General features: G+C 39.5%; 3 protein-coding genes across 3 annotated transcripts in view; 1 reads left to right on the plus strand and 2 right to left on the minus strand.

The window, feature by feature from the left end:
- LOC140235262 (TBC domain-containing protein kinase-like protein) overlaps nucleotides 1–15815 on the plus strand; it is a 19683-nt gene extending 3868 nt beyond the window's left edge. Inside the window, exons 7-20 of the mRNA XM_072315295.1 lie at nucleotides 574–722; nucleotides 2142–2277; nucleotides 2972–3121; nucleotides 4053–4149; nucleotides 5435–5569; nucleotides 6009–6198; nucleotides 6565–6615; nucleotides 7158–7241; nucleotides 8606–8728; nucleotides 9470–9631; nucleotides 10778–10959; nucleotides 11681–11856; nucleotides 12832–12991; nucleotides 13432–15815. Of these exons, the coding sequence (XP_072171396.1) occupies nucleotides 574–722; nucleotides 2142–2277; nucleotides 2972–3121; nucleotides 4053–4149; nucleotides 5435–5569; nucleotides 6009–6198; nucleotides 6565–6615; nucleotides 7158–7241; nucleotides 8606–8728; nucleotides 9470–9631; nucleotides 10778–10959; nucleotides 11681–11856; nucleotides 12832–12991; nucleotides 13432–13542 (1906 nt within the window). The 3' untranslated portion in view covers nucleotides 13543–15815. The remainder of the gene's footprint in view (nucleotides 1–573; nucleotides 723–2141; nucleotides 2278–2971; nucleotides 3122–4052; nucleotides 4150–5434; nucleotides 5570–6008; nucleotides 6199–6564; nucleotides 6616–7157; nucleotides 7242–8605; nucleotides 8729–9469; nucleotides 9632–10777; nucleotides 10960–11680; nucleotides 11857–12831; nucleotides 12992–13431) is intronic.
- A 9120-nt stretch (nucleotides 15816–24935) lies between these two features.
- On the minus strand, nucleotides 24936–49911 carry LOC140234655 (F-box/WD repeat-containing protein 7-like). Its single transcript, XM_072314688.1, has 12 exons — nucleotides 49787–49911; nucleotides 46375–46492; nucleotides 44604–45164; nucleotides 40231–40316; nucleotides 39504–39654; nucleotides 38095–38229; nucleotides 31012–31272; nucleotides 29624–29737; nucleotides 28566–28747; nucleotides 27263–27488; nucleotides 26053–26263; nucleotides 24936–25204 (listed from the first exon to the last, which is right to left on the minus strand). The coding sequence occupies exons 2-12, from the start codon at nucleotides 46477–46479 to the stop codon at nucleotides 24936–24938; spliced, it is 2301 nt and encodes a 766-aa protein (XP_072170789.1). The 5' UTR covers nucleotides 46480–46492; nucleotides 49787–49911.
- A 19888-nt stretch (nucleotides 49912–69799) lies between these two features.
- Nucleotides 69800–121606, minus strand: LOC140235347 (inositol polyphosphate-4-phosphatase type I A-like). The gene is made up of 24 exons (XM_072315374.1): nucleotides 121408–121606; nucleotides 111445–111597; nucleotides 101718–101960; nucleotides 100326–100561; nucleotides 98256–98387; nucleotides 96462–96545; nucleotides 92130–92332; nucleotides 90787–90844; nucleotides 88596–88704; nucleotides 85967–86074; nucleotides 85060–85171; nucleotides 84576–84738; nucleotides 82782–82802; nucleotides 78952–79119; nucleotides 78039–78182; nucleotides 76370–76555; nucleotides 75706–75774; nucleotides 75048–75171; nucleotides 73937–74060; nucleotides 72610–72750; nucleotides 71773–71870; nucleotides 71204–71316; nucleotides 70473–70627; nucleotides 69800–69935 (listed from the first exon to the last, which is right to left on the minus strand). Exons 1-24 carry the CDS (start codon nucleotides 121604–121606, stop codon nucleotides 69800–69802), a joined length of 3279 nt encoding a protein of 1092 aa, XP_072171475.1.
- Between the last annotated feature and the right edge of the window lie 9129 nt (nucleotides 121607–130735).

Below are 130735 nucleotides of genomic sequence, written 5' to 3' on the forward strand. Positions count from 1 at the left end.
ATTGGATGAGACTTGACATCCTGTAGAACTTGTTCACATCAAATTAATGGAAACAAAGAGTGGGAATGAGTGATGTCAATTTTTTAACGTGGTGCTGAACATAGTTCTTCTATGCAACAAGTGTTCAAGAGAGAAGAAGAACAGACTTACTGACAGAGTAGAAATCTCTTGATATACCTCATAACAGGTCAGTTTACGGTGTACACCGTGAGTTATTAGTAGTGCTATAATTTAGAATCAGGTATCAAATTAGGTTTTCATATTTCCTGTCCCATTCTCTTGACCAGTAAAACACTTGTGCTTTACATGGCGTATAGTTGGCAGTAGTTTTATTTTTGCAAATTTTGCTAGTCGGCTGATATTTACAAATTGACAGAAATACAAAATATGGCCTCTGTGACACAAGTGCAATGTATGAATCATCTCTACAGTGGGAAAATTGCAAACTTTGCTTTCTGAAAGAGAAAAGAAAAAAAAAACGAAGGATGGTGCCTATATTAATGTACAGCATATGGTAAGTCTGTCTCCTTAATATTGCCACCTATATGTCCTTGATTCGACACCCCCACACAGACCAAGTGCCGGTGAGCTGCTCAGGACAGAAATGCTGAAGGCAAGGGAGCCCTCGCCTCTCCTGGCTCCCAGCAGTCTCACCATGTTCAGGTACCAGGGCTTGCGCTGCAAAGACCTGGAACTCTCCGAGGATGACGAACACATCAAAGGTATCATTGTTACAGACTTCCAGAATTTTGACATAAGACCTCACTGTAATTCAGATTTTCACCACATGTTACTTTGCAATATTTTGTGAGCAAGCCTGTGTTAACTTTAAAACACTGTTAACTCTTAAAATGCAAGTGAACATCAAGAATAAACAAGTCAGAGTAAAGAAAAAAAGACCAAAAAAAAAAAAATGGATTAATGTCAAATCATTACGGCCTTATGCACTTTGGTGCACCATTAATACAACTTGACTTTGTTCACCAGTCTTGGGGAACTGAAGCCAGCTTACACATTGTCCAATTTCTTTGAGATGTACATACACCTTAGATCTGTAATCAAGAAAAACTATCAATAAATGCATGTTTGCAGTCCATGTTAATTTTCTTGAAATATGAAAATTCAGTCACATAGATGGTACAAGGAAACGCCTTCATCAAATCAATGATCATCAAGGATCAATGATCCTCGAATTTAGCTGTAAGAAATGAAAACAATTCTGTCATATATTTTCATTCTCTTAGCTGTTTGTACTTCATGTATTTTTTATCAGTCACCTTGTAGAAACTTTTTGTCAGTGTACATTCATATTCCAATCAACAACATGATTAGTATTAATGTTCACCATGCAAGTATAGAGGATAATCATTTTCACTCGAAGTGAGCCTTTTCACATGTGACTGGGACCCCACCCCCAGAACAGGTTAAAATCTTGCATGCCAAAATCCCACAACGGATCCCTAAAATGCTGGATGAGCCTTCATACTTCCAAAATTGCAATCATCCATAGTACTATGTGTATACGAGAAGAACTCCACCAAGTGGAGGAATAAAGCTATAAACAGACCTCCAAATATCTTTTGATGATTTTAAAATATGGTTGGCATCAAAGCATGCTGTATCCAAAGTGCACGCTGCACTGTTGGTTGGGTTACAGTGGATAAGACTTCTGACTTTCAATTTGAAGGAGACCTGCGTTTGAATCCATCCCACTGCTTACGTCCTTGGACAAGATGTATTCACCCTCCGTGTCCCTCTAGACCCAGTTGTATAAATGGCTACCTCGCAACGCTAGGGTAATAATAATGACAGGGCCCTGTGGTAGAGCAGTGGCGGCACTAAAGAGGCTACCCTGGATAAAGAAGACCATATCAGACCTCCAAACCATTCTGAATTTGGAGGGAAGAATCTGGATTTTGACTATTCCCAGCTTTTGTTTCAATGGAGTTTCTTATTTTTCTTGCTAATTTTACTACACACCCCTACAGAAACTGCGCTTTCTTTCCTACTTTTTAGCCAAGTCATCCTTATTTTTTCGGTTAGAAAGGTTGGGAGGTCTGCCATGGTATTGTAATATCTATTTTCATAAACCTTTCACTTGAAGATCTTGAAGAACTTCACCTTCCACCCTTCTCCCCTAGACGATGAGGACCACCTGGCCCAGAGGCCCATGAAGGAGGTCTACTACCTCTGGACCCTGGCCGGAGGGGACCTGGAAGGGGAGCTGAGGAAAAAGGGCCTCCTCCGCAGCCAGCCGCCCATCTGTGCTCTGGCCAAGTGAGTGACCGTTTAGGATAAACTTGACCCATCTGTGCCCCCATGGCACACACAGAGCCACCAACTAGCATGTTTTTTTTTTTTTTTTTTTTTTTTTTTTTTTTTTTTTTTTTTTTTTTTTTGTTGATAGTATACCGGTATTTCAACTGTGCACAGCAAAACATAAATAGGCACATTACCTAAAGGTCTGACGTTTTTTTTTTTTCTCTCTCTCTCTCTCTCTGCATCAGTATATTCTTTAGTCTCAAAAGGTTGGCAGCCCTATACAATGTACATATATCATCACACATTAAAGCAAAAAAAAAAAAAAAAAATACATTGATGGAATGAACTGAGATGGAGAAACTAGTAGTGGTATACATGGTGTTATACAGATGGAGTGGTATGAGTGTGAGTATGCATGTCAGGATGAAAATAAAGAACCAGCATGTGAGCTGACAGCGAAAGCAGTGTGTTCGAGAGAAATGTCTGTTCTTTTAGCAATGATATCTGTTAGAAGACTCCACATACAGAGCACAGTTGGGCTGATAGTACCAGATATAAATGTGTGACGTATGTGACCTTTTCAGTGTAGAAATGCATGAGGCATTTGCACACATGTTGTGAAGATTACACTTTTATATATGGCTTGCAAGCTCAAATGGGGTCAATACGTCATAGACTGGTGTGCATTTTTGCCTTCTTTCCCCGGCAGCATCGTGACCGATGGTGGGGACATGCACGGGAAAGAGAGGGACACCAGCTCGCTGAACGACGACACCGTGGTGATCCTCTCCCTGGAGCATCTGAGGAAGCGGCTGGAGAACATCGAGGAGGAGGCTTTCTACCCGCTGCTGGACGAGGAGTGAGTTCAGATGGCAGATGGTAGAGAATTATCTTCGAATACATGGAACACATGAAATATTTTGATCGCAAAATAATTTAACTCCATTCTTGTTAATTTGAGATATTTCAGAACAAATCTGCTAAAAACAAACAAAATTATAAGAAAATATGAAATATTTTTATTCATACCTTCCATAATATTCCTTGGTATGTAACAAGTGAGGTATCTCTGGAAAGGTTCTGTTTTGCTCTATCTGTTGATGGGCTCTACTTTAAATCGTTTAAAAATGTCACTTAACCTGTTTTGCGATCAAACTCTTCACATATTCCCAAGCTGCTGTGGTTTATATGCATATTGAGATGCTCAAGTTTTGTTTTGTTTTGTTTTTTTTTTTTTGTCAAATCCCACTGATGCCCACATCTTTGCTCCTTTTGCAATGCAACTACCGTTATTTAATGTGCAGTGCTGCTCTCTACCCAGCGGCAAGGAAATGCAGCTCGCGAGATATATTTGTTATCAGTTGTTTACATATGCTTGGTATATTTCTGTGAGAGTACCAATAAATGCTGAAGACAACCCAAATCACATGGAACTCGTGCATGGTACACTGGTTCTGGATGCCACTGAGACCTAGACTCTGTTTCAATTTGGAATCAATTAATGTGAAGCAATTGATGTACAGAGATACAATATTGCTTGCTGTTATTGTCACCTAGACGTTCATGATTTAGATGCATATAATGATTGTACATCTTGTACATGCATATCCATGTAGTATCGATCATTTCACATTGTGTGGTGTGGTGTAATGTGTTTAGAACAACTGTGGTATGTAAGGTTTTATCCAAGGTGAATATATAGTACAGTGTGGTATGATAAACATATTATAAAGCAGCATATATTATTTCTGATATCAGTTACTATTGTTCGATTCTGCTTCCCTCATCAGACCAAATGAAGGTCTGCCGACATCGTCCAGCAGTTCGGAGCTCTCGGAGGCAGCCAACTTACCCCTCATCATCAGAGAGAGGGACATAGAGTATCAGGTACGCTGTAGGTGTGACTTGTTCAGCATTCTCGAGAGTCATCAAATACATACATGTACATGCATTCCTACACAGACAAAAATATGCTATTGTTGTACATGACAAACAACAGCACTGGGTCATTAAGCCTTGACAAAGTGCTCGGTTACGAATTAGTTACTATTCCCCGTACAGGGCCCCCTGGAAAACAGTACTTGACTACTGACGGGGCTACCCTGTATAAATAAAACGAAATAATGATAATAATAATACAAAATGAGTATCTCATTAACTTTTCTGTGTCACAAACAACCAAGGTATGCAAATACCACAGTTTGCCTCTCATATGTGTAGTCATACTAAAATCAGAAAGTTGCAAAACTTTGAAAGCAGCAGGTTAGTTGTAAAATGTGAAATGCGAGGTCCAAGATGTTCTGCGTTTCATTTCTTGTCTTCATCAGGATGAGACATGAAGTCTACAACAAACAAACAAACAAAAACAGGTATTGTGAATATGAGACCAGTCAAATGATTAGAACAATCAGTCATAATGATTTGAAATGCTTGGAGTACATTATTCAGCTTTAAAAGGGAAAGAGGCAGCGGGTGACCCAAATTTGTCTGTTTTTATCACTTTGATCCGTCACTAGAGTGTGATTGATGATGTTATAAAACACTGACTGAACTCCCAGAGTCCCACATATTCCCACAACTACAGGCGATGCTTTGCAAAGAACCCAATTTTCATATTTTGTTTTACCTTTGATCCACCATGGTTTTGTTTGTTCTTCCCCTCCCCCCCCCCAAAAAAAAAACAATGGTAGATATGTCATAATATTCAATATGTCGCACTACCTCCAGGCTTCTGTTGTCAGCATAACCTAATTTGAACATAGTTTTGATTGATGTGATTGAAAGGATTAGGAAGAGGAGATAAAGATGGGAAGAGAAGACTGAAGGAGAAATGAAAATAAAACAAACAATGAAAATAATTATTTTGTTATTATACAAATGAGTATCTGTTGGGTATCAAATACTGTAAAACATGATATATTCGCGGCATGAAATTTTTCGCGAATTGGAGCTGACGGCCTTTTTCGTGGCATGAAATTTTTACAAGACAAAATATTTTGTGTAAATTTTAATTTGTGAATCTTGGTGCTCACAAAATTCCCAAAATTAAAATGCACGCGAAAATTCCTTGTTTTACAGTAGATGATTTACAATGCTGATGGTGAATAAATATCCCACTCTTTTTTGGTGAACACCAAGTTATCACTTGATACCAATCTCAATCTTGATAAAGTTCCACCGGGTGGTCCTGTTTGACCGGCTCCTCAAGGGATACCCTTACACCATCGGGAGGATATGGAAGGAGGCGAGGATGGACATCCCACCTCTCTACCGTGACGAGACCTGGGCTGCTCTCCTTGGGGTAGAGGTGAGTTTGGGGTGTATTTTTGGGAGGTTTTTTTTGGGGGGGGATTTCAAAGATGATTTCACTTATAACTACCATGATTTGAAAAATAAAAGGAGACCTCTAGATGATTTTTAGACTTTTGCATTTGAACGTCAATGAATTGGTTATACTGGGTACAGTTTCTGAATTTGTATCGATTGGGAAGAGGATTAAGAACATTCTCAAAATTAAAAACGAATCGCAGTGGACAAGGATGATAACATAGCAGTTTCATATCAGAATGCATGATTGATTAGGTGCTCAAGGAAAAAGAACAAAAGAAGAAAGCATGCATAAATTCTATGCAGGTGAACTTGTTAAGTAAGTGGTTTTTGTAATGGAATTACAAGCACAGTTTCATATAGAATGGGGAAGCAATAAGGAATATGAACGATGTCGGGACTTTTCTCTTCCTCTCTAGGGAGACATCCAGGCAAACTATGATGCAATCGATAAAGAGACGCCCACCACCACTGACAGACAGATAGAGGTGGACATACCTCGGTGCCATCAGTACAGCGAGCTCCTCTCTTCACATGTCGCCCACACCAAGTTCAAGAGAATCCTCAAGGCATGGGTGGTGTCCCACCCGGAGCTCACATACTGGCAGGGTATGCTCATTGAGTACATTGGTTTAAGAAAGGATGGATGGATGGATGGATGGATGGATTGATGGATGGATGGATGGATGGATGGATGGATGGATGGATGGATGGATGGATGGATGGATGGATGGATGGATGGATGGATGAATGAATGAATGAATGAATGAATGAATGAATGAATGAATGAATGAATGAATGAATGAATGAATGAATGAATGAATGAATGAATGAATGAATGAATGAATGAATGAATGAATGAATGAATGAATGAATGAATGAATGAATGAATGAATGAATGAATGAATGAAAGAATTAATTGCCTTCTTTTAGTGTTAAACGTGAGCATGGTGATTTCTTTATTTCTGTATTCAGGATTGGACTCCCTGTGTGCGCCTTTCCTGTACCTCAACTTCAACAACGAAGGTATGCCTTTGAAGGACTTATCTGTTCAGTGTTTGCAAAGGTTTCCAACAATACTGAGTTTTAGACGTAAATCATATCACAGCACAACATCTCAGTGACCTTTACTACTCTTGTCAATTCGGCTCATTCATTTTAAGTGGCAAAATGTATCACAATAATACTAATAGGCTATTTTCCAGATATTTTATTTTCATTTGATTGCAAGGCTGTGGAGTAATAGACTTTGTTACATTTTCTCTGTAATAAAGAGTTTAACCCAATAATTCACAATCTTTTGTGGATGGGAGAAACTGTCCTCCATGTACTAAAAGCTTTAAATGGCCTCAAATCGAGGTGTATGGTTATTGTATTTGATGAGGAGTTACGTTGTATAATATATGTACTCAATCAGATGTATATTGGGTATAAACGGAGGGGTACGGATACAGGGCGTGGAAATGGTGACTCATGTGAGTATAGTAGAACAGGTCATACATAGAATATATATTCTCAATTCAAGGCTGACTTTCTTTTTTGGCTGTCATTTCTTTTCACTTATGCAGCTCTAGCCTATGCTTGCCTCAACGCCTTCATCCCAAAGTATCTCTACAAATTCTTCATGAAAGACAACTCAGCCGTGATTCAAGGTGAGCCAGCACAGAATAACCTTACCCGTTTTCCTTTTAGTTCCTTGGCCTGGGCATTGGTTCTTTATTCTTCTCTGCATCACCGAGAGGTTCTCTGTAATGCAAGTTTGGTAGAGTTCTCCTAGCATCAGAATCATATAATTTTCCCCCTGGAAATTGAAGAATTAAGAAATACTTTAATAACTGAATGTCCATCATTATGTCATAAAGTTGGTATGAAGTATGGTGCAGGTATAGGGAAATATAAATCACATATCATAGTAACAAGCGCGCCGGAACACTTCTGGTTTTGGGGGGGGGGGGCAAAATCTCAACGGGGGCACATTGGGTATGTGACGATGTGAGATCCTCGGCGAGGGAGCGAAGCGACTGAGCGGGGGAGGGTGTGGAAGGGGGATACTCCCTCCCACGGTAGGGACTTTTTGTAAACATGGGGTATAAAAGTTGCATTTATAGAGCATTTAAAAGCAAATTTCTAGGGAATTAAACATAGGGGAAAATTCAGTGCGAAGGACTATGATTATAACATAGGGCATACATTATGTGACGGTGTGAGCTTGTTGTCAGTGAGGGAGCGAAGCGACTGAACGGGGGAGGGTGTGGGAGGGGGGATACCCCCCTCCCATGGTAGGCAATTTATAGAGCATTTAAAATTAAATTTCTAGGGAATTAAACATAATAAAAGAAATCACTGCGAAGGACTATGATCATTACTTATGAAAACTATTCATTTTACTGTAAGTACGGGCAGAGCAAGCGAGCCACTTTCACTTTGCCATTCGTCTGAAATGTACTCATTAAAAGCTTAAACGTGATCGCATTGTTCAAGCAATAAAAAATATTCCTACTGTGTATACTGCTAGAAAGCAGAGAAGAAAAGAAAAAATGTAAGGTTTACTAAAGGTATGTTTCAGTGGGCACTCTCGACGCGAGGCTACCATGTATACACTAAATTTACTCATAAGTTAATATTAATGTATAGATATAATGATGTATTTTGTTAGTGTATAATAATTTTTGCTTTTTCAGTTATGAAATTGACAACTTTTAGACAAGAAAAATGTCTGTATTGTTCATTTTGGTCTGTAAATAATTGATTAATTATTTGTGACAGGGGGCACTTGGGGGGGGGGTGCAAAAACTTGTTTTGCCCCCCCCCCCCAACATTTTTTTTAAGACACCTCTGTGGAAATAAATGATTTTGTTGACTGGTTGAAAACAAGAACTCAAAAAAGGAAACAAACCAAATCAAAATATTGGTTAAGCATATTGAGTGCACTGAATACTGTATCTTTTCCATGTCAAATGCCATACACTAGCTTGTAATGTGCTTTTTTTATTGTGGTCTTTTCTCCTGTTCTCAGAGTACCTTGCTGTGTTTTCACACCTAATCGCCTTCCATGACCCAGAGCTCAGTAACCACATGCAGAGCATCGGCTTCATCCCAGAGCTCTTTGCCATCCCCTGGTTCCTCACCATGTTCTCACGTAAGCTGGTCCGCTTGTTCTGTGTGTTTCCTTGTCTGCTAGTCATTCTGCCTGTGTGTCTGGGTGAAATGTTCTTGATGTGGACTAATGAATCTCACTCAAGATACACGAAGCAAACAAGTCATGTCTTGTTCAAAAACATTGAGCAGATTCTTGCAAGAATTTCATTGAAATTGGCTGTTGGATTATCATGGTCATGATAATGGTGATGGTGATGATAGTAATGATGATGACGATGATGATGGTGATGATGATGGTGATGATGATGGTGATGGTGATGATGGCAATGATCTCGATGACGGTGATGATAGTGATGGTAATGGCAATGATGATGCTATCGATGATGATGACACTCATGATGATGACTATGATGGTAGTGATGGTGATGATGATGATGATGATGGTGCTGGAGGCGATGGTGGTGGCAATGATGATGACTGTGGTGATGTCTCTTATGGTAATGCCATTTTCCATGTGGATTTGTACATTCGCAGTAATCCAGCAGAAAGATGTCTCAGTGAAAGACACGACATCATACCATCCTTTCTGATAAGAGGCACTAACACCTATCCCTTGAGGTGGACATTGAATTGAAGTCCCCTGTATGGAAGAATCACAAGCCATCATGCATGATATAAGAAAAAATCCCCAAAATTTATTTCTAGCAAAGGGAGTGGTGGAAACTGGTGAAGTGTGGTGTACCACACGCTCTTATCAACTCTGTATTGTTTCGCTCTCCAGATGTATTCCCTCTTCACAAGATATTCCATCTGTGGGACACCCTCCTGCTGGGGACATCCTCTTTCCCTCTCTGCATTGGAGTGGCCATCTTACAACAGCTGAGGGCAGGCTTGCTGGCATCAGGCTTCAATGAGTGTATCCTGCTTTTTTCTGACATGCCGGGTAAGGTGGAGTCAATTCCCGGCTCCTCACCTGTCAGTCAAAATCAGTCATTAGTATACAAATAATGACTGCTTATGAGGGCACAGTTAAAATTATGGGCCCGAGGTGATGTGAAAACCGTAACTATGCCCGAAGCGAAGCTGAGGGCATGGTTATGGTTTTCACATCACCGAGGGCCAACATAATTTTAACTGTGCCCCGAATATCAAGCAGTCATTATTTGTTTTATATACCGACATATATTCAGACATATAAATACCGAGAATATAGATTCTAGTCTCTTTTACAGCACTTGTAAGTTGTAATCAATGCTGATCGACAGCGCGGCGGTCGTACGTATCATTGGTGCGTATGATCATCTATGTGTACACACGTACACGGGGTTGCGAGTTGCGACTGTCTCTAAACCAGTCCGCTAGTCTCTTTTACAGCACGCTGATCGAATGCGCGACAGTCGTATCATTGGTGCGTACATATGAGCGATCTGTGTGCACGGGGTCGCGACTGTCTCTAAAACCTATTTACTAACTGTGCCCGGGCCCCGGTCACAGTAACTCAAAAATAGGGCACAGCTATTTTCATGACTCCCCTTTTAACCAATCAGATGAGAGGATTCTAGAAGTGAGGTATATAATAGACTTTAAAGTTGTTGTTTTTTTTACAGCCTTTTCCACTTTTTTAAAACAAATATGGAGCTATATCTTTGTATAGAAAATTTGCATCAGAGAAGTACTTGTGTGTATACCAGCATGACACCGAAATGGCTCGGTGTTTGGTTATGAGCAATTATGCTTAAAACCATGTTTTATTTTGTTTTCTGTGCTCTTTCGTTAATCCATAATGTGTTCAAATTATTGTTATTCTCCAATTTAGAATTTCCAGTAGGGATGTTATGGACATATAAATTGAATGTTGTATTAAACTGATGAGCACTTGTAGAATTCCATTTTGATTTTCTGTCTTGTGCGCCAAGATTTTCTCAAATGATCTGCCCAATAGATCTATTATTCCTCACAGTTGAAAAAAATTTGATATATATCGATGTAGACAGTGCATAACACTGTTCCTATCGGGAAGATTAAGTGCACAATGTGACAACGTGCAATGTTAAATCTTTCGCTCTGTAATTTGGTCTGCAATATGCAGAGATTGACATTGAGAGATGCGTGCGGGACTCCATTCGCATCTTCTGCAACACGCCAAAGAGCGCCACCTACAGGCAGCATGCGCGACCGCCGAGGAAAGCCGACCAAATGACGGCCACTTCGCAGATCAAGCCCGTTTCCTACTACAGCACAGACTACAATGACATGCCCAGATCAGAACTGGTGAGAGATCACTGTCTCGAGAGGAGTTGGGGAGATGGTGTTTGGTCTGACTTACGTATAATGCTTTGAGTAATTACTAGAGCATAGCCAAAACCGAGCAGTAATGGTAGAAGAACCTTTTTTTTTTTTTTTTCAAGGGGGTGGGGTTTGAGTAAATTCAAGTCTCTAGTAATTCTCCAGCCTGTATTAGTAGTAGCACAGAGAAAAAGTATCTTGTCCAACCTGACTGAAAAATGATAAGTATGAGTGTGATATAATTTCTAAAAGCTGAAAGAAGGCCATTGATAGTTAAAAGATGTTTCTGCAATTTGAAGAATGCACTCTCCTAAACCCTTACAGATGTGTGCTATCAGGTTTTTCTATCTCTAATAGACTGAACACGTAGTTTGATATTGTTTTCTGCCTGTGACAGTCTTCCTGAAATAAATGAAGAATTTAAGACATATTCTGGTAGATTTTTCATACTGTTAAAAAAAGAAGAAGCAAAAAACAACAACAACCTTGTAGAAACCTTCAGTTTCTTTAAAAGGGAATACTGGGCATTATTCAAGAGAAAAAAAAAATCTGTACTATCTGCTGATTTCCTGCCCAATCAGAGGTTTTGGTGCAGACAATGAACGGTCAAGTTTTACCTAAAAACTTTACAGCTTCTACTGAATAATTTCTTTCTTTCTTTCTTTCTGTTGCTCTGCACTTTGCTCTTTCGCTTTAAAAATTCAAGTCGCGAGAGGCCCTCAGCCTGTCGGAGCTGAAGTCGGAGGTCGCCCCCCGCATCTCAGCCGAGGACCTGCTGGAGCTCTGCGACCTGGCCGGATCCAAGAACTCCCACAGCCCCACCAAGAAGAACAGGAACAGCAAGGCCGTCATGCTCATCATCGACATCAGGAGCAGCGAGGAGTATCCTTTGACTGCCGAGTTGCCACGGCGACCGTTCACTCTCGCCCCATTTGAGAATCACAAAATTGGAAGCCGCTTGTTCTAAGCTGATTTCATTGCAACAATGCAACGTGAAAGGAAAGAGTGGAACAGTACTTGATTGTGATCACAATGTTTCATCATAGTTATTTGCGAGATAAAAGATTGCAGAGGTAGCAAAATACAGGTGACTCCCGTCATAACGAAGTTATTGGGACCTGCAGTATCTTTCGTTATATCAAAATGTTATAGCCAAGCAAATAGAGTGTATAATTATATAGGTAACAGTTTTGGGAACTTAAAAGTTTTCCTTCATATTAACAAAATTTTGTTATAAACATGTTTGTTGTAACGGGAACACACTCTACCGATAATTTCATTGGTACTGGAAATCGTTATCTTGATCTGATTTAATTGGCAGGGTCAGTCGTGTGACATTTCTGCTTATCCTTTTGTTTAGTTGCCATGCATTCCTTTCTGCCTGTGTAATTATTGAATGCTCTGGCTGTATTCATTGATAGCAACAGTTAGAGTGTCACAGTTACTTGTACTTGAAGACAATGTTAAAGGCCCTTTTCTTTTTCTTTCCTTTGGTGTTTGCTTTTTTATCTAGTTTTTAAAGGGATGAGACACAAAAAACATATAATTACCTGAATGAATTAATGAATTAATGTAATGTAATTATTATAATGAAAGAATGGATGAATGAATGAATGAATGAATGATGGTCATAAATGAATGAATGCATGCATGCATTGAGCATCACATACATACATAAATGTATTTTTCAATATACATGTAAGTGTGTATCATGCATAAGTGCATGAACGATTTTTCTCAACAGCTTTCGCAATGGACAAATGGACATGAGTTTACATTTTTGTGAGGAGAACTTCACAATCATAACTTATTGAAGGTACAATGTATTTCCTTAACCTCCAAATTAAAATCTCACAGCTTTTCCAGAGGTATGATCCCAGGTAGCATCAACATTCCTTTCAACACGGCATTCTCTCCCGAGGGGGATTTGAATCCCTGCCCTGCAGTCACCAAGCTCTACAACCACCGCAACAGGGTCATAACGGTGGTGGGGCACAGGGGCAAGAATGCCCCCAATGTGAGTAGCTTTTTGCACCTTACACGTAAGAGTCAATCTTAGTCCCCATGGTCAAAAACAATCTACAAAATTTCACTGTGTGCACACTTCAGTACTTGAAATTGCATTAACTTCATCAATCTTAGTCCCCATGGTCAAAAACAATCTAAAAAATTTCACTGTGTGCACACTTCAGTACTTGAAATTGCATTAACTTCATCAGCCTTGTCAGAGAAAGTTATCAATTCTGACTGATATACAACTTCCCCTCCAGGTATTCAATGTATTTCCTGCAGTTTGATATTAAAAACTCTTGTTGGTCTTACATTTGAAGTATATGGTTGTGAATATAGAGATGTATGGTTGTACAGTGACAAACTCTTGCATTTACATTGCAAAGCCGTGTACATTATTAGTGCCAATTTTACACACAATGTATGTTTTCCTTTGTCTCTATTCAGTTTGCCACAGAACTCATCCGTCTGGGCTTCATGAAGGTCTGCGTCATGCATGGTGGGATTGATTGCCTGCGGCCAACGGGACTTCTCACCGTCTCCTCGCCCGACCTCTGACCCCTGTAACCTCTGACCTTGTGTCTAATGACAGCCCACCCCATTCTGAGCTATCTGTCTCTTTTTGGCCCGAATTCACGAGGGTGGTACAAACTTAGACCGTGGTACTATTTTAGACCGTGGTCCAAAAATAAGCGTGGAATAGGCTTACCTTTAACATGCGCGTATCAATGCGCGTTTGCCACTGGACGTCTGTTGGTGTACACTATCTGTCAATCATATTTGCCCAAAAGAAATTTGCATAAATCATGGTTTAAACCATGGTTTCAATGGTACAACCTTTGTGATTTCGGCCCTTTGTTATGAGAGTTGCGAGTGAAAGACAACGGTGCAGTGCCACCTACTTTGTTACCAAGCCGGAAGAATCTCACTGGAGGAGATTTCAGCATGATTGCTCAGGTTGTGGGGGGGCAAGGGAAATATACAATTAAGACTGATGCATATCCAAAAACATGTCACATTTCTAGGAAACTTTTTAGATTGTGGGAGGGGCATACACTCTGTACATGTCTTGTTTTTTTGTTTTTACTGTAAAGGAGTACACACTAGTATGCCATAAAGGCTTTCATTGCTTTTTTCCTTATTTGAACATCATGCTGCAGTTTTTCTGTTTGAATGTTTTTATGAATCCGTACATTTAAGCATTTATATAGGCATGTTTGTCATTGGTTCACATGAAATATTGCAATATTTTGGACAAGATCACCTATCAATAATCAATCTTTGATATATCAATACTGTTTAACTTTGATCGGACAGTCATAACGGTAAAACAATATAGCAGTCAATTACGTTGGCACTTTTTGCACGGTAGCATGGAAAATCATGTTTCATATTAAAACAACGAGATCAAATTTCTGATTAGTATGAATGAGATTTCATCAAATATCTAACAGAGTATTATGTATTGGGGCCATGGTCTGACAAATGCCTCTTCCACAAGTTGTATGCATTCGTGTTCTCTCTTGTTGGATCACAAACATGTTTTGTTTTTGTTTTGTTTTGTTTTTGTTTTTTTTACTGCTGGTCAGTGGCCCCACAAGAGCACTTAAATGGTATTCCTGACATGTGACCAAGATACAACATTGTTTTAACATACATGTACATGTATCTTCTTATAAAATATTGTCTCGCAATTCTAGGATACCAAATTGTTATTATGCTCCAGGCACTGGTGCAATGTGAGCAAACAAATTCAGCCACTCAGCCATCCTTGTGTCTGTGGATTGGTTGTACAGTGTGTACTCAGAAGGCAACTCTTAGTGACAAATTACTTTAAGTACAGCGTATTGCAGGGTCTTAAATTGAATTTTGCCAGTGTCCATGTATTGCTGCACTACAAGACCAATGGCAAATCATCTTGTAGGTGCATTCAGTATGTCATTGTCAAAAAGGGCCCAACCGTTGCTCAACCCGCATTACAGCACCTGTTATTTATCATCACTATCGACACTCTGTGGCTCGTAGTGTACTGTATAAGCTGTTATTTTCACAAGGGTTAAATTTTCACAAATTTCGCAAATTACTGTTGGACAGCAAATTGAACAACACACAAAAATGACGCCATGCACTAGGGTAGTAGTGCACTTAGGATATCCACAAGTGTCAATTCGTGAAACAACATCTCACGGAAATGTCCGTGACCTCCTCACTTGCGAAAATATTCTGTACACGTCTGTGGATTGGTTGTACAGTGTGTACTCAGAAGGCAACTCTTAGTGACAAATTACTTTAAGTACAGCGTATTGCAGGGTCTTAAATTGAATTTTGCCAGTGTCCATGTATTGCTGCACTACAAGACCAATGGCAAATCATCTTGTAGGTGCATTCAGTATGTCATTGTCAAAAAGGGCCCAACCGTTGCTCAACCCGCATTACAGCACCTGTTATTTATCATCACTATCGACACTCTGTGGCTCGTAGTGTACTGTATAAGCTGTTATTTTCACAAGGGTTAAATTTTCACAAATTTCGCAAATTACTGTTGGACAGCAAATTGAACAACACACGAAAATGACGCCATGCACTAGGGTAGTAGTGCACTTAGGATATCCACAAGTGTCAATTCGTGAAACAACATCTCACCGAAATGTCCGTGACCTCCTCACTTGCGAAAATATTCTGTACACGAATATAACAGCTTATACGGTATTATATTGGGCAACTGTGAGCTGTATACAATGTGCTGTGTGCAGTTGTGTAGAAAAAGAAAAAAGTTTTTTCCTGTACAGAAGAATGATTACTCAGATATATATTAAATATGTGCAAATTCATATTATTCATTGGATTGTTCTTATTTGAGGATGTGATGGGTCGATTACTGTATACGCTGTATATTTAGCGAGTCAATTTTGCGAATCGGGACTTCATGACAATTTCATGAGTGGTTAAATTCGCAATTGTGGAGTACAGTAACAAGCGGATAAGTGTATGCATGCACGCCACGTTCAGGTTGGGATCAGAGTTAATATTTTTGCATGTTTTTAAATTCACAAATAGTACCTGACTTGCAAAATTCACGAAAAAAAAAACCTTGCAAAGTATTTGCATATACAATATATGAAAAAGTCTCACTAGCTCACAGCTTATGCCTGTATACACCAGAAAGTTGGTACAATCATTCATACATACAATACAGTCAACTTTGCATAAGTCAATGGAGCGTATGCCAAATTATCAACTAGTGAAGTTGATGAAAATAATAAGTTCCAATTTACATTCACAGCCTTAATTTATGTGTGCTGTTCCTCTACACACAGAAATCAGACATCACCTAAGGCAAAGCATTTTCCCCAGTCCCATCAAGATCAACTTACATGTACACAAAGTTGACTGTACATACATGCACGCATACAAACATACCTATACAGAGCATATCAACAACAAAAAAGTAATCCAACTTTGGACGGCTACCATTTCTTAATTGTCAGCTATGAAGAGCACAATGTTGGTTGTGAGGAAAGGGGAACTCTTCTTCTTTCCATTGGTATCTAATCATGTTGAAAATTGTCGTGCATGACTGATCACATGAACTTTAAAGAAAACGATGACAAATTGCACTTTTTCCAAGTTTGCATGTTATCATGAAGGAACAATGCACGTCTCACTGTATGGATGAGATCTGTCCATGAAAGTTGCCAAATAGGCCAGCCTGTACGAATGCAGGTTTGTGTTTAGGATTTGTATTTAGGGTTTGTGTTTAGGTTTTCTCCTAACATTTTATGGTCCATAACCTTTAGCATGGCCTTATGTCTGATAACTTGGTCGCTCCCACAGAGGGCAACCCACACAGTCCATTTTTCTCCGTTCATATTCAACACATAGCTCCCAGTGACAAACCGTGTCTTGAATATGAAGAGAGTAAAATGGATAATGGTTTCGCCTAAATGGGAAGGACCAAGTTGTCGACAATGTGGCCATGTTGAAGGTTATGAACCATAAAGGCCCGAATTCACGAAGGTGGTACAAATGAAACCATGGTTTAAACCATGGACAAAAACCATGGAGCGCTAAGTGTCACACGGAATATTTCGTTACGAAATTGGTCATTTCGTCGACAAAATTACCGTTTCGTTAACGAAATTATCATTTCGTGGACAAAATGTTCATTTAGTTACAAAATGTTGTCATTTCGTTACAAAATAATCATTTCATCGACGAAATGACTGATTGCGTAACGAAATATTCCATGCGACACTTGGCGCTCCATGGTTTTTGTCCATGGTTTAAACCATGGTTTTATTTGTACATACCACCTTCGTGAATTCGGGCCAAAACGTTAGAAGAAACCTTAAAACACCATCTGCAGTCGTACAGGCTGGCCTGATGATTTGACCATTTTCATTGACAGATCTCATCCATGCAGTGAGACATGCATTGTTCCTTTGCTATAACACGCAAACTTGGAAAAAGTGCAATTTGTCATTGTTGTGCTCAGTCATGCATGATGTTTGTCAACATAATTAGGTAACAATGGAAAGAGGAAGAATTCCCCTTTCCTCACAACCAACACTGTGCTCTACATAGCTGACAATTATAAAATAGTAGCCCTCCTAAGTTGGATTACCTTTTTTTTGATACGCATTGTATATATACATGTACCAGCTCATTGAATTGAACAGATATATGGACAACTTATACTGCAACAGAGAAAGAATAAAATGCGAGAGACATGAAGTCGAGTGAGTAACATGTATTTCTGTGTGTCATGACACATACATCACCTGGACATATACATGTACAATGTTCATAATACATGTTACATGTTGGACAATCATATATATATACACCATTTCTATGGAACTTTGGTAACAAATCATTTGCAAAAATGTGAGGATGATATATATATATATATATATATATATCGTTTTACAGAAATAGCCCCCTGTCTTCCACCAACTTACACCATAAATTAGTAAATATTTCTCTTCTGTTTTTTTAGTTTTCCTTCTGTATATAAATGGCTGAAAGCAGTCTCTTGTTCTAAGACTTCTCAACAGCCGCTTGGCGTATAGCTGTATACATTGTCGATGCACGAGCTTTCCCGTGCATTTCTCCGCACAACACCAGATAAAAAAAGCGCTCTCTGCTACTTACATGAATACTATGAATGCCTGCGCCCACTACACAGGAGAGCGCAGACACTTGACTTTAATGCAGCCACTTGCACACACTGAACCAGTTGACAAATTGAAAACATCCCACGTCTGGTACTATCACCTGTACCCTCGCGTCACCTCAACAGCAAGTCTTGCATTGCTTTCTGAATGTTATTAAGAGAATTGAATGAAGTATTATATATAGAAAGAGCACTACTATGCAGCGGCGTATCTGCAGGGTCATTCATTAAAAAATGCACAATGTGAAGATAAAAACTCTTGCATCCTCCGCAAGAACATGAGAAGAGGAATTCTTTTTTTTTTTCCAGCAGCGACAAAAAAAGAAAAGTAAATATTTAGCACCACTTGTACCGACTATGAACATAATACATCGCAACTATTCGAAGTAGAATAAACTGTTACATCACTGCTGACCACGGGTCACAGCATACATTCTACGGGCCAATTTGCACAATGCCAATGACTGAAGCCATGACCTAGCATTCCCGACAAATATTTGAGAAGTGTGAGAAATAGATTCAGTGTGACAGTCAACACAGTGAGTTACTTCTGTGTGTCGGTGTGACACTTAAAACTGGGCGTTTTAGTTTGTGCATACATTACCTTGCTTCAGCCATTAGTATAATCCCCTCTCAATGGGTATATATTGAAGGGTCATTGTAAGCATTATCCAATGATGGAAGAGACAAAAATGTCCCTTTTGTCTCTTAAATTTCACAAAAATAGAGAGTGGTCTGTGAGTCTCGCAAAAAATGACCAGCATCATATAGGTCATCAAGTCAACAAAATCCAAACTCACTGACATAAAGAAGAATGACTTGCGTGCCTGTTCACAACAGTGTGTCAGCAGGGTGGGTACCTGTGCAACAGTAGCACAGAGGAATCGAGTGCAATGGACAGCAGTACAAACATCGCACAGATTTTCGACCCCCACAATCCCCTACTAAATAACTAGCGACTCTCGACAATGTACCTGTGATAAAATTTGAAGGAAGTCAAATGGACTAATACTCGTCAAAAAGAGAGGTATCGAAATGAATATCGTCAGAAATATTGTGCACTTTGGGATTTATGGTGATACATACAAGCTTGTATAAGAGCAAAGTGGGGAATTGCTATGATAAGGGGAAAAGACAAACATTTCAAAACTTAACATGTGCTTGCATTAAAAAAAAAAAAAAATGCAGTACTACAGACCAGACATACCACAGCATATAATATGTATTGTATGTCCAACGTGCAGGTAGTTCATCACACAGACCGGTTCATCAACATAACATACAGTCAAACAAATCATACAATGACAAAAAAAACAACAACAACAACAAACAAACAAAAAACAAAAACCAGTACCTTGAAAAATACAGAGCATAATATATGGCAGTGATTCAACAAAAAGAATGTAGGACACACTGTCGACGAAAACGTCATGGTAAAAATCATCACACCGATAGAACTGAAAGCGACAATCAACACAACTTTGGCACGAATTATCAAGTCTACTGAGAACGTAAATTTGCCTGATGGTCACAGAAATTCACGTATGTCATAGTTTTTGAAATGTAAGGTAGTCGACAGAATGGGAGAGTGTTCTGTATCAACAAGAGATTGTCATTTCGATCAACAACAAAAAAGAAGTCTTCCTCCTGTCTTCCCACTTTTACTAGAAGCATGGCAGACAGTTGACACTGTGACTTTTATCACATCATTGCACAGCAATTGTTTGAACTGTTAAACTACTCTTCTATTACATACACGACAGACATTTTCCTTCTTTTTGCATTGCATACGAGCTAAGCAAGTCAATACTGAAGTAACTGGTTTCTCAGCTGTCAAAAAAAGAACGATTAAATAGTCTCGATAGACGCAAGCTCTCCCTCTCACTCTTTCTCGCTCGACAGTGCACAATTTACCTCTTAATGGGCAGTACATGAACAAGTGTCGAAAATAAAACACCAGATGTCACATCCACATATCAGAAAGAGGAATAGCATATACACACTCGATTTAGCTCTGTCGTGGAACAAATTAGCTCACAGGGTGGGTAAGATAGGTATGTTGATCAGTGATGAACACTTGCATACTACCCGTTCATGTACGTGGTATTTCTCCAAAGGAAGTTTAATTTTGTATTAACATTATAACAGTGAGTGTCATCAATGTCGTAATCATCACCATTATAATCATTAATGTTGTCATCATCATTTTCACTGTCATCATCATAATCATTTCATACAAACTGTCAGTTTCTTACATTCGACATCACTTTCCTGAGACACAAAATGAGGATATGGGAGTACCTAGTAGTGACCTTGCAATTTTCAGACAGATGAGCTGAGCTTGTGCACGTATTGCTGCAAAGCTAGCTGTGGATGGTTAGGGCCTTATTAAAAGAATGACCTGGGCGTAATGCTGGGAATGCTGTCTGCAAAATGGAGGGGAAAAGCACTGTGCACCTTGAAAAAAAATCCCTACTCTCCTTCCCTTTCAGACTGTATAGAGAAAATACTGTACTACAACCATCTTCACTATCATCATCATCATCATCATCATCATCATCATCATCATCATCATCATCATCATCGTCATCATCATCGTCGTCATCGTCGTCATCATCATTATCATAATCATCATCACTTATGTATGTCACATCATTTTGTGATGCAATTCACCTTCTGGTTGTCATTCAATTTGTCAACAGCAACAAATAAACAAATATCGAACCCCCCCCCCCCAAAAAAAAAAAAAAAAAAAAATTGTGGAAGATGGGGCAAGAGATATTCAGAAGTAGAATGAAGGTGCTTTGTAATCACAACACCTAAACAAACCTACATCACCTACATATTAACATACCTGAGATATCATGTTCTACCATTTCTGGGGCTCTGTGGGTAAGACCACGGACTCTCAATCTTGGGGAACCCGAATCAAGTCCCTTACACCCCCATTCCCCATACGGCAAGACCTGTGAAAGACCACTGAAAGATTGTAAAAATCAAAAAGATCTCTCAATGACCTTTCAGTGAATTTCATAGCCTCCATGGTCTCCAAAAATTGTTTGAAAGAGTTCAAAATGGTCTTTTGGCAGTCTTTCATGAAAATGGTCTTTCAGTGGTCTTTCAGCAGTCTTTCAGCGATCTCTCGATGAGCGCTCGAGGGTCGTACCTCTCTCAAGAATGGCTACATAGTTGGAGAAGGTCACCGAGAAACTTTTGAGAGATCATTGATGGATCACTGAAAGACTAGTCTCTCAGAGGTCTCGACTGACCTCTCGAAGCTCTTGGTATGCGAGATGTTCTTTCACTGATCTCTCTGGAGTCTCAATAGTCTTGTTGGTCTCAATGAATATTCGGCAATCTTTCAGGTCTGGCAGAGATCTCCGAGAAACTTGCTGGAAAATCACTCTTTGGTCTCTCACTTATCTTTCAGGGTTTTCTTTTTAAAGACATTCCGCATAGATAATATTTTTCTGCCAAGAGATCTCGCCAATTTTGGGTCACTTTGGTGGTCTCTCAAAGGTCTCCGTTATGTGGAATGGGGGCCTTAGCATCAGCAAATAGGGCCTTTGAGCTATGCACATCCTCCTCATTGTGTCTGCTTGTTCAACAGCACTGAACTGCTCCACCGGTGGAAATTGGTGATATGAATTTAAACTCGAAACTGAAATGTGTCACTTTGGCTGGAGAACATGATGTTACATTTCTTCTTCATGTTGCAGCAACCTGAGCCAATACCAAACAAAAGCTAACTATTGTCTTACTTGGATACTTCAGTACATATCAAAAGATCCCCCCCCCCCAAAAAAAAAAAAAAAAAAAAGAGAGAGAAATCAATAAAAATGAAATTACATGAATAAATACAATAAAATACAATAAAATAACAACCACAAACAATATACATACATGTACCAAATAATGTTCTAAGCCACAGTCACTATTCTTACTGTTGAAGGATTTTTCCAGTAACACATACAATTTTTTTTTTCTTCACAAGACCACTGAAACAAAGCAGCAACGACATATACAATATATGCACACATTGTAGCTTGTGAGAAAGCACATGTCAATGACTTAAACAGACACATCTGACAATCCTCACAGTGCTGGAACCACACATCATCTGATTTGTGTGAATACTGACTCCAAATCTAACTTTCAAGTATGTTGTATGCATCCGGCCAATGCATTCATTTAAGATCCAGTCATTACCTGGTAAATTGAATATCTACTAAAATCGCTATTACTTCCTTCAGGATTTAGCATTTTCAGCAAAGAATGAAGTCAAAAATACTGCACGTCCCCCACCCCCCCTTTTTTTTCAGCGAGCAAAAGTCAGTTACTCAAGAAACGGGCATTTTCAGTGAATATTAAGTCAAATAGTTTCTGTTCAGATGATGATTAATGTAAAACCTCACCAGAGGTAACTCCTGTAGAATGCCAGATGGGACTGCTGCTGCTTGCTCATTTTTAAGAAAGAAGACACAGTGGTACTACGAGAGAGACATTTCACTAACGTAACAACCTTATATCATTGATCTTACCATGGCAATACGATATCACAATGTTCCGACATCTTATGAGGCAAATTCTGGCTTTTATCAAATAGACAGTACATCATGCTTATAAAAAAAAATAAATAAATAATAATAATAATAAATAAATAAATATATATATATATATATAAATAAACAAACAAATAAACAAATAAATGAAAAATAGAAACTAATATTCCCAATAACTTTTCATGGGAATACCTTGCAATATTTGTAATTTTTCCCCTTCCACACTATAAAAACAGAATGGATCTAAATTTGATATGTCAATTTAATTTCATCTATGGGTCATTCACACAATCATGCATGACCTAACCTGACAAAGGAGATCTGTGGATCACAGTTCCCTGGGCCTTATGCGATCTGAATTCACTCATGGATACCTAGATGGAAGACTAGCAATTTCAATTGCATTCTTTACTCTTGGACGTGGTCTATAAAAATGTGAAGGATTGATATCGCTGGTATTTTGTGTGAGTGCCAATCAAATGATTTTGGTGGTTTGGTTTATCTTTTTCTTCTCTTCATTTAGTATCATGATGTCATTTCGTCTGCTCTATACGCTGTTATTTTCGCGAATGAAGAGGTAATAGACATTTTCACGGGATGTTGTTTTCGTGAATTGATGCCGACGCGAACGTAAACGCACTATCATCCAAGTGCATCGAGGCATTTTAGCGTGTTGTTAAAATTCGCGATCCAACTGTGATTCACGAAATTCATGAAAATTAAACCCTCGCGAAAATAACAGCTTATACAGTACCTCATCATGAGGGGCCTACATGTACCTGTTCAGACAGAGTATGGAGTGCTCAGCCTAAAGCTTATTGGGGCATGTAAGGGAAATAATTTCTCTTTTATTTTTAATGTCCTGTGTTGTACTGAAAAAAATTTTAAAAATCTGACTCAAACCCTTCCCGTGATAAACTTGTCAATAATCAAATTAGAAAAAGAGTAGTCACAAACACAAAATTGCGATGAACATTTCAACACAGTATCTGGAAAGAATTACAGAAGAGAAGCATTTTTCCATCCTAATATTGCAGTCTTGAAGTCCAACAGAGTTAAACAATGGCCCTCGCATGTGTACCTGTGCACCAGATCCACTAGAGGAATCAATCCACACTTTCACACAGCCTCGATTTCCAACAAAAATGGCAGTCACGCTATGGATGATCATAACCTACAAAAAAAAAACAACGAGCACTTTCCACTCGCAGTTCCGTGCACCTACAAAACGATCACGAAAGAAGCTCACAATTTGAGCATATTCTGTCTGGATGGTCTGGGCATTAGATGACTTCAACTAATCTTCATAGTCTTGTGCGGTCACGTCATTTCATATTTGATGGCTGCTTTGGCGATGAAATAAACCACATAAATTCCTGAGATGACAGCAGTCTGTGAAATTGTGTTGCTGAGAGAACTTTCCCTTTAAATAAACTTATAGTATTCACCTGACATGCCTTGTATGCTATAAGTTATTGGTTTTGAAAATACACAGAAAAAGAAAGTCATCTTTTTCTCAGTTCATTTCCATACCCCAAATGCACATCTAACAAATTTGTGACAAATTTCATTTCCATAATTTTGAATTCATTTAAAAGCAACATCAATTTCATAACTGCTGAATAAGAAATTAAGAACATCAAGCTATTTTGACTAAACATCGCATATCTTGACATATTACGCTTTTGCTTTTTCTAGTATTTGAAAAATACAGTTTTGCTCGTATCATATAAATTTTTCCCACATCAAATGTCCTAAGCCTACAAGCCTCTCACAACCCAACCAACTTTTGCCACTTTCCCATAGCTGTTAACAACCACCACCACCACCATCCATTTCAAATTTCACCTGATTCAAAGGTACCTTTTCAAACGCGAGTTCTTACTTTCCTTTCCTTAACAAAACAAAAAAAAAGAAGCAAAGCAAAGCTCTTTTTATTCCGTCCACACACACACACATACACACTTCTACCAATCACGTCTGCTACATTTGTGGCACTACCCCACCATACGGACACTGGTGTGAGATGGCGAGCGTCAGAGCAGAACGCATTCGACGGCAAACACACCGTCGGGCCATGCTGCCACGCCTACTCCTCCTTCCATCTCGGCAAATGCGTCAGCCCGGAAGCTCCTTCGAGCCACATCCTCGGCAAGCAGCATTCCCATGTCTGTTTCCTCCTCCTCCTTCTCGCTTGTCCTTCCCAGCCCTAGTCATAGCTTGTCGGGCTCAAAGTCCAGCACCAAGAGTTTCGTCTCCTCCGTGCCGTTGCGGCTGCCCACCGCGCACACCAGCTTGGTCTGGTTGGCACACACCCTCCACACGACCCCTCCACTGCCCCCGCTGTCCAGCTGCACCAGGTTGCGGATGAACTCGCCGGTGTTCAGGTCCCAGAGCTTGACGGTGCCGTCGTCCGAGCAGGTGATGACAAACTTGCGGTTGAACTGGAGGCAGGTCACAGCACTCTGATGCTTGTTGGCGCCTGCCATCAGACAATTTGTGGAGTGATATTTTCAGTGAAATTTTGACACTTTTAACTCTTGTTTTTCAAACATCAGATCATCCATACTTTATGTATTATAGTCATCTCTCAACTGTATATCTCAAAAAAAAAGTTAAGGACCACCTTTTCTTCCGAGTAAAAACTTTTTATACAAGGTATTTTACTTCTGGAAATACCCCAATACAATTGTCTCGACTGACTTCAAACACACTGTGATCAAGGTCACATCTGGGCCCCTTACCACACAGGCTGTCATAGACTTATGATAGAAATCAACTATAGAATCAATTATAGCTCTTCATAAAACAGGGCCCTGGTCGCTTTCAGTTGTTGCATAATGTCTCTGTCATCGTTGAACTTCATGGAGTGACAGCTGGCCACATGAAGTGATACAAAAGTTCCCCCTCCCACCTTCAAAAAAAAAAAAAAAAAAAAGGTGGTCCTTAACTTTTTTTGAGTAGTTTGTAAGCACATACTGTGGTTTCAATCACAATTCACAGAAAAGTAATGTCCGTCAACTTTGTCACCTATTTGTCACCTATGTACACTACTATTTTTTTTTTTTTTAATCCAGTTCCTACATCACAGGTTACTTCATAAGTTTGATCTGATTATTATTCGGTTTTCATTCTTTCTCAAGGATACAACTTCAGGGCACCATTTCATAAAAAGTCGATATGATAGCAATTCTTGCTGGAATGGCAATAGTAATGGTAACAACAAGAATCCAGCTTCCTGATTGTCTGTTGCATTGGAAAGTTGCCATTCCAGTGAGAGTTGCCATCCTAGCATCTTTTATGAAACGGGACCCTGGGGAGATTTCATACCTTGTAGAGTCTGCAAGCACTGGCCCGACGTGATGTCCCAGATCTTGACGGTGGAGTCGGCATTCCCCGACACCAGGATGTTGTCCTTCAGTTCCATCCCGCTGGTGAGGGACTGGTGACCGGTCAGTGTGTGCTTACATTCCCCCGTCTCCGCGTCCCACACCCTGATGGACGTGTCCAGCGAACCGCTCACTATGTGGACCCCGTCAAACTGCGTGATCCACAAAGAAACGCCAACGGACATGGATTAGCAAGAATATCTGACATGCTCGTGCAGTGCAACACGACATCAATTACCTCATGAAGTCTTGCAGCATAAGTTTTAGAGATAGCTTTCATTACAGCTAGCAAATGAATGACATAAACTATAATGAGAAAGACAGTGTAAAAACACAGAAACATGGTTTCTGCAACTTGGCAGATTAATGCAGTCATCTACAATGGAAGTCATTAATGTGTTTCTACTTGACACTTCGTATTACCTCACATGAATGCAAATTTCTTTCATCTGCATCACCTCATATTTCACTACTACTTGAACTGTTTCTACTAAGTAATAAAATGTGTAGTAATACAAAGTAAAATGAGGGAACTTGCAAAATGTGATGAACCAGGAAGTGGAAATTCATAAGGTTACAGATAAGTTCGCTGTGATGACCAATAGAATTACGCGCAGAATATGTTCAGTAAGAAATTGAGACTTCTGGCACACCACAAATGATGTTACATGCTCTGTTTCTACAGAAAATCATGCCTTGCATTGCATTACCTTGCACTGAGGAAGAATTTGAGGTGTTATCCTCATCACCTCAAAATTTTAGCCTTCTGTAGAAACATGCAGAAATTCACGGCCATTCTCCCGACCATCATGGGTTCACTGTTCCTATTCTTCTGTCCTCCCATTCTTTAATCCTGTTATCATCCCATTCTACTATCCTTTCCACCATCTTATCCATCCTGTCGTTTTTCAATACTCCTATCTGTCCATCTTCCTGTCTTTCAAGACTTTATCTGTCCATCCTTCTGTCCTTCTATCATTCTATCTTTCCAACCCATTCTTCCATCTTCCTATCTTTCCTATCCTGCCATCCTCCTATCCATCCATCCATCCTCCTATCATTTCATCCTCGTATCTTTCCATCCTTCTATCTGTCCATCCTGTGTCTTCCTATCCTTCTATCCTCTTATCCTTCCATCCTCTCTCACTGACCTGTAATGAGTAGACCCGATTGGTGTGACCTTGTAACGTGTGCAAGCATTCCTCCGTCTCTGGGTTCCAGACCTTCACCGTGTAGTCGTAGGCTCCGCTGACCACCCTGCGGCCATCGTACTGGACGCACCTGACCGCCGCCACATGACCCATGAGCACGTGGAGACACTGACCTGTTTCAATGTCCCAGACCCGTAACGTGGCATCTCTTGACCCACTGACAACCCTGTAAAATACAAATCACAAATAGCACGGGCGAATACATATTTTCATCACATCTAAATCGTGTATTGTACCTATATGCAAATATGGCTTGATCATTTCATCAGTGCCAAAGTGAATCTCAATTCAACATGCCATATCATCACATAGTGCTTCCACTGAAAAGGGGAATGCCCTATGATTTCTCATATGGTGTATTTACTCACCTAAGTGTTATACATTGTACCTTTCATTCAATATTCAAAGTGTTGACTAAATGACAAAAAATTGGTGAACATTCCCCTTAGCACAAATACAAAATGTCACTATCGCCACTTATGGATCATGTGCCGGTCTGTGGAATTAAAACTCTCACATCTCCTCACTCATGTGCCATTCTTTGCATGGTGATGTAGCAAGCAATTTGTTAAAAAGCATAATGTCCACACATCCCCAGAATTTATCAAACAAGTCTGTTTTGGTTTGGTCTCAGAGAAACAAGGAAAAAAAAAAAAAAAACGGCTGGCAAAAAACAACAAAAACAAAAACAAACAACAGATATAGAGTCATAGCTGCCAAAAAATCTTGCCAGTCTGTGGTTGCAGCCACTACAGAATGACATCACAGGAAACTTGTTGTAGTTGGAATTTCCCTGTCGTGACTGTGGGGATTGTCTCAGCACCGTCGGGGACTGAAACTTTCGTTTCTCCACAAAGCACCCATACTGGATTCTGTGTTATACAACTTGTTCCATTCCCAGAAGGCGGCTTAATAACAAATTTTTTTTCTTCATTATGTTTCAAGTATGGAAACCTGGCATTTATATCACCCGGCTAATACTTTGCACTGGACAATAAGTTCAAAGTAGCATGAATGCCAAGAAATGTTTTAATGCCTTTACAAAATGTAGGTCAGAAGGAATATACTTTTAACTTCTTCTTTTTTTCTCAAAATTCCAGCTTTTCCATTGTTTTGATTGAATCCAACATCTTTTAATGGCAGAATATGACCAAAAACTATATATGATATTTTCTTAAAGAAAAGAATGAAGGAAAGAACATATAAACTATGATACAGATTATAAAAGCAAATGTGCGCATACTTGTTGCCATGGAGATGCATACACCTGACCGTTGAGGTATGGCCGTAGAGAGTATGTATGCAATGACCAGTGTCAGCATTCCACACCTTCAGCGTTCTGTCCGTTGACCCACTGATGACAATGTTGTTGTTCATCTGTGATGACCAGACACCTCCCGTATGGCCAACCAGTGTTCTTTGGCACTGCATGGGCAAAACATGGAACGGGAAACCAAAAGTAAAATCAAGCATGCACATAGACATGGCTGTCATTAACACGAAGGACATATGTACAAAGTGCAGAAGTAATTAGGTGCTTTTACCTTGATGCATGATTTGGCACAGGACCAAGCTATGGAGTAACCCTTTGCAAGAACTAATCTGAATTTCACACAACAAAGGTAATTAGTCTCAATGGCCCGAATTCATGAAGGTGGTACAATCTAAAGACCATGGGGCGCCAAATGTCGCATGGAATATTTCGTAAAGAAATCAGTCATGTCATTGACAAAATTATCACTTCCTCGACGAAATGTTCCTTTCGTTACAAAATAATCATTTCATTGACGAAATTACTGATTTCATAACAAAATATTCCATGCGACACTTGGCGCCCCATGGTCTTTGTCCATGGTTTAAATCATGAACAAGATTGTACCGCCTTCGTGAATTCGGGCCATTCAGTACAAAAACCTATTACTTGTAGATATCAAGTAGGCACATGAAAATGCAAGTTATATTGCATTTGGACATCTGCTACTAGTGATAACACCATGCCACATGTGAGACAAAACACACGAAGATACAAAAAGAGTACCTCCATGACAAAAATGTATTTTGCCAGACACGCACTGCTCAGTGAACCTGAATAGAGACACCACGTACAGTAGGTACATTCATCATGGCAATTTCATGCAATGACACCCTTTAACTGTCCTAATTATTATGAAAGGAAAACTTTTGACACCTGAAACCTTAACTGTCTTTCACAGTGCTATTCCCTTGCTCTCAAAACCTACCAACAAAGCATCAAGAATGGCCAGCAGATAATTGCTGGACGTTCATGGAGAGCTGACTCACCTTCCCGGTCAGCGCTGACCACACCTTCAGGGTGTTGTCGTCTGACCCGCTGACTATCCTCTGACCGTTGAACTGAAGACAGGTGATCACGTGGTCATCGTGTCCCTTTAGAACCTGCACAGCCAATGAGAATGTATTGAACACATGCACAACTTCAGCCTCTAGTCATACATATGGCTCCGAAATCTATGCACACTCGAGAGGTAGATCAAAGATCACAAAAACGCAGTCCATGACAATACATATCATAGGCATGATGATCGAGATGCAACAGACTATCATTAGGCAGGCCATAGATAAGGGGGGATATTATTGCTGTGTATTTGATGCTTCAAGTTTAAGAAATACTGTATGAAGATAACAACAAAACTGCATGGATGCCTACCAGGGTTATAATGACCTCCCCCCCCCCTCCCCCCCCCCAAAAAAAAAACACTAACAACAACAACAACACTATATTACCACCAACACTTTGACAAGTGCTTCCATCATTATTGTCCAGCACATGTAATCACTTGGTCCCACATACCCATATCAGTGCAGGTACTCTCTCCCACCCCCCTCCCCCCCCCCCCCCCCCCAAATGGATGTGATCAACCCTGGTTCCAATAATATTGTGTGTACCCTGAGTGGGCCAGAGTATTTGTCATTCTCACCCCATCTACATCATTTCCTCCATTTAAGTGCATAATCTAATTAGGGTGAGCTCGCTATTCCCAAGTGTACAATTAACCTTTCTGTTCCCAAGCAGCACTAATGAATGCTTTGTTGTTGTTGTCTACTGTCAATAACACATGTATGCATTCAACCTACCAGAATACCATACAGTACGCTACAGTATGTATGACACACATAAAGCTTTAGACGTAGCACTGTTACTCTTTTTCTTTTACCAAGATGCATGCAAACATGTTTTGCTTAATCATACCTTTGATAGATCGATTACTCTGATTTATCATTTATCCTTTCCTCTCGAGTGCATACCAAAGTAGGGAAGTGCGTGCAATTAAGATATAAATATACTGACACATTTACTGATAAGTAAATCATTATCATCACCTTCTCCTTGAAAAATACATTGTACATATGAACACTGATACTTCATTTCACACCAACAAAATCAGCACCAATCAATAATAGTTGGTACATATTTACTTCCTTCTTTGTAGCCCATGTACATTATACCATTCTGTGTTCTTCCCGAACTTTGTCCTCGAGTATTATGGCTTGATTCTAATCTGATTGCACTGTCTATCACACCAGCCGAAATATCCCTTTGATCATTTTGGTTGGTTTTTATAAATGCAGAAAAATAATGTGCAAGGAGTTGTTACAAATTGCACAGAATTTTGGCTGATGGAACTACTTTGAGAATGCAATCAACTCACCTTCCATGGCTTGATGTCGCCAAACCTCCAGTTGTACTGGATTTGGCGCTGCCTGAGGTACATGCTCTTCCAGGGGCTCCGGGGCACGCCGGAGTTGGAGCGGCGTTTCGTCTGCTTGCCGTTGAGCTCCTCGATGCCCGCCTCCCGGCACTTGTCCTTCCAGAGGAGGTTGTCCTCGCAGAGAATGCGCCAGTAGTGGCAGGTCTGGGCGGCCCTGAGCAGATCTCGTGGCTCCAGGAAAGACAGGACATAGAGCGCCAACTGGAGACCAAAAAAGAGTAGCACATGGCATGCAATCATCCTGTCTCGAATGGCAAATAGCAACCTTTACATGTATACCAGGTACAGGTACAGGCATTAGGAATGCAACCTCCAATGGGCCGAATGCATAAAACAAGCAACTGCTTGTAAGCAATTGCTTCAAGCAAAAGCACAAGCTGGTCTAGCAAAAGGTCTAGCTCAAGCAATAGCGTAAATCCATAATGCATAACCTTTTGCTTGTCCCCAACAAGCAATTGCTTGCATTTTTAACAAAAGGGACATCACGCCTGTGCGAACACAAGAACAAAAGCGAGTGTGACAGCATGTATTTGAAAGGGCATGTGTGTGCGGAAACATTTCCTGACATCGCAGAACAGCTATGAAATAACACTCATAAATGCACACACAGACGCACAAACAGGATACACACACACGTAATGGCTGATTCCCATCACTGCTTATAGTAGCCTGGACCTGCCAGATCGCTCATGAAGAAAGGTCTCCTTGCTCTCCACCAAAGTCAGACATCCTACCTGTTTTTTGTCACATTTTGCATGCTAACCACTCTACATTCCCGTTGTTAACACGAAAAAGTTTCTGGCACTACTTAGGAGTAATTTCTTGTAGATTTTTACCACTCCTGCACAAGTGTGGTCTTTCTTTTATGAATATGAAAATGGAACTTAAAAGGGAACGTCCCAGTTAAGCAAAAGCTCAAGCTCATTTTACATAGCTTGGAAAATCGTTAAGCAATTGCTAGCAAGAACAAGCAAAAGGTATGTTTTATGGATATGTTTTTAAGCAAATGCTTGTTCTCTATCAAAGCAAGTGCTTGTGCTTGCTAGCAAAAGCTTCTGCTCGCAAGCAATTGCTTGTTTTCATGCATACAGATTCAAGTAAAAGGCTAGCACAAGCAATTGCTAGCGTTTATGCATCCGGCCAATTGTGTCATAACTGCATCTCAGAACATCCCCAAGTATTCTTTCATGAATAGCCATTGTCATGGAAACAGATCGTAAACAACCTCACCCTGGCCCGAATATAGGTGAACACTATTGTTGCTAATCACGCTTTCACCCGGTCCAAATCCACTGGGCAATTGCTTACAAGCAATTCTCGCTATCGCCAATGACGTAAAAAGTACCCGGATGTTGATTTACGCGTCATTTACGGTGCATTATGGGATAGTCCGGTAGCAAAGTCACTTCCGTTCGTACGCGCGTGATACGTGACTAATGCTATTTACACACACAACCGACTGTATTCTACGTGTACTTCCGGTTTTTTCGACTTGAATTACAGATTTAATATGATTTGAAATTTCTCCATTCTTAAGAAATTGCTGTTAATACGACTATTGGTTGTTGCTGCGAAGCTGCCATGTGTTGTTCGCACGACAATAAATGAAAAAAATCTGCAGAAATAGGACCCTTACTGGCATGCGAGACGTGACGTGGCCGCGTGGGTGAAGTTTGCGGGTGACTCCACAGCGCAGTACGTGCACGCGCGACTTACTAGTAGTGGTAGTAGCACTAGGTATACAGTAGTAGGCCTAGTGCCTACGTACATTGTACGTACGTGTACTGTACTTACTTGGAAGAAGTTGCTTCGGAGACAGGATAAGTTCGAGGTCACTGTTCGTTCCCGATTGTGTTCGCGACATTTCGACAGAGAACAAATTTTAAAAAAGATGGGCATTCTATGACGATATCCAGGTGGGTGAATATTTTCCAGCATATTTTCAGCGTATGCAGAGATGACTGATCTGTGATGTGCACATCGATCGCATGATCAAGCAGTACGCTGTACCGGTATGTATTAGCTTATGCGCTGCGTGCAGTGGTGCAGTGGTGCAGTGGAGCAAGGCCGGCCACCGGCGGGGACTCGACTACAGTGTACGAGTATTACAGGCCTGGCCACTCGCTGGCTCAGGCGGTACAGCCGCCTACTGTACTAGTATCCGTGGTCGGCGCGGCGCTATAGCTAAGGTACACGTACGCGCACGCTAGCGTTGTGCAAATTATGCTCCGCGCCGGAAGTGCCCTTGCTACCAAGTGCACTAAATCTTGACGAAAAAGCCACATCCGGGTACTTTTTACGTCATTGGCGATAGCGAGAATTGCTTGTTTTATGCAATCATCCAATTGACCAAGCCACTGTACATGCTTTCACCCAGTTCAAATCCAAGCTACAGACCCATTTGATTTTAAGATGCTGTAACTGACAATGTATATCAGCCATAACTGGGGGGTGGGGGGCTTCCAAAAGAAGAAGAACAGATGATTCAATGGGTTAAATGTAATGAGTCAGGTGCATTGCTATGTCAGTGCATAAATCAATTATTGTTACATACATACTGAAGCCCCACCCGACCAAATCGAACAAGTCCGAACAACATACTGTGACATCATCACTTTGGTACGCTATTGTAATTGTAGCAGAGAATTTACACTCTATGGACAGTTAAAGCTGGGGGCAAGTACACAGTAGTTTCCTGTCATTGATTGATAGATAGCTGAACATTCACTGAGTTGACCTTAGAGATAAAGAGGTCCACTGTCAGCAGTATCAATGTTTTCTCCATAGCTAATACAATTTGATCAAAAACATAGGTTCTGTTAAACATTATGACACAAACACTTGAGGAAACGGGTGGTTTTATTGTTTTATTTGTTCAGAAGAGACGACAAATGTCTGCGAGCTATGCTATTAAAACATTTCAGCCTTATTCGTACTTTAGAATATCTGTACATGTGTACTTTGTACCAGCTAGCTTTGATAGCAAATGGGGGCACTGCAAACAATAACAGAAGATAAATATTTCTGTTTCATGAAAGGTTGAATAAACTGGAAGTATGAATGATCTTCCTCAAAGCTCAGCTACACAATCGTTTCTTTCTTCTGATCCTCAAGTAAGCAAACATGCATGACTTCCCTGTGATCCCTAAGTATACAGAACATGCATGACCTCACCAATGTGTCGGTCATTCAACTACATGTATGTTTGCAGCCACAACCTACATGATTGTAACTTCACAGTACAAGACATACATTGTAGAATGGCCTACAAATCTTGGCTTGCTGGTTGGTAGCGATTGGTAGTGTTATATTGCGAAGTGAACCTGTTGAGGACTTTAACAATATTTGAGACAAAAAACATCTTTTCACTTTTCAAGGTGTACAGAGAGAGAGAGAGAGAGAAGTAAAAGCCTCTTCTTTCATTACATTGTGATTTGACTTTTGACACCTACTATTACATGTAACATGTACATTTGATTTCTAAGGATATCAACTGTACATTCTCTGAAATGAAAATGAACTGCTATATGTAACACTGTGATGGCCTTATACATATACTGTATATTGTACAAATTGCCAAAGCAATAACATAATGATGTTCAAATAGATTTTCAAAAAAATAACACTGAAGCCTACAAGTACACACATTTCCAAGTTATGCTGTCACTAATATTAAGACATCAATTACACATAGATGACCAAATCGCAATGCTAAGAAACCACGTATTACCCCCCTTTTTTTTACTGGTTTCCTCTAACACTAGCCCTTTGGGAAAATTGAAAATAGAAGATTTATCACTCACAGATTTCCACTTGATCATGTATTAAGCATTCATTTTCAACTGCAATCTATGTTTTTTATTCACTTTAACAAGTTAATAAGACACACTGGTAGTGTGTAGGATCATGTACAGTACATTGTGTAGCTCAGATTGTTCAAACTGGAACTAGTGTTCAACTGTGCCTCTATTAATATGATAACTTCTTTTTGTTCCACCATGCCAGAGTGTGCATACCCGAGAAAGCGTGTAGGGGAGAGTTTCTTAATTTTAGCTGTTACACAAATCTTAATAATCTGATGGACATGATAAAACAAAATGTATGGTTCCCTTCAAGCATACACTGTATTTCCAGACGGAAATTGAAAGAAAAATTAATAAAACTGTATTGAAAATATTTCTTGTATTACAAATATTGCTGACAAATTGTGAATGCTCAGCACAGAGAGTTCCAGCCCCGACAAATTACACTTACAGTACAACTGCACACTGCTAGCCTTGTTATGAATTAACAATCATGAATAGTATACAGTGCTAAATTAGGTTGCGTGCATTCTGCTTGACCTATTCAGCGGAAAAGGCAATTCAATTCTAATCAAATGAATCGATGCAGCGCACACCTAATACTAAGCTGATATTCGCTGGAATCCCTCCCTCTCCCCATTCCACCCCCCCCCCCCCCAAAAAAAAAAAAACCTTTCAGCTAAACAATAACAACAACACGAAATCCATAATTATGTATTTGTTCTACAGCGCACCGATTTTAATCACCTCTGATCTTTGGTAAAATTGACAAATGTAAGCAAAATGACCTTTGCTTACACAGTGTTGCTCAAGGCTGCCAAATCAAATCCCTTTTAATGTGATCTATGTCGTGTGCATTGTATGGTGAACGTCCTACGCTATCAGCTTGACGATTACACGCCAGGCATAAGTGTAGATTTCAATGAGCTCAATTCATGAAATACCTGCATCTGCGTGTCAGTAATCTAATGAGACAAAACAATGGCCATTCAGCTGTTTCCATCTACATGGGCTATTATGAAGTGACATCTGTTATCAGCAGTGAAATAAACAGCTTTTATTGTGTTTCCATTTCAGACAAATTGGACAGGACCGCTGGTTTACAAACCAAAATGCAACCCACGTAATGTACGGTTACAAAGTGCTCTACATAATCTACACCCACTGTAGGCATCATACTTTGAAATTGAAGAGACTGCCCTACTTAAACGGCTCTGACAGTAATGAATAGAGATGTTGGCAAGCGAAGGTTTTTCATTTCAGTCTCTCAGGTCAGCATTCTGGAAGACGGCCAAGAATCACAGCTTCTGACACATTTTCAGTAGGCCCTTGAAAGGCAAGTTTATCCCCAGATTTAACGGCCACAACAAGGAGTTAAGCACGCAAACATCTCCTTCCCCCTTTCCAGTTTTTTCTTTTTCCTGCTTCTCCAATCCGTGGTCAGCGATACGTGCCAGAATGAGTCGTGAATGAGGAGTATCATGTACATGTATTGGGCACATTCAAACTCAAGCAACACTATTGAAATGAACAGCTCTCTAATTGTATGAAATAGCCAAGCCAGGTAAAGAACTGGCATTTCAATGGGTATCAGAGAAGCAAATAAATTTCAACATCTGTTTAATCTATAAAGTTGTAAGCAGCCACTGTATGCACACTTCAAATCCTGTATTAGCTGTGGATATACAAATACTTCAGATACTGTTGTGACCGTTTCAGTTTTTGCTTTCAGCAAGCTCATCTTTCATTCCAAAGCAGATTCATACATGTAGTAGTTAATTGACAGCAATCTAAAATACCTATAAATTACAGTGTATCACCACTATGGCATCTACTGTACATTACATGCATGCTTTTTCAGAGTGCCTTCATTGCATGCTTAAAGGTAGGGGATACCTTTTACAGACCTCCCAAAATGCAGCAAAACATTAAATATGAACCTCAGGGGACTTGTTTAGGCCACTGCTGAGAAATTTGGAAGTCAACAGTTATCTACAATTTGAATAATGCACAAAACTCAACTACTCAGTAGTTCTGTGTGTCAGCCACACTTAAGCCTTTTTGTTACAGTCTTCTGTATTTTTTTATCTATAAACACAAATCTAAAAGTATAAGAGCTGATGTAATAACATATAGAGTGTGTGGCAAAAATGTATATAGAAATGTTTGTAAGTTTTGATGAACTTTCTTCACAAAATATACAAGATGGACACACATGCAGTGCATGGGTCTGCAAAGGTAGCCTAGTAATGTACTGGAATTTACGGTGAGCCCCGAAAAAAAATTCAATTAAAAATCTAACGGTCAATAAAAATGTACTAAATGTTACCTTCCACTTTCAATACTTTATGGGAGTTTCTAAAATGATACTCTCTTCAACATACCACTGTATTTATACAACTCTTCATTTAAGGCATGCAAATGGATTCCCTACCTTTAAAGGGAATAATCACGTGCAATATTGTGCAAGCATCATAACAACAAGTCATAGCAAAAACATGAAGTTGCCTATTCATTTTAAACCTAAGCTAGTTCTATTTTCTCTCTATGATTGAAATGTGGGGGAAAGAGTCAATTCCTGTACCAAAATGTTTCATAAGATCGGATGATTAACTGATAACACAAGTCTATATATCCAAAGCAGTAGTTATAACATACAATCACCACCGCTTCTTCAGAATGACTTGGGAGGAAGACCTTCATCCCAATTTAAGTGAATGCTTCTGATTAAGGGAGGTCAGAAATTGAGTTATGTGCTTTCAACACAAAGTTCAACACATAGGCCTTCACATCACACCATAATCTGCACACATTTGAATAACGCTATCAAAATCAGATTGCATTTGCACCTGCATGCATACTGTCTGCTGTGGTAACAATGGCATGCCCCAGACATGTTGCAATGATATTGTCCCAGTCATGCAGTCCTCCCACATACTGTATCAGAGTCCCGATTAAACAGCAGCGACTGTACTTTGACAAGGGCAATGAGTTATTTTCTTTCATTTTTTTTTTTTCTTCTTCTGGGACTTGATATGACTTGATTGACGTACAGTACATTGTATAATAATGTGATAAGATTTTGTTATCACAGAATGAATTTTCATAGACTCACAATAAACAAGTGTAGGTCAACAACACAGAAATACTATCTGTATCATATTGTAGTTTAGCTAATGTTTCATATCTTTTAAAATCAAGCACATTTCGGCTAACTTACCTCACGTGGAAGCAATGAGATGAAATCCCTCTGAAACTGGGGTTCAATGATGGACATGATGTGCCTGACTTCGGAAGGCTCACAGCGCTCTATTAATGCATCGAGTGCTTGCCTTTTCTCAGACCCATTCCAGTTCTGCCAGAGAGCAATGTCGTATAAAGTATCAAGTATCGTTTGAAATTAAATCAATATGAAATTAATCTGAAAAAGTGGCAGACAAGGGAAAAGCCAACAAGACAACTCTAAACAGCATGTGCAATTCTGGATGGGATTTCATTTTGTCTTTTTTGCTTGTCTTCTCACTTTTAAATTGAGACGTTGCATTCCAAGAAATGCATCGATACCACATCATTGCACATACATACTTATAGAGGAAAGAATGGATTGGCGATAACATTCAATACTTGAGCGTGCCAGTATACTGCAACTGGACAGATCAATAAGAAACAAATCTACTCACTAATTTATATTTTTCAGCCCCGCTCACATATAGAATTCTCATGATGAGCTCGGCAAACTCTCCAAACACAAGAAATGATACAAATGATGTTTCATTAATTTCCTTTTATCTTAAACATTGAGCAAAGGAGTAGTGTCTACTGTCTCACAGAATTTCTCAAATTACTACCGGTACTGGTAATTTGTTCAGGTTTAAGGTGTGTTTGCAATATTTGAAATGCTGAACTATAATATGTAAACAAATAAAGATAAAATAAAATTCTCAGAATATCTCGCAGGTCTGTGCAAATACAGTTTCCTAGACATGGCACAGTGTTAACTTTCCCTTACAGCAAAAACAAACAAACACACAAACAAACAAAACACAAAGCACAAACAATCAACCCCTCCTCCCCCCCCCCCCCCAATCAACTGAAAGCTACATTGTATATTCATTCCCAGGATAAATCCATATATCTCACAAACTCCAAAGCCTGTGACTTGTAAGTAACCTCAAGCATTTAAGAAAGGGGGTCGTCCCTGGCCAACACCCAAGTGAGAATAAGTCAGGTATTTATTTTGGGAAAAGAGCCAATTCAACGGGAGTGCAATAGCCAAATGTCTAGCCAGAAGCTGATGACCTCGTGACCTTACAGCCTAGATGCCCTATTTGAAAGTGCACTTGGCTGGGGAACGTAAAAGCTGCATTTGGCTCTGGGGGAAACATGCACGTATACAGGATAACGGATACGTGCTGTAGGCTTACAACTCGTATTTCTTTTAAAAAGAGCCAAAGCAAGAGAAGATAGGGATGAAATGAAATGAGGTATTGATGAAGCAAATATTTGGTTCACTTCATCTACAAAAACCGAAGGTGGAAATTTCACAGTGACAGCAATAACGGCAGAAAACATACATCTATATCACTGGGGAGTATGTTACGCAAACATAACGAGAATGGTATGACATACCTGGAACATTTTCAGCCAAGGGGACAAGTTGGACGGAGGGGTTTGATGCTGGAGTAGAGCGGTGAGGCGCTTGCGCGGTGGCGACCCGGAAGAGGAAGGCCCACTTGACCGCAGGACTGGCGATAATGGATACGGGGCAATGCTGCCACTCCTGCGACAGAAAAATCCATTCAGATATTTCTTCACACCTGTAATTTGTAGGCCATCTCTAGAGCACACTTTAAAATCTTATGGTCAAGCTTTTCTTAGACACCATTGTCCTACAGTATGCACAAACAGAAGTTCTTGATGACTTACATTTGAAAAAAAAAAATCATACACAACAAATATCAACCTCTAAACATTTTTAAAATGATATTGATGTACACCAGTACTGCATTTCTCTAATTCAAAATGATTCATAAATCTATTACCATTAGGGTCAGATACTATGGCGACAGGCTGGAATACTCCCTAGGGAGTGGAAAGTGAGTACTGTCAGTGCTGGCGGGGAAATAATATCTCCAGAGACCAGGGTAATAATAGTATGTACAATCAATGTACAGTGTATGCGCTTTGAGCACTCTACAGAGTAGATTTAGCACAATACAAATTCATATCATTATTACTATCATTGTTAAATAAATATGACGATATGACCTCAATAGCACTTTTCTTCATGAGGACATCTATATAAACTGATCGACTGCACCAAAAAGCAAATGGACACTTCGAAGAAGGCACTCACTTGATGACTTTGTGTGTTTTGCATGATTTCTTGCTGGTTGATGCTTCATCAGCCCCTGGTTGTAAGTCTGCTGACTTCCTCTTCACCTGTAGCACGAAATAGTTTCACAAAGTCAATTTCCTCCTAAAAACACAGCCATGTAGAAGTACATTGTACGTATGCACACTACTGATCAAATGTTCTGAGGAACTGGAAGTTAAGAAACAAAATATTTCAATACGAGCACTACAAAGTCTCAAGCTGAAATATAAAACTCTTTCATAGCCTGCATTCAATTCCATGGTACTGATATGCTGCAATACATGTATGTATTCAAGTATTCACTTCGGTTTCAGTAACAACACAACATACATGTACTATACATCGACTCATTGTTACATTTTCTGAATTAGTATAAATATTGATACATCATTTGAATATTGACACATTTTCACAAAATTGTTTAATGCAGTATTGCAAAAAAAACTATAGACATCATTTACTGTATAAATGTACTTCAAGTCCATGTACAATTGTATTTGTAGGGAAATGACTGACTGACTGACTGTTACTGTATAATGTGTATGGAAATGTACAGTCACTACTGTACATTGTACATGAAGGCAACTACTGGGACTTTGATTCCCTATCTAGCTCATATTTCAAGAAGTCTGTCAAAATACAGAGAATTGGTCGAGTGGGTATTCAGATTTTGTCAGGCTAAAACCAATGAATGTGTGCCAGTACTTCATTAACACCGCACCTCTTGAGACCACAATTGCATTGCAACAGGAAGTGCTACTGCTGCACAGAACATTGTGTGTTTCCATACTACAGTACATTGTATACCATACACTACTGTGAACATGGGGTAAAGTATCGTTTATTACAATCTACAAATTAAAATGTTTATCAGTGAATAAAATAGACAACGATGAAATCTAATATATAGATGCACATGTTTACCGGCACACAAATTGTGAAGTACTGTAGTCTTTGCATTTGCATATATCGTATTTACACTTTATGCAACCCCTAGTTCCTGAAACACTTAGTTGATACAGTACAGCTTTCTTTCCTTTTTTTTTTTTTTTTTTGGAGGGGGGGGGGGGGGTGACAAGAATGCCATCAATAAAACCAGAATGGGTATAGATGAGAAAAGAGATGTCTTTTCAGGGAATGACTTTGTACACACTGTACAAATTCCTCCATTTACAATACACACAGATTCACTATACAATGTAATGCAACTGACCACACTTTGTATTTTACACTTCATGCAACCCCTTCCTGAAACACTTAGTTGATACAGTACAGCTAGCCATTATTATGGTCATTTTTTTTTCATTTTCTTTCTTTCCTTTTTTTTTTGTGGGGGGAGGGGGGGGGGGTGGTGACAAGAATGCCATCAATAAAACCAGAATGGCTATACATGTACATTGTAGATGAGAAAAGAGATGTCTTTTCAGGGAATGACTTTGTACTCACTGTACAAATTCCTCCATTTGCAATACACACAGATTCACTATACAATGTAATGCAACTGACCACTGAACAAGACTGACAGGCAATCACCTTCCATTGTACTAGTACCATTCGCAAAGGGTCAACAACAGTCTACCTAAAGGTCTCAGCTGTCATCGGTACAATGGCACATCTCCAACTTTCACAGCATTAAGGGATCGGAAATTTGGGCGTCGATGCAGCGGTACGCTTTAGGACGGCATGAGCTGTCACTTTTGTCATGCTTGCATCAACAAACACATGACGCCTTTCAATTTGTGCTAAAAATATGTCGAAATGAACAGCAGTCATGCAACAATCTGCCATTGCCGTGGCCCTCGTGGTAAACAGGTTTGTTCTGAACACTATCCCTGTGACTACGGGCCTCTGACTTCTGGATCATACTGCTTTATATGGATATTTCTGACATGATACATAATAACACTTGCATTTTGACTATAATGTGGGCTCCTCAACAACCTGAGGCGTATACTGAACACGTGGCTCTGTGTAAAACCCAGTACTTGATCTAAATGTGCACACAACCAAGCTTTTACTGTGCCTTTGCAGAGGCCAATCAGGGATGACGATACTTGTACATGTACTTCCACAATACTAACATACAGTATGTGTACAATGCACTGTACCTAGTACATATCTGTATGCCAGTAAACAAAAGGAAGAGGGCACTGGCAAAGCACAGTAGTTTCTACCATACGTACAAAAATGTAAAACTTACAATGTGTACATGGAGACTTGTACAACATACTTCTGTATACACTGTATATTTAGCGAGTCTAATTTTTGAGAATAGGAGACTGCCGACAATTTCGTGAGTGTTTAGATTTGCGATTGTTAAGTACAGTGCTGAACGGAGAAATGTAAACCATGCGTGCATGTCACATTCATATCAGGATCAGAATAAATATTTTTACATACTTTTAAATTTGCGAATAATTAGCATCTGACTCGCGAACTTACCAAAAATGAAAACCTTGCAAAATATTCAGCGAATACAGTGTGTACTTTTCAAAACCATAAAAAAAAAATGTTTTTATGAAAAATGAATGGACGATCCACATACTTGTACAACTGTACATGAACATGTGTATGTGAAGTGAAATGAATCATAAACATTACCCCTAAAAAGATCAGGGAAGTTTGGAAGTGACATTGTACAGATGTATGAGCCTCCTACTTGTAGGCCCCCATATCAGAACTCACACATAAAAATGGCATGTGTACACAGATATTGTGAGGAATATGGTTTTCTGAAATATTATATAATGCATCTAGTTTTTCATTGATTTCAGTTGGCTTTTGCAAATTTGGGGCAAAGTTAGCAATACACTGTATCTACAAACCTTTATCCATTCACATGTAAAAGTAAAATGTATTCTGAAAGCACAACAATGGCTAGGAATTTGGTTACTACTGAACAAATTGCACTAGTTCACATACAGTGTATATTTTTGCAGATTTTCTCACACATTTCTTTCTCATTTTCAAATTCTTATTACATTTGTTGTCCTTATACAGTGTATTTCTTCTTCACTTTGAATTCTTCCTATGTTTTACCATCTAAAAACATCACATCAATTTGAGTATGAATAATCAATGGATGACAGTGATTCCAAGGAATTGCTCACAACAGGACAGCTAGTAACACACATGTTGCAAATGTCGATCAAGCGCTTTCTTCTTTGATAGACAGGTCATCCTTTTGATATTCTAACTTGACACATGAACCATACACTTATGCCTGATCCCCACAAATGTGATATCATTATGTTCAAAATGAGTCAGGGAGGAATCACAATGAAAGATAATAGCCATATTGAGGCAGCAGACTAAATTCTGGGACAGGGGGCCTGGGACAGCAGCTGGTTGTATTATTGAGGGTGAAGATGCAAAGGGTGACACGACAGTTGCTTCTGCAACAAGTGCTCCTGTCTTATTTTCTCTTTTAAATGACTTAGGATTAGGGTCAGGGTTGTGATAGGGTTTTAGATTCAGTTTAAGGAGATGATTAGGGTCAGGGTTACCTTTGCAGGTAGAATTTATGTTTGGCTTTAATAGCGTGCAGATATTTTACGCAGGAGCAAATGTTGTGGAACCATGCAAAGAGGCATCAATATCCAAATTTTTTTTGGCACACACTTGCATTGCTTCTCTGTGACAAAGCACTTGACTTACTGCTTACAGAAAGCATGTCAGTATCAAGTTGATGGAATGGGTAATTTTCATGCAAAATGAATTTTTGTAGAATTTCCTTTATATTTTCTTTATATTGTCATCCACACATACGCCATAACCTCTTGTAGTCTCCTCATCCAGCAGTTCCAACACCAAAACTTTAAAAATTCATAACTTTTGCATCGATAGCCCGATTTTCCTCAAACTTTCAATGATGTGTTCTACTTATGTTGCTGCTTTCACTCAATCCACATTACTGTTTGGGTTTGGGTTCCCTTTAAATGAAAACAAGGTGGTCATAACTTATCACATCATATTGACTCAAATACACTACATGCATGCTCATAATTCATGCTATAACACATAATTCATGAGCCCTGTCCATAACATGGATATTTAAGACTTCAGTCTGGATGCCAAGTTGCCATTTATCATCTTCCCTGTCAAATGACTAAGACACCATTTTTCACGTTCTCACAGGATGTCAAATTATGTGATAATCAAATCAGATTGTCAAGATTGTACTTTCATTTTCCATGCCTAATTACCAGCCCCATTTTTATAGCTGAACTTTCTGATGACCTTTCATTTTACCAATACTTGTTGTGCAGGAAACCCCCATAAACATGAACCTGCAGAGAACACAATCGGTTGAAAGAAGTTTGGCTCTTCATCAAAAGTGCAATCTGACTTACCAATCTGCTCTCAGAACTTGAATGTTCCCCGTCTCCACTGGCAGTGATTGAACCAGATCGAAGGACTTTACCCAAGGCCCGTGGATTGACACCCGACCCGGGCCCATTCACTGCATGCATTCCTGAGTCACTTTCATTTTTGGCCTCCAAGGAGCTGCCTTGCCGGGTCGATCTCCTGCGCGAGCTGACGGCGACATTGTCCGCTGAAAGTTGCTGCTGGCCCGGACAGGCCGAGGGTGCACTCTGAGAGTGTCTCGATGATCGCAAAATGGGCAAGTGGCCACCGCTGCTGTTTGTGGGCTGTGACTGAGATGAGGATGATGACGATGATGATGGGGCTGATGAGGCGGCAGATGATGCAGAAGAGGATGATGATGATGATGATGATGATGATGATGTCGCTGAATGTGTCGTGTGTCTGAGATGAGATGACGATGACTGCTGCAGTCGCTCCAAACTGCGGCTGTGACACTGGAGACGATTCCTGTTGCTGTCCACCACATTGCTTCCAATGCCTTGGACTGATGTCAGCTCCTGAATGTTGTGGAAGGCGCCATGTGTCTGCAAGTTGGAAAAAAAAAGATAACAACATCACACAGTTAAAGGTATAGTATAGTTTCGGTTGAGATGGGGTTTCGGGTTTTCCACTTTTTTGTGAGATGATGAGAAACCTCTTTAATATGAAGCGTGAAAGAGCATCCAATTCTAAGAGGAATTCAAAGTTTATTTGAGGAAAATTGGTTTGAAATGGTTGAGGTATCCAGACACAAAGAGGTCATAATACCAGGTGGGACTCACTTTTTATTAGGACTACTTTGTTATACATTGTTTTTTGGATATCTCAGCCATTTCAATACCTATTTTCATCAAATAAGCTTTGAATACCCTTTAGAATTGTATGCTCTGTAATATTTCATAAGTGGTTTCTAATTATCTCACAAAAAGTTAAAGGCATAATTTACCATTTGCAGATGAAAGCATTAGTGCTTTAAAATAGTTCTAAAATGTGAGTTAGGGATAGAAACAACCACTGTCAAAATTTGAATCCGTATAATCAATGTGAAGTGCTGTTAAATACACAAAATGTGAACAATAGTTATAATAAAAAATGTTTCCAGACTAAACCGTATACAGTTACGGTTTACTGAGAAAAACCCTGATATCTCCTTATATTTTAGGTTTTATTGCAAATATTTCATATGGTAGGATGTTTTATGATACAACAGATCTACACGTATGCATCAAATGTGATATCTTGAACATTTTTGAAATCAATGCTCCCAAAGGTAAACTGGACCTTTAAAATCTGAATCCCCCATCCCAAACATAACTACAAAATCCCTTTAAAAGCACACAAGGACAACACTGAAAGTAAAAAGACTTCACTTTGAGAAACACACAAGAATTTCATGTCTTTCGTAATGTCAGGATAGCCCCATTTCACACTTCACTACAGATTTCACGTTGATGGAAATCCAACTGCTGCTATTCATGCGGTTATGACGAGTTCATTCAAGCTTTCCTATCAATCTATTGTAAGAAGACTTAAGGTCACAATTTTGTCTCAAGTACATAATGATGAAATAATAAATTAGATGAAATTATTTGCCGAGTACTCATGTGAACATTCTACAATCACCTTTGTAATTATTTCCTATCTAAAACCTACACATACAATATTTCAAGATGACAAGAGTAGTTCCACATACAGTGTACACACATTGTACATTATGCACAAAACTTTCCGATCATATTTTGAAACTAAACGTACCTCTCTGCGCTGCACTATCGCTTCAGCACGTGTTCTACCAACACCAAGCAATGTTGAGAGTTCGTCGACCCCAGCTGAGTTGATATCCACTTTTCTTGACATCATCGGTCCTTCAACACTGCATATCAATACATCAAAATATTGACAGAAAAGGAAATGGTCAACTGTAGTAAAACAAGCAAAACGAAAAATTCATGCGCCCATGATGCAAAATACATCCATTACTCAGGCACACATTACTAGTACATACATATATGTATTGTACATATCAGAGCATTTACTGACTTAGCAATATTCCACGTTTTGAAAAGGAAGGTACAACTAGACAAGCACTGTAGTATCGCCTGCACACAACTGAAAACCTGATTTAAAGATACATGCACGCACACAACACATATGGGCATTCTGTCTATGCACATTGGGCTGCTTAACTCATTGACAAGTCCCAAGTATACTCGGGCAAGTGTCCATGGAAGATGCGTGTTGTAGGAAAATCAAACCATCCTCAACGGGTTTCATACAAGTCTTTGAAAGTCCCTGTCGCCCTATGGAGAGAGACTGCACTATGCCCCACTTGGTACTGCCAACTTACAGTAATATTGGACATGTGCCCAGATTCTTTTTTCTGTTTGATGAGTGCTAAATACATCTACTGTTCACGGTAAACTGCAGTAGCCCAACTCCACAAGTGTACACATGTTATGGAGGAGAGGGAAAGGCATATATTTATACTATCAAATTACATACTGTGTGTATATATTTGTAATAATTTTTTTTTTTTCTACAAATGTGCCTCGGGTGGTGTCCTACACTGTGTATGTGTATCTGCTCAGTCAAGAGGTGTGTGTGTGTGTGTGTGTGTACAGACAGTGTATGTACAGTACTTCTATTGGTAATGGCAAGGCTCGACATATTAGCTGTGGCCTGGTGGCCCAGCTAAGGGCCACAATAAATCAATGTCAGGCTACCAAACTTTCAAAAAGGTTACAATGTACTGTACATTGTATCTTTTGTTGGCCTGTGCGGGCAAATAAGACTCTAATATGGATTGTTTGTCTCCTTTTATTTGGGGCCACTACATATGACTATATTTAGGGTGCTACATAAGCACTTGCCCGATTGCCCGGGGCAAGTGAAAATCAAATTCAGGCAAGTGTTTTTGAACAATGAGAACAAATGCTTGCCCGAATTGGGCAAGCAAAAAGTTTTGAAGCCGTCTTTTTTCCCTTATTCCCCTCAAGAAACCCACAAAGTCAACCATACAGAAGCCCAAATGGCCGTTTAGTGATGCAATGCACTTTCCACATTTCAGCAACTTTCTAACACTTGCGTGAAGAAGCCCCAAAGCAACGGCAACACTTGATCGGACAGAGTTTGTTACTCCATTGTGTTTAAGCGTGTGAATCAATGTCTGCTGTTTATTCAAATGATTGTGTTTTATTGACTTACACTTGACTTTCTATACCGGTATCATTTTTCCTTTCCGATACTTTGGACTTTCTTTTTGGGCAAGTAAAATTAATGTTCAGGCAAGTGTTTTGCAGCAAATTTGAATATCTGCTTGCCCAACAGGGCAAGTGGTAAAATAAAGTTATGTAGCACCCTGATATTTTCTGGCTACAATTTCAAATTCAAAGATTTTAGTGGCCCAAATAGGTCACCAAAGAAAAAGTTAGCATTGCACCCCGTAATGTAAACAAAACAATGTCCATAGTGGTCTACAGTAATTAAAGTTACAGTAACCCACTCCCTGTCTCAAATAGCAACATAATTTTTGTGAAATGTGAACTGTGTTCCTACTGTCAGAATTTTGTTTTTCTCAATACAGTGCAGCTCTAACTCCAATATTCTCTGATGCAACAGACAATGCTCAAGTCCTGAGGCTATGGTATACCGTACATCTGTACCATATGATGCCTGTGCAAATATGAAAACTCGCTATCCTTAGAACAAAGCAAAGTGATCCCTAAAATAGACATTTCACTTTTACATTCTATTTACATCAAGATCTGTCACGCATTCCACATTTGCCTTTATACAACTTGTTACTGTGGACGTGGTGTACTGCTGTACATTGAACTGTATCACAAAGTGACTGTGACTGTTAGAACTCGGTCAATATCCTAGTTAGAGGCACAGCTGGACAGAAGAAACAGCAGTTGATGTGATTTGGAATGTACAAAGTGGAACGTCTACTAATCCAATGTGTATTTACGCAAGCTGCTTATATCATAATTCGACTATAACTTCATCCATAATGCGACCAATGTCTAAATGTAAAATCCATGCTTTTGCATCCGGTCGAATTTTGGCACAGGAGGTTGAACCTTGGTGCTGGTTTTTTACTTTTTCAGACACAATGGCCCAAATTCACGAAGGTGGTACAATCTTGTCCATGGATTAAACTATGGACAAAGACCATCGTTTTTATGGGGCACCAAGTGTCGCATGGCCTATTTCGTTACGAAATCAGTCATTGTCATTTCATTACGAAATGATCATTTTGTCGATGAAATGACTGATTTACCACTGTTGTGTTGCGTTGTATGCCATGCACACAGTACAGTGTCCTGTCTGCAGGTCTAGAGCTTCTCACTCACGCCGCGCAGGAAAGGGCATTGGAACGCAAACGGTGTGGTGGCGTAGAACCATGAATAAGTGCTTTCATTATGCACACACACACACACACTGCATCTCAACACGAAATGCCACACACATGCACACAGTACCGGAACACATACTCTCTCAGACTCGCGGTGCCCGACAGGTGTACCGTACTCAACCTTCAAATTTGCATGCACTGCACTGCTCGGTTAGGGTAAAATCTCGCACCGTGGCGTTGTGATTGTACAGGGCCTGAACGGGCAAGATTGGGCATGCCCAGGTCTTTTTTGCACAAACATTTGACAAATGCAGTTCCAGGTGACAGAGTTCTAACAGTTATTGTTATTATATTCAACACAGCTCGGACTGTTCTTACCAGTCCGGGGAGGTGGGAAGAGATCTCTTCCCACCTCCCTGTTCTTACTTACTGTACATCACCAGTGATCACATGGCTGGTCTAACATTAGGATTTCTATGTTACAACTTACATGTAACATTAATTACTACGGATTTCTATGTTACTACATTCTAAATTAAACTTTGTTGACAAGCACACATCACAAGATTCAAGAAGAAGTGGCACTTTTAGTTTTTGAATGTACATGTAGGACCTAATAAGGATGGGTAAGATAGAAGTCTTTGAGTTAATATTGCAATCAGAATTACGGTAAATATTCTACGACTACAGTCTCAACGTTCTTATACAATGTAAGTTTACTTGAGAAACAGATCGGATGACCCTAGGCTATCTATTTAGGTGCCTAACCGGTTACTACCGCCCCACCATTTGCATTGCACTTCACTTTACCTATCCGCATCACGCCACACGTCAAATGCATTCGACGGATGTCACCGCAACCGCGATGGCTACCGAACCAACAAGGCGTTGTTCGCTGGAAACGAGAAGTTCAGTCGATTTGGAGCCACGCGATGCCACCACTCCGACAATATGATCATTCTCTACCAAATCTGGCATCTGAAAAACTGAACTTTTAACGCATTTTACAACCTCGATGAAGTGATCACGTCGAATTTTGGTGATCAACCGCACGTAGCACCGGCACTGCGCTGGTAAACAAGTTGGACGATTAGCTTTCGTAGCCAGCTAGCTCGAGGTGCGGTGGATGTCCAGTTGGTGCAAGGGTGCATGCAGTGTGTGATCGTGATAAACCTTGAACATAGCCGAGTGTGTGTGCTTCTTCATCGTATGCGTGCGTGTGTCTGGCCTGTTTGCAGCAGGTTTGCAGTCGTCGAATGGTGGCGCTGCAATGAACAAGCCTAATTGGAATCGATAGTTACCTAACTAATTAGTCTTGAATCGATCAACAAGAAACTCGATCCTCCAAACTAGTACTAGACTAGTATACTGACGTGACATGTTATGGGCCTACAATAATAATTGTATTCGAAAAAAACCTAACACATAATTTTAGCACTTGTAAGAGCATGGATACCTGGGTTTCTATATATAAGTTTGTTTGTTTCCCCATGTCTGATATTATGAGGATATCAATTTCAGATACACAAACTTAACTGTTTTGAAATGTGACCAGCACATTATATTTTTTTATTAATATTGCTACTAATGAAATTGATGCAGCAAAAAAGTATAAAAAAGAATAATGACATAAGACATTATAGTAGGGAGAAGTCTTTGAAAGAAATACTACCCCCACCCTAACCGCATATAAGGAAATTTGCCCTACAATTCCTACCACTAGACCAATTCCTAATAGACTACCCGGAATCCAGGATAGACTCCATTTTAACAACCTCACACCCTAATAACTACTAATCATGGCTGATAACATTATTTCCAGCCATGTACATTGGAGGTATAGGTAAAAGGAATTCTTGCCTCATTCTTCATTATGAACTTGCATATTAAATGCAAGGGATATTTATGTAAATGAAAAATGTGTCAATTGTAATGAACCATATTGGATGATACATATTTATATTTACGTCGATGTAGGGCAATTTGTCAATCAGTTGCAATGAAAACATCTCGACGGAAGAATTTCATGAATTTAAATAACAAAGCAGTACCCGCTGCATGCTATAAGGATTAGAACCAACACTTGCTGTCGGGCGAAAGCTCGGTGGTCTAGTGGAGATGACGCCTGTCCGGTGATCAGGAGATCGTAGGTTCGAATCCTGCTCGAGTATATGTACGCCCATGATTTTTTATCATGGCTACTACTAAAACACTGATCAATTCAGTGCTTATTTACGTCGATGTAGGGCAATTTGTCAATCAGTTGCAATGAAAACATCTCGACGGAAGAATTTCATGAATTTAAATAACAAAGTGTCACAAATGTACACGCAAGTAGTTATGTACATGTATCAAGGCTGTATGCATGGTTGTTTTAATGTGTATGTACACAGGTGGACCAGAATAATGGAGAACATTCTATATGATATAGATATAGTACATACAGGCTGACCAGATCAGTGGAGAATTTTCTACATGGTATACAATGTAGCTACAGTACATGTATGCATGTGACAGGAAATACATTATAGCTCACTCAATCTAGAATGATTTAACCCATTCCAGAAAATTCTAGGAAGTGCTGGCTGAGTAAGGCACTGCCCTTGTAACCCAATGTGATTGGTAGTTAATTTTGGCAATGATGTTATGCACATATTAGGCAGTGAGTCATCCAGGATTCCTGGAATTTGGACTTGCTAGTATGTTCAGGTATGTGGCCCCAGGTTGGAGAAAATTACAGAATGTACTAGAAAGGGGTGAATGGATAGTATATAAGCAGGAGAAATTCTGAGGTAGGCAGAGTACCCAACACCTCTGCTCTGAGAGTTACGTCACTTCTGGCTCTGAAGCGACTTGTTATAGTCAGTCCTGTGTTACCTGCTGACCTGCTATACAAACTGTGTTTGTGGAGATAAGGCCTGGGAGACATTTTGCCTGCAGAGAATTAATTTGCCTACATTGGAGATAGACTCCATATTTTAGTGTCAACGGACATTATTACGGTTAAGCTGTGACGGGCTGGATTCCTTGCTGGACATTATAAAGTGAATCATTATTCAACGCCGCAACTGGACGTGGTCGTCATAGCGTTTGGATTCTACACGTTTTGCTGTGGACATCTATCGTGGACTATACCCTGGATTTATAACGCGGACTATTGTAACCTGTGCCTCTGGATTTACGTCGGAGGAATCATTCATCGGTGCATCACAGATCATTCATTTGTGCATCAAGCATCGTATTTGGACACTACCAGGAAACTGTAGGGATTTCGTGATTTAGTGAGTAAGTGATTCCATTACTGACTTATATTTGTTTATAGTGATCATTATTGTACTGATGTGAAAACCGATTACAAGTCTGTACCCACAATATCACTGTTAATAAACCGCCTGAACATCAGTTGATTGTTTCTTTTGTGCGATCATTCTCAGAGTGATTTTGGTCGTAACAAAATTGGGGGCTTGTGTCCGAGAAGTGAATGTAAAGCCAAAACTTAGAATTTGGAACGTTCCGGAATCCAGAATATTGGTACAGATAAAATACCAGTTGAGTTGATTGTTCAATTGTACATTGTGTGTAATACATTGTGACAATGTCAATCAGTACAATGGATGTTCAGGCATTTGTTCAGAGGACAGATTTGTCCCTCAAAGATTTGCAAAGGTTACGCAAATGTGATTTGACTGCTATTGCACAGCATTTGAATGTAGATGTTCCACAAGGTGTAAGAAAGGCAGAGATTCTTGACTTGGTAGCTGGTCACATGGAGCTCAAAGAAGAAATTGACACTCCAGATCAAGCTCAAATGTCAGATCAAACACGGCTTGAGCTTGCAAAATTGGAAATCAAGGAGAGAGAAAGAGCAAGGGAACTAGAACTGGAAAAAGAGAAGATGAGATTAGAAATAGAAAGAGATCAAAGGGCTAGAGAAATGGAATTAAGAGAAAAGGAACTGGAAATTCAGAAATTCGAAGTGGAGCAACAAGTGAAATTGCGTGAGATGGAAATTGCTCATGCACAGACTGTTGGAAATCGTGAAAGGGCTCCCTCTGAATTTGATTTGGCCAAGAACATTCGATTGGTGCCAAAGTTTGAAGAAAACAGAGTTGATGCATATTTTGTGTCATTTGAGAAGGTGGCTGACAGTTTGAACTGGCCACAGGAATTTTGGCCCATGCTCCTTCAAAGTGTGTTTGTCGGCAAAGCAGCTGATGTGTACTCATCTCTCTCAAAAGAGCAATCACGTGACTATGCTACAGTCAAGAAGGCAGTGCTGAATGCTTATGAGTTGGTGCCAGAGGCGTACAGACACAAGTTCAGAAATTCGTACCGCAAACCAGGCCAGACACATGTTGAGTTTGCTCGTGAAAAAGAAATGATGTTCGATAGGTGGTACAGATCCTTGAAAGTGGATCAGGATTTTGATAACCTACGTGAGGTTGTTCTCTTGGAAGAATTCAAAAAGAGTGTTGCTTTCAGTGTGAGGTCGCATTTGGATGATCACAAAGTGACAAGTTTGCATAAAGCAGCCTTGATGGCTGATGAGTATGAGCTGACCCACAGAAATGACAACAGACCACCTTTCAGGAATTTCTCTGGAAATAAGAGAGACAAAAATCAGTCGAGCAATCCAAAGAATGCTGGTTCTGAAAAAGGCACGAGTTCTGAAACTTCATCGGCACCAAAGCCTCAATCTGACAAAGGGTCCAGTACAAGTGCAAATGTCATCAAATGTTTTCACTGTAACAAGACAGGGCATGTAAAGTCACAGTGTTGGAAGTTGCAAAACAAAACAAAGAAGGACATGGGATTTGTCATGTCAAAAAGTGTCCTACCCGAAAATAGTGTCCCTTTCAGTGAAACACAGGCCATTGAAAGTCGATCTCCCAAATTCAAAGATAGGCTGAAGCAGGTGGATGAGAGCTATCGTAGCTTTTTGTTTGATGGTGAGGTGACCCCATGTACTTCTGGTGAGGCAGGTAAACCAGTAGTTATCCTGCGGGATACGGGGGCCTCTCAGTCGTTGATGGTGGATGGTGGTATGACTTTTCCACCAGATAGTGCAGTGAATGCAAAAGTCTTGATTCAAACTGTTGATGGCAGTTATATGTCAGTACCACTGTATAGAGTGGATTTGAAGTGTGACCTAGTTTCTGGTCCTGTTACTGTTGGAGTTGTTCCTGAGTTGCCCATGGCAGGCATTGACTTCCTGTTGGGGAATGACTTGGCTGGGGACAAGGTGATTGCGTCTCCAGTTGTTTCAGATAAACCAGTGGTGGTTGCTGAAACTGAGCAGTTGCAGGAGGAGTTTCCTGGGATTTTCCCAGATTGTGTCGTGACTAGGTCTCAGGCTCGTAGAGCTGTTCAAGATGATGCGGATTCTCTTGATGTGGAGGAGAATTCCGGTGTTTGGTTGGCAGAAACCTTTTTCAAGGATTTGAATGATGGGGTTGCTGTATTAGGCTCCGAGGCTAACAGTGATGGGCTGTTTAGCAAGTCTTCCTTGGTTGAAGCACAGCAGGCAGACTCTGAGTTAAAAGGCTTGTCTCAGACGGCGTGTTCTGAGGCTGAGGCTGAAAAGGTCCCTGAGTGCTATTATGTCAAAGATGGCATTTTGATGAGGAAGTGGAGACCTCCCCATAGGCCAGCTGATGAGGATTGGACGGTGGTCCGTCAAGTTGTTGTCCCTCCCAATTACCGCGGTGAGATCTTGAGGATTGCTCACGAGTTACCTGTTGGCGGCCATTTAGGCGTCAGAAAGACAAAGGATCGGATCATGAGGCATTTCTATTGGCCAGGGTTGAATGTGGATGTGGCTGAGTTTTGCAAGACTTGTCACACATGTCAGGTGGCTGGTAAACCACAGCATTCAGTGAAGCCGGCGCCATTGATTCCGATACCTGCGTTTGAAGAACCATTCAGTCGGGTTCTAGTTGACTGTGTTGGACCTTTGCCTAGGACTAGGTCGGGTCATAAGTACCTCTTGACAATCATGGATATGTCTACACGGTTTCCAGAGGCTATCCCATTGCGAAATATCACTGCTAAGACTGTGGTAGATGCTCTAGTGCAGTTTTTCACTAGGTATGGGTTGCCCAAGGAAGTGCAGTCTGACCAAGGGTCAAATTTCATGTCAGGCATATTTCAAGAGGTGATGTATCGTTTGGGTGTGAAGCAGCTGAAGTCGTCAGCTTATCATCCCCAATCCCAAGGTGCGTTGGAGCGCTACCACCAGACCCTAAAGACAATGATTAGGGCATTTTGTGAGGAGTATCCGGAGGATTGGGATAAGGGCATCCCTTTCCTGCTGTTCGCAACGAGGGACTCCCCAAATGAGTCGACGGGTTTCAGCCCATTTGAGTTGGTGTACGGTCATGAAGTTAGGGGCCCACTGAAGCTCATCAAAGAGAAATTCATGACTGAGGATGATGAGGTCCACCTACTTGACTATGTGTCAAAGTTTCGTGAAAGGCTTTCAAAGGCTTGTGAGGTAGCTAGGGAACACTTGAAAGTGTCTCAAGACTCAATGAAGAGAAAGGCAGACAAAAATGCCAAAGCCCGAACCTTCAAACCAGGTGACAAAGTTCTTGTACTGCTGCCCATACAAGGTGAACCACTGAAAGCCAAGTTCAGTGGCCCATACTGTGTCAAAAAGAAACTCAATGATGTGAACTATGTGATCAGTACGCCAGACAGACGAAAAGATCAGAGGGTGTGTCATGTAAACATGCTGAAAGAGTACTATGAGAGAAAGGCTAGTCAGCCTGTAGGTGTAGCTCAGGTGGTAGAACAAGAAGTAGATGAAGAGGGAGAAGCTCAAGATGAGAATGGAAGTGAGCCCTCTAGTGCCAGGTTGTCTAACTCAGAGATGTTAGGGAAAGTAGATGAGGCACTGAACTACCTACCTGAAAATCAGAGGAAAGATGTGACTAGTCTGTTACATAAGTACAAAGAACTGTGTAAAGACAAACCAGGCTGCACCCCTCTGGCTGTACATGATGTTGATGTAGGAGATGCTGACCCTATCAAGCAAAACCCTTACAGACTAAACCCCAGCAAACTGCAAAAAGTACGGGAAGAGGTTCAGTACATGTTAGACAATGACATAATAGAACCGAGTAAAAGCAGTTGGAGCTCCCCAATCGTCATGGTGCCCAAACCGGATGGGTCTCAAAGATTCTGTATAGATTACCGAAAGGTAAACGCCGTGACGAAAACAGATTCTTTCCCCATTCCCAGACTAGAAGACTGCATTGACAGGGTCGGAAATTCTGCATATGTCAGTAAAATAGACCTTCTAAAGGGATACTGGCAAGTGCCCTTGACCGACAAAGCCAGGGAGATTTCTGCCTTTGCTACACCAGATGGCTTGTTCCAATGCAAAGTAATGCCATTCGGCATGAAAAATGCTCCGGCCACCTTCCAACGGCTAACAAACCAAATCATTGCCGGACTTGACAACTGTGTAGTATACATTGATGACATCCTAGTGTATAGTGACACGTGGGAAGAGCACATTACACACTTGCGGCAACTCTTTGATCGACTCAGGGAGGCCGGATTGGTGATTAATCTGGCAAAGAGTGAATTTGCAAAGGCCAAAGTGGTGTATCTCGGGCATGTAGTCGGTCAGGGACAGGTATTGCCAAGAGAAGCCAAGGTAGAAGCTATACTAGGCTTTCCCATCCCCCAATCCAAGAAGGAGTTGCTCAGATTCCTGGGCATGGCTGGTTTCTACAGGAAATTTGTGCCAAATTTCAGCACTGTAGTCACCCCCCTAACAAACCTGCTGAAGGGTAAGGCAAAGTACACCTGGACTGATGAGTGTCAAAGGGCCTTCGAGAAACTAAAAGCAGTCCTTGCTAATGAGCCTGTTCTGGCAGCTCCTGACTTCCAAAAGCCATTCAAAGTGGCAATCGATGCTAGTGATGTAGGAGTGGGAGCGGTTTTGCTCCAAGAAGATGAAGAAGGCACTGAACGACCGGTTAGCTACTTTTCCAAAAAGTTGAACGCATACCAAAAGAAATACTCAACTATCGAGAAGGAGGCTCTCAGTCTCATCCTTGCCCTCCAGCAATATGAAGTGTACTTGACAAATAGCAAAGGGGAGATCACGGTCTATACTGACCACAACCCCTTGGTCTTTTTAGACCGGTTCAAAATGAAGAACAATAGACTGTTCAGATGGAGCATGATGACGCAGCCATATGCTCTCAAAATCAAACATGTGGCAGGCAAAAATAATGTAATTGCTGACGCTTTGTCAAGAGTGTAACATGAAGAGAGTATCAAAGGTGAAAAGTTTTCACCGCATATCACTTACAGTGTACATTGTATGTGTTTAGCATATCCATTAATGTATGCAAAACAGTTTGACATGATTGTATAAGCTCCGAGAATCCAAGCAATATCAATGTAACTGGTATCCATGAAAAGAGAACATGGAATCAATGCAGCTTTTCAAAAGGCATGTGATAGTATGTGATTATGGTTGTTTGAGTTGGATTTTACCTCACATTCGTTGTAAATAACAATAAGAAATTGTGAAGGTAAAAGAAACCCTTGCTACGGCAAGGCTTTCTTTTTCCCATGGGGGATGGTGTCACAAATGTACACGCAAGTAGTTATGTACATGTATCAAGGCTGTATGCATGGTTGTTTTAATGTGTATGTACACAGGTGGACCAGAATAATGGAGAACATTCTATATGATATAGATATAGTACATACAGGCTGACCAGATCAGTGGAGAATTTTCTACATGGTATACAATGTAGCTACAGTACATGTATGCATGTGACAGGAAATACATTATAGCTCACTCAATCTAGAATGATTTAACCCATTCCAGAAAATTCTAGGAAGTGCTGGCTGAGTAAGGCACTGCCCTTGTAACCCAATGTGATTGGTAGTTAATTTTGGCAATGATGTTATGCACATATTAGGCAGTGAGTCATCCAGGATTCCTGGAATTTGGACTTGCTAGTATGTTCAGGTATGTGGCCCCAGGTTGGAGAAAATTACAGAATGTACTAGAAAGGGGTGAATGGATAGTATATAAGCAGGAGAAATTCTGAGATAGGCAGAGTACCCAACACCTCTGCTCTGAGAGTTACGTCACTTCTGGCTCTGAAGCGACTTGTTATAGTCAGTCCTGTGTTACCTGCTGACCTGCTATACAAACTGTGTTTGTGGAGATAAGGCCTGGGAGACATTTTGCCTGCAGAGAATTAATTTGCCTACATTGGAGATAGACTCCATATTTTAGTGTCAACGGACATTATTACGGTTAAGCTGTGACGGGCTGGATTCCTTGCTGGACATTATAAAGTGAATCATTATTCAACGCCGCAACTGGACGTGGTCGTCATAGCGTTTGGATTCTACACGTTTTGCTGTGGACATCTATCGTGGACTATACCCTGGATTTATAACGCGGACTATTGTAACCTGTGCCTCTGGATTTACGTCGGAGGAATCATTCATCGGTGCATCACAGATCATTCATTTGTGCATCAAGCATCGTATTTGGACACTACCAGGAAACTGTAGGGATTTCGTGATTTAGTGAGTAAGTGATTCCATTACTGACTTATATTTGTTTATAGTGATCATTATTGTACTGATGTGAAAACCGATTACAAGTCTGTACCCACAATATCACTGTTAATAAACCGCCTGAACATCAGTTGATTGTTTCTTTTGTGCGATCATTCTCAGAGTGATTTTGGTCGTAACAAAAGCAGTACCCGCTGCATGCTATAAGGATTAGAACCAACACTTGCTGTCGGGCGAAAGCTCGGTGGTCTAGTGGAGATGACGCCTGTCCGGTGATCAGGAGATCGTAGGTTCGAATCCTGCTCGAGTATGTACGCCCATGATTTTTTATCATGGCTACTACTAAAACACTGATCAATTCAGTGCTTATTTACGTCGATGTAGGGCAATTTGTCAATCAGTTGCAATGAAAACATCTCGACGGAAGAATTTCATGAATTTAAATAACATATTTATATTATGAATAAGTATCTATTCCAATCTTATATGGATAAGTCAAATCAAATCTGTAGCAGGTAAACCCACAGATTCATTAATGAACTAATTCCCATTGTCTTACACATGTGATGAGTTATGAACGTCCTTTGATGCCTCTGATTGAATATGGTTTAAAACAAAACTAGCAAAACTTAGCATTTTCTCAAAAAAGTAGAAGTTCAAAGTTAATCACTTAGGCCCTACTCTCAAATTCATATATATTTTTTTTATATCTTCCCAGCTATATTCCACAGCATTATGTTCACTTCATTTCAAATGATGCCTGTGTTCGCTGTTCATGGGGTACTATGATTATCTCTTTTTCTTCTTTTTAAATTCTAAATACAACTTAACAAATTCTCTTTTAAATGTAGATTACCAGTACATATATTTTGCTTGCTTGCACAAGCTTTGAATTGTTACCACATGATTATCAACATGTATTACAATTGTATGATTATGGTTTCTGTAACACTTTTTACATAATGTTAAAGTTGTGTGTGTTTATTACCTTGTCATTAGATACTTTCCCCATTATGAGAAATATATGAAAAACATTTGAATTGAATTGAATTGAATTGAATATCAACAGGGAAGTTTGTGTCAATGTCATATATCATGTCAGGGAAGTATTTGACATTAATTATGTAATTCTGATCAGATATGATCATGATACACTATGTGTCTCTACTTGCTTGATTTGATAACAATAAGTACAGCATTTGTAATGTGCAATCGATCAAGTAGCCTATTCTGAGGCGCAGAGGGACATAATAATAAAGAGAATAACATACATTATAATCATAGTTGTGCATAAGAAGATTGAAGAAGAAGAAAGAGATAGAAATATATACCTGATGAGCAATTCAATGAATATTCAACCCAAACAAGATGTGAACATATATGACTTCAGAAGCTTTTTAAATGTTCCATGGTCTCTGCTGATTTCTCCCTTTCTCGGTCACCCTCTGAGGTCCCTCTCTCACCAATAATATCTTGTTGCAACATACTCAGGCTACCTTCTAGAAACACTATAAGCATTTTGTTTAGATGTGTATTAGGGGAAAGATATGCTCACTACAATGCAAATCTATTCCATTTTCAAGTTAATTTTGATGAACAGAATGAAATAAAACGGGTAACAGTTTCATTAAATGGCACACAAAATGAGGAAGTCAGGATAATATTCAATGGTTCATTTGTTTTCATTCTCTTCATTTTTTTTTTTTAGCACATTGTTCCCTCTGACATCACAAATGTCTGTAGTCTTCTTGAATATCCCACAAATATATGTGTATATGTATATATATATATATACATATATATATATATATATATACCAAAACTTTTAAAATCAATAACTTTTGAAAGGACTATCTAATTTTCCTTAAAATTGATGGATATATTCTACATATCTTTCTGCAGTCACTCATTCCAAACAATATACATGTTTGTATATTTGGGATTCATTCTTCCTTAAAGGCAAAACATAGTTCTGGTACGCCTGCAAAATTGTCAAATTTCGCTCCAAAATGTGCACGTATGCCTAAGAAATGTGTGGACTAATGCTGTAATAACAAGATATTTGTTGGGTAACGATGAAAATGAGAAATAAACCAAAAAGGTTCGCATCTCGGAACTTCCCGGATCGGGGTCAGGCTAACTTGGACTTGGGGACAACTCGCCCTTGCTTTGACGGGAGGGCCGAGTTGTCCCTCTGGATTGTACAGTGTTGTGCTTTAGGAGTGCTTCATATTCTGGCTGGACGCAGCTATGGGCCAAGTTGATACAACGCGTGCATCAAAGAACCTCTTTTGCGCACATACCAAATGAATGTGCATCTATGTACAGAATACAGCGATCACGAACTGCATGTAAATTGTCTGAAATAGGGCCGAGTTGTCCCCGAGACCGAGTTAACCTGGATCCTTCGGGAATATAAGTCGGTATACCGACTTTTTCTTTTGCTCTCAAAATACTCCAAAACAACTCATCTTCCTGGCATATCGCGTCAGCCAGGTAAGTTTCTTGGTAGCCTCTTTCAATATATTGCAAGCAAATATGAAATGGTGCAAGACGGGTTCTGAGACCCTTACCAGAACTATGTTTTAAAGGGACTGTACAGTACTGGTTGAGGTAGGGATTCATGTTTTGAACATTCCTAAGTGAGATAATGAAAAGTCTCTTTTGAAATGCAAGAGCATGTAATTCTAAGAAGGATTCAAAGTTTATTTGATGAAAATTGGTTTTCAAATGGCCGAGATATCCGAAAAAGTGTTAATAATAAAAGGCGACATGCCCCAACTTTATTAGTATCTCTTTGTTTCACTTTGTTTTTGGATATCTCACCCATTTCAAAACCGATTTTCATCGAATAAACTTTTGATACCCCTTAGAACTGCATGCTCTTTGACATCTCATAGAGTAGTTTCTGAATATCTCACAAAACGTTAAAAGCTAAATCTTTACCTCAACCAAAACTGTACACACCCTTTAACTTCAAGTAGTATGGGGATTCATGGGTGGTCTGAGTGAATCAATCTTCATTCATTGTTACCAAGGCGCATTTGAAAAACAACGAATAGCTCCTATTAGTGAATATGTGCACTGAAGCGTACGTGTTGACCTTTGATCTCATTCAAATTACATAATTATATATTCTATATGAAAAAAAAATAATAATAAAAACGATAAAGCACGAAACTATAAAAAAACAGACGGTTTGGGGGGGGGGGTTCAGTTACTGATGGGCTAACTTACAAGGCAACCCGACTACTGTATATGCCTTATTTTTAGTGAGTCTAAATTTTTGCGAATTGGGACTTCCCAACAATTTTGCAAGTGATTAAATTCATGACAGTGAAGTACAGTGCTGAATGGAGAAATGTATATGTGTGCGTAACATTCACATCGTGATCAGAGTTGTTATCTTCGTGTGTCTTTAATTTTGTGAAAAGCCCCCAACTTGCGAAATTCACGAAAACAAAAACCTCACAAATATTCAGCGTAAACAGTATCATGCACCTGCTTCAATACATTTGTTTGCCTTTGTTCATTATCATCACTCAACCATCTTCTGTCTAAATTACTTTGTGAAAAGATTATAAAAATAAGACAGCAAGGAGGATAAAAAAGAAAATAAAAGATGTAAAGTCACTTTTTCTTTTTATTCAATACTTGCGACATCCAACCCTAAGACATCACATTTCATCAACATGGTCCAATATTCCTTTCACACAGAAAAGACAGATATACCATTTCAAGGCATTAGTAGAGTCAATGTACATACTATAAAAGAATGTGTATGTCAAGAGAAACTTTACGTAGATCTATATTTTTGTTTTTCAAAGTTTAATATAAATCCTATACATATCTATGTCACAGTATATGAAATTTTACAAACATTATTAAAACAGAAATGCAACTCTGCATCAACCATACATACAAACATACATACTTACATACATATACACATACACATACATAAATACATATTTGTACATACACACAGTGTACAATACACAAATCTGCAAATACACAAATATATTTCATGATGGCTACATATCTTTCACCTTGCTCTGTGATCAAAGCAATTACACAAATTGTAAACTATCGACGAACCATCACTTGGCAATACAAATACACATTTGACGAATTGACAAACAACACGGAGATACTCTGTTCCGTGAATATCTCATGTTTAAAGTTATCGAACCATGTGTGAAACTTAATGAGATTAGCAAACCAGTCATATACACGTATAATCCAATCTATTTGTAACAATCCACAACAAAATTTAGGGCAGATCCATGAATTCCGACGACTATAACACCAAATATTTGTGTGTCAGTAATTTTTTCGCAATTGGCCGGGAAGATGAATTTCACATTTTTAACTCTGTGGCATTGAGATATTTGATAGTGATACGTATAACAAGCACAAATATTTTGTGTGCTTTTATTTTCAAGCTAGTCTCTGCTTGCGCAAAAATTTCCACACCGCAAAAATTCCACTTTTACGGTATATTTCTGCCACTTTGAATTAGGGCCTACCTGACATTTTCAAATAAATGCAAATTGGGTTTTCTAGAACAAACAGTCCTGGTCTGCTGATGTCTAAAGTTTAAATCCATTATTCTCTTGGGTACTAACCAAAGTAAAGTGAATTTTTTAGCTCCTAAACAATATGCTTGCTAGCATTTTTGAACAGATATGAGTTAAATTAAGTATTTCGCCACCTGAATGCCCACCTCACAATTTTGGGATCTTTGTGCATTACACCATATTTCTATCATAAAGTCAACGTCTCCATAATGTGCAGTGTATTACGACCCTGTCCATAATTTGTTATCCCAAGCACACCACATTCTGAAGGTATACATCTCAAGTTAGTTCCAGTTCAGAATGTATGATTATACATTCTTTGTTTGGTTCGTTTGTTTCTTTCATTTTAAATGAAACTTTCCGTTATGACTAGTCAGCATACATGCAATATATTCTGGTTTGATGCAATACTTATCTGCTTTTGCTCATTTGAAGGTTTATAAAAGAAAATAACATTCTTAACAATTCATAATGGAACATAGATAATAATGCTGAATATGTTAAAGTCATCACAACTTTGAAACTACAGCATTGCTATTCAAGCTTACAATGAGTGTTGCCTAGTATCTTGCATTAATATGACATGATGTCTCCAACAAAGAGAGGAACATTTAAGGAAAATTCACCCCCAAAAGATGAAATCATTCTGAATGAACACCACAAAATAAATCAACAGGCCAGTGGCAAGTTTTAGCCTGTTGAGGACAGGCTGATTTTGCTACAACACGCATTTCCCATAGACACCTGCCCAAGTATACTAGGGACTCGTCCTCAAGGGTTAAAACAAAAACACACAACAAAACAAAACAAAATCTGAGAGATGATAAGGAGTTCTGTTTGAATGACTGCCTATCAGCAAATCACCTGATACAATGCCCCAATAATTGCTGATCACATGATTAGAAGTTCCCAAGTCACACTCCTAATTTGCCTCACACACAGAGAGACATACAACACTTCATTTTCCTGGAAAACTTACCAAAGAAATTCTTTGGATACTGCAAAAGCTGTTATTTTTATGCCGGTTTAATTTTCATGAATTTCATGAATTGATGTTGGGTCACAAATTCAACAACATGCTAAATATTGTCCCGTACAGAAAAGTGGCGGAGTTAACAATAGCCAAATCGCAGAAACATAATCTTCTGTGATTCTTTTCCGTGAAAATGTCCGTGATCTCCTCATAGGCAAAATCATCTGTATACAAAAATAGCAGCTTTTACAGCGCATAAAATCATGATGTATCTATCATTTTGACAAAATGAAGGGAAAAAAGGTACTTTCCTTATAAGTTTTAAAATTTGTGCATAGAGCAAATATGAGAATCACTACCAGCACTTTGTTACCATTACGGCAACGTGACCAGGAGAGCTATCAGTAATTTTTGGGCACCTTTGGGATACCACTGTTTGAAGAATCACTAAAGTTAAAACTGCCACAATCTTCTCAAAATCCACTAGACTTTGCTCGGATTCTCAATATATTGCTTGTAACTACTTTTTCATTGTTTTCAATCAAAATGATTTTGTTGTTGATGCTGTAGCACAGACATAAAGCATTCACTTCAATCTTGCTTCTTTCAATACCTGAATCATCACAATGCCAGGGTTCACGATTCAACAACATTATGACACAATGTATGTACGTTTCTTATCCCACCTTTATAGACCTCATATCGTCACATCCACCAATATAACGTCGCTTGAAATTTTGGAAATACAGTAGTTGTAATGTTTCAAAAGTCACAGCAACTCACTATCAATAATGCCTAGGTGGCATCGAAAACATAAAAAACCGTCACAAATTTGCACATTGTTTTCCAGATTTTCGAACTCATGACTTTAACACTTCTGTTTTGTTTTGTTGTTTTTTTACCCTACCCAAGCTTATGACCAACTCTTCAATGAGTGCTATTGGACATGACTAATAGAACTAAGCAGTATACAAATACTGCACAGGTGAGAGGGAATTAGTGGAGATGCACCACACTCGAGGGTAATGGCAAAATGGCGTAACATGCACAAGGTGCAGCTGAGTACATGCTGCACAACATCGTGAATACCCGAGAGTGAACGGCATCTCCACTAATGTCCCGAACTTTTGCATTATTTACTTTATAATTATTTGCATTATTTACTTCATAAAATGGTTCTATGAACTATTTTTCATTTACTTTTATGGGTAAATACTAGTCAGGTACACATAGAACTTGTCTTTGAAACAGCCAAAATGTCAGAAGAAATGTTCCAAGCACACTGGTACTGAACACAAATTTGTTTACGGCAAATAGGTGACTGAGCGCACGCTTGTAACTGACTGCACATGCATTGCGAAAGTGTGCGATTGTGATGTCATTGGGCATGATAACGGCAAGCCACAGTCACAGATGTATCTCGGAGCAGTCATTAGTATGCAGTCAGTGACGCGCTGGGCATGTTAGGCAAAGTAAAAAGACTGGTCATGTGACTGGTCATGTGACTGGTCATGTGACTGCTCTCGGCCATTTGATTAGGACTTATACCACCATTTTATAAGGCAGGATAATACTGAATGTGCCAGTCATGTACAAAACTTTCATAATATATAAATCTATCAAATGTCATTGGTCTATATTTAGATATTTTTTACCTCTTGAGATAAATGAATGCAAATCTCATCACCACTTCTGAATACTATCTCTGTGCGATAAAAAGATGTGAAATTCCTGTTTTCTGTGAGATATAGATGCATCATATAAAATCTTTAATAGTTATCTATAGTATATAGGCTTTAGAAATCGTGCATAGTTTTATGTTCTTCATTCATCAGATAAAGAAGTTCATTTCTCCTTCAACCACAGAAGAACAATTACGTTTATCTGCACAGATCATAAAATATAATTCATTTGTATACTTCTTCAATCAAAGTTGAAGGGCAGGACTTGTGTGATATCTTCCCCTGTTTTAATATCAATTTTATCATACATTCTCCTCTTCAAAGAGGTGCATTCTTTGGTGAACTTTGGTACATATAGGTGGACAAACATTGTCGTGAAAATAGATATTTTCCGGACGTACATTAGGAAAGATAATTCTGTTACAACATTGCAAAAGCATGAATACTTTATTTGAGTCCTTGCTAAGTACAAGTCGTTATATGGAAACACAAAGCTATCAATGTTTGTCTAAATTAAGGCATTGCTTGATGTCCAGGAGGTTAAAAAATAAGAAAAGACAAAAAGATTGTTGAGTTCACTTCTGTATTTGAACACTACTGCCTTTGAGAACAATTGAATATGGTGAATGCAGTTAATCCAAAAGATATCTATTTTTTTTTTAGTATTTAGCTATTATTTCCATATGCAATATTTTTTTATGATAGTTTCATACTTCCGGTGGCAACGATAGAGTTTGGGTCCATGCAGCACGCATTTTTTTCAAACGGTAAACATTGCTAAAATGTGTCTTTAAAGAAAGAAGTGAGCCTAGATCTACTTTATCAGTCATATGCAATCCACTTAGCCTGCTACCATATCACCAGGTCAACAAGATCATTAAAGGCAAAGATGCAACTGCCTCACATATAAAGTAAAATTACGATAAGCACTACATTTCTTTCATACTTTCTTTGCTACACTAAATAAATTATGACCAAATACGGCAATATACTTGTATTCTGTAGAATTCGAAATTTTGTCGAACAAAAGACAATATTTTTTTTTTTTTTTTTGCTCCTTTTAAATACACTTAGCATGCCAACATCATTTTCAATGCACATAAATCACATTCAGACTGGACTCTCTATTTGTCTGATGCATGCAATTGATAGAAGAGGATAATTTTAGAAGTTATATTGGCTGTTTTTGGGTGTGAATTGTGAACACACACTGTACAAAGATAGGCAAGATTGATACTCATCAATTGCAATTAAGAATCGACAGGATATGAAAAGTATAATATAGGTGGAGAGTCTGAAAAAAGAAAGAAAGAAAAGAAGGTGAAACACAATTTAAAAGAAGAAGCACGACGAGAGTTTGGAAAAGTGGCAGACAAGGTCATATTATATTCTCATATATCTATTATTCAATTATTGCCAGATGAAATAGTTAACTGAGTTGTCAATATGGACTGTTAACATTTCATCTAAACATTCATTCAGCACCATAATTATCATACAAACTCTACAAGAATGATATATGCATCAAATAAATACAACAGAAACCATGAAAAATGCACATAAAACAGATTCTTCATAAACTGGCTAGTAAGCACGGATTTATATTTCATCGCTTGCACTACACACACTAGCAAAGATTGGAAAATGTTGAATCTTACAGTCATGATACTCACTGATGCTGTATTGCTGTCTTTTCTACCATTAAAAGTGAAATATGGTTATTTCCCTGATTACCGTCATGCCCAAAATATTTCTCCTCATTCAAACTGACCTTGTGAAGTTGTGCTACTACCTATCATGACGCACTTCTGTATGAAGTCACATTGACCTCAGAAGAGCACTGTCTTCAGAACCATGAAAAAAATCAAAACAAAACAAAACCCAAACACACAAAATCGATAAAATAAGCAAAGGTGACACCCACTATGCCAATGTCTGAACTTGCTATCTCCTTTACACTCATTTGCAATGTCCATTTCTTGCATCAAATTCTCACGGTGCCTGCGTTGGGGACAAGAGCATCTTGACAATGTCACTATCAGCAGTGGGGCCGGAGATTTCAGAGAGGGACCGCACATCATTTGAAACAATTTTTTTTTTTTTTTTTTTTTTGCAACCAGGTGCCTGTTCCTCTTTGCTTTGCATGTGCTCGACTTCTGCAGCCTGAATGGTGAAACGATAGGTAGTAGGGGCTCAGAGCACAAAACCCATCACTCTGCTCCTCCACCGATCAAGCCTGTAATCCAGTATGTAATTTTTATTCGAAAGGAACTACGCAACTCGAGCGTATGTTGACTTGTACTGATTTATGATAATACCATGATCATCATTTGTGTAGCCAAAAGAATATCTAAATATGTGTCATGGATTTCTACTATTCTTTTTCAGAATACTTGGATAAGCATACAAAAAAAAATTAAAAAAAACCCCAACAACAACTTTCAAACCAAGATTCTGTCAATGATATCATCTGTCAATCATGGCTAAAGTACTAATGGTACTTATATAGACCCCGGGGAAGTCTTCCACCCAACCTTAGACAACCAACATCCACAGAGAAAATAATATTTGAAATTTCACTTGTTTTCTAGAAATTGATTCGTGCATGCTAGAGCACTTTCTCTACCTTGCATCTGACTGAAACACTGTCATTGTGGTTGTAAAGTGTATACGGAGATATTCTCCATTAAGACCGTTTACAAGCTTTCAGATTTGTTTTATCATAATCAATTTGACACAATAACAATAAATTTGAAAAAAAAAGAAGATTTTGGGGCAGTAACAGTAATAGCATGAAGGAGATAGCAATGATATCACAACATTTTCATCTAAAAGGAAAACCTTTCTTTGATAATTCAGTGCATTGCTAAAAATTGCAATGGACAGATGTATGTGTACCTGGAATGTAAAGTAACCAGGACGTCATATTAACAAAACAGTTCGACAGAAGACTTTAAACCATGTACGTGTACATGGGGTACGCATGTATGTATGTGCGCTGGTGTGCTTGCAGCAGTAATAGTCCTACTTTTGTAGCAGTGTATTGAGAATCTTTGTAACACACAGGGCATCATCACTTAAGTACAGGTCTATTTCAAACACAACCTTATACAAGCAAGAATGTCTGTAATACCAGGTGTGGCATTACATCTTTGTCCAGAAGTCCACAGTTGTGAGGTCTCAGCTAGTTGGGTGCATCTCAAAAAGAAGTGGCCCAGCACATGGTAATATAAATACAATCATCAGTTTAATGCCACAGACTATGTAGCTACAGCAGACTTTGTACACGTAAAATTCAGATCTAACATGGCTTTGGCATTAAACTGACAATTGCTAAAGCTGATGCACTAAACGGTATATGCCCTACGCATACAATAATGCAGAGGCTGTTAAAAATATGTACCTATTTTCACTCAATTTCACATGATATATATATTTTTTTGAACTGTCTTTCCTTTCTATATCAGTACACTGTAAGATCCACTCTATTTGTCAAGCATAGGCTACAGCTGAACAGCCTCAAATGTGCTACAGATCCCCTCTAGAGGGCAGCAGACTGTATATCATTTGTACCAAGTAGCTCTGCATTGTACACAATAATCGTACCCTGTTCAGCACTCCCAGTGAGTGGTGCTACAGTTACAGTGGCCATTTTTAAATAAAGTTAGGTTTGAATCCTGTGTGCTGCCCTCTTAAATCCATGCTCATAGGTCACTTTGCTCCTATCTCACAGAATCAATAGGAAGTGAACCTCTTTGAAGGTACAGTAAGCATTTCGTACAACATTGGCTTGAATGTGTCTTAAACATAGCAGACACTCTCGACCCTTGTGTCGACACTCTTGATCCTAAGCACTAGAATCCCTCCACAGGATGTCAGTCACGTAACATCATCTCCTTTCCAGACATACTGCACCAAAAGACAACATGCTTCGACATGCATGGGACTGTGAGCCTTGCCTCAGGGGGCTTGCAGAGGGCAACTTCATGTCTCATCACAGGGCTTGACCTGAGTGTGCACAACCCTGCTATGTCACCACATTCTTGCCGTAGGTCCCCTCCGGAGGGCGGTACAGCTTGGGGAACGCCTTGAGCTGCATCTTGTTAAACGCATACCGGTTGATTCCCGTATTCTTTCTCGAGTTATCTCTCCTCGTACCCTCGCTGTGGAGAGGAAGAAAATATTGGAAGCGTTACATGAGTGTACGACATCATAAAAGAAACAGCTGAAAAGCAAGAAAAACATCTTCTTCTTTTTTTTAAATGAGGCATTTAAGGATTGTTTAGAACTGCTCCATCTCAACAACCAAAAGAAAAATGCCTTTCTGAAGAAAAAAAAAAATGAGTGTGACAAGTTGAGCAATCGACAAAAGACATCATCAAACACATGCATAAGAACATAAACCTGGGTATATTTCTAAAACCACAGTAGGCAGATACTGCAAAACAAAGGAAACTAAATTCCATCTCCCCCCCCCCCAAAAAAAAAAAAAGATTGCACTACCGAGGTGAGAATTCTGATGCAAAACAAGCATCTTTAACCCTTTGTGTGCGCATTCATTTCCTGTCCATTGGTTTGTGTGTGAGATTTGTGTACATTTGATTCACGGGCATAGAAAGGGTTCAACAAACTAACAAGAAGAAGGGAGCACTTTGATAACACCAAGGGAGAGGGGGTCGGTGGGACAAGATGACACTGACCTGCGCATGGTGTTGAGAAGGTGGACAAACATATGGGGCTCCATGCTGTGCTCATCCTGCAGCAGCTGGCACTGCTCCAGGGTCACCGACATGCCCGTCCTGTCCTTGGCGCTCTTGCAGCTGGTGAATCGGATGCCGTTGATGCGCCTCACCAACTAATCACCATGGCAACAATGAGAATGAAAATAATAATGTTTAACATTACGTATATTTCAGCATTTTGAAAGTCACTTTGTTTTCCGTGTGGAGATGCTTCAATACAAAATACTAGAGAAGCACTCAGGAGAGTGCAGACCTCACCCAAGCAGCTCGTTTCCACCCACAGTAGCCAGCTTTAGATCTACAACGCTAATGCTTAGACAACGCTAATTAGGCAAAACGTGGGGTTCTGCATATGTGTGAGACAGCCATTTCCACTCTCTATTTAAAACTGGGAGGCTGTTTCATCTTAGCATTTGTGTCACAGCTCTAAAGCTCACTAGTATCCAGATGGTGATGTGGATCATGATCAAAATTTAATCATCTGTTCCTTGTGTCATTATCAACTTTTCTGAAAATTTCACCCAAATCCATTCATAGCTTTTTTAGTTATTTTGCAAACAGGCAGACAAACAAACAAACATTACCAGACAGACAAACAAGACAACAGGAGCAAAAACATAACCTCCTTGGCAGAGGCAAAAAGGGAGATGTACAATAAATGGAGTGCATGAATGTGTTAAAATACCCACCTGCCTACTTATATGAAGAATCTCCACATTTTTCTGCCTCTTGGACTGCACATGGTGTCTCAGACTCGTCATGAGGAGCTCCACGCTCAGGGAGCTGTTGGAATGTGGTCGCTCTAAAGCCAGCCAGAATACAGAGTTGAAGAGAAGAACAAGATCAAAATTGTATTTCTGGTTTACATGGACAAAAAGTACACATTCCCTCAACTTATTACCGACATGCTATTCCCCATCTGCCTACTGAAGCAGGCAAGTGCTCTTTCATAATGTGAGAAAAATGAAAACATGTGATATTCTTTTTATATTTTACACTGTTCCATTACTATGACATTGTGAACTATTGCAGCCATCATGATATTGTGAACTATTGTAGCCATCCATTCATCACTTTTGAACAAATGGTCTAATTTTCCTCAAACTTCACCGATGTTTTTTTCTAATATTTTGCTGCATTCCTTAAATCTACACATATACGCTGAATTAAAGGTATATTTTTGCTTGAAATTACTTCAAAGCCTGTACGTGCAGAGTAAATTTTGACGGATTTGGCAAATTAATGAAAGAAAGCTCACGCTCAGAGGAGATGTGCCTCAGGTAGCGGTCAAAGTACAAGTCCAGCTTGTGCATGTTTTCTTTGTTGATGGCCTCTTGGAGTGATGTGTCACCAAACCTGTATTATCAGACAACAACAACAAAACAACAACATAATCCACACCTGCTTTGTAAATACAAGTTCCTTCTGGTTGGGCAATGTCTCACATCCAGTACTCATTTCTCTGTCCACAGTCTGGATACTGCTAGGGCTGGATACTGTATGCGCTTGAATATTTTGTGAGTTTTTTATTTTTCGCAAATTTTGTTAATTGGGTGCCATTTGTGAATTACAAAAACATGTGAAAATATCAACTGGGATGCCATCATGGATATGACATGTACGCATACATTTCTCCACGAAAAATTAGACTCTTTAAATATATGGTGTATAGATTAGTCATGTACTGTGCTCAAAACGATACTGCAACACCAGAAATTTTTCGTGTGTATGAAACTTCTGCAAATTTCACGAGGGGCCAAGATTCACGAAAGTGAAATGCACACAAAAGTGCTTGTCTACACAATGCATTGAATGCCAGTGGCGATTTGCGAAAGTTTTTGCCTTGAAAGAGGCCATCGGCTCCAATTTGCGAAAGTTCCATGCAACCAATGTTTGTGGTTTTACTTTAATATCTCTTTCCAAATAGCCTGACACTTCTACAGCCTATACAATGCATCAATCAAATTTGCTGGACGCAACTTTTAACACATTGCCAAAATTGAACAAAGCATATACTGCGAGATTCAAAGACATCATGATTACGTAGCAACAACATTTGATCTGCGTAGCAAGGTGTAGGGGTGTTGTGACTCACAGTTCGGCTAGTGACTGCTCCTCATTGATGCCCACTGTGAAGAGGACGGGAGTGACCTTGATGGTCTGCCCCCGGCTGAGCTCATCGGGCAGCTTGGCCATGGCGTTGATGTCCAGTGGCACCTCCACAACCACATTGCACCTGGGAGTGTACGAAAATAGACCAAAAAAAAACACCTCTAGTTGGGCAGTTCTATGACAACACCGCTGAGATTTGGGAAGCAGTTTGGTGACTACCTATGGTACTTGAAACCCATGATGATAAGGGATACTGATTGCAAGTGAGAATGTGCTGGCGAAGATATTTGATACTGCTACACACATAAAGAATTTCACATACACACACACACAAAAAAAACAAACCAACAACAACTTTGAGTTTCAATTTCAATTCTTGTACATTAAGCTACAATTATAATCTTCACTAATATAAAGGGAGTTGGTCCCCACACTTAATGACTGTCAACTGATATCAAGGCTGCAACTAGGGAAATGATTTGGCAACTACTTAAAACCCACAAGTGAAAAATGGAGATTGATTGCAAATGGGAACATGTCTGCTAGGCTACTGGTAAATACACATATTAAACAATTTGACCAAAAAAAAATTCAAGGTACATTCCCCATTCTTGTTGTACATCACACTACATTTAAATTCCTGACTATGTAAGTTGGTCCGCTTGCTTGATGATATGTCAGGTGTTAACTTTTCAATGCCATGCAAAGTCTAATGGCCTTCATATGACTTTCACACACCAGCGCACTTCTATGAATCAACACGAAAGACAATATGCTACAGTATCTTGGCTGCAAATGATCAATTGAAAATATGATTGTTCATCTTTAGGATATCAACAAATCTATGAAAGGCAGGTCAATGGGTGGTGATGAATAATGCATCATCTGAGACCAAACACATGAGACTATGTTTATTTCCACTTCAACTGCATGTAGTAATACAAGTCTCACAAACAAAAGAAATTCCAGTTTCAGATATCTTGCCATTATATGCAGGAAAGTATGAAGAAATTGTCACTACTGCAATAATTTGCGAGGTTGTTATTTTCACAAATTTCACGAGTCAGGTGCTATTCACAAATCTAAAAATAAAAAAAAAATATTAACTCTGATCCTGACATGATTGTGACATGCATGCGTACATTTCTCCATTCAGTCCCATGCTCCACAATCACAAATATAACCACTTGCAAAATTGTGGGGTGGTCCCGATTTGTGAAAAAGTAGACTCGCTAAATATATTGGCGTATACAGTACGTTGTTCATCACTAATGTCCGACTCTCGGATGTAAGATGCTAATGAATCGCACCTGCTTCCAGTGATGACTGGTTTGATGTCACTCTCCTCCGTCTGGTTCGGGATGAGCTTGAAGGTGACGCCCTGGAGGTCCTTGACAGCGGCAGCCATGTCCTCCAACATCCCCATCTCATCACCTGTCAAGACAAACAAACAAACAGACATACAGAGATACATGTATATACACACATGTGTATGAACACACAAACACAGAAATAGACACATGGACAGATAGACAGATAGGATGGGCAGATTGAAAGCTAGATGGTTGGATAAATGGATAGATGGAAGGCAATGAAGAAGGATAAATGACATAGTACCAGTAGACAATAAGAATAATGGATAGATAGAAGGCAATAAAAAAGGATAAATGAAACAGTAGACAATGAGAATAACAGATATATGCAAAAATTGATAAGATGGATGGATACACTAGGTACATACATATACATGTAGATAAAGTGTAAGATGGACAGATAAATTGAAAAACAGCCACACATTTTTACATACGGACGGATGGTTGGATAGATAGAATTGTAAAAACAGGAACAATGAAAACCCCATTGGATTTGTTGCACATGCCATCTTTACATGCAATCCTTGGTACTGAGACAAGATGCAATGTATGTAGCATGCATGCCGCATTCATATTTGCAATTGCACAGCTTTGCTAATTTTGTAACAGCAGCACTGACTGGACACAGAGATGGAAAAGGACTTTCACAGAGTTTATTGTGGGAATGAACTCTGTAAGCACCAGGTATATAATCAATTTCTGCAAATTATGGAGAAGACTGAAAAACAATGAGGAGTACATTTGGGGTACCTCTTTGGTGCTCTTCCATGTCACAAAGTGAATTTTCAGGGTATTAATACACTTTCAAACAGTTGGTTGGGAAAGTGCCAATACCCAAAACTGATGAATCCTATCAGCTTTGCAGCACTGGCTACAAGTACATTGTACTTGCTCTTTCATCCTCCCATCAAAATATGTTCAACGAATGCAGACGACCGATATGAACAAATAGTTTCAACGATAGAAATGCATTTGATATCCACACGTACTGTATAATCTAGTGGTAACAATCAAAGCATTCCAGGACATTGGGTCAAAGTTCACTCACCGTATGTGCTGAGTAGGCTCTCATAGTGGGCCAGCAATCCCAGCTTGCACATCTGCGTCAGGTATCCCTTGTCATTCATGTTCTCCTTCAGCTGCGTTACCACGCCAACGATGAGTGATGTAATCTGGTGCGGGAGGAATGTGGAAAAGGAGATGCATCATCACCACTTTGGGAGGGTGGCAAAAATATTTCAACTACACGCAGTACGTAGCTCTCCAAACTTACTGATACTGCACTCATCAGGAACTCTGAATGACATTTCAGTCTTTCACCATCTTTCCAGAATTTTATTAAATACTCATATGAACTGAATTTTTCTCAACACATTTCTCCATTTATCTCTAGATGTATCTATTTATCTATTTCCATCTCAATAGTGGCGTTATAACTAGTTTAGTCCTGCTCAGCTATAGTTACCTTCTTTTACATGACAGTCTGCATACAAAACACTCCAAATTTGGGATTGAAAAAAAAAATCTCCCTGATATTCAAATTCACCAACATATATCTACTGCTGTACATCTGGATACATTGTACATTGTAGCTCAGAATTCTCAATACTTGCCATATTAAGAATACTAGACATGATAACACAGTATGGAGTATCTATTATGTCACTTGTTCAATGGTGAAATGCGAAAAAAAAAAATGTACTTACCACTTGAGAGAAGACTAGATCTCTCCTGCTCTGCAGGTTTTGTAGAAAGTCAAGGTTTCTGTACTCCTCCTATTTGAGACAAAACATTAATTTCATCTGTCATTAAATAGTTAGAACACAACACTGAGCTAAAATCTCCCTCTATATGAATCTATTTCTCCCTCTCTGTCTCTCTTGATCTTAAACGACATCTCTTTCCTCATGGAGTAAAGTTAGAGCTCTTGCATACACCACAGGCATACGTACTATGCTCTTTATTACACAAATCCACCATTCGTGACTACATTTGTAGCTCAATCCATGAATTGCCACAGGACTGTATATACAATCTCAGATTGGCACCCTGATCTTTGCTAAAATAACAGAAATGAATTGCTAGAAGCTTCATGACAAGCTGGGGCAATTTAATACAAAACCTACATTTTTCACAACTCAAACTACCTCTGATGTAACTGCAATGTAGACCTTCAATTTATGCTTTAATCTTGTTCGATAAATATAGTCTCATTAAGCCCTATTCCAAAGAAATATCGCCAAAAAAATCATCTTCATGTACATACTATAAACATGGTAATACTTTAAGCAAAAATGGATGGGGGGGGGGGGGGGGAGGGGTGGGGGGTGGGGCAAAGAAATGGTAAAGAGTAAAGATATAACTTTGTACCTGTAACCTCTGGAATCCAACGCTAAACTTAGCCTGCTCCTGCAACTTGTTGAGGCCCTCCACAAGGGACTGCAGGCCGGGGTCTATCGCTGTCATCCTCTCAGCGGGTGTGGCCGACTCTGGCAGCATCTCCACCACCTGCTGAAGCATGCTGATGCTGTCCAGGATCTTTCTGCACATGGAGTCCTGGATGATGATGGGGAAAAGGAGGAGGAGGAGGAGCAGAAGGTAGAGAAGGAAGAGGATTAGGAGGAGAAGGTAGAGAAGGAGGAAAGGAAGAGGAAGAGATGGAGCAGAAGAGGATGAAGAGGAGGATTAGAAGAAAGAGGAAGAGGAGCAGGAGGAGGAGTAAAAGGAGTAGGAAGAGGAAGAGGAGGAGAAGGCAGAGGAGGAGGAAGAGGAGGAAGAGGAGGAGGAGAAAAAGGAGTAGGAGATGGCAGAGGAGGAGTAGGAAGAGGAGAAGGAGAAAAAGGAGTAGGAGATGGCAGAGGAGGAGTAGGAAGAGGAGAAGGTAGAGGAGGAGGAGGAGGATGATGAAGAGGAGGAGGAAGAGGACGGGGAGCGAGAGGAGCAAGAGGAGGAGGGGAAGTAGAAGGAAAAGGAAGAGGAGGAGGAGAAGGAAGAGGAGAAAACATGTGGAGAATACATGAAGGAGGAAGAGGAGAAGGAAGGTATAAAAAAAGACATTTGATAAAGACAAATACAAATGAGAGTTCATTTCAATTCATTTCACATTAATGTTTTTCCTGGTAGTTGTTGTTTTTAGTTGTCACTTGTTCAGTTTCTATCAAGCACATGATATTAGGTCACTTGACTTTTTTCCTTATTCTTGACATTACCAAGACGAATGGCACATTTCATTGTCTAGATTCTTTAAAATGTCATAACAAATTATTTAGTCCCACTATACCAATCACAACAAGTAACAAAATGTCTTATTGTTCATATGACCTTACAGTAGTTGATCAAAGTTTATGATACAGCCAAACCTGTCTTAGCGACCACCTGTCTATAGCAGCCACCTGCCGTATACAACCACTAAAAAATATTCCCTCTGAGAGAAAGAGCATATCAAAAAAACCTGTAAGTAGCGGCCACCTGTCTATAACAGTCACTTTTTTTTTGCCTCCCATGGGTGGCTACTATAGACAGGTTTGACTGTATTAGTTCCTCTTTTTTACTTTTTCTGGTCACACAAGCTAGCAAATCCCTACACACATCTTACATTTTCACTCATCTTATCGCGACATCAGGAGGAAGAGATGGCTTTTAAGAATAACACTCATACACGTTCTTCAACTTACTTAGTGTATACCCAATTATTATTTTACATCGCTGGAAACTGTGGGTGAGAGTGGTGGGCTTATCCATGAGGACACCCCACCCTCTTCGTTATGGACCGACGACGTCTGCAGGCACAGTCTGCTCTGGGTGGCTACTTTAGACTGGTTTGACTGTATTAGTTCCTCTTGTTTATTTTCCTTTTTTTTCCTGGTCACACTAGCTAGCAAGTCTCTGCACACATCTTACATTTTCTCTCATCTTATTGCGACATCAGGATGAACAGATGGCCTCTAAAAATAACACTCATACATGTTCTTCAACTTCCGTGTATACCCGATTATTATTTTACATCGCTGGAAGTCTTGAGTCAGAGTGATGTGCTTACCCATGAGGACACCCCACCCTCTTCATTATGGACCGACGATGTCTGTAGGTACAGTCTGCTCTGCTCCCAGTCCTCGTACACTCCGTTGCTGACGCTATTTGGCGAGATGCTGTTTGAACTCACTACGCTTTGTCTGGAGTTAGACTGGTAAGAGAGTTAAAAAAAGGATACATACAATTGTATGTACTAGATATGCATTCCACCCCATTTTCATTTGTAAGTAACGAATATCAAGATGGCCAACATTTTTGTTCATATATTTAACGATGTACGTATCCAGCCGACTTGCATTAACAAATCTTAAGTTACATAAATCATACAGATCCAACCTACTCCACAAGATGGGACATCAACATAAACAGTAAATTACCAACTACTGGTACAAGTGTACAAACTTGACAGCTTCCTAGCAACCAGCAAACTCTCTTAAAGGTGGCTAAGATATGCTGCAGCAGTACACACTAAAAGCCAACACTTCTCCCCAGAGTTTGTTATGATGACTACCCCTGGCCTATCACCAAAAAAAAAAAAAAAAAAAATAAATAAATAAATGAAAGAAATAGAAATCGAAAAAACACACACAAAAAAAAAACACCAAAGCAAACAAAACAAATAATGACAATCAGTGACTTTAATGGATTTTTTACATCAAGAATAAGCAGTTCGACGCTACCTGACATTAGCGAGCTTTAGATCTGCGACACAAATGCTAGGATGACACAATTTGACAAAAACAACAAGTATTCCGCACATTCACGAGACAGCTATTCACATTGTCCAACCCGGGAAGAGACGTGGTCTTCGCATTCCCATTGCAAATCTAAAGCTCACTTACACCTGCACTCAACATCAAGCAATTTGCACTTGGTAGCCTTTTTTTTTTTTTTTTTTTCCAGCACGCATTGCCATATACCTGGGTGATGCTGATGGCACTGTTCCTGGTGCTGGGGCCAGAGTCCGGCGAGTGGTGCGTCTTGTGGTGCTTCCTCTCCGACTTGCCCTCCCCCTTCACGGCATCATGGTACGATAGGTGTGTCTTTTGGAGGGCGGGCACCGAACACTGCTCCAGCAGCTGAGTGACCTGAAATGGAGAAGAATTTCAAACATTTCACAAGGAGGTCATGATGACATATAAGCCCAAGAGTATTTCCCTTTGCCCAACAGCTTCCTGAAAAAATTCAACGTCACAAATGAAAAACATAGAAATAGAATCACATCACGACATCACACCATTAGATGTTTGAAATGGTAGTCAAATTCTGAGGCAATGAGCTTTGTCATTAAACTTTTCTAATGTAGTGTGAACATTCCAACAAATTCAATGAAGTGTGAATGTAGTGTGAACTCTAATGTAGTGTGAACATTCCAACAAATTTAATGTAGTGTGAATGTAGTGTGAACTCTAATGTAGTGTGAACATTCCAACAAATTTATTAATGTAGTGTGAATATAGTGTGAACGCTAATGTAGCGTGAATCATTTCAACAAACTCACTTTCAATAACTCATCAGTGTTTGAAATTAATCCACTGAAGGGCGATTAGCTATAAAGAACAAGGCATATATACCAGGCTGCTCTACATGTTGTTTGATATCTAAACACAGACCTGTTAGAATTTGCAGAAAAAACAAAACAAATAAATAGATAAATAAATAAAACTGAGCAAATCTGGTGGCCCTCTTTCTTCCCATTTCTGGGAAAGTTTTTTGAAAGAACGTGAGAGACAAAGTACAAGTGTATGTTAAATTTAGACTAAAAAGCCTCAAGGTAAAGAAAAATATGAAGTTTCCATTAAAAAAAAAAAGTGTTTAAAAATTAATCTTAAACATCATCAAGCTTTCTGTGATGTTAGGTCACTTACACTGCACACACACACATACACTTATTATAACTAAATACAGAATTTATAGACCATCAAGAAAACATTATAAATAAATAGATAAACCGACAAATGAATTTGGAAAACAGCAATATTGAATTCACAGTAAATGATACATTTTCCAATATGAGCCATACATTTTGGCTATCAGTAACAAATGCAATAAGCCCCCTCAATGATTTTTCAAGTATCATCATAAAATTGTATAAAACACAAAGATAACCTGAATTCACAACATGACAAGCAAGTATAATCAGTTGATGTCACTGTAGTTTCAAGTTATTTGGTGTGTAGTAGCACAGAGTTAAATACCGTTTATTTTTAATAGTACACTATACATGAGAACAAGCATTAGTCGAGGAACATAGCCCTGAACGTCAAGTTTGTATTAGCATGAGGCATTATGTGAATATAAATGATGGGTGAAGAACACAAAAATAAAACTGAATGAAATGAACTGAAAAATGGTGACTGGCACTTACACACTGGTCATATTTACCATACAACATTTCCCCCCCCCCCCCTCTATCTTTGATGTTATGATAATCATAATCAGCATATCATCATGGCTACTTAAGTTTTAGTTATCACTCTTATGCACCAATTATTACTATCAGTGTCATTGTTACTGTTATTATCATAATCATTATTATCATTATTATTTTTTATTATAATAATTATTTTTATCATTACTCCTGCTCCTACTACTACTATTACTACTACTACTACTACTATTACTACTTCCACCATCACTACTACTACTACTGCTACTGCTTCTACTACTACAACATACTATTATCATTATTCATTATCATTACCATCATTATCATTATTGTCATCATCATCATTGCCATAAATTGTTATCACTTTTACCATGTGGCTACTATTACTAATATTACTTCTTATAGCTAACAGTCTTAAAAGTCTACAGTAACAACACATATATTTGTCAAAAAAAGTCTGTGACAGACAATACTTTACGAACAGGATGATCAATTTGTTGAAGAAAGAGAACACCAAACTCAAAGAAAGAAAAAAACAATGCATTTTCTCTGCAAATAATGAACAACTATAAAAACCAACAAACGAAATGAAAACTCCAGGAACAAAATTATAGTGATCGTGCTGTGTGAGCAATTACTGCAACGTGTACAATATGTGTGTATAACAGCAAAATGAAGTGTCAAACAAAAATTAATGTTGTCTACAACATTAATGGTTAGTGTCACACGGCACATGGAAAAGAGATGTGATATTCATTATCTTGTCCATTTCTCTTACCCTAACCCCTCTCCCTTTCTCAATGTGTACACACACCCACACACACACAAAGAGGAAAAAAAAAAGGGAACTTCACAAACACAGGAAAACAAAACCTAACAGTAGGCCACGTAATGTGCAATATCACATGAAAATCAAAGAAACTTCATGAACTCCCTGGTGTGCACCCTTTGCTAAAAGGTGATAAGTTAAAAGTGATCAAACATGGGCTTTAAAATTAGTAGTGATAGCAGTTTAGTGTCAATGCACACACACACACACGCATGCATGTACACACACACACACACACACACACACGCTTTACCATACCACCACAAACATAAAAAGCAACACTGTGACATCAAAGCTTGTGCATATATCTACGGTTACTGGGATTGAAAGTTAGTAAGCAACAATAGCCGCGGTCACACTGGCGAAAGATCGCGAAGTTTAAGATAGCACAGTCTTCTTTGGCCATCTGTCCACACTGATATTCAAACTTCTCGATCTTTAAGTTCTTAAGTGTGGATCACTGATGCATTTGCCCAACAAAAGAAGAAAGAGCATGCTGTCTGACAGCTAATGATTGTGACATACAGTGTAATAATACACACAGGTGCACCCCAATGAGGCACAGCCCACAAGAAAACCAATGATTGACGCCGCAAACAGGTGGTCGACTGGTCACATGACAAACTTCACAAAGTTTCAGGTACTAGCGTTCACACTGCAAAAAGATGAAGAAGATTGGCAGGGATCAGGGAAATTTCTCCAGTTTGAGTGGAAAGTTTCGCGAGAAGTTTTGCGGGAAGTTTGCAATCACACTACAAAACGAGTTCTTAAAGATTGCCATTGTAAACTTGCGATCTTTTGCCAGTGTGACTGTGGCTTCTGACTAGGTTAGAAATCTCCTTGAAATCAGTGGTTGCCATTTGTAGGGTACTGAGATTTCTTCAAGGGCTTCATCAGAGACTCCAACCCAAAACATCTTCTGATCTGGAGATTCTCCCGCCCGAAACCCCTAGCAAACGGGAGACTCCAAGTTGATGTGTGCGAAGCGCGAGGTTCCTGTTCTCTGATGCTTTCTAAGGCTTATTTTTCCAACACACAATACCAATAAGTAAGAAATCTTTTCCATCGGGAGACACAGAGCCAGGGCGGGAGAAATCAAATCTCAATCGGGAGAACGGGAGATTTTCCAAAAATGGGCTTTCGGCGGGAGATCTCCCGTCGAAAACGGGAGAGTTGGAGTCTCTGCTTCATCCTGAGTGATTTTACTCACCCTAAACAAAGAGTTGCTACCATTTTGTGACAAAAAGTGTCACAACATATCACCGTACTACAATTCTATGCACTACTATATGCCTCCATACACGTAATATTGCAATTACCACGATGGCCTGCGCACAGTATGAACAAAAACACTAATCTACACGTTTGTATATAAATATATATCAAACTATCGAACACACACAGGCATACACAGTATATTGATATATAGATATATTTAAAAGCAGGTATAGTTGTAAGCCATGCAAAACAAAACCATAAAGTAAAACAAAGCAACTGTAGAAAAAAAAAATCCAGTAAAACAGAATACCTACCTCTGTGCAGAAGACGGTAATCTTTTTGGTTTCATAAATGAATTAAAAAAATAACATAATGCAATTTAAACTTTTGTTGTGCAGGCAGCACACAAAGAGATACCATGGTACAAGTCACTTCAACGATTTCATACCATGTGAGTTACTACAGCTTACACATTGGTACTAAGACCAAGTTCTAGTTTACTATAAAAATAGAAAGCCCTTGTAAATTAAAGGTTTATCATATAATGTAGCAGACATTGTGTGTTTCTCATCCAAAATACCACATACATTTCTACCAAATCATTCACATCAGCTAAAGGCCTCATTAGAGCTAAGCACATAGAACAACAGCAAGGGGCCAATTTGGGGCACCACAGCCCCTTGTTATCACTGCGATCAAATTGAGCCAACACTGCCAATGTCACGAACAACCTTAACCTACTTTCTCAGATTGTTCTAGATGCAATATGACTCGTTTATACTACATGTACGTAGATCTGGAAAAGAAATGTCTTGGAATTTTACTCCCTTCGGGGGCTTTTTGGCCCCCGACACTGGGCACCACATTCACACAACTTTGTATCCCCTATCCTTCAAAATGATTTCTGCCACGTTTGGTAAACCTCTATCAGGGCATTTTCAAGATGAAAATGTAAAATTTTACCAAAGGGCCCCTAAACATGTAACCCATTTTTGAGATGCTCAATCAGAGCATCACTGCCAATATTATTTACAACTTTATATTCTTCACTTTTACGAGTATCTCAAGGCAATAAGAACAGATTGTATCACTTCTTGGTATGGAGTATGACAAATGAAGTGTATTTGAAATGTAAATATTCTGGGGCCTTTTGGGTCCTGCCCCTGGGCCCCTATGGCGACCATCTGAAAAAGTAAAGCAAGTTTGAACCCTCTACCCTTACAAATAATACCCACCAAGTTTGGTCAAGATCCAATGGAATGTTTTAACAAAGTCAAAATATATAAACTACTAGTATAGGAATGATGCAAAAAAAAACAACAGACAAAAAGCGATCCCACTACTAGAGTAGCTCACTTCAACCCTTGGCTGAAACTAAAGACACTGCCCTTCTTTCATTTAGAAATGGAGTCCCTTCATTCAATACAGATAAAACGTGTCAAAATAGTTAGTAATGACTCACTAATATGCAGGGGATACATCAACCTCTTGCATGGACCAAAATATTACATTTTTGTCCCAACAAAAGGCCAGGAATGGTATGGTTAGAAAGACAATGTAAAGATGATTACAGACTTTATACACACGATTACACTACATGTACATGAGGGAATAGACAGGGATGTTGGTGAGGTAATAACTTCATCGTCAGTTGTGGTCATTTTCCTTTTTTTTTCTTTCAGATATTGTATTAAGGATAAATAAAGTTATGTATGATCATCCCTTACCAAAGAGTCAAGTTTTTTGCTTGTTGTTGGCAACTGTTCTTGTATGGAACTTGTATGGAAATTGATATATAACACACGTAACTATATTACAGATATATGTGTGACGAATAATGTTCAAACTGTACAAAATAACCATACTGTGCAGTACCATACGTATATGTACAAAATATTATAATGTTTGACGATACTGCTGAAAATTGAAGGAACTGGAAAGCAATGCGATATGGAGAATAAATAAATCAAATCAAAACTTACTGGGAAATTATTCCGTGTGAGAGATCTGACTAAAGAATGGGGAAATACGAAGAGAGTGTGTGTGTGTTGGGGGGGGGGGGATGAGGGGTGTGGTGAGACGGGCGTCAGTGAGCACTGGAATGTTACCTGGTCATTGAGGGCCTGTGTCTTGAGCCGCATGGAGTTGATGTCCTTGTGCTTGGCCGCCAGGCTCAGGTTCTTGCAGCACCAGTCCACCTTAGTCCCCATCTCGGTCACCTTGGTCAGGACTTCGGCTGCCTGGGAGGACAGGCAGTGGTTGTTGCCCACGCTGCAGAGGGGCAAAAAAGATGGACAGGTCATGTTCCTTGTGTCATTCTCAACCTTTCCTGCAAGTTTCATCCACTTTTTGAGTTATTTTGCACACGGACAAACAAATAAACAAACGGTAACAAAAACATAACCTCCTCCCTTGGCGGAGGTAACTAGATCAAGTTTCCCTGCTTATAAGAGTAACAGAGTTGGCAACTACTACACTCAATCATGTGGGAAGCTTCGCAAAACCATTCACTTGAAGTTATGACTCTCTTGCTCTCTCTCTTCAAATTCTTTCCTTTCCAATTAAATATGATCGACTCCCTGTCCGACTCACAGCCTGCTCTGCTCATCTGCATACTGCTGGAACAGTCTCCGGAGCCCGCCGTGCTTGAACTTCATGGTGTGTGCTGACGGTGCCCCAAACGTGATGACATCATAAACTATGCCTGCAAAGAGGACACAACATTGATTTCCATTAATTTTGGAGGTTTATGTTTATATTTCATAAACCTAGCAAAACTACATAAAGAAAAAGATAATGGGATATAACAGATCCATCCTTATTCCTTTTACAGATTCATATTATGTGGATGATGGTAAAGAAAAAAAAAACACCACTTGTACATGGTGTGATGAACACAAGTACTCAGTGGGCTGCAAATTATCAGAGGTGGTGTGTCTCCTACCGCAAACATTCAGAGAATGCTCAAGTAAGAAGCATCAGGTTCCTGTGGAATATTTCTCCTCATCTCCCATCCATGCATTGCATTCCGAGAGTCAGACATTATGTTTAATCAGAGCTCATTTGTGAATTCAGTGAATGCATAAAGACTGCTGAAATGCTCAGCGAAAGTCCACAATATTCAATTTTTACGAAAAGTGATGCATTCCCTCGACCTGAGACATGTCTAGGTTATAATACTACTCTCAATGCTTTATAGAGGAGTTGGGTCAAGCATTTTTCTGATGTCCTACACTGATGCTTTTTGGTCAAATCTCTCTATATTTTCTTCATATCACTGTCCTCCTATGACATTACAAACTGTTGTAGCATTCCCACCTGAGGAGGATGGCACATAACCTGAACTTCACAACTCATAGAAACTCTGAATGGATTGTTCGATTTACCTCACACTTTCACTGATGTTTTTCCTGAGTTTTCTGCATTTAGTGAACTCATACAAGAGCTGGGGGTAAATTCCCCTTTGCTGTAGCTAAATCAGTCGATCTCCTGGACTAACCTTTCAAACCCTGTTCTTCAACCCGTAACCTCTGGAGATGAAGGTTGGTAGGAACAAACTCAAGCCGCTTGTCCCCTCTCTCCGTGCTCTTCTTAAACAGCCTCAGTTCTGTATGATGAGACATATCAAAGAAGATGAGGAAAGAAGATTCTGTGAACAGCAATCTAAACGGAGTGTTGGTATCTAAGCTAAGCGATGAAATCTGAACTACAAAAAACTTGTGAAATTGCTCAATGGTACAGACCTGACAATTTTTCGCGTTCCCCTTATAATACTGCCATGAACGATAGGGTGTGTTTTATTCATGGTTGATTTAATACCGGTATCTCACATTTTAGGGGGAAAAATGTGTACTGGAGCTTTGTGATGCACAAATGTAATATATTAAATCATAGGATTTCAACATACACATGTACTTTCGGCAAACTGCCATGTAAGATTGTATCATGGCAATTGTGCTGTAGACAATGATGTGATGTAAAGCACTGTGAAACAACTAAATAGTTTGTAAGAGCGCTATGCAAATGAAATCATTGGATAGAGGCCTTTTAACTAGGAAAGTAAATGTATGTGGAGCTTGAAACTCAAAAGCTGCGAGTCAGAATAGGTTGGATGTAGATGTACAAGAAAAATCCTTACAGCACCTGTTTCTCCCACCACCCTACCCAAAAATCCAGACAGGCCAGCGTGAACAAACCACGTAAATCTTGCGGTTTACGGCTCCAGCTGACGTCATAATTTCCTCCGCAACAATACCACGCACACATAAATCCCCATCACGCAGCACAGCGGTGCACAATGTCACCATGGCGATGGAGGACAACGTCACCAATTGATCGTTTCCCCTCTCCGAGCTAATGACGTTGGACAGATGGGACAACAGTCAGACCGGGCCATCTGTCCCGAATATCACATCCAATCAACTCATGGGGGCCACTGTTGTTAAATTGCTCCACGGGAATACATAGTGACCACGACAATGGGCGAGTTTGTTCTCCCTTCCCATCCCCCTTCCAACCTCCCAACACCCCCCCCCCCCCCCCGAAAAAAAAAGAGAAAAAATTGACCATGTAGGTCATGCTGCTCACACCAATCATAATTTACCATCACTGCAACTACCACTGCTACAATTGTACAATTTTTCAACAGACTGCAATGAAAGAGATAATATCTTCAAGTGCTCCATTCGCCCATTCTCAAATGAAGAAATCAAATCCGCTTGCGATACTCTTCCGGAAATATTAAGGGCTATCTCTATCACACGATTATGTGACCAAGTTTTGAATAGATAGCGAATGAGCTTGTCTATTCTGTAGTTAGAACAGCTGCCTATGAGACCTTGGCAGTAATTTGAGGACTCCACAGATCCCCGACATCTTCCCAAAGTCTGTATAAATCAAATGTTGCAACTACATATACATGTAGTTGCGGCTACCTGCATACATACAATTTGATCACAATATGCCATGCTTGCACTAAGTTTTCACATCATTCTAGCAGGTCGATATACTTTTTGAGAGAAAAAAACAAACAAAAAACATATGGATGTTAAAAGAAGTAAATGTGTACAACTGCAGGTATCTCACACCCTACACCACATCAGTTCATGACCTGAAAAGGTTTTTGACAACGTGGTGCTGAGACTGGAATGGGGATTTTCTTTTTTTCTTCTTCTTTTCCTTCTTTTTTTTCTTTTTTCTTTTTTTTTTTTTGGGGGGGGGGGGGGGGGGGGGGGGGACTTTGTACCACTTCCCACTGGCACGATCCCACACACCTCAAAAACATGTTCCAATTTACTCATTTCCTCCCGCATCATTCAACGTCATACGGCCAGCCATGCCGGTTGCCGTGGCAACTCCTGGCCGCATGGAAAAAGGAAGAAGCTCTCTTCGACCTTTTTCCCTCCCCTCCCCTCCCCATCCCTTCCATCCCCTCCCCCACCTGATTAAAAAAAAAAAAAAAATCTTTATGACTTGCATAGGAGAGAGACATGCCACAGTAGAGTACTGGATTCCAGCGGAAGGGTACGGTGGTGGAAGCAGAGAGTTCCTGTAATGGGAAATTGGACACCTGCACTCGCTGTGGCGAGGAGGGGGCCCACACACCATGGAAAGAAACTCAGTTTTATTCTGAGAACACACTGAACTCCGCACGCAAGGATGGGGGTGTTTTAAGGGAAGACGAGAGAATTTTAACCAGGTCCATGCTCTTTACAGACAAGGCTTGTAGTACAAAAGATAAAAACGGGGAAAACAGAAAAAAAATCACAAAATGAAGAACATTTTTAAAAATCAAACACTAAGAAACTCTGTCCAAGACATATGAAACCGAGAGTTAATGCTTTCCTTACATGTGTTTGTCCACAGGATGCACTGAAAAGGTGTGGTACTTTTAGATTCTCTCTCCTTCTTTACCTTTCTCTACATTTTCCTCTTGCATTTCAGATTTTTTTGGGGGTAACATGTATACTCCAGTCATTGCACTGCTGACTAGGACTGGACTCTTCATGTACTGTCGCAAGGACACCGATTGCAATCCTCTAGAAATTGGCACATCTATCTTTAAATACAAAACAGTGACTGAACAAGCATCGAAAGGAGAAACCCTTCCTCTCTTCGTCAAACCGTACCATTCTTCTGTATCTTCTTCAGCTGTTCCAGTGATTGTGTGTACTGTTCAATCATGTTGACGTGCTCTGCCATCACGTCCAGCCCGATCTTCTCCCATTCCTCCGACGGCTATGCGAAACCACGGAAATGGGGGGAAAAGAGGGGAAGGAAATGAGAAGTGGCATTAAAATGACATGAAAGGCATAATTTATCATTTGCAGATGAAACAAAAACCCAGCATCAAAATAGTTCTGAAATGCGAGTTTAATAGGGATGGAAACAACCAATGTAAAAATTTGAACCAGTATAATCAATGTTAGGTATTGTTAAATATACAAAATGTGAACAATAGTTATAATAAAAATGCTTCCAGACTAAACCGTCTACAGTTATGTTTTAACGAATAGAATAGTGATATCTCCTTGTATTCAAATTTTATACGGTAGGATGTTTAGTGATACAACTGATGACCGACACATATGCATCAAAAGTGACATCTTGAACATCTTTTAAATCACTGATAGACACATAATCTGTTTTGAAGTACCAGACTGTGTGAAAGGGTGAGATAGACTTGTATGATGACGAAAATAGTGAACGAAATTTCACGTATGTCGAATTGAAATGATATGATAACACTATTTAGGATGAGAGGAAATGAGATGATACAAAAAAAGAAATCACAGACCTAGGCTTAGAGTTAATGAAGAGGGAAAGATGGAAGGACAAACAAACAGATATTTGGATGAAAAGAAAAATGAGACAGGGTCACATACGTACAAGAATTATCATAAGGGGTAACCTATTAAAACAGAATGAGACTCAGCAAATCAAAATATACCAATACTCCAGTACTCATACTTCAGACAAATGATTCATTTTCCAAACACTCATCATGAACCAGACTGAGCTTTGACTGTGTCACAGCTTTAACCTATTGGAAGTAACCATCATGCTCACCGTGAACTCACATAGCAGTATCAATGAAATCAAAATCAAAATTAAAATCAGACCAAACTGAAAAGCTTCTAACATAACCCTGCCCCCTCAAGAACACCCCCCCCCCCAAAAAAAAAAAAAAAAGTGAAGAAAAGGGCCCAAGAAATGGGGTGACTGAAAGACAGGTGAAGCCAGGCCACTAGATGAAGACAGATAGTCTCATCAATGCATGACACTTGTTAGAATACACAATGAACAACAAACAAGGGTCATATCAAGATGAGATGCACCTGCCATGATCTACGTAAATACACAGCTGTTCCCCTCGTATCTACTACATGAATCATGATCGATATACCCGGCTTTAATACCTGCACACATTTTTTTTCCCACTTAAAACAAATGAGTAACCACACACTGTGGCTAGTGGTGAGTCATTTAGCTGTGCTTGAAATGAACACACATGAATCACATTCCTTGTGGGTAGTACTAGCAGTATGACTGTGTTCTAGAACTGCAACATGGAATCTCTTGATAACTACATTGTATCTTCATCTCCCTCCCTCCCTCTGCTTCTCTCTATTTCTCGTCATCTCTTGGTTAGCTACATGAACAAATTTTATCATCGTGGAGAGGGACTACATTTCTGTGTGTTTCCTACATCAGGATGTCATGGAAAGTAGATCTTAATATAATATGGACTGGCCTTGAGGGGGATACAACATTTATTGCCTGAACTAGAATTGTATTGCCCGAGTTGAAGACGAGGGCAATACAATTCTAGTGAGGGCAATCAATGTCATATCCCCCGAAAGTAGGCAGTCCATATAATTACTATCACCCATTTCAGGCGTCTTGAGCAGTAACATAAATTTTGCAATGTAGGCATTTTACAACTCCACAGTAACAAATTTCCACTCGGCGCCAGCTCAAGCTCTACCCCACTGCGCTGTATCCATAACTTGCATGCAAACATGTACAGCTCAGGTATGCGGTGAACATAACAGCCAGCTCACACAGTCGCAGCAATACCATCCGCTATTTTTACAAGTTTTATAATGTATGAGAATTCGCCCTCTGTCGCAAAATTCAGGCATACAGCGCACATAACAGCTAGCGCACACAGTCACAGCAGTGCTCCTGACAACAGCAAAAAAAGGAAAAAGGCTTGCTCAAACCAGCCATCTCCTGTGATCTGACGTACTGACTGTAAACAGTGTAATACAAAGGGTAAAGAATTTCTAGGGGGGAAAACACAATATGCCAACTCACCGTAGCAAACATGGATAACTCCTGTAATTTCCTCTTCTCTTCTGCCAAGTACAATTCTCTGTAAGAAATCAAGAGACCCTTGACTGTTATCACAACTAGCAGTGCCACATGCTCATCACAGAATCAACATCCATACCAACATTGCTTTCTGATACACAATATATTCCAATTTACCACCACAAAGCCCATCCCTCATTGTTCCTCCTCCTTCATTCTCACCCTTCTCAACTAATCTACCCCCCCCCTTTCTCTTACCAATTTTCATTCCTCATCAACCCTGATCTTCCCTGTCAGTCCCAACTTCACAAGCCAAATTCCTCCCATGAAAATGAAAGGTGCACTCACCTCAGACCACTGCCAATCCACAAACCCATTCCCCCCGTTTTCCCCCTTCCTTCCTTCCCACCATTCCTGACTATCAAAATTAACCCCATTTCTCCTACCAATCTCCATTCCTCATCATCCCCAGTATGCTTCACCCTATCAGTCCTAACTTCACCAGGCCAAATTCCTCCCATGAAAAAATAAAGTGTGCACTCTTCCAAACTACTGCCAATCCAAAACGCTATACAAATCCTGCACCTCAGTGTCATTCCCTTCCTTGAATTTCTCCTCATCTTCCTTCTTCATCACTTGCCCCTCAGCCTCTTTCATTCCCCCATGCCTTCATCCCCTTATCTTCCTCTTGTCTCCCACCATTCCTCTCATCCCCCCCCCCCAATTTCCTCCCTCATCCTCAAATAATGGGGGTTTCTGTACTACCCTGGGGCATCAACTCTGCATGCCATTTTGTTCAATTTTTCATTTTTTGTTAAGCACTGTACCCAGGGTTATTGTACCTCGGGGTATGACGATACCCCGGGGTACTGTGTGGTGCATCAAATGATGAGCTCCTCGGCATCTTCTGTGGAATGTAGAAGCAGAGTTTGCACTCTGCCCCTCATCATTCCCCACCTCCCCTTCTCACCCCCCTCCCATCCTCTCATCCCTCCCCCAGCCCGCCTCCTCTCCCTCATCCTCAAAATGATGAGTTCCAGACTCACAGCATCTTATTCTTCTGTAGAATGTAGAAGCAGAGTTTGCTCTCCACCCCTCTTCATTCCCCACCTCCCCCTCTCATCCCCCATCCATCCTCTCATCCCTCCCCCAGCCCACCTCCCCTCTCTCATCCTCAAAATGATGAGCTCCAGACTTACAGCATCTTCTGTGGAATGTAGAAGCACAGATTGCTCTCCGCCCCCTTCATTCCCAACCCCCTCTCATCCCCCATCCATCCTCTCATCCCTCCCCAGCTCCCCCCCCCCCCCCCCCCTCATCCTCAAAATGATGAGCTCCAGACTCACAGCATCTTCTGTGGAATGTAGAAGCAGAGTTTGCTCTCTGCCATCACCTCCTCCACCTGGACGGTCTTGCCGTCCGGGTTGAGGTAGCGGTACTTCTTGTTGCACACGCAGCCAAAGAGGCCCTTGGAGATGATGGAGTCTCGGCTGATGGAATGGGAGTTGCCGGACCGCGGTCCCTGGAGTGAGGACGCTGAGGGGGTCAACTGTGGGGGAGCAAGGCAAAAGCAAAGAGGAAGCACAAAGGTTAAAGCCAAAACACAGTTCTCAGAAGGGCTCAAAATTCATCTCCCACAATTAGGAATTTGCTTGCAATATATCAAAAGGTTTACCAAGCAACTTGTCTGGCTGACGTGATTTGCCAGGATGATGAGTTGTTTTTTAGTATTTCGAGATCGAAAGTGTAAATGACTTCTTTTCCTGAAACATCCTCCCCATTCAGTAGATATATGTACATACAATGCTACTTGTACATGTTGATTATATAGTGCCCTAGCAGTACTGAATGAATTGCATGCAGCTAACAAGCTGCAGGCAAATTTACTCTCATGGATACTGCTTTGGCCCGATATATTGTAATTGAATATACGTAAGACATCATGTTGCAACCACAACACAAATAAGGTATGCTTTGAGATTGCACTACTTACCGGCATACACTTGTAGCTTCTTGGGCAATATTTTGCATTTGCATTGTTGCCAAACTGAAACTGTGTTATCACGGCATTATTTCACACATTCCTCACATATTTGTCCCCATTTGAGAGCAAAAATCCACAGTTTTTGCAGTCTAGTCGAAACTATATTTTCACTTTAAATCGCAATCCCCTTTGTGATTTGATGTGACACAAACAGACCCATTGCTTTTGGGAGTTTGCACTAGAGCAGAATATGAACACTAGTAAAGAGACATGCAAAATTGTTTTTAAAGACATTATCTATTATATCAGTTCTGAATTTCACTCTAACATGAACCACTGAATTATTCCTACAATTGCTTTTGCCATCATTACACATAAGGGTCTTCCTGCATTAGCTCCCAAATGGGAGTGGGGAGTGGGGTTTTGTGAGGGGTCCAGGGGAGGCAGAGTCTTGCCTAAAATTTTGGCAAATTATACTGACTCACAATCATGTGGTAGTGCTTGCAATATTTTGATGGTATTCATGATTAATCACACATTTCATGTGTATCAATATCACAGTTTCACTATTATCTGAGTCAAAGCTCTGGGTCAAAACCATTATGTGCAATGACTTCTGAACTGACACACACAAAAATTAGAAGTTGTACATGTCTTAAGCATTCTTTTAGGAGGTTAGCCCAAACATTCTAAAGTGTCATTACAAACAAATGGAATCAGCATCTTTGGAAAAAAAAAAAATCAGCATAAGCTACCCTGACAACCATTATCTAAACATACAAGTGGTTATGACAAGGTTGTAGCTCATTATCTACAATGACAATAAATCCCTTCTTCACCCTGATCCCTTTAACCCTTTGACGGCAAGCCCATTTTGTTATAAGACATATTTTCCACAGACACCTGCCAGAGTATATTTAGGACTAGTCTTCCAATGGGGTGATATGTGATTTTTTATTGTATTTTTTGGATAAGTTTGGGTCAAACTACCATGTACAGATCTATGTAATACACACATCATAAAGTGATTTTGCCATGGTTTTATATTCATTAAAGGCAAAACAAAATGTAAGAATATGAATTATAAATTAAATATAAGACATACATTCCAAAAAGGTAGGAGAGTTTTAAAAAGTCACTGTTCAGCATGTACAGTGTAGATGCCAAGAGAAATAAGGAAAAGCTTTGGATTACTTCACTTTTGGATGCACTTGGACGGTTCAGGATTTTTACATCAAACTTTCATGGTAAAGGATACCTACGCACACACATCCGCTTGGAAAATGAAGACTTGTTTTAATACTAAACATGTCCAAAGTATTGACACAGGATTCATTTCACAGTGTGATTAGGGTTTGCTGTGTCTTGTACAGCAGTAGTTTCCTTCCAAGAAATTTATGTGGTAATGATGACATATTTATAAGCAAAAACCTCAGTCAGCTGATACCAATGTCAACTATCAACTTCAGGCACAACAATGGGTCTGTTTGTTTGAACAGGATGCACACAGGAATAGACCAAAGACTGATGCCACATATCGTCGCTTGGGTGACAAAACCTCCTATCTCAATTGGTATGATTCAAAAGTCTCCTCCTACATGTAACTCAATTTTGACAATCAAAAATACTGATTTGAGTTTTAAAAACATTACACCAATTAATGTCATCCAAAAAAAAAATGTTTCTACATTAGTTGACATCACCACAGATGTACCACAGTAATTCAGTGACAACGGGAAAAAAAGTTTTTCGCTGGGGCTCGCCTGATGAGAATTCATGATTTTTTTTTTTTTTATAGATATGAGGTCTTGTCACCCCAGGGACAACAATATAGCCACATCAAAGTTGGTGCTTGAAATAGTGGTCAAGCCCGTTGATTATACATGTTTCATTGATATTACAAGTCTAGCATTTCCAGGCCCTGAATAAAGCACCCTCACTTGGTAAAAGGAAATTGGCCATTTTGTTGACACGTAGTTCATAGAGCTTACAACAACACACACTGGATACGGAGGATATCATAACAGTTTGGATAGGAAAATGGGAAAAAAATAAAGGAGGCATCAAATAACTATGATATTAAGTGGATTCCTCCTCTTGGAGCTATAAAATATGTGCATGAACAATGAAACAGCTGGTCAATGTGTAACATACTGGGCAGCAAGACTGCTGCGATGAGAAACATTTCTTGTGCAAAAGGAAGAGAAATAGTACCGTCACACATGTCCATTGCTTTCAAGGTCCAGTTTACCTTTGGGAGCAGTGATTTCAAAAATGTTCAAGATAGCACATTTGATGCATATGTGTCGGTCTGTTGTATCACAAAACAGCCTACAATATAAGATTTTCTCAATAAGGCCTGAAATATAAGGAGATATCAGTGTTTTTTCACAATAAACCGTAACTGTAGATGGTTTAGTCTGGAAACATTTTTTATTATAACTATTGTTCACATTTTGTGTATTTAACAACACTTAACATTGATTATACAGATTCAAATTTTTACAGTGGTTGTTTCTATCCCTAACACACATTTTAGAATTATTTCAAAGCACTAATGCTGGATTTTTGTTTTATCTGCAAATGGTATATTATGCCTTTAAAACAGACACAATGTGATAAAAACACAATGACAAAAACCAACTCAAGGTGGTCCACGAGGGGCTTCAGCATGTTGCTGCAACATGCTCAAATTCGTGTGCAACATCCTCAAAACTTGAGCAAACATCCTCAAAAGCCAGCAACATGTTGTGCAATATCCTCAAGAATTTGCAACAAGCTCAAAGTAAAATGTGTTCAAACATGTGAAAAACATGTGCAAAATGTAAGAATTATCAAACTACGTGTACCCGGTACTTTTGTGCAAATTTGTGTGCAAAACTTGAGAGAGCAGAAAGAGAGATAAGCTGCAAAATTTTGCTTACTATGTGCTCGTGATGTGTGCTCCGCGCACAAACACTTTCTGCAATATTCTAAGATTCTAAGTTTGCAACATGCTCAAATTTCAAGTTGTGAACCACCCTGCAACTTGTGAAATTCAAAACATTATTTCTGAAATAATGTATTAGTATTTGGACAAAAGCACAGACCCAATCCTACATCATGCCCCTTTACAATATATACTCCACACTCGGGTCGCAGACACAGCGAAGGTTGGGACATTTTTTTATAGATACATATACTTAACCATACTACAGTTTGTTGAGCAATACTTTTATCACCCGATACTGAAACAGTCCGGTTACTATGACACAGCCTTTTCATAAACAGACAAACAAACAAACAAAGTGCAACTCTGCTTCCCACCCATAGCAAACACTGCTGACAAGCACATCTCCAATGTTCCACTCACCTGCATCATTAAAAAACAAAACAAAGAAAAACTACACTAATGGGGACTCCGATGCTTTGCAACACTGGAAAGCTTGTGGCAGACATCGCAAACATTAGGAATGAGGTCAGAATCTACATATATTTACGACAATTATGTGACCAAAAGGAAAAACAATAATATCAACAATGCCATAAATATCGCCAATATAAACAACATTTTAAACAACATCACCAACCAACAAGCACACCTACAAGTGTAAGTGTACAAAAAGTGCATGTAAAAGGACACAATCTCTGGTAGAAGTCACAGAATTAAAAAGGTTTGTTAATGGCCATTGTTAAATGAAAGAATCTGGCTCACCCCATTGATCATGCTGCCAAGGGGATCCGGCTGCTTGATGACGAGAAAGTCCCGCTCCGTTTCCGGGGAGACGCATGTGTCCAGCTGCAGACAACAGCAGAGATTAGCAGTGGTCATCGGGAAGAAATTGCAGATTATGGGGCAATTCTTAGAAATCATTTTCGGCGTAAATACCTCACAAGAGTGACACATGTTCCACAACGTGGTTCGACGAGAAGTCGAATCATATCTGATGTTTCCCAGGATGTGCATGCAAAAAATGCACGCAAATTGTAGTGAGGAATTTCTACACATCTTCAAAATGAGAGAAGAAATACAACAAGAAGCAATATCTCCACAACACAACCTTGATTTATGACGTAAACAATGCCCTTCATTTCATTATCAAAAGAAATTGTAAATGTTGCCATCTGAGAGACTTAATCTGCCCCATCTAGTTTGCCAAAAGAAAATCATGTTGTTACAGCCTATCTGTCATTATCCTCCATTCTAATCCCCTCAATATTGGCCTTGGGGATATTTCATGAACCTCTCAGATGCTCCTATAGCAGCTCTTCTCCACTAACAGCATCCTGTCTCAACTCACAAAATATTGATAAAGGAGTGCATAAATGTCACACAAAGATCGGAAAATATCAATCTTGTGGCAGTATCCCCCTCTTGCCAACCTTTTGAACTCCAGTATTTTTTTTTTCTTTTAATGCCTCTACATAAATTTTGGCACTGAAATAGACATGGTTGAGTTCAGCTCATAATGTCTTCTGGTTTGCTAATCTCAACCTGCCAATGATGCAGTTCAACAAAAAGGACAAAAATGGGAGTAAAAATTTACAAAAATACAATATTTCTTAAATCTTCCACACTTTCCTATCAACAAATGGTCATGAAAATAGGAATACAGTATTTGACAAACCTTCTTCTTTTTTGCAAAACTATTAAGGGGAATACCCCTATAAATTCGGAAAAGTTAGAAGGTACCGGTAAGCTAATACACTGCAAAGATCTTCATTAAAAAGTCCCTTTCTTCTGCATTTCACACTGCAGCACCCACTTGAAAAGTAGGATGACAATTCATGACAAGTTAATGTAGGTTAATGCACACATGATCAGGAAGTGGTTGGGAAAATGTGCTGACAGAACTAGGTAACCCGTTGCTACATCTAAAGCTACCATGAGCCCTGCCCGCTTTGGTCCTAACTGCCCTCTACACCTTGACTGCAAATGAGGGGTGATGTTAGTTACTTTGAAGGTTTGTTAAACCAAAAATGAAATAAGGTTTGTTAATCCGAAGGTTCGTTCCGAAACACACAAAGTAGAGGCCTAGACATTCGTTGATACAAAAATGAAATAGGGTTCGTTAATCTGAAATTCGTGGCATTACTCCCAGGTTTGTTATTTTGAAAGTTTGTAATTAAAAAAATTGAATAGGGTTCATTATTTTAAAGGTTCATTGATCCGGATATGATGTAAGGTTCATTATTCTGAAAGTTTGTTTATCAAAAAAAAAGTTTTGCTAGTACGCACCATGTTTTCATGTTCAGATGAATGAACCTCATTTCATTTTCTGAAGTTTCATACAAATACGCACCTCATTTTCATTTTCAGAATAATAAACCTTCAAAACAACACACCTTATTTACTTTTTTTGATTTATGAACCTTCGGATTAATGAACTGTTACTTTGAATGAGTGAACTGAACCCCCTATCTCTCATGTGGTGTGAGTGCAGTGGTCTTTGATACACCAAACCCATTTCTGCCCCGGCGAGTTAGAAGAGAGGAACAGCTACTCTACCTCCCAGAGCAGAAGACTGATGGTGCCGCCGCACGGCTTGTCGTCCGCGCCGATGATGTTGAGGACCAGCTTGTTGCCGGGGGCGGCGATGATCTCCTTGAAGGAGCAAATGGCGTGACCTATTGGGCAATGCTGATGGCGGAGCGTACGCGACGGTGTCGAGAATGTGGCGGCGGAGGAGGAGGAGGAGGATGAGAAGGAGGAGGAGGGGGAGGAGGAGTTGAAATATGTATGATGATTGCACGACTGGATGGCAGCAAATTAACATTTCCAATGATTTTTGTTGTTGTTATTGTTCATGAGAGTGTATAGATGCGAGAAAGGCAGAGAAAAGAATTCAGTTTGATTGCATTTTTTTTTTTAAATGAGCACAGCAGGTAATGCATGAGCATGAACAAAAGAAAACATCAAAAGAGGGGAAATGGATAAAAATGATTGCAATATATACTCTGTGGTTCAAGTGCAAACGTGTAGGGAAAACATGTATTGCATACAAGTGCAACTAGTGTGCGACTAGCTGCGAAAGATGAGAACGACTGTCAATTGAAGCCTCGGTCTGTTTTTCTCCTCAAATTCACCAAAGAAGACATGATATCACATTACTGAGTTTCACTTCTAAACATTACATGCAAACAAATATACAATAATAGCAGCGTATGCGAACAAATTCTACACGCAATATTGCTTAGAGGTGTAAAGTTCTGACAACCAAATTTCAGGGGAAAATTTCAGGGGAAAAAAAGTACTAGTCCTATAAACACCATTTTCCATTTTGGTGCCCTCAAGTATGCATTGTGTTTGAAGAGCTCTTTCTGACTACTTGAAATTTTGAAACAAATAAAGACAGAATAAACTGACCAGAAAGAATATAAATTATTAGTGGAAAAGTGAGCAAAAAAAAGTGACCACCCGAGCATTGAGAATTAAGGGTTTCTGGGACGAACACTGCACTAGGGCTTTCTATAGCTCAGTCGGTAGAGCACCGGTCTAGCAATCCGGAGGTCTCGGGTTCGAATCCCGATGGAATCCCTTTTTCTTTGCTCACTTTTCCACTAATACTTGAAATTTTGTCAGCATACAGATTAATGCATGGATGTACAGTAAACTTTAGTCAGTTCCTCTCATACTAACTGTTACTAAATAAAATTACACAAGAACTTTCACATTAAAAGATGTTACAGTGTTACCTTTATGACATTTAGTAATGTATTGCCTTGTTTCAAAAAAAAAGAAAAAAGACGAAACGAAGTAAAAGATCCCTACAATCTGTACGCTCGTTGCAATATCTGTGCAGCTGCACGTTTGAAAGTTGCTACAGACCACATCACAATAGATGATTTAACACATCTTCCACTTGTAGCATTTTAAAGTCCTCACCCACATTCACAGATCCACAACCTTGCATACACATCATTTTATCATCACTTGTAATATTAGAACATCATGGCAGCACATCACAAGATGTCCAAACGCATGAATGAAAACCCTTCAACACACCAAAGTTTTCTGACAGAATTGTGTTATTGCTGTATCAATAGATCTATGAACATTGCACACACACACACACACACACACACACACACACACCAAAAAAACAAAGTTTACTGAGTGGTTCATTCTAACACTACTCCCTCTGGGAATAATGAGTATGGTCAATCAGTCGCTCACAGATATTCACTTTTTTTTTTAAGCATTCAGCACTTGATTTCAAGCCTACAAATTGTATGTCATAGCCTATCATTAGATACTCTGGTAGTGTGTACAATCTGTAGCATCATGGAGCTCAGATTTTTATCTTCATTTTTATTTATCTTTTTTTTTTTTCGGGGGGGGGGGGGACAGGAAATGTTGTTTAATAATTTTAATGACTGGGTTGACAAGAGCATTGTGGGCTACATATCTGGCTCAAGTTACAGGGCTTGAACCCTAGACTCTCTGACTAAAAAGTGTAGCATGCACTCCACTGGATCAACTCGCCTCCAGCAGAAAATTCACTCACTGAATGCATTGCAAAAACAATTCACTCTTCGCACTCAGCACCAGGCTGGTTAGCCTTGACTCAAGACTCACCGATGGGTTTGTTCTGTCCTCCACGGAATAGATGGTGGCCCGGAGCCGCGTGATGACGGCGATGTTGCGGCTGGTCTCGAACACGACGGTGGAGACGAAGAACGGATTGCACTGGTTGTCGATGATCTCCGTCTGGCCGCAGTTCAGCCACCGGGTCTCGGGCGGGGTCATGCAGTTGATGGCCACGAACACGCTCGGCTCTTCCCCAGTGGGCTTAAGGGGTACATTATTACAAGCTGCAGAATGAAAGAGCAGTATACAATTGTATATGCCAAGACTTTACCCAGTGGAACAGTGACAATAGTGATAGACATTATACTTCTAATGGGCACCATAATCCTGTCATACAGGTACTCCACCCAGCCATGACTAATTACAGTAACTGTTGTAAGCCTCTTCTTACAATAGCATCCATGCAGCTCAAGGAGGCATGGTTTTAATATGTGTCATCATAAAATGCATACACTTGTCTGATAGCAGTTTTGTTCTTTGAAAATCCTATGCACGCAACGATACTTGTTACAAGTACATGTGCTAGAGACATTGGATCAAAAAAAAAGGAACATCAAAGACAGAAATGAGGTAATTTACACCTACTACAATCACGTGCTTGAATACAAAGGGATCGTATAGTTTTGATTGAACCCTAACTTCAAGTTTCTAACATTTTTTGGTGAGATAATGAGGAAAACTCCTATGAAATGTGAAAGAGCATGTAATTCCAAGAGGAATTCAATGTTTATTTGATAAAAATTGGCCGTGAAATGGCTGAGATATCCAAAACAGAGCAATTCTAATAAAAGGTTGGACCCCTCTTTTATTATGATCGCTTTGTTTTACTTTGTTTTTTGATGTCTCAGCCATTCCAAAACCGATTTTCATGAAATAAACTTTGAATTCCTCTTAGAATGGTATGCTCTGTACTATATCATAAGGGATTTCTTGATATCTTGCAAAAATTTAAAAGCCCAATCTTCACCTCCACCAATACTATACCAGCGAAAAGCTCAGGAAATCCTCGCCCAATGAAACACAATGTACTGGTCAGTTTACAAGCATTTGTCTAACAGGTTTTTCAATCCCTTCACCCCCCCCCCCCCCCCCCCCCCCCCCCCGATATTCTGTACCATGCACTGGTAAAAATGACAATTTTATCCTTGCGCTGGTGTTAGAAATAATGGCAGTATCATTGGTTGGCTACACACAGGGAGCAAGGTACTGTAACTTAAATAACCACATGAAATGAAAACTAAAATCAAGCATATGTAGCAATAATGACTGAAGTGACACTAAGTAGAAGACATGGAAGAGAAACGGTGGTACTATCAACACTTTCCACGAAGGACTACTAAAAATATAACGGCATCACTCTAGCGCCAGCTAGCTACTCACAGATGGACATCTCGAGGACAGGGTCGTTCTGCGTGCCCTCTGAGAGGTCGCCGGGGTCAATGACCCCTGGCTGGCCCTCGCTGACTGGGTCTCGACCCGTCCGGGCCAGGATCTGGATGCGCAGCTTCTGCAGCTGCGACCGCAGCATCTCGTAGCTGGCCTGGCGCAGGGCCGCCACCCACTCGTCGCGGAGCTCGGTGGAGTGTGCGGCAAAGTACTGGTTATGCTCCTCTCCTACAAATTCTGCGATAATAAAACAGATGAGATGAGATTCAGTATTCAGCGATGTTTTACCATTCAGGGGCCTACCTCATGGCAATGTTTATATCATCTATATCATATCAAATAGCACTGGATGGAATATAGAAAATACTGTATAAGATAGGGTCATATATCTAACAGGTCGAGGACAGGTACAATTACAATATGTGGCCTCTACGAGGGGAACGTTTTCAAGATTGTCTTGTAAAACAAGGATATCCTCTGCAGTCATTGAGAGAGATCGACAAATGATTTACCCCACTGGTTGAAATTCCATCCAATATTTCAGCGATTGAAATCAGCTGTTTTCACAAGTGTATCAAAGTTGGCATTGTACTATACACTGTACATGTACTGGATAGCAACACTGCTCTAAAAGTGATGCAATGAGTTTGAATGCTTTATACGTGTAGCTTCGTGGGATTCTAATGTTATTGTGGAGATTTGCAGCAACAGTGAAAAAAAAAAGTGGTCCATGAGTATTTGGGGTCTGCCCTGGGGTCACCATTTGCATAAACTATCTCCCCATTGATGATTCCTGCCAGGTTTGGGTCAAAATCCAGCCACCAGTTCTCAAGGAGGAGATTAAAATGTGTATTAAAGTTTATATGTGGTGCATACTGCAACAATGACACCATACGACACATGACTGGATGATCCCAATAGCTTTTAATACTTGAGCCATTCCACTCATGTGAGCTAAAAATTAACATTTTCATGTTTGTTTGAATAACATGCAAAAAAAATGAGTGAAATTAAATTAGACATATTTTTTACTGATTACACCTAGTGTATTCAATCTGATTAAAAACAGCAATCTATGTTACAAACCAACAGCACGAACTGCACATACAAACACCGTATCCTCTTACTTGTTTTCACAGAAGCAGCTAACCAAACTACACATACACATTTCCTGAAAATGGAGGATATTGAATGACATGAATTTCCTCCCATCCTAGAAAATTTGTACGAGTATACAGCAGGAATTTGTAAGAAAAGCGATAAAATGGCTAAAACTGGAGCAGGGACAGCCAACTGGGATGCATCCATATTTTTTTTTCACATAATCACTATAATTATCTGCCATTAGGTTTATGGCCCTTCATTTGCAGTTGGATGCAGTTCAGTGAGCTTTACTACTGGCTAAGGATTGGTCTTTAATCCTTTCTGTACAAAGATACATTGTACAATGTACGTTTTCCCAATTTATTTCTATCCCTTGCATCAAGAAAAAAATATCAAATATTACTGGATAGCCTCGTGGAGGTTGTGGCCGGAGAATGACATCATTAGTTTCAGAAGAAAATTCTGTTCAATTTAAAAAACAGTGATTATGAGAAGATATATGCACACTTTATACGTGTCACATCAGTTTGAACATGGGCCAAAACCTTTCACGAGGGCCTAGCAAGTGTTTTCCCCACACAAACATACTCATCAATCAAGACGTCATGCCTTGCGTCTTCAATCATACAGGTGAAAAACAAAGTCTAAGCAGTTGGCACGTATGAAATGTCAGTCATCATCAAACAAAGAGCTATTTTGATATGGTAACCTATCCACACACACTTCATGTGGTCAGTGCCACTTTTCCATCTTCCTTTTGACTCTGAGCCAGTTTTTTCTTGATTCCTCATTTCCTCAAATATATAGATCACCACCTACATACAAGCATGTACATCTTGGTATTCACTATTTCCAAGCAAGACACCAGGACACTCTCTTAAAAGAATAAATAAGCCACACATACATAGAGTATCCATAATTGCATAAAATACACTACTCGTGAAAGTTTGGAGGCTTCATAAAATACTGCTGTCCTTCACTGCCATTCAAGCAGATTTCAGGAGCAGTGTTGCACAGACCCACGATTATGCATAGTGATCTGCCATGTTCTGGAGGTATCGATAAAATCGATTCATGCATTGAGTATATTGAAAAGGGTCTAGATAATGCCAATCTAAGTTCATCTCTAGATTCAGCTGTTGTTCCTGGCTGGTTCAATCAGACGGATCCTTCGAAGATTATCCCCCTGTTCAGACGCAAGCCAGTTTATACCAAAACTTGATAAAGAAACGACATGCTATTGTAAAGAATCACCGTACAGCTGACAGACCATTCAGATGCTATTCTCGACCGTTCTGGAAAACGTTGTATAGATGTGCAGTTTCTCACTGCACAAGCTGTTATGGTCATGAGTGACAGGTATAGGGTCACCTTTCGTGCGCGCTCCCCCAAGCCCCGCCCAGTTATTCTGTTCTATGGTCGCCATATGTTCAGACGCATTTAATAAACATGATGGAATGCTGATTCGTTATCAAGTTCTAGCTCGAAACGATGCTCTGACCGTCATTTCACATAGGTACGTTGTTTCGTTATTTGTCGTTCCGTTAGTCAGCGTTCAGACGTATAAATTCGTTGTATAGCTATACTGTTTTGGCATAGCTGTACTGTTCTAGTATAAATTGTTTTTCGTCTGAACACCCTGAAAGTCTTGCTAGCTTGCTACAGAACTCCTGAAGGTGGATCACCACATGAGAGCAGCTCTGTTTGGCCGGAAGATAACATTTCATCAATACTGGGCATTGATATTCCTTGCCATCATAAAACTAATAATGACACTCAGGTGATATTAACCCGTTGAGGACGGACTGATTTTGCTACAACACGTATTTCCCATAGACACCTGCCCGAGTATACTCGGGACTCGTCCTCAACGGGTTAAAGGGTAGCTAGAGCAAACGCGGCACAGTCAGATGACACATTTTGATTTATGGATTTGATTCGCTGTCAACCTGAATGGCTTTGGAGCACAAAAAGGAAGGCAGCCAAGAATTATAACATCTTGGCAAGCTTCGGAGTCCCACACACAACGTGCCAGCCATCCAAGAATGAAATTGGAAATTACAAGCGTTCGTCGTAAAGGGGATTCATTCGAGATTTGTATCCTTTTTTCCGACTACACTTCAGACTGGTCTATAAAGTTTGGTTTCACAAGGAGACACTCAAACGGTTGCATAAGTTGGGAGGTTATGGTCGTCTCGACATTCAGTTTTGGTTTCTAGGTGATGCCGGGCTACCGCTCCGAGCCCTGCTCAGTGTGTCTCGTGGGTATAACCATGAAAGGGGAGACAGTTCAAAGTGTTGTGAATTCATTGAACTATTGCCACACATGATTACAACCACACTAGTAACATTATGAATCTACGCTGACAATTTTTACTGTTTTGCGTTTGTTTTGACTATGGATAAAGTGGAAATTTATGCAGTGTGGAAATTTTCACACATTTTGCACAGCATGAAACTAGCTGGAAAAATAGACCCCGTTTACAGTGCGAGGCTCGGCCGCGGCCGAGCCCTCCTTTATTTCAGTGTAAACGCGCAAAAGGCCAAATGCGAGGCCAAAATTGGCCGCACATTTGGCAACGCTCTGGAGGTGGTCTTGGCCGCGGCCGAGCCCGGCCTCTTCTTGGTGTAAATGCAAACTTGGCCAAATGCGCGGCCAATTTAAGTCTGGCTTCCAGACCCTCTGCCCGTACTATTTCACTATTCACAATTTTAACCCCCTCAATGTCGAATTAATTGTCCTGCAAAGGATTTTTCCTTCAGCAAAGGCCTTTGCCCAAATGGTGACTTCGTCGCCACGGAATCCAGTTGGCAAAGGGTCTGAAAACCAGGCTACATGTATACCAAATTGCATTTGTTTACAAGCAGAGCACCACTACGACAAAATATTGAAAGGTTTGAATCAAAAGCACGGCCGAGCCTGGCAGTGTAAACGGACAAAATTGCAGGACTCGGCCTCGCAATTGAGGCTGGGCTCGGCCGCGGCTCGGCCACGGCTCGGCCCAGCCCCGCACTGTAAACAGAGTCATAAAGGTGTGTGAATATTTTTGCTTGTAATATGAAGTATTTCATCTCTTTGATAGTGCAGAATTAACAACAAACAAAACTAATATTACCCGAGTGCAAAAAAAAAACCCCACCAAAAACAACAAAATTACTGATGCAAAAATTTCTACGTTACAGAATATCAAATTGGCTCTTACAGTGCAATATATACAACATACATTTATGGCTTAACAGAGGTCAAACTTAGGCCAACAGTCACTATCACGAAATATGACACAAAGACCTTTTTTTTTTTTTTTTTCTAAAAACAGCATTTAAAAAAAGAAACAAGAATCATCCATACTTACATCTTAGCAATCAAAAACACTTTAAATAACATTTATCTTCAGAAAGTTCCCACATTTGCAGAATATCCTTCAGTATTTGTGCGACTTGCTAATTTCCTATTCAGAGAGAGCAGGAGCAGCAGTCTCCCATAGCAATCACCAGCAAATGGTATTATAAGTACCGATACCAGACTGTTGCACTAAAAATAATCTGCAGTCATGCCACATCCTGCGTACCATGAGTAACATACAGGGGGCTGTTTCATTGGCTGCCACCCCACCACCAATGTTCACTTAGCGGGTATTATTCACATATTTTTTTCTGACGTCATTTCCTGCATTACAAAAAAAAAAAAAAAAAAACAGCAAAAAAACAGCAAAAAAAAACAGCAACGACAACAGGCCCACGGCATATTTGGAGAATCTTGCATTTTCGGGGATGCCGTTCCAGGAAACCCCAGAAGAGAGGGAACTGCCCTCATCCCTACACATAAAATTCTTGATATAGAACTTTAAGAGCTAAAAGGAGGTTATAGACCTAGACCTATTCGGTTTCAAAACACTGTTACTTGTATCAGCCATAACTGTGGGGTGGGGGCTTCCGAAATAAGAAAAGTCATGAAGATGATTAAATGGGTTATGTAATGAGTCAGGTGCATTGCTGTATCAGTGCATACCGGTAAATCAACTATATTGTTAAGTACACATGTACATGTGCTTATTGCTAAAAGAAAAATTATTAATATAATGAACAGCAGGGGCAGGACTCATCTTTAGACAGAACTTTAAAGTGCATCAACCCTCTTAGAAAGTAAAATACAGTAAAATAGATTGCTCAATATATTACATTCATGCAGAACTTGAAAAGCCACGAAAAATGATATACAGCAAAACAAACTGAAGCAAAGCTTTCTCCCTCAATACAAAAAAAAAAAAAAAAGGGAAAGGTTGTGGGAAAGCAATCCTTCATGAGGGTATTAAACAATCTACAGTGTAGGTAAATATGGTTTTAAAGATATCCAAAAAAAAAAAAAAAATACTCACACACATATATACTGGTAAACACAGTCAAGTATCTATGTTAAAATCATCAGACACTTGAATTAAACTCCACCATCTAAAACTCTCCACCCCCTTTTTTAACTACCTATACCATAACTCCACTTCAGACTACATATGTACAAAGACATACAATTTTGTAGATGTCATGCATAGCAGCAAAGACATTGCACAACTGATAACCCCTTTATCCACAACAATAGCTTATCTCCTTAACAACATCCTGAGTATAAATGGCTGGAAAAAATTAAGTAAGCACATACATGTAGAAACATAAAAATCTACCCATAGACTACAAACAATTTTCTCCCAAGATTTGTTACCATAGCAATAGTGGTGGTTTACTTTCAAGATAAACGAAAACATTCACACACACACGCAACATCCACACACTATGTACATGAGGTACATGAAATCCACATTAAAGGACAAGTCCACCTTCATATACATAAGGATTGAGAGAATGCAGCAATATAGTAGAACACATCAGTGAAAGTCTGAGGAAAATGGGACAATCTGTTCAAAAGTTATGAATTTTTGAAGTATCTGCGCAGTTACTGCTGGATGAGAAGACTACTACAGTGTATGATGTCACATGCATACAACGATATGAGGAAAATAAAAAGAGAATTTCACAAAACTTTACTTTTTGAATAAAGTTCACATTTCTTCAACTTGTTACTGACGTAGGTGTTAAGGGTAATATTATTCCCCCTGCCTTCTGAAAGAGAGAAGTCGAGTGTTCTTTCGTTAGGCAAGAAAAATGGAAATATGTTGAATTTTCTTTATTCTTTCTTTATATCGTTGTACTCATGTGACATCACAAGCCATAGTGGTCTTCTCATCCAGTGGTGACTCAGCAGAAACTTCAAAAATTCATAACTTTTGAATGGATTGTCTGATTTTCCTCAAACTCTCACTGATGTGTTCTACTAATATTGCTGCATTCACTAAACCCACATGTCTATGAAAGTGAACTTGTCCTTTAAGCTAAAATGGCCAGAGAGAGCAGGATAGGCAAAGAACTGGCATGACTTCCAAACATGCTGTACAGCGTAACAAAATCCATGTACATGTGCATTATAGGCAGATGAGGGCAGGAATTAATCATCCTTTCAGTCAGAGAGAGGCAATGCGAAACTAAATGCCTCATTCCCACTGTCGTGCGATCCGGCAATCCACTACGATCAGGTGATTAGTAGCTGATCATGTACAATGTGTACGTTTTGTTTATTTGTATCACAATTTGCGCAACGATCAAAATTGTGGTCTGAATAATGGAGTTATCGTGATGATCATATAGGATCTTGCGGTCAGTCCTGGAAATCGCGTTGACTGTAGGAAAGTTTTGGACGGTTCCAAAATTGTCTACGATCAATGCGAATGAAACGACTAACCTTACGATCTGATACAAACACCATGGTCACTCCACAATTCAGACCATGATTTCAACAGTGGCGCAGATTGTGATGGACATCAATCAAAACTCCACAATCAACTACCAATGGCTACTTGTGGTGTGCATAGTTGACATCTGGAGTATAGCTGAATGGATATACAATAAAATTTTACTATCAATGGCTGGTGTTCATAAATTGAGATAGACTATGTTTGGGGTTGCCTTTTTTTTTTTGGTGGTGGTGGTCATACTTGAATTTTGATAATGAAAACTCTCTTTATCAATTTTCAAAATATCAAACCTGGCACTGGAACTAGTTGTGTACTTTTTAAAATATTGAGGGAGGTATCCCAGCTCCAACTCGTATGAAAGATTTGAGAAAAGGCTGTTTTACCCATCTGATGATGAACCAATGAACAGAATTCCCTTGAACATTGAACTGATAGGGTACATGAATCTTTACTGTGATGATCTAATGAGGTACTTTGTGATGGTATGCCAAATGGACTTTTAATTTGTGGCTTTGTGCACAATGAAATCATTGTAATTACATCAATGAAATGCTAATTTGGACAAATCTTTAACTAACTACAAACATTGCAACACCCACAGGATAATCCTTTCTATATCAGATACAATTGTATGTGGAATCCCATTTTCTTTGCTCATTTTTCCACTAATAAATGGTAATCAAATACATGCACAAAACAAGATTACAAACTCACATGCCAAAAGCCACAGTAGCTGTACAGCATGGAAATGCACATGAATATTTTTACTTCCACATTAAGTATATATATTAAATCTAAAAATATTTTATGGGTTAATACATATCATATTGACTATAGACTATGCTGGCAGAAAATGTTTTGAAAAAAAAAACCAAAACAAAAACAAAGGAGCATGGAGTGCCAGTTCCATAATAACTAGTTTGATTTGGCAAGTAATGACAAAACATGTGACTTTTTTTTTAATGGCAAAAACATGAAATGTTTTCTGGTTACAAACTGCTGCCACTGAAATTTTGAGCAGAGCCTCCTACCCGCAGCTAAGAGTATACAACATACAATGAAATAAAATTCTATTATTGATAACTAGAAAAGCACTCTGAGAGCGCAGACCTCCACCAAGCAGCTACTTTCCACCAATGATTTTGCTCTTCCCAAAGAGATTTTTCTCCTCTCCACCACTGGAGAAAAGTTCCTTGGGCTCTTCCACAGAGACCAGTGATTTCCACCTATAGGTATACATGCTGAAAATCGCCAGATTTCCCAATATAGAAGCCTTTGTTACATCATAAACCCTCAGCTGTGCGCCATGCCTCGCCCTAGCAGAAACTGGCAGAAACTAAAGCACACACTTTAGTGCGCGTTTGAAAACCTCAAAACTGCGCAGCTTGAACTCCCAAGTTCATTGACCCTACCTGTCAAAATATAAAAAATCCTTCATAAATTCCCAAAAAAATTATCATATCACTACTAATATTTGATCATTTGTTACTTGTTTCATTCTCAACCTTTCCTGTAAGTTTCATTCAAATCTGTTCACTACTTTTTGAGTTATTTTGCACACGGACAAACAAACAAACTAACAAGCAAACCAACAAACCAACGGTAACGAAAACATTACCTCCTCCACTGGCGGAGGTAATTATACACTCAATACGAAACCTACTTTGTTTTTCATCCTGATATTAAAGTATCATTTGTTGTGTAATGCATGTGTGCACTATGTGCACATGTGAGTGTGTGTATGCATTTTACTTCATGCATTTCAATGCAAGACCTGCACAACTTTGCTGCATGACAAGATGTAGTCTAGGTTTTAAAGGGATGGTATAGTATTGGTTGAGGTGGGGATTGGGCTTTTAACTTTTTTGTGAAATACCAATAAAACTACGTATAAACTAGTACAGATCATATACCATTCTAAGAGAAATTCAATGTTTATTTAAAGAAAGTCAGTTTTGGAATGGCTGACACATCCAAAAACGAAGTAAAACAAAGCCATTGTAATAAAAGGTGGGTCCCACCTTTTATTCGGATCGCTCTGTTTTTTGGTATCTCAGCCATTTCAGAACCAATTTTCACCAAATAAACTCTGAATTAGGTGATCCGAGTATCCTCTCGGATCACCTATTGTATCTGTATGGATTCTTTCTTTATTTCTGGACAAAAGTTGTGCAGAGGTTAGCTCAGAAAGTCCTCTGCCTATACCATATATGTATCATGTCCCAAAGACGACAGATCTATTAAAATCATAGTGATCAGTCGACCATGATGTCACTATGACGTCATTATATGAAAACACATTCTCATTCATATCTCATTAATGGAATGGAATTTTTCAATGAAATTTACGTCACATATATTTCAAGTCAAGCGCATTCTACTCATATTCTCAAAAATCATATCTACTCTTAAAACGTGCGCGTATGCGCGCGTTGAAATATTTACATGCTCCAATCGAGCTCAAATTTTTTTTGCACACGTTTCAGACCATTTGGAGCATTTTGTGAAAAATTAAAAGAATTGGATGAACGCGTACGCGCACGCACATATACGCGATCGTTAACGGGCTGTTAACGATTGCCCCGACACTATACAGGCATGCTAACTTGGAAACATTGAACTGCACATTACTTGAATATGAGACCACTCTGAAGCAAATAATTTTCACACAACAATAGATATAATGTACTCTTAAATGAATCCACAAGGATTGGAACAATCATCCCCAGCATTCCCACTGATTCCCACTGATCAGGTACTAGCCATCCCCTTTAACCAAAACTATACGATCCCTTTAAACTAGACCCAGAACTCACCGATGAGGAAAGCGTGTGGCTTGACCTCCCCATACTCCTCCTTGATGAAGCACTGCTCTAGTACTATCACACCCTGAGGCTCTGGCAGCAGATTGCGGTCCTTGAAGAAGAACAGCAGGTTGCCACGGAGACGGCACCACCTCTCGCTGTAGTCTGAAAGTGAGAAGTTGATTTTTTTTTCCCCAAAGAGGACAAGCAGATAACAAAGTTAGTATGAAGTTTTGTTTTTTGAAGACATTCTAGAATGGATGAATTCATAGTCTGTGTGTTAAAGATTGTAGTTTTTGTGTTTGTGGCAATAAGGAACAGAAGATATGAGAAAGTATCGCATACTTTTTATTTTGTTTTGTTTTGTTTTTTAAGAAATAACTCATAGTCTTGAAAACAGGCACTCATGACCTTCATTTCACACCTCATTCTTCACCACCACTTTTCTGTTTAACACATCAGAACTAAAAGGAGCTATTCAAGATTATCACCTCATATGGTGTTTTCCTCGATTCTTCTCACTGCCTCAAGTCAGCATGCTTCCATCTAAAAGTTTGCCCCAACATCCTCACAAACATACATTCACCTGGTTACAAAGATGTAGAGTTGATAAGCCTGTCCTAAAGCCTACAAGTGGTAGCCTAGAGAATCCCTCTATCACCTTTTCTGCATAGAAACCCATGGAAGCTTATGAGTGCAGCAAGGAGGCGACTTTGTTGGATCTCAGCAAAGGTGCTCTTAGTATTTATGATGAAAAGGCATGAGCGTGACTTTCTGAAATTTGTCGAGTCACTCTTTACTGTGGATAAGAAAGCAAGAAGGCAGCTTGTCAAAGTTTTGCCAAGGCACTACTGTAAACAAGACGCCTCTTTGACTCAAACAAGGTGCTCGAGCAAAGTTTGGGAAATCCCCCTCTTGCCTTCTTGTCACACACATGGAGATGATGCAAGTTTGGATAAATCACTTTAATACCGCACGTCCATGCTTTTGTAAAAAGCATTTCACATAGTGAAATGGTGTTAATGCACTATCCAGCTTATAGTTTTTCATGGGATTTGGCCACTTAATTTCTGAGAAATGCATCACATCACCAAGGTTGGAAAGGAAAACATTCGTGACTGAAGTGCCTAGATAGAAGCTTGGATCCGGCACAGTTAATGATGAGCACTGTCATACAATGGGGAATATAGTAACAGAAATTTTGAGGACATAAATGGTGGAAAAATGTGACACCAATGAAGTTTAGCGCAGTGCTTCTGACATTTTTCTTTAAACATTTTTAGCAGGTAGCATGACTGACATATAGCATGGAATAACAACATGTGTCATGCACAGCAAGCTAAGCAAAATGCTTCAATCTAAAACTGTTTCTACCGAGCTTGGCACAATGAATATGAAATGAAGCTCAAACAGACACAGAAGTAAAATTCATTCATTAAAAGAAAATTCTAAAACAGAAATAAAAACTTCATAATTTGCAACACAAGCTTTTACCCATGCTGGTCTTGCCTTATGGAATACAATAAACTATAAAGTTGTAACTTCAGTTTTAACAAATTGCTCTTTATTAGATTCCTTTATATGCCTCCTTTTGATTATTCATGTCTTTGTTTGTTTGTTTGTTTTTTTACTTCATCACTTCAAAATCACCTTCTCTTCTCTTATCTGCCCCTAAAGCACTCCACAGATCATATCAATCATTATCATTACCAACATAAATTGTAACAGCAGCACTGAATACCATCAATATGATTAAACCTCCATTTGAGTGGCACACAAAAGACCTGAACTGATTTCTTTTTCCCTTTTTTTGCATAATTTGTGTGATAAAATATTGATCAGGACTTTAATAGTATATTCTAATATTCATATTAATGAGAAAAGAGAAATATAAATTTCTCTCTACTCCAAAGGCAAATATACTAATATCTCATCTCCAAAACAAATACGGTAAGGAGAGTTAAGAAAGTGATAATACTCTGAATATTCCAAGACTACCGTTTTTAAGATGTTCAAAGAATCAAAGTCACATGACTTAATACTGGTATTTTCATGTCACCACATCTGTCGCTACAGACTCAGTACTAATTAGATCCCTTCATAATACTCACGAATATATTGCTTTTGTTTCGCTGCTTTTGAGCAAATAATCATCCTTTATCTGTACCAATCAACTTAAAAATGAATACAAAGGGCACACAAACAATATACATGCCAGAAAAATTGTTGAAACAGCGCTGCTTTCAAAAATATTTGGTAGTAGGATGTGGCGGTAATGTATTTTCAGTAATACCAAAGAATCAGCGTCATGTTCACATTCACTCACAATCTTCACAAAACACGACAGCAAGGTAATGGTAAGTCTCCGATGTCACGTTTTCCTTTCCAAGAAAAACAAAATATCATCTTGTCAACTTCTGGCTCAATTAATAAAAGAATAACAGTCTTCTTTTCTTTTCTTTTCTTTTCTTTTCCTTTCAATTTTACTCTAAAGATTTGAAAAAAAAAAGTTCAAACAGAATCATTGGATTTTATAAACAAATATAACAACCAGAAACTAGTCTTTCACTCGACTTTCAAAAAGTACACTACTTGTTATTCGAGGAATATTTTAAAGCTGCATACTGTGGTAATGACACAGAAATGTAGTGCATATTCATTTTGTTATGTAGTGCATATTCATTTTGTTATAATGCAGTGCATGCAGTGCATATTCATTTTGTTATGTGTTGTGGCAGTGCACCACCTACGATTGACTCCACACAAAAAGTTTTTACACCAACATGTGTGATCCAACGATACGATCAAACTGCCATGTTTACCGAGTCTGGAAGTCGCACTGCCATAATAACAGTCATAATATATGTGCAATACAATACTGTACCATTACCAATGACATTGCAAATCATGAAACCGATTCTTTCACCGAACTTTATATTGAATACCAGCACTCTACAGAGGGAATGGAATGTGATTAAAGTGTCGAACAATAAAAGGAAAGATGACTAAAAATTGATCAGGCTACAAATGAATACTTTTCAAATGACACATTGAAAGTCCAACTCCATAAAGCAATGCACTTTTTGAAGAGTCATTATGGCTGGGGTGAGTGGGAATTTACAAATACATGTACATGATGGAATAGAAGGAAACATATCATACAGTTATGCATGAAATAAGCATGTACTTTGTGAACATACGATATCAATGGAGCAACTGCATGGTGCAGGGAGGATGACATTGACAAGCATGCAATGTATGTAATGATGTGCAAACAAAAAATCAACAACAGCAAAACACATAAGCATGGGAGATCGGTCACATGCCTGTGTAGATTTCCATTCCTTGCGGTGCTGGGAGTGGGAGCACGAGTTAGACATTAAAAACAACAACAAACAAGCAAACAATGAAAACACGAAAGTTATGATCATCAATTCGCAGCGTACAATATGCTTTCATTCTATGAGCATGATGAACATTAATTCACACATTGGCCCGAATTCACGAAGGTGGTACAATCTTTGTCCATGGTTTAAACCATGGACAAAGACAGTAGTTTTGTATGAGGTGCAAAGTGTTGCATGGCCTAAGTTTTGTATTTCGCTACGAAATCAGTCATTTCGTCAAGAAATGATAACATTTCATCGACAAAATGATCATTTTGCTAACAAAATGGTTATTATGTCGGCGAAATGACTGATTTCATAACGAAATAGGCCATGCGACACTTGGTGCCCCATACAAAACTCTTTGTCCATGGTTTAAATCATCGTCAATGGACAAAGATTGTACCACCTCGTGAATTCGGGCCACTGTCTTTTAGGACAATTATGTATAAATGCAATGCTTGCAGACATGACATAGATGATGGCTGTACACATTGGCAAAATCACAGCTGACACTACTTTTAAAATAACTGTACAGATACAAGTAGAACTTGTGTTGTAAGCAGCACAGTGATTGATGTATACAATGAAGCAAAATATCAAATCAGCTGCTAGTGCATAAAAGAGTGCATTTTCTCATCTAAGGCTGTAAGGCTACATTGACTTTCCCTACTCCAAGAAAAGACAGAATTTCCACAGAACATTTTGCTGATTCTAATACAAAAGTCAAACCTGAAGAAACACACAGTGCTGTTGTGTATGTAACACTAATTCTGATTTTTTTTTCAAAAATTTTATCAAAAATTGACTGACAGAGCTACAAACTTTTTTTTTTGTTTTGTTTTGTTTTGTTTTGATGACTGACAGTGCCTTGAAATAACCTTATTAGGTATGAATAACAAAAGATGATGAAATTGCAACAACAACAACAAAACACACCTCATACATTGAACATTGTAATTTTTATTGTCACAGATTACAGATCATGGACGGTATAGGGCTTTTGAAGCAAGTTCGTCAATGCCCTCCTGATACATCTGGATTACAACCTGCATCCAGAACCTACACGCAACTGAACAAATTCCACAAAAGGAAACTGCACAACTTCTTAATTGGCCATTTAAGCATATGGTATCCGTCAATGTCTTCTTCTTTTTTTGCGGACCTGTGAGACAACACTGGGACAACGTGCAAATTCTTCAGGCCCATGCGGCCTGACGATACCGTTCCACTTGGCTGACCTACAAGTGAAATTTCGGGGATCCCTTTCCCTGTTGTGGATTAATCAATTAACAAATGCTGGGGTGACGGGGGAGTTAGATCCAAATCAGCAGATTCTATTCTCTAACACAATTAGACGAGGGTAATTTGGACATCCGAGGAACTGACATTCAGAAAATTTCCTCCGGATGAATGGCGAAAAAGAAGTCGGTTAGATCACAATTGAATGCTTACAGACTAATCTTACAGATCTACGTACGTCTACATGCTTGGCCGAGTGTCAAGACTATTGAGCAAGAAATAGGAAAAGGGGGGGGGGGGAGGCACACTTTTATTAATAATATCAAGATAAGAAGCGACCTGCTAGAAGTGTTTAACCTGCAACAATTTATTATTATTCATCTATGTAACATTAAGCCATAACAAAAGGATGCAGCCACACTAGCAATCTGAAATTCACCAAAAGTTTTTTTGATAAAACTCCAAATTTGCATCTCTACAGAAAGTCCTCTGGGTGTTTAACATCTATCCCAATCCGATATTTGGATTTACAGCTAAATGTACCTGTAGGAAGTTTTCCCAAATATACAGGTGGGATCAACAAATGCAGAAAGATTAGTGAAACACTCAAGGGGAAAAGTCTGAGGGAAATCCGACAAGCAACTCAATATTCATGAAGTTTGATATTTCTGGTTAATCCCATATGTGCCACCTGAGCTAGATGGACACTTAACAACAATTTGAGATGTCAGAACAGTATAATGACATCATTAAAGTTTAGATATAATTTCGAGAAAGTGTAGAACATTACAGCGATCATCCGATATTGTTTAAAGACTCATTTTGATCACAAGATTCTCCAGGGTCTCATGTCATTAAAGATGTTTTGATAGCAATTCTCACTAGATATAGTACCTTCTTGTAGCAACAGCCAATTAGAAAGAACTGTAGGATTTTTGTCATACCATGACACTTGGCACTGCAGCAAGAGTTGCTATCACAGAAACTTTTTATGAAATGGAGCACAGATGGGAATCCATTTCTTTGATAGTCTAAGGGAAAGCACAATTTTGTTATTTTGGGATGTACGGACTGATTTTGAGACTTTGTTGAAAACACACCATAATGTCTAGATGTCACGTGATTACCAGCAGACTGGAAGGTCCAAAGCAAGACACACTTTTAAGTGTTACGCACGTGATGGGGGTGGAATACGCAGAGACAGGGAGAAAAAAAAAAAGATTAGTTTTCTTTGGCACACACATCCTTCCGAAACACATTTATACTACAAATGTGGCGCATCACTGTACAGCGGGTGGAACAGCCTCTGGGTGCAGCTCTTGTAAAAAAAAAAATTGTGAGATTGTAGCACTGCACAGCAACCCTGATATTTCTGTACACCTGTGGGTGGAACATTATGTCAGAGTTCAAATTTGCACAATTCCACCAGGAAAAGTGCGGAATTGATGGACCCCCATTTTCCTCGTAGGTTGACCAAAAATAGCCTGGATGCTCTCTGCATCAAGGGTGAACTATTTCATTTTGTTTTCAACAGAGTTTCCCCACAAAAGTGTCACATTGAGTTAGATAATATTACGGCATAAATGAGTTGATTAAGGTGTAGACAGAGTGGCGAGCATTCAGTGCTGTGGTTTTAGAGTCTACACTGTGCAGGTGGATTATGTTTGGCTCTTCGTTAGATGGTGCACGAGCGATAGCAGTGAGGGCAAAAGGTGGAAATTTGAGGGAAATGGAGAGACAGAGATGGGGGGGGGGAGGATATGGGGGTGGGGACAGCATGATGCAAAGCATGCTACATTTAGATAGACAGATGAGCCCCTCTCCTTTATACCCTGGGAGAGGGGTCCCAACCCCACCCTAACCCCCACCCCTCATTCTCACCTGACCTCCCTCATCCTGACCTGCCCCACCCTTCACCCAATACCTAGCACCACTGGAGGAGACCTGTGTTTGTTTGTTTGTTTTTGTTGTTGTTTGTTTTGTTTTTTTAATCTACCACCCATGAAGCACTGGCATGTCTAAGAAATCACATGTGACCTGTAACCATGGTAACCTAATAAAAGCGGCAGACATGGGAGCGCACAGAAAGCTGCAATGATCAGATGATTTTGCTGCATGATGTCTGTTCAAAAATTTCTAGGCCTATAACAAAGAAGTTTCATATCTCTGGAACACCTTCTAGCCGAATTCAACATCTACAATCATTTGGAAAGTCAAAACTTGTTAACTTGTCACAATATGTTTAAATTTTAATAGTGTGTTCAATAAATAACATCACTGCACACTTGACCATGTCTAAATTTTATAGCCTGCTGACTTTCTTACAACCAACGTTTACAAATGTCTGTGGGGTACTTGCAGGTTTTGCGGTGAGAGAAACGACGTGGGAAAAAATCATACGTCCACAGGAAGCTTGGAGTCTTGGAAATTGTAAGTGCAGCCAAATCAGAAAAATGTTCAGCACCTTTTTCACACTTTCATGATATCAACAGGGTCACTACCGGTAATTGCCTGTATTTGGTATACAAACATGTTGTATACAAACACACACACACACACACACACACACACACACACACACACTTTATTTTATGTCAGCCAAGGGAAGAATTGCAAATACCCAAAGTGTCTAATATACATTTGTAGGTTTTGAATTGTGCACTAGAACACTCTTTGGGAGGTGTTGCAAAGAATGAAGAATGGCTTTTGAAGCATTTCCAAATTTTTGATACAATGGTATCTGACACAGATTATTATCATGGCTCACTTACAATTCAGAATGACTGCATTTTATAATAAAGATATTGCCAAGTTTGAGGCTACAGAACAGCTGGGAATAGTCAGAAATCAAGGCAGACAAATGATTCCATATTGGATAATGGCATTTCCGTTGCCTTTCCAGATGAGGAACACTTCTGAAACATCTAAAAAAAGGAAGTGAATGCAATCCTTTTCTAAAATTACAGTATTGCAGCGTGAGTGATTCCAAGTATCTCGTCTCTTTCCTTTGTCTGCTTCTAGGTTGTCTACATTTTGTATACAAAGCAAACAATTGCTCACACATTTGGGGGAATACCCTAGGAATCACCTACATTTGAATTTGGACACATGAGGCAGTAGAATTCAATCTGTTCAAACTTTGGTCATCTCTGTGTCTTTTGAAGTGTGTCTGATATCCTTCACATTCAATAATTTGCCACAGTGTAAAGAACTTGTGTGCAAATGAATTAGAATATCAATACACCCACACACGTACACACTCAAACACATCAAAAGGTTAACGGTTCTCTGTCAGGATGGTACAATGTACACTTTGTACTTACAATGTAATCTTACTCAAGAGTCAATGACATTCATGCCCCCTCCCCCCTTTATAGCCCATACAAGTTGAAAGTCTGTCCACTGGCCAGATATGGGGATTTTTTTTTCCCCACCAGCACTATGCGCTGTACTTTCGTGAAATTGACAAGTGCAAAATGGCAGTATGGAAATACACTGTACCTTTAAAAGACAGAGACTGCAAGTATGACCGCACTCCAAAAATGATGGGATAATCCCCCTCTTTTTTTTTTTATTCATGCAAGAATACTTTGTCCACAATGTACAGCATGAGAGCACTCATCTAAACAAAAAAGGAAAATTATCCAATGCACCATGCAGATATCTCCACATACACTGCATAGATGTATTCCCCTTTGTTGTTGGAAGAACATGAGTGAAGCTGAAGTACATTGTAAATGAAAAGATATGAAGAGGCTACCTTCTGTCATAAAAGTTTTTGTTGCTCTTGCAGTAAATTGAAACTTGGGGACTGCAAAGTCCTGTTGTGCTCTGCTAAAAGGTGTTGGCCAGCTTTCCACAGTCAGTGAACAGACATTAACCTGTTGAGGATGAGTTCCAGGTATACTCGGGGGAAATGCGTGTTGTAGCAAAATCATCCCATCCTCAGCGGGTTAAACAAGAAATCCACTCAAGAATTTTATCAATTTCATACCAAAGAGAGGAAAAGAAATCCCTGCAGAACAGTGCAAAAATGATCAAAATTGGATATGACATTCTGAAATTTCAAAATTTTTCAGAACATTCCTTGACCAGTCATTATGAATATTCAAATAAGCATGTTGATGTCATGTTTTTGCAATTTCTTAAATCTATTTCATATACAAAAATGACAAAAATCTCATATTTCAGCTGCATGTATAGAAAACTTGCCTTAACCCGTTGAGGACGGTTTGATTTGCTACAACATGCATTTCCCATAAACACTTGCCAGAGTATACTCGGCACTTGTCCTCAATGGGTTTAATAAAACTATCCAAAATCAAAAGGAACACATAGTGAACTCTGATATAGTTTGGTATGGGAGTATGCCTTTACCTGCATTAGCTGGTTTTTCTGAATTTTATCATAGCATATATATAATGAAAAATTGTGAGAGTATAACATCATAATCCTGCTCATTTGAAAATCCATAAGGACTGGTCAAGAAATGTGAAATTTCAAAATGTCACATTTTCCTTATTTCTTATTCAATTTTGGTAATTTTGGAACGTTCTCTTGGGATTTTTTTTTTTCCTTTCTTTCACAGTATATTTACTCTTTGGGTGGATTTCCTCTTCAAGGCACATACTGTAAAAGTGGAAATTTTTGCGGTGTCGAAATTTTCGCGCATTTCGCGCAACCAGAAACTAGCGCGAAAAATAAAAACACGCAAATAGTTTTGCTTACCATATGTTCCTGTAGTTGGTGTCTTGATTCCGTGGAATCAAAGACGCGCGAAGCTCTTCTAACCCCGCCGAACGCAAAAAATTGGTCATGCGAAAATATCCACTTTTACGGTATGGTACGGTGTACATTGTATATTACACTCTTTCACAAGCTTTGTAATGAGATATATTCACCGTGGTTACTATGCCAACACCACATGGGAACATATTATCATCCCAATCATTTCCTGGTTGGTGGTTCACAGTACTGCATTAGGGAAATTCACATATTTGTTCATGTAGTTCACCATTGGTAAAACCACTGACAACAAAACCACATCAGGAAGCAATTTTATGAATTGTTACGTTTTAGCTAACCTACACTTGTACATAAACCTCTGTTTGGTTTGTTTATTTGGTTCAGAGTTTGTTTTTCTTTGAAATATGGGGAGGGACGGGGGTAACAACAAGTCAGCTTGTAAAAGAGTGTGCAACCACTTGTACAGCTATATTAGTGAAAGAGAAAGGAGTGAACAAGGAGGATTATACAAAACCTCTGTTCCCACGGTGCAATAGTGCATCAAAAGATAGTAGCAAGGTGCAGCTCTAAACTCTGTCAAAAGCCAAAAGGAAACAATTACCCAGACCTTTCCTGCGCCAGCCGCCCACAGCGACCTTCATGTAGAGGGGGCCCTCCTTGGTGAAGTATTTGGGCGGCTCCATGCCGATGGCTGCCAGCTCCTTCTGGTTGAACCGCATCCTCGGCGCCGCGAGGTGCAGGATCCCGCCGCCCTTGAAGTAGCTCCAGGTAGAGGCGCGCTCGTCGGCGGGATGCGTCATCTGCCGTGCGTGCGCAAGGGGGGTGTACCCCTCCTCGCACCAGTGCCCCGTATAATATATCCCCTTTTAACGTTGCGATCCGACCGGCGTCATCATCGTTGGACCGTCGAGCATCCAGAAACTCCTACAATGTCCAGCAAAGTATACCAGTCCCTTCTCGCCACTCTTCTCACAGATCTACTTCCCGCCACTGTGTCGGAAGATTACAACATCAGGTTGCAACCAGCCAACAACAAAAACGCTTTCATTTACCTCCCCAATGCTGCTGTCCTCTTATGGGCACTGAAAGGCATTTTCTTGTGAAAAGCACATCTTACTGATACGTGGCTCTATCGTCAGTGGCATGAAAATTTGATCGAATGGCAAAAGTTCCTTTTTATAGCGATATGGTCAGTGTAAAGAATTTCTTTCTCTTCTTTCATTGCTCGTCATTTTCGCAAAGAATAAGTCGCGGCTCAGAGAGGATCAACAGTCTGCAGAGGACACAACACTTTAATACGGGTGATCCAAGAGACGGCTGATGATGCACTCTCAGCTGCACGTCGTTGCCATGGTTTCTAACAATGTCCAGAAAAATGCCATCATAGAAAAAATACAAGTAAAAAAAAAAAAATTCAGTTATGAAAAATGACTCTGCACCTCATGTGCTATTAACAAACTTGGTATCTCCAGTCTTGAAAAAGTATGACAAGGGACGTGGCATTTGTTTTGAAAAAAAAAAAAGAAGGCGTATTCTTCCTTTCCTGGAGATGTAGCAGCCAGATTTTTGCGGTGTAGCTTTTCCTGCAGTCCTAATCCTCTGTTGTGAGAAACCTGCAGAAAATGAGAAATAGGGTTTAGATCATTATAATGTGCCAGCATATATCCCAATTACATTCTGTGCTAATGGCATAATGTTGGGTACAAATTTGGAAAAGAATAAAATCCACCATAGTAACGAAGACGAGACATTACTGAGTACAGTATATGTCATATATTTAGTGTGTCTAATTTTTCATGAACCAGAACTTCAAATCCCAACAAGTTTGCGAGTGGTTGCATTTGCAATTGTGAAATACAGTAATGAAGGTAAAGAATGTGTATGTGTGCACATTGCATTCAAGTTGGGACCAGAGTAAATACTCTGGCAAGTTGTCAAATTTCAAGAATAGCACCCAACTCGTGAATCAATAAAATCCTAACAAAATATTTGGTGCATACAGTGAAACCTATTAAAAAAAAACAGATACACAGTGAAATTTTCTGAATAAATCTCACAATAACACCCTCTGGACAGGCAGAAAGTGAAAAAAAAAAAAGTTATGTGAGAATTGTATCTGAGATCTTGACGAGGTTCAGTCCTGATTGAAATGAATGCATTTCCTACAGAAACCAGTCAAGTGCTATAGAAAGTGTACAATAGTATGGGAGTTTGGAATCATTTCCTAGAAGGGAATGAGTCAAAGGGGAAATCCACCCTAAAAATTAGTTTTGTGAATATCAGCTGAAAAATCTGAGGAACATGACAGTAAAAGTTTGAGCAAATTCTTTATCAAAACCAACCTCTGTACTATAAAATATGAAATTTCTCTTTTCCCATCAAGTAAATTTTATATATATTCTGTCATTGATAATGAAAAGAAGAGAAATTCTGTGGAATTTTATGTACAGGGCGAAGAGAAATTCTGTGGAATTTTATGTACAGGGCAAACAGAAAGTGATCTCACATGCTACTCCAGAGAGTTGCCAGTTTCTATTTAATTGGTCACACCTTCAAAATATCAGCAGTTTCTTAATTTCTGCCAGCATTTGGTCAGACTTTCACTATCTTGTTTCTATCATAAATCTGGTTCTATTTAACAAACTTATGTTTAGGGTGGACTTTCCCTTTAAAGAGTCAAAAAATTACTTGTCTGTGTTACGTGTGTGTTGGGTCCTGCACAAACCTCATCCAAAAGTACACTGTGTGTCATGCTGGAAAAATCGCTACAGGAGCATTTCCTCGAAATGACAAACAAGTACATCATGTTGTGATAATGACACAACTCCCTACTGGTAGTGTGACAAATTTTGTCAGACAAGTAGCTGAATGATCAATGTTATTTTGTGAGCGCGTGTGTCATGCAGCATGGCATGGCGTTACACTGTATTCATCATACCATGTGTTAACTTTCTCCTTTTAACATGTTTCTCTAAAAAGACACAACACTTTTTCCCTTCTTACACAACAAGAGCTCGGTTCAAATAACACATCCTTCCTGACTCGCTTCAGCCTCTGTAAGCATGGCATGCGCTAGTCTTTCAAAAAATGCATTGCAGCTCTTCGATATTTTCATTTCTGTTGCACATTTCTGCCACACGAGAAAATGACACAAAATAGTGAGAGCAAGTTCACATCACAGTCAGTATACTCATGCCCCATTGAGTTCAGTTCAGCTGAACTTTGCTTCACTGCTCGAACAGACCAATGTCTACGGCTAGAACAATTGGGAATAGAGATAATCCTAAAGTCACTCGAAAAATGGGTGATAGCTTTTTCAGGAGGAAGTTCCTCAAAAAAAAACAAGATTCACGTTTATACCATGACAACAGGGTTAAACTGATGGATAGAATAATCACGATGACGATAATGACGATTAAATATCAGTGATAACAGTGGCAAAATTCAAAACAACAAATTTGAGCTATTAAATATCATATTGTGATATCATTTGAATCATCAACACTTGTCATTCTCATATCTCACAAAATACACAGTCAGCCGGAAATGAGAATGTACACGTGCTGCAATATATAACAAAAATATTTTCGGAAATGAAATGAGAAAAGGCTGAATACCAGACTGATTCCTAGAGCACCTTTATATGCCATTCATACAATGCAAACCATTCTTTGTCATATGAATTTGTCACTATTCAAAGAAAACTTAAAGGGATGGTATAGTGTTGGTTGGGATGAGGCTTCAGGTTTCCAACTTTTTTTACAAGATAATGAGAAAACTCTTTTGAAATATTAAAGAGCATACAATTCCAAGAGGAATTCAAAGCTTATTTGATGAAAATTGGTTTAGAAATGGCTGAGATATCCAAAAACAAAGAGGTCCTAACAAAAGGTGGGACCCACCTTTTATTATGGCCACTTTGTTTTACACTTCGTTTTTGGATACGGTATCTCAGCCATTTCAAAACCAATTTTCATCAAATAAACTTTGAATTCCTCTCAGAATTGTACGCTTTGTAATATTTCATAAGTGGCTGCTAATTGTCTTGCAAAAAGCTAAAATTCAAATCCCTCCCATCTCAACCAGAAGTATGCCACCCCTTGAAAACCAGAAATGTCACTATGGCAACTGGTACACTGCATGTCTCAGCTACAATCACATCATTCTTTCAATAGGACCCCGTTTACACTGCGGGGCTGGGCCGAGCCGCGGCCGAGCCCAGCCTCAATTTGTCCATTTACACTGCCGGGCTCGGCCACGCTTTTAATTCAAACCTTTCAATATTTTGTCGTAGTGGCGCTCTGCTTGTAAACAAATGCAATTTGGTGTAGTCTGGTTCTCAGACCCTTTGCCAACTGGATTCCGTGGCGACTTTGTCGCCGTTCGGGCAAAGGCCTTTGCCGAAGGAAAAATCCTTTGCAGGACAAAATCACCTTAAACTATACTAGTTTTCAACGTTGAGGGGGTTAATATCCTGAAGAGCGAAATAGTACTGACAGAGGGTTTGGAAGCCAGACTAAAATTGGCCGCGCACTTGGCCCACTTTGCGTTTACACTGAGAAAAGGCCAGGCTCGGCCGCGACTCGGCCACAGCTGAGACCACCTCCAGAGCGTGGCCAAATTTTGGCCTCGCATTTGGCCTTTTGCCCGTTTACACTGAAATGAAGGCGGGCTTGGCCGCGGCCAAGCCACGGCCGAGCTTCGCACTGTGAACGGGGTCTAGGTCCATCATCACCATGTAATACGCTGACAAATGCACAATTTAAGCCCACGTGCAGTCTTATTTTACCAAGGCCAAAGGATGAGGTGAAATAGAACTGCATGAGGGCTAATTTTGCATTTGAAGTGTACATTATATAAATTAGAATAGCAAAGAGCATACCGGGTACCATTTGCTATAGTAAATTAAGTGTATTTACAACACTGGTTTGTCTGGATTGCCAATGCTAGTCAAGATTATGGTTCAAAACTGTGAGCTATAATCAAGGATTGCCACATAGTACCAATTCAACCAATCATAACTGTTGTTCTTATAAATAGGCTATATTATTTACCACTCTATATATATGTACGCATACTATTATATGTGAGCCATGAATGTGAACCATAAAATGTATGCACTGCTTTAAACAGACATTTATAGTACAGATGGTAACCTCTCACACATATCAGAGTGCACTTTCCTTAGAGAAATAGAACTCAGAAAAAGTTTTCACTTTGTTTCCTCTTTATAAAAAAAAAACAACAACAAACAAACAAGTACGTTTTTGCCTTGTTAAGGAATTCAGCTGAGAGCCACACATTTTGGGGTTTATTGGAGGGTTTTTTTTCGGGGGGTGGTTTTTTTTGGGGGTTTTTGGGGGGTTGGGTTTTTTTTTTTTGGGGGGGGTGGTTTTTTTCTTTTCTTTCTTTTTTTCTTTTTTTTTTAAAATATGAATTTTGGATTGGGGGTGTTTTGTGGGTTGAGAGAATTCTAACTGGTATTGTGGTGTTTTACTGGTTATTGATAAATGATTTGGAAATATGGTGAATGTAATGAATTGTGTGTGGGGGAGACACATATCCAGGTTTTGGGTGTTTTTTTTTTGTTTTTTTTAATGAATAGATATTTTGTGAGGTAATAATTATGATGGGGACGGGTGGTTGATTTTTTTTTTTTTTGTGACTGGATTTTTAATTGGGGAGTTAGTGAGGGGAGGGTTGGGAAAGTAAAGGGATCTGTTTTATAATTATATCACCCTTTTATTGGTGTGATCATGAGTTTGTAAATTGTGATTTGATATTGTCGGAAAATATATAAGGATTTTTACATAGTTTGTATTTTTATGCAAGAGATTTTAAACGGTATAGTTATGAATATTTTATTATGATAATCAGTGGCACATAAATCTGTAACACTGGATGTGCCTGGAGGGGATATAGGTTAGGGCGGTCCGCGGACTACAGTTATTTAGTTAACTTTGCCCAATGCCTGGCAGCCCTTCAGGTGCATCCAGTGTTTAGGTATTTTTGTGTTATTGTATTGATTGATTATTTTGAGTTTTGTAATTGATTGTGAATTGTATGTTTTCTGCCAAATAAAATAATAATAATAATAATAACATGAAGTGAAGTTGAGCAAAATCATCTCTTTTACAATATTACCATCAAAAAGTGTGTGTGAGAGACAGACAGACAGACAGACAGACAGACAGAGAAAGATAGGGAGAGCAAGGGGGAGAGGGGGATGGAGAGAGGGAGAGAGTAAGGGTAGAGAAAAGAGAATTCCCCAGAGTAAACAAGCAGGTGTGCCCCTCGCCAGGGCAATACAGGAAGCATGGCCAATATCTTTGGTTGCCATGACGACTAGACAGAGACGTGACATGCTGAGACAGTCCTAATCTACTTGTACTCTCTCTCTCCCTTTACATTCTTCTCTATGCACAGCATAGAATGATACAAAGCTGAACAAAAACAAATGAAAACATAGACTGATGCAAAGCTAAACAAAAACAAATGGAAATATCACTCATAAATAGATAACAATATTCATCAGCCTATGATTCATGTTTCATAGCGGCAGGTATTGTATACTCCAAGCAACTTTAAATCAAACTTGACAGAGTGACTCAGAAAAGTAGCAAGGCGGAACATCGTCCAGCAGTGTGAAAAGGACTTGATTTTCTGTTTTACCCGTTTACACCAGAGCAGGTGTACTAACAGTACAGACAGGACCTGCATTGGAAGTGATAGTAATGGTTTACCTGACAAACTTATAAAGAGGAAGCCACACAGAATTCCCATTTCTACAATCATGCTTGGTTAGTAAGGCACGATTCTGGCTCTTGGAATACAACAGGGGAAGTTGTACAAGTACATACTCTGTACAATGATTTTAACAAGCAGATCTATGTCATTCACTTATTTAGTATGAAGAGCATTTCAATAAAATATGATGTATACGATGTACTTGCTATCAATACTGTTAGTGGTCCACACTACACATGTATTTAAATGAAATTTAGCTAAATCCTACGGAGGCAGTTTGCCTTATTGCTATGCTGAAGTATGATACACAATTCCACGTTTTCCAAAACATGTCAGTATGCTGCACAGCATTCATGACAAATACTGTACGAGCTGAAATTTTCGCGGTGGTTTTATTTTTGCGAATTTCGCGAATCGCCTTTGAACCGCGAAAATAACAACGCGCAAATAACTAAGTTTCAGTTAGACCCTCGCAACCGCGAAATTAACAACACACGAAACTGTCCTCCAAGTAGCAATTCGCGAAAATTTCAGCTCGTACAGTAGATATCAACCCAGACTGCAAACAAATGCAAAAGGTTTCACTTACAGAATGTGCCATGCGGAGAAATTACTGGTACTCACTTCATCACAAATTTTGGTGACATCACAATATTATGGTCCCTTTACATAATATATAGCACAGATCAGCACAGATATTATCAAAGCTGGGGACAGACCTACTGCGCCACACTGGATTCTACTCCTCGCCAGCTGTTACGACTTTTATGCGACTCTAAACACACAGGGCTGCACAGCATGCAAGTGAATCTTTTGCTAGGCCACATGACCAGATCATGGAAGCCCCCTGCACCTCTCTTGTGTATTCAGATTGCCAGAGATCCTGAACAAATTAATCCCAAATTAATAACATCCTGCAGACCCAGATCAGATGGGGCGGGCAAGTAGATGAGCGCAGCCGGCAAGCCGCGTTTCCACGGGAGGCTGCGGGGCCATGCGAGACTAACGTAACGAGCAGCCTGCTGCGGAGTGCACACAGCATGTTTTTATGGCGGAATTACACAGATCATTACGTGTTTAGTCTCCACATATAATACGGATGTGGAGTGCAGTACATCAGGTTGCAATCACAAATGATCAGTTTAGACCTTTTTTATTCATGCTCATATCCATTCATGATGAAACACATTTGGGGATTTCCCTTGGGGTGGGGGGTGGGGGGGGGGGGGGCAAGCGGGGAGTGGGGTAGTTACCTTTCAACAGTGTTCTTTTCCAGCAATACCAATTACCATATGACCAATATTTTCCTAATATATCAATGAGAGAAAGCTGGTCATGGTCTCAACCCTACTTTGTAGCTTGCAATGCCAGCATCTTTTCATTGAAGGATGTGGTACATTTTATGCCATTTTTGCAGGGATGGTGCAATCCAAGCAAAATAAATCATCAAACTCTTTCATCAAGTGGGGTAATCCATAACACTTCACGACAGCATATGGCGTGATTTTGTTCACCAATCCCACATTTGATTCCTTACCCCATACTGCTGATACTGTTTTTACGAAAGGGGAAGTTCGCCAATTCTATTTTCTCCCTCTCTCTCTCTCTCCCTCACACACACCCACCCACCTATACACACACACACACACACACACACACACACACACACCCAGTCTGTCTCTTGTTTTCTATTCTTCTTGTACATTGTACAAACTACACGTATTGTAGTACTCTAATACGGGTCCATTCTGGTCTATCAATGCTCACTTCAAGTGTCTTATAGACGAAATGATGGGCGAGGTCAAAAATATTTTACACAATAAAATATGAGACTGATTGACAGGTCACCACTTGGCAGATAATATTCTATTCTAAATCTGTGTTTGTCTCAGTTTCACCCCAATCCTGTTTAAATTCAGGCCCTGTGCATGCGAAAGAGAAAATGCACTTTGCAGCATGACTGCATGCTATACACTTAAAGATCCTTAGGAAGTGTACTGTAAAACCATACAAATGTTCGCGTGCATTCACAAAATTAAAATACTCGATGGAAGTTCTTGGGTATACTATATACATTAAATGCGAGAGAAAATTCCAGAAAATGTCAAAACTTGAATTCCATATTACCAGAATTCCATATATATGCCTACAAAATTTTTTTTCATTTCTGCTCTAAAATGGATGCATAAGCATTAAGAAATGTGTGAAAAAGCTCTGAAATAACATGATTTCAGTAGGGGGAAAGAATAGCATGAGGAACTTGACTCCCAGGAAGTGCTCCAAGAAGGACAGTTCCCCCACACAATTTCCAATGTGTGGGGCTGAACTCTCTCTACCTCCCTCTAAGTAGATGAACAGCACTTAACCCTTCACATGCTTTGAGTGACAAGTGGCACAGCAAATCCCATAGCAATGTACACACTGTCCAAAGTCCCTGGCACAGAGGGGGAAGTTCAAAGTGTGATGCCACTGCAATAAGATGATATCATGATGACATCACCTCCTAATACTCCGAAAGGTCTGTACAAAAAAAAACAACAACAACAACAACAACAAAAACATGTTTTAATCGCAGTCCATTATTGGCCAGCAACACGCACCCATCTCCTCAAAAGTTATTACTACAATATGTCATCATAGTGATCTGATATGAAAGATATTAAACTGATATTCATACTGATGTTGGCTCAAACTGGGATTTCGTTTCATTACAACATATAAGATATTTGGCGAAGATTTGTGTACTGGTCATACAGACTTGTGATGTGATAATATAATCAGCTCATCTAATCTGTGCAAGTGGGCCTCAGCCAATAACACTGTTCTTTGATAGAAGACCAAAGACTTTGCAGTGAATGTTTGGTTCAATGATGGCACTTGGCAGCGAAAGAGCAAGTCTAGGTCAAATTTCAGCTGAAAGTGCAATTAAGAGCAATAAGAAATTATTTCTATCTTCGGACTCTCCTTCTTCTTTCATTTGTATCCCCATGGAAGGCTTAAGATGACATTATACACCCTTTACCATGCCACAATTAGAGCTGCACAATGATTAGAAAGTTGTGGTTGATATCTCTTCATCATGAGCCAGTCTTATTACAGATATAAATAGTTGATTCTTTGTTTGTGTGGTTTTTCTCTTTATTTTTTATTTGACTCGCAGATAAGGACTATCACCATTTAAG

The sequence above is a fragment of the Diadema setosum genome, chromosome 11 (genome assembly GCF_964275005.1).
Source record: "Diadema setosum chromosome 11, eeDiaSeto1, whole genome shotgun sequence".
NCBI lineage: Eukaryota > Metazoa > Echinodermata > Echinoidea > Diadematoida > Diadematidae > Diadema > Diadema setosum.

What these genes read in the sequence shown, in the direction of transcription:
- LOC140234655 (XM_072314688.1), bottom strand. Translation starts at nt 46,479, where the DNA reads ATGATGTCAAGAAAAGTGGATATCAACTCAGCTGGGGTCGACGAACTC. An exon ending in TCTCATTGCTTCCACGTGAG is followed by an intron (nt 31,273 to 38,094) that starts GTAAGTTAGCCG and finishes TTTGGTCTCCAG; the next exon opens with TTGGCGCTCTATGTCCTGTC. An exon ending in ATGCATCTCCATGGCAACAA is followed by an intron (nt 27,489 to 28,565) that starts GTATGCGCACAT and finishes TGTATTTTACAG; the next exon opens with GGTTGTCAGTGGGTCAAGAG.
- LOC140235347 (XM_072315374.1), bottom strand. Translation starts at nt 121,606, where the DNA reads ATGACGCATCCCGCCGACGAGCGCGCCTCTACCTGGAGCTACTTCAAG. An exon ending in TTACCGTCTTCTGCACAGAG is followed by an intron (nt 79,120 to 82,781) that starts GTAGGTATTCTG and finishes TCTCCATTTCAG; the next exon opens with GTCACTCAGCTGCTGGAGCA. An exon ending in TTGGATTCCAGAGGTTACAG is followed by an intron (nt 75,775 to 76,369) that starts GTACAAAGTTAT and finishes TGTCTCAAATAG; the next exon opens with GAGGAGTACAGAAACCTTGA.